The sequence below is a fragment of the Colossoma macropomum genome, unplaced genomic scaffold (assembly GCF_904425465.1).
Source record: "Colossoma macropomum unplaced genomic scaffold, Colossoma_macropomum, whole genome shotgun sequence".
In the NCBI taxonomy this organism is placed as follows: Eukaryota; Metazoa; Chordata; class Actinopteri; order Characiformes; family Serrasalmidae; genus Colossoma; species Colossoma macropomum.
This window is the reverse complement of record NW_023494795.1, coordinates 28,448,258-28,570,153: the sequence shown is the minus strand read 5'-3', so window position 1 is coordinate 28,570,153 and position 121,896 is coordinate 28,448,258. Positions and strand designations below refer to the sequence as shown.

At 38.3% G+C, this 121,896-nt stretch overlaps 4 protein-coding genes across 5 annotated transcripts; 1 reads left to right on the top strand and 3 right to left on the bottom strand.

The window, feature by feature from the left end:
* Positions 1 to 2,056: 2,056 nt before the first annotated feature.
* LOC118815765 (fatty acid-binding protein, brain-like) lies at positions 2,057 to 3,488 on the bottom strand. The gene is made up of 4 exons (XM_036582108.1): positions 3,323 to 3,488; positions 3,023 to 3,192; positions 2,367 to 2,468; positions 2,057 to 2,264 (listed from the first exon to the last, which is right to left on the bottom strand). Exons 1-4 carry the CDS (start codon positions 3,390 to 3,392, stop codon positions 2,202 to 2,204), a joined length of 405 nt encoding a protein of 134 aa, XP_036438001.1. The 5' UTR covers positions 3,393 to 3,488; the 3' UTR covers positions 2,057 to 2,201.
* A 998-nt stretch (positions 3,489 to 4,486) lies between these two features.
* Positions 4,487 to 59,962, bottom strand: pkib (protein kinase (cAMP-dependent, catalytic) inhibitor beta). 2 transcript variants are annotated; one of them, XM_036582107.1, is made up of 4 exons: positions 59,839 to 59,954; positions 28,650 to 28,718; positions 10,287 to 10,458; positions 4,487 to 4,781 (listed from the first exon to the last, which is right to left on the bottom strand). In XM_036582107.1, the coding sequence occupies exons 3-4, from the start codon at positions 10,429 to 10,431 to the stop codon at positions 4,699 to 4,701; spliced, it is 228 nt and encodes a 75-aa protein (XP_036438000.1). In that variant the 5' UTR covers positions 10,432 to 10,458; positions 28,650 to 28,718; positions 59,839 to 59,954; the 3' UTR covers positions 4,487 to 4,698. The 2 variants fall into 2 exon arrangements, with proteins under 2 accessions (XP_036438000.1, XP_036437999.1); XM_036582106.1 differs by lacking the exon at positions 28,650 to 28,718 and having other exon boundaries at positions 59,839 to 59,962.
* A 14,467-nt stretch (positions 59,963 to 74,429) lies between these two features.
* On the top strand, positions 74,430 to 84,902 carry serinc1 (serine incorporator 1). Its single transcript, XM_036582105.1, has 10 exons — positions 74,430 to 74,570; positions 78,169 to 78,330; positions 78,530 to 78,723; positions 79,393 to 79,472; positions 79,629 to 79,766; positions 80,038 to 80,207; positions 80,796 to 80,886; positions 81,116 to 81,257; positions 82,306 to 82,530; positions 83,743 to 84,902. The coding sequence occupies exons 1-10, from the start codon at positions 74,532 to 74,534 to the stop codon at positions 83,879 to 83,881; spliced, it is 1,380 nt and encodes a 459-aa protein (XP_036437998.1). The 5' UTR covers positions 74,430 to 74,531; the 3' UTR covers positions 83,882 to 84,902.
* A 1,544-nt stretch (positions 84,903 to 86,446) lies between these two features.
* hsf2 (heat shock transcription factor 2) lies at positions 86,447 to 101,064 on the bottom strand. Its single transcript, XM_036582103.1, has 12 exons — positions 100,825 to 101,064; positions 98,425 to 98,533; positions 98,188 to 98,315; positions 93,873 to 93,997; positions 93,692 to 93,767; positions 93,158 to 93,219; positions 92,768 to 92,846; positions 91,690 to 91,811; positions 90,282 to 90,539; positions 89,234 to 89,336; positions 88,830 to 88,908; positions 86,447 to 87,190 (listed from the first exon to the last, which is right to left on the bottom strand). The coding sequence occupies exons 1-12, from the start codon at positions 100,915 to 100,917 to the stop codon at positions 86,892 to 86,894; spliced, it is 1,533 nt and encodes a 510-aa protein (XP_036437996.1). The 5' UTR covers positions 100,918 to 101,064; the 3' UTR covers positions 86,447 to 86,891.
* Positions 101,065 to 121,896: the final 20,832 nt, after the last annotated feature.

Genomic DNA, 121,896 nt, shown 5'->3' with positions numbered 1-121,896 from the left:
AGTGAATAGGGCATAGATTTAGACACAGCCCAAAATAGTGCACTATCTAGTGAACATGGCATAGATTCAGACACAGCCCAACATAATGCACCGTATAGTCAAAAGGGCATAGATTCAGATACAGTCCAACACAGTGAACCATATAGCATAGGGCATAGTTTCAGACAAACCCCAAAACACGGCACTATATAATAAATAGGCCTTGGGCTCTGTCTAAAACTCTGCCCTATTCACTATATAGTGTGCTATTTGGGGTGTGTTTGAAGCTGTGCCTTATTTACTACATAGTGCACTTTTTGGGCTGTGAAACTGCCCTATTCACTGTAACTGTAACATTGATCACAGAGTTCATTTTTGTTAAGAAGGTTAATACATCATGAAAGTTATCACTCATATCACTACCGTTAGCTGACTAGCATGTTGCATTCCTCATACACCTGATTGGTTTGTAAGGATTGTATAGTTAAGGTAAGGGGCACATCCCATACCGATTTGTTTTCTTGACATACATTTCCATGATTCCCGTAGGCAGAGTGCCTCATTCTCTCTCACTCCTAAGTGCAGTAGCACTGTTGGGACCTGAGCCCATGATTAGGCACTAAGGTAAGTGTGCTTCTCTGAAAACCAAATTAATTTTTTTTCCTCCACAACATTCCCATAATTCTATATAAAAAAAGATTACATTTTAGACTTTGTTATAGCTAGTCATTTAGTGAATTTGGCCTCATCACTTAATCAAGTGGGGAGGGTACCCCTTATCCTGGGGGGCTGCCATAATCAGAACTCCTTATCAATCACTCATAACACTGGCTTTCCCTGCAGTGTTGTACAATGTAGATGCAGTCTTGGTTTGGACTCCGACACAGGAGCATCATGCAAAGTTTGAACTTTGTGAGACAAACACTTGCTGAAATACAGTTATTTAGCTTGGCCCCCTAGAGACCAACATTCACCAAAAATTGGAGGATATGTTACAGATTTGTGTGTATAAAATCAGACAAAGCACTCGTGCTTTTACCTGTTTGGCTTTGTGTCGGGGGGGTTAGTTGCAGGTGGCGGCGACAGTGATTATAAATGCCAACAGGTTGTTGATTTTTTTGAAGAAGTTTCATAAGAATTTAGCTAAAATTATGTGAATTTCTTTATTAGCTTTTTAACACCACGCAGAGGCTGAATCAAACCAAACTTGGCATACATTTTCAGAGTGTTATTGTGAACACACATTTCAAGTTTGGAGTCAGACAACGTGTGTATGAGTTTTAGTCGGCTGGGTTGGATAAACCTTGCTTTTACTGTTTACTTGGGATGATCGGATACAAATCCTCAGATGAGTTTAAAAAGTGCTGTTTTTAAACAATTAACCCTTGAGGAAATCTTCTGCAGTGTATAATAGAGATTCATGTTCATGACCACAAGTGAAAAGGAGAAAAAGAAATACCTAATTTTAAGGTTGGATACATTTGTAGCAGCCAATTAGCAAAAGTCGGAATGGTTCTTGGGGCTTTGCAAAGAGTTGCACGCCCAAATGCAAAATGCTGCATAGTAGCGTTTCTTTCAGGCTGATCAGGCTCATCTAGAGGGCCTGAGTATTGCAAGGGAATCCTACCAGTTGACCAAGTTTAATGTCTGTACGACTTGTGGTTCAGTCTGACCGGTTCATTTTAGGACAGGATCAGAATAAGAAGAAGAATCCTACCCTAACCATTACAATAGGGTTCCAGCCCCAAGTGCTTGGACCCCTAATAATAATGGGCCTCATTTACCAACTGTTCTTCTTAAAAACAACTTATGCAGTTATCACAGAGATTCTGACATTCCCTAATGTTTTCTTAGTTCTTAGCTAAGAACAGAATCTACACACTCAAGAGCACAAAGGTGTGAACAGTTCTGCGGTTTAAGAACACGTCATGAGTCAAACGTAGAATTTTTCTTAGGACTTTCTGAAGGACACATTTAAGAACAAACTTTGGACGATATTGGTGAATAAAGCGCAATAATACTATAGTTTTAAAGCAGGTGCATCAGTGTCAATTGTATTCCATTTAAAGACACCAGACCTTTTGGTTTATTTTTTACTGAGCTTAAGACAGCTTTGCAAGGATCTATCAGGAAAGAAATAATAAAACATTTGCAGACCAAATTCAGATCATGCGTGATGACAATCAGATGCTTGAGGTGTAAAATCCTGCTCGTTTTAGATTTCAGTCAACCTCGCTGATCTTCTCGTAGGTGCGCACTGCCACAATGTCATCACATCTCATTGTCTGGAAAAACACAATGAAAAGTACATTATTATATGCGTTTCAATACAACCTCTACACTTACAAGTGAGTTCACAAGTCTAAAGTGAGCTAGCTCATTCTCACCGTGATCATCTTGCCATCTTGGATCTCGCGGGTCAGGAAGCCCGTTTTATCATCCCACTTCCGTGTTTGCACTATTTTGCCTCCATCCAGGTGAACAACAGACTAGAAAAAACAGGCTTCCAGTTAATCTTACGGGAGCCATATAGCACTCATTCCCCATTTAACCCGTTAAACACTAGTCTTATTTTTCAGTTATTAACAGTAGAATGAGTGGGAGTGTGTTATCGCAAATAACATCACTGCTGTGATTTGGCACTCCAGATCATCACAACATCTGCGATAACACACACATTGTGATTGTTCTACTTCTTTTATACAACAGTTTTGCAAAAGAATAAACAAAGATAATGGAAAAGTGACTCAACATAGATTCAAACATATCCTTCCACCCAGAAAAGTAGCTCCATCAGTTTCCAAGAGTACCGACTAGTGTTGTTATTTAGCGACCAGCTTTGAGTAGAATGATAAAATATGGTACAAAACAATCTCAGATGTAACCACAGATGTAAAGAACCAGGAATACAGTACTGTGCAAAAGTCTTCAGTAACTACTAGAAATTCAGTGACTACTATGAACATCTAATTAGGATTTGAGTCAACTATTCTGGTATTGACGTCTCTGATAAATGCTATGGAAGTGAATTCTAGGTTCTTACTCTGTATTGTTTGCCGAGGATATTCCCATCAAATTCCTTGCCCAGTACAAATGAGTTTTCAGAGCTGGTGACACTGCTCTTTAGTTTCATCACCAACTTCTCCCCGTCTTGGTAAATGGAGATCACTGGTGTAACTATATTCCCGACTTGTACTTGTTCTTCTCCAAAACCTGTGAAAAAAACAGTAAATGAGTTCATTCTGTAAATTAAATAATAATAACAAAAAGAAAAATACAATAAAAATATGTCTTAACTGAAGAAGAATAAGGATAGCCACTACAGACAAAATAAATATCTTACCGACTGCTCTCATGTATTCTTCAAAGTTTTCACTGCTGACCAGTTTCCAGTTTCCAAAGAACGCCTCCATTTTACAGATATAGTTTTGAGTCTGTTTCTGTCCTGTTTGACACAAAAGTTTTACAGCTGCTCTTTCAGGTGGAGCCCTCCTGTGTAATTTGTGCAGGTGAACCAGATTATTTATACATAAGCTTGTGGGCAGAGACGATATCATAACTGGGTGTCAGGCTATTCTCACAGACCTGACTGGTTGGTAGAAATTGTATGGTTTAGACAAATGGCTATGAAATTGAAATTGATGAATATTTTCATAAAGGGGGCAAGTAGCGCCCTCTGCTGGCTACATGAAGCACCGCAATACCTGATCACTAAGCTTGAAGCATAAAAACAACCATGAAAACTAAGTACAGGATTTATTTTACAGCATCATGGCATTTTGTACATAACTTACAAGGGACAATAAGGTGGATCCAGAGCAAGGTTAACAGAGAAACAACACGATTCCACACAGATTCTTCTTTAAGTGTACAGACCTATGTTAACACAGAGAGTGAAAAAGGAAAATAGATCAAAGTCTAAGCCGACAGCATCGTCCTTGAATTGTTTTCTTTCGCTTTGCTATTGACGTGACTGAGGAAAACCTGAACGCCTTGAATGCAGACAAGTCATAACACTGACTTAACAAACAAAACTGATGTTTACAGTCTCAGCAGTACAACATTAGACACAAGTCAACAGCAGCCGACAATGAAAAGTCAGTAGACATAATGCACTCCATATTTACACACAAAAGCTTCTTCTTCTCACAAATACCTCTCACAAAAATGTTAACAAAGCACATTTTTACAGTAAAAAACCCACAAAGTAGATGCTGTGGTGCTGACCACGAATGACTGACCACAAACCAAAGGTAAAAATTGTACTTACATCACCAAATGGAATGTTTTGACTTGTGCAAAAAATTAGACATTCTTACATCTACATATCAACATTCAGTGACGATTTCTGTAAATAAATCACGAGGTCCCTTTTCAAACTAGGGAAATAATGTCCTATCTGTTTCCACAAGACGTTCAGCCCACTATTAAGCACTGGCTGCTTTTGTCTTTTTGAGACACAGATATAGACCAATGTCACCCAGATAGGAAATCTGAACCATTTGCTGGCCCTTTGAAAGTAAGGGGGGGTTTCAAAGGGGCTCCACTGGGTGATGGGCATCCTCCTCCACTGGCCTGCTTCAAAGTGGCCTTGCATAGCTCAGAGCGTGGCCATAACAGTAGACTGGTCATTAGGATCAGAGAAGAGGTAGACCATGATATTGACACTGGTGTCCTGGCTCCTCTCTCGAGTTCAGTTCAGGGTAGTAACGGGTGAAGTTATGTTCCCTCTGCTTTGTCCTCACCCGGGTCCTTGGTCTGGTCACCTGAGGATGACCCCTCTCCTTCTTGACCACCATCGTCTGTAAAAAGTATAAGCACACAAACAGAAATGACACATCAAAGAAATCATTAAAAGTTTATGGGATTTCTTTATAAAGTCAGAAAGCATGGGCAACTTTTGGTACAACTGGTAAAACAGCATTTAAAGTGGTGATTTAGGCAAAAATCACTTTGTCCAATGGGAATCAGCAAATAGTAAGTCATTGTGAGTGGTGGTGTGGCCAATGGATACTGGAACAGGTCAAAAAAAAAAAAGCTTTGGATTAAAAAAAATATTTGTATCAGAATCGGCCAGAGTGCACACCTCTATCCTGAAGTTTGTTTCTTTAGAGTTGCAGTGGGGTTATAGGGCTAACATGCAGTGGAAGCTCAAAGCCACCTCTTAGTAGTGTTCAAACTGTATATTTAAATCATAATTACACACAACAACACAACAGTTGAACAAGTGATCTCAGACCTGCTTATGTTTTCTGACAATGTAATCAACAAAAATGCTCTAACGCTCTGAATTCAGTTCATGAAGACTTTGCTAATTGGCTAATGAACTGAATCAGGTGTGTTTAATGAGTCAGCGTGCTGAAGTCTGCAGTGTTTTGGCCCGCCAGGACTGGAGCCTGATACATGTGGTACAGACAAAATTCAGGCTTTAAGACGACTGCCACTGCTGTGTTTGCTATGTGACATACTTTTTTCCGTTTTTATAGATAACTGTATCTTATACAATGTCAGACACTACACATGCCCATGTATCTTTAACAACAGGATGTGGTTTGAGACAAATGTGCAGTAATTGTGCAGAATGTGGTTTAAACAAAGCTAGTGCAATAAGCTTTCAGTACTTGTTACAGCAGCTCCACTACAAAACTAAAGAAAACTTTAGACACCAAACATGTCTTGGCCGATCGATTCCGTTTGGTGCAGGGGAATAAATTGTGTAAATTTGATTTTTGTCCTGACCATTGCTTTAAAGAACAAGACAATATTTAACTGTAATAAGCATTCTTTTCTTCTAAAACATTCATAGGAATGTTTGACACAAACCTTTTAATGGCGAGTCTCCACCTGAGGGAAGAGACGTGGACATGAAAGCAAACCCCTGATGCTTTACTTCATATCATACCAGTAGAAATATGCTTTCTCTGATATGCAAAATGGGCTCTAAATACATTACTGTTCGCAGTGCTTCCTGTTTTGTTTTGATAGGAATCTTTTGGGAGGAAAGGGCTGCCAGGACAAATCGCTAATGGAACGCCACTTATGATGATCAAACATCTACCTGCTTTGATGCTCATGGCTGGAGCACTGCTGGCTGCCATATGCTGAACAAAATTCACTCATTATCAGAGTGTCTCCTGTTGTCTGAAATACAGAACCTGAGCGTGCTTCTGCTGGGTGGATGTGGGTATGGAAGAGTGAGTGTAATGGTATAAAAGACAAGCTTTTCAGTTGAAAAGCTCTGTAACAAGGATTCAAAAGAGAGCATCTGGTTGGAGGCTCATTAATGAACTGACCGCATAACAGCGAGAGCCCAAGAGCCTCATCGCATTACATCACATGGGGCCAGATTCAGAAAATGCACTGGCGGATTTCAAGTGATTTTAAGAGCAAATATATTTTCTCATGTCTATTTTATCATTTACATGATACATGGCTCTTACTCCTTTCCTATATTTGAATGTGGCATTAGCTCAGAGAGGTGGGTACAGAAGACTCCTAAAATTAAAAGCATAGAGTAGATATACAAAAGTAGCAGCTCAAAAACTACTTCAGTACTGAGTAGTACTACTGCAGTACTGTTAAAATCTGAAATCTGAAATAATACAACAATACAAAATAGAAAGATAAAATACATCAATGCTGAATCAACAACTTATTATTAAAAATAACCACAGCAAACAATTCTTCCACCAAACAGTAATGCAGTATTAAATTAACGAGTGCAGCCATCTGTGCGCATTTTGTTTTACAGCGGCTTCAAACATCACTCAATCAGATAAAAAAGAGAGATCAAATTTTGATGCTCTGTCAGGATTTAAAGGAGGAACTGATGTCCAACACTCACAACAACCATAGAGGTTTTGTCAAGTGCTGGGATTCCCTATGATACCAGGATGCTTTTTCTTTCATTTTGTTTTGTTTTTCCATGGCTTCTGAGTGTGGATAGTATGATTATTATATAATAATCATTATTACTGTTTGAAAAAGTATATATTAACCACATAATAATGGCTAACTAATTGATTCAAAATAGTTTTTCATTTATTCATATAACGGTGATTAACAAACTATTAGGGGTGTAACGATACACTCTGCTCATGATTCGATTCACAATACTGAGATCACAATTTCATTTTCTTATGATATTTTAAACAAAATTTCGACGACATTCCTTTTTTTATTTCTGAAGTGTAAACAATTGTGAATGCATCAAATCATATTTGTTTTGTTAGCCATTATATAGGCCATGGTTTTCTTGCAATATTTGCAAACTGTTTTGGTTCTGTCAGTTACCCTGTCACCGATTTTGTTTCAAGAAATGGAGAAACCAAAATGTTGCCACACCTCGGATTTAAAACACAATGGAGCATCCTCAATCTCAAATTCACCTTCACCAGTTTCCACTGCAGAATGGAAGAAGCAGCAAAGCTATTAATAAGGCTAAAGACTGTGGCGTATGGGAGCAGGACGCATGATGTGCTGGTGTGGGTAAAACTGCAACTGCAAAACTACAAAAAAGTGCATTAGATGGCAAAATAAACAGAACGCATTTAATATCGTCCATCTATATTATTATACATATAAGTGTTACCAAAGTTCTTGTTACATATGACACAGTGTTAATATGGTCTGCAATTATTTGCAAAACATTTTTCCATGGTTTAAAGGCTGTTGCACTTTCTACTTGTTTTCTTAGAACTCGTGGTCTTTTTGTTTTCTTTGGCATAGCATGTCCATTTTTACTCCCACACAGGTCTTTGCTGAGTGCTGGTATTTGATATGTATTACTTCATCAACATGTTGATTCTTTTGGGCTTTCCTTAGGACACATAAAAATACCACAGCTATAGGCAGAGATTGGTGGCACTACCACAGTGACTAAGTGCCGAAGTGTGGTTACTGCTGAGTTATATGAATCTGGCCTTTATTATTTCATACATGTGCATGCTTTAAGCTTAATGTAAACATACTTCCATCACACTTACCTGTCATCAGCCATTTGTTATACTGCTGCAGACTTTCCTCTCCAACTACCATCAAAACTAGACTGAATGATAGCCACCTCTGGCTGTGCTGTCTGGCAGCCTGAATTACAAACAGCCTCTTGATAACAGTCATGGACAATAGCCAAACCACAAAGAAAACCACTTAAGCATCTGAGCAAAGTGTGTCCGTAATGACAAAGCACCATGTCTCTTCATAGCAAAGTACCTCTCAAAAAAATCTGTCTCCGTCACAGAAGAACAATGCTGCGGACCGCTGGAACAGAAATGTGGAGAGCTTCATGCATATTTATACAACTCAAAGTCAGTGATGGGGGTCAGATTACTTTTATGTGATAACAAGCAACACAACATGCTATTTTGTCAATTCATGTAATTGTCTACTTAGTTACTCTTTCAAATAAACAAGCCTTGATGTGACAAAAAAAGGTTTTGTGAAAATTAAAACATTAGAAGTAAAAGATCCATTCATGTTAGCTAGGCAACAGTTACATAACTGGTATAAAGTTCTGCACAGTAGATAGTTCAGCCAACAGCAAATTGTCAGAGACAGTATCTCTTACAGCATGGAAATATTCACAATTCTTTTAAATTATTTAAATAAGTGAGACAAGTGTCTGTGAACTGCTAAGAAGGTCTAATTTGAAAACACCTCTATAACACAGCCCCATAACACTGAAGCCTGCCAAGCAGGAAAACAATGCTACTTCTCCAGCACTCAAGGCTTTGCTAAGGGGCTTTCTTATCTGGTCACACAAAAGGGTACCTTTTAATCTAACATTCCTCATAACTGATCAAAACTCAAACTTTAACACTATATGAACAAAAAGTATTGGGACACCTACTTGTTACACCTACAGGAGTTTTTATGACACCCCATTCTAAATAGGCCATAGGCATTAATATGGAGTTGGTCCCCTTTGCAGCTATAATGATTCGTTACTCCACAGAATATGTTTCCACTGCTCCAGAGTCCAGGGATGGTGTGCTTTACACCCTAGCAGGACAGAAATTTCACAAACTGACTCGTGGCAGAGGTGGCATTCTACAACAGTGCCATGTTTAAAGTCAGTGAGCTCATCAGTATGACCCATTCTAGAGCCAGTGTTTGTCTATCAAGATTGCAAGGCTATGTGCTTAATTTTATCCACCTGTTAGCAATGGGTCAATCCCCACAGGTCAACCACAGAGCACCTGGGACCACTGATTAAGGACTAGAGAATGACTAGCACAAACTGTGCAATAACAGGTGAGCTATTGTCTCTGACTTTATAACAACAATAACACCTGCTCTGTGTTGGTCCTGTGGGGGTCCTGACTGTTGAAGAACATGGTTAACAACATATAAAAGGCTGATGTCAGAGATGTAACTCTTGTGCAAAGTTTTCCCAACATCTGAGCCTGTGATCATGTGACAGTTGTGTACACAAGCAAAGTCACTTTTAAATGATTAAATGTTTATGCAATCTCTGCTACTTGAAAAATATGTATATTATGTATTTGAGGACATGTTTTCAGTCAGTTGCTTCCTCTTTCAGACTCTGAGCTATTTTGTGGTTTCTGGCAAAATGCACAGCTCTCTAATACAGCCATCCTCCGTCTTCAATAAACCTGTAAAACATGAGTTAATCAATAGCTTAAAGCCAGACCTCAGGGCTCTTTATTATTATAAGTAAGTGCCGTCAAGTTGACTCCTGGCAACCATATGGATAGTGTTTCTCCAGAAAATCCTGTCTTCTCTTCTCTTTGCGTCTTCAGGCTTCTGAATGGCTGGCTTTTACCTTCACCTCTTTTAAACATAATGGTCTTTTCCAAAGAACTGGTTCTTCTCAGAGTATGTCCAAAGTACGATAGTAAGATTTGGTCTAGGATCTATTCTTTTGTTTTCTTTGCCATCCAAGGTCCTCTTAAAAGTCTTTGCCAACACCAAAGTTCAAAGGCATCTATATTTTTCCCTTCTTGCTTGTTTATTGTCCAGCTTTCACATCCATAAAGAACCACAGAGAAAATCACAGCCTGGACAATTCTGACCTTTGTTTGTAGAGACAAATCTTTGCACTTAAAGATCCTTTCAAGCTCCTTCATTCTTGTTGTACTGGATGCCAGTTTGTGTCATATGTCTTGCATGCTGGATCCTTTGTTGTGAATAACTGATCCAAGTAGGAAAAGGCTGTCACACCCTGACGATGGCTTTAATTGACAACTACTTACACTTATAAATGCCTATAAAAGACTTCGACACAGTAAACAATTACAAACATTTTACAAACTGAATAAACTGAAATGAAGCAGAAGGTAGCACACCTCCAACAGAAAGCTCAGCGAGTTTGTTTGGCAGGTCTGCTGCTCCGGGGCCTGCGGTGGATCCTAAGATATCCGGCATGGCGTTCCGCCGGCCAGTCCGACCCGTGGCGGCAAAGTCAGTGACGACAGGCTCCACATCAGTCATCTCTGGACCTTCTCCTCATAGCATCATCTGCAAAATATCAAACGGCTTTTTAGTCATTTTTTTTATTCGTTCATTCAATCAGTTATACATGTAGTCAATTTTGCTTGGAGCTGTGCAGAATATATTTTTTTAACAGACAGTACAACAGAAAGACACCAGGCTTTTTCATTCATAATACAGGTTTGCCAGCATCCTTAGCTCATCTTCATTCTCTTTTTAACTCATTGTCTGAAAGATGTAACTCACTGTCTGAGTTGGGTGCCATGGCAACACTATAAATAGCTTCACGATCTGGGTCTTAGTGTAAATATTTTATGTAAATGACTCAGTCAACCCATACAGATTGCACTGAATATGTAAACACGCATTTGTACAAACCCTACTTAAACAAAGACACAGTATAAATATTCATGAGTTTGAAGCAGAAAGAAAGAGAAGTAGTTTAGTCTTGGACACAAATTAGTCTTGGATGAAACTATAATGTCCATGGTGAATCACCATTAAAAATGCTTCCTCAGTCTAGGCTCAGTAATTTTGGTTTGGGAAATCAACTCAATGTCATCCATGACTTATTCATGTTGTGTTTTTGTTAGAAATTCTGCTTTGAGTAAGGCTAGATCAGACATGTCAAACTGGGGATATTTCGGGCCACAGTGCTGCAGAAGATTAGTGTTTACCCTCTTCTAATGCTCTCAATTCAGTTCATGAAGGCCTTCCAAATCAGCTGATGAGCTGTAGCAGGTGTGTTTAATGACACAGCGTGCTGAAGCCTGCCCTGTTCTGGCCCGCTAGGACTGGCTCCTGAGTTTATAGAGCACTGACATTAATGACATTACATTAACATGCTTACCACATATATTTTAGAAAAACAATCAGCAGTCTAGATTTGGAGCAAGTATGCTCATTGGCTCTCTGACACCAATGAGACTACTGAAATTTAATACTGACACAAAGCGCCTTTCAGTAGGTTTAAGTAATTAATTCAGCACTACATAAGTTTTGAATTTTGATACCTGCGCTTTTGAAACTAATTCTCTTCTCTTGACAGATGTCAACTAGAACAATGGCTAGAACACCAGAACGCATTCTGTCTCTGTGCTGTGATATGGAAAGGTGTTGTCATTTCAAGCTACAGTACTGCGCAGAAGTCAGAGATTACCCTTCACTTATTTAATCTCCAGTCAAAACAGCCCTTAAGTACACATTATTCATTTTTTCAGGAGATATTTCTGAGAAGATTTGATAGAATATAATCCATTTGTATATAAAAGGAGAAAACCACACGGTAAAAACAGGAGTTTCCAAAACTGGAGTTCAAAAAATGACTAAAAGCTACAGAGAAAATGGGACTCCTAACAACCACACAAGAGCTTGTGGGCCACCTAAACAGTACTTAAAGGATGAGTAGCTGTGAAGAAGACCTTACTAAGAAAAGGAAGTAGACAAGGAAAAAAAGGACAATATCTGCAAAACAAAGAAGCTGCTGGTGTTATCAGAAGAGAGTCCAGACATTAACATTACTAGATGTGTTTGGGATTATTTGGATCTTGAGAAGCAGAAAATCCAAACAACCTCTAAGACTGAACTTTGAAGGTGTGAAAAAATATTCAAGATTCCAAAGATTTCTGAAAAACTGAAAGCAAGTCCTGCATGTGCTCATGTGTCAGTTTCTCTCCTGTTTTTTGGCCGTCTCACTCCTTCACAGTGTATCACTCACCGCTATTGAAAGAGAGACAGTTCTTCTATTGTTATGATATCGGATATAGGAAAACCTGTTTAGGTGCTTCATAGAACCATCTACAGCACATTCTCCATCAAAGTGAAGAACACTTTCATGGTGCAAAGAGCCCTTTAGTCATGCAAAGGTTTCTTTGAGTGTTCATGGTTCTATACAGAACCACTTTTTTAGTAAAGAACCCTTGAAGAACTATCTTTAAGTGTCTATGCTTCTTAGTTTTTTTCCTGGTGCTGAAAAAATTAATAACTTGTACTTAGTGACCATTTTGAATGGAAATTAAATAAATAAAGGGGTCTCTAACTTCTGAAAAGTACTGTAAATGTGTATGTACACCGATCAGGCATAACATTATGACTATATATTTTGTCATCCTTATCTTAACATTGCTGTCAAAACCTCGTAACTCTTTTTGAATATGCCTGCTGCCCTTTACGTTATGTGAACATTTTACAAGTGGACCAACAGAAGTCTCATCTCAGTGTCACTGCTGGACTGAGAATAGTCCACCAACCAAAAATATCCAGCCAACAGCGTCCTGTGACCACTGATGAAGGACTAGACCAACACAAACTGTGCAGCAGCAGATGAGCTATCGTCTCTGACTTTACATCTAAAAGGTGGACTGACAAGGTAGGAGTGTGAGTGACAGTGAGTGGACACAGTGTTTAAAAACTCCAGCAGCACTGCTGTGTCTGATCCACTCATACCAGCACAACACACACTAACACACCACCACCACGTCAGTCTTACTGCAGTGCTGAGAATGATCCACCACCCAAATAGCACCTGCTTTGTGAGGGTCCATGGGGGTCCTGACCATTGAAGAACAGGGTAAAAGGCAGAGAAACAGATGGACTACAGTCTGTAATTGTAGAACTACAAAGTGCTCCTATATAGTAAGTGGAGCTGATAAAATGGACAATGAGCGCAGAAACAAGGAGGTGGTCATAATGTTATGCCTGATCGGTGTATATGGCCCACATGACTTGGATACTGTTCTAAATAAATAGTATAAAACGCAAATATTTATCACTGTTGTAACAAAATCATATCTCAAAAACATTAACTTTACAAGAGAAGGACAAAAAGTTGTTGACTGTACTGTATTTAATTTAAGCAATTTTGGACAACTTCTGTTGGTCCACTTGCAAAATGTTCACATAACGTAAAGGGCAGCAGGCATATTCAAAAAGAGTTACAAGGTTTTGACAGCAATGTTAAGATAAGGATGACAAAATATATAGTGACAACTATCTATTTTCAGCATAAATGTGTAATTAGATACTGATATGCAAATCAACTACTTACAGTTCTCACACCATCTCAGCCATCACATTCAAAACTATGAAAAAGACTCATGTAAATAATGGTGCAAGACCCAGATGGATGCAAATTTCAACTTTGCCCTGCAGTAGGCCTGAGAAACAACTTATTTAACCTGATATTACATTCACATAAAAATAGACACAGATTTGGAAGTATTACTTTCTAACATTTTAGGAAACCATACTGTACCAGTCAAAAGTACTCAAGGCTACACTTGCTAGAAACTATTTTTTCCCCATAACTGACAATGTATCACATCAATAGTCTGTGGATAGTACGGAGTATCAAAACAAAAGAAGAGAATCAAAAGAATGGACAACTGTCTCTTGGATTTAACTCTACCTTAGTAACAGCTTCACAGATACAAGGCACTCAGTTAAGAGCAGGAATTCACTTTCTTTTCCAGCTCTGCTTCATGAAATGTTCAGACATGCAGGGCTCTTGGGTCATGCTAATATGACTCTTACACCCAGTTTGCAGAAAAATATCTAGATCTGCAAGCCTGAGGTCTTGAGACTGGACAGGCCAGGTCATTGATATCCTTCTTTGGAGTGAAGAAATGAAGGACTGTCCATCTAGTCATTATCCTGGTGGATGGCAACCCTCTCAAGCATGCTATGACAGCCATGGTTGAGACTGCCATGGACTTGGCCTCAGCAAAGCTCCCCCAGATCATTACATGGTCTTCCATATGCTTCACAGAGGGAACGATACAGTGCCCTCCACAAATATTGGCATCCCTGGTAAACACAAGCAAGATGGCCTATAAAAACATTCTTTATTACTCATAGATCTGATCTTTCATTCAAAATATTAACACAATACTGGTTTGAAGTGCAATGATTGAGAGAAAAAGTCTCATTACGAAATAGTTTTCTCAAATTTGTGCGTGCCACCAATGTTGGTACCCCTTTCTTTGATAGTTTGTGCAGCTTCCCTCTGCAAAGACACCAGCTCTGAGTGTACTTCTGCAATGCTTAATGCGACTACAGAACACATGGCAAAGGATCTAAGACTATCCCTCCATTCAGAACCTCTCCAGATCCTTCAGATTCCGAGGATCACACTGTAGACTCTCCTCTTCAGCTCATCCTACAGGTCTTCTATGGGGTTTAGGCCAGGGGGACTGGGATGACCTTGGCAAAAACTTTAATTCTGTGGCGAATGTACTTTTTTGTCTTGTGATGTACTTTGGATCATTGTACTGCTGGAACATCCAATGACATACCAGTTTAAGCTTCCTGGCAGAGACAGTCAAATTCTGACTTAATATCTGAGTCTGTGATACCATGTATCCGAACAAGTTATCCAGGGCCTTCGGAAGAAAAGAAGCCCCACAACATCACAGATCCACCACCACACTTCACAGAGGGGATGATGTACTTTTCTGCATGACTGTGTTTGTGTCCACACCCAATTCACCTAGTGTTTGTTGCCAAAAAGCTCTATTTTGGTCTCATTTGACCACAGAACACAGTTTCACTGAAAGTTCCAGTAATGTCTAGCAAGCTTGTAGGCGCTTGAGTTTGTTGGTTCTTGACAGCAGAGGCTTTCATCTGGCAATCCTCCCAAACAACTTGTGGTTATGAATGGCGTCTAACTGTAGTTTGGGAGACGTTCAACCCCAAAATCTAACCAATGTCTGCAGTTCCCCAGCTGTGATCCTTAGATTCTTTGACCACTCTAACCATCCTTCTCACAGTGTGTGAGGTCAGTACAGACATACGTTGTCTTCCTGGCAGATGAACATATTCAGTTGCTTCAAATTTCTTAATTGATAGTGGAAAAGGGCATTTTCAACTGTTCAGCTATTTGCTTGTGGCCACTTCCTGATTCGTCCATTCACAAAACATCAATGGAAAAATCCTTCTTTTCTATTTTCTAAGGTTTTTAAGGACACAGACAGTTTGCCAAAATTTCCCCAGTTGATTTCTTATAAGCAAATTAAACATGATGACCTGAAGACGTCTGAGTTCAACACAGTTCCATGTCGAAATCCTACTATAGAAGGTTCTGACTGGTCTCTTGACAACTACCATCATGCAACAGAATCTAAAACTGCTAAATCAGCTAATGTGTTTATAATTTAAACTTATTTTATTTAAACTTATTTTAAACTTATATAGACACCATGCTGCGTATCTTCTCTTGTGATTCTTTGCAATGGGTCTGATCCAGCCATTTATAGTTTCTTTATCATCAGTCTTGTGTGGTTTAGGTTGGGTGACTAGGCCTTAAGCATTCCACTACAGTCTTAAAATAAAGGTTCCTAGGCTTGAAATTATGGTTCTAGGAAAAAAAAAACTTCAACTTACATTATGTGGAGGTTCATTATACTTCTTAGAAGATTCTTCACACTCACACATTTTATTTACACAACTGGTTCTTTAAGGAACTGTCTATTGAAAGGTTTCCAGTTCCACCCACAATCTGCCACGCCTGCTCCAGCTAATTAAGGTCTTCAGAATTCCTTGTTTGGCTGGATCAAATGCAGTTTAGATGCAGGTGGGAACTAAACTCTGCAGTAAAGTAAACAGAATCCCCAAAGAAAAATTTTAACATTATCAACATTAAATCAGAAGACGTATAGATTCAGCTGGATAGTAAATAAATTAAATAAATAAATAAATTCATTCATGAATTAATTAATTAATAATAAACAAATATTTGTGTTGCAGACACTATTACCTCTGGTTCCTATCACCACCACTGTAAAGAAATCAGAGTAAGCTTCAGTAAGTCAGTACGGTTCTCTACAATAAACCATTATATACCAAACCACTGTGAATAACTTTGTTTACAACGATTGAATTATACATATAATTCATATAATGCATATGAAGTGGAATGCCCCTTTAATAGAATACCAAGCACTGTAGTTTATGTACAATATTAATGTAACATAGATTTAGATATTATAAACTATGCATTAAAAGGTTGTTTTAGACACTTTCCCAAGTATTTTGGGAACAACAGGAAGTGATGATAAATAATATACACTGTAATATACACTGTATTTTTCTATTTATAATTATCTTTTGTCACGTTATCTGCCACGAGATTCAAACCACCACTTCTGAAATATGAGAAACCCTGGATATTAATTTTATTACAACTTAATTATTGATGCTGTACAGCTTTCAGAGTCATCTACAGCTCTGTTCATCATTCTGAACATGCTGCCTAAGCTACCTACCTATTATGTGAATTTTATATATTTATCTGTCACCAAATTTGGTTTTACACTGATGGAAACATTGCTTCCAAAGTTTTAAATGGTCGTGTATGACCTAACATTGTATATGTTCGAATACTCTTCACAATCATTGGTTCATTTCTAACCCAGTCGGCTTGAGTACAAAGCTAAAACAGCTCACTAAGTCAATTACATGCAGCTCTGCACTGTGAATCCTGATGTACTGTACTTTCCGTAAATACCTCAGAGAAAAAAAACATAACCCTAAATCCATTCTACATCATTTCTACAGTAATAAAAATCAATGGGATTTTAGTGGACATCTGGGGAAAGCAACAGCAGTAATACAATTTTCTTTTATTCTCTGAAATCAATAGCACTACTGTGGAAATTATGCATCCTCTGCAGTTACATAAATGTCTCATCGATTTACTGTGTTGTCTCTCTACTAGCACTGTTATCATTATTAATGGATCCTCTTCAGACCTGCACTGAATACAGTTCTTAATGATGGCCAGCAGGGGGCATGCTTTACATCACTGCACCCAACCTACAGCATTTACTCTAACAGTGTTTCAAAAAATGGAATGCCTTCCAAAGATAATAATAATAATGAATGAAAATTTAATTACACAGCTGACAATAATACATAATGAAAACTGAAAATTATGATCAATGTGCAAATGTATTAATTGTCAACTGCAGTTTAGGTGTTAACTGGGCCAAAAGTCTGAAAAATAGAAAATAATAATAATAAAAATTAATCAGATAGAATAGTGAATATAACTTTCATTATTTGCTGTCAGTGTTATTTGCTGTCATTGTTACTGCACTGAGGTGAAAAAGATACTAAAGGAATGGTTCAGTGAAAAATCTAATGTACACAAATAATGATGATGATGATATAGTAGTATTAATAGCAGCAGTGCTGTTTTATCAGGGACATTTCAACTCTTAATTCATTAATAGTCACAAGCAAGATTTATCTGCATAAAATAAGCTATTTTTCCATAATTATGGAGGTATAGACTGTTCAGGTCAGGATACAGGAAATCTAGTCTAATCCTGTTTTCCTCATGACCTCTGGCCAGTTGACAACAGTAGTTCTGTTGCGCTAAGATTTATTTCTCAGTTTGTTTTATTACACTTGATCTGATCAGACTGCAGGTGGTGGGGTGGGAGCACAGGCATACTGATTCTGTTTTTGTCACGTGCACGCTGTACAAAACAGACATCTGTATGTCTCAGCCCACAGTCTAGCCATAGAAATTATGCATTTATCACAGTTCTGGAGGTATACTGAATGAAGGTTGTATTAAATTTATGGTATTAAAAGCTTGTGTTAAAAGCTCCCTCAGAGCACAACATTACATTAAATGGTTATGGATATACTGTCTGATGCCTGAGACATTGTTTTACGATTGTTTTGAGATAAAACTTTTTTTTGATCTAAAACTACTTTTTGGGGTACATACAGGGTGTTGTAAGGCAAAATAGTACCCAAAGACAGTACCTATTTTACCATCATTAACACTGACATATAAAAGCTTGTATAAAAGTGTAGGTTCACTGCTGGTTTTGGGTAGTACATAAAATGAGTTATATTTGTGTTGTACACATTGTGACTGCTGGTTCTGGAGTCTAAGTTTCTCTACAATCAACCATTTCACCTCAAATCACTCTGAATGACAATGAAATTTTAAACAATCCATGGAATTCCCCTCACTTAATGTGGAAATCATGCACACATTTGAAACAGCCTTCCATTACATTGCATGAGACATTACAGAGGCACTGGGTCAATCTGCTGCATTAATCTGATTGAGGACTGTCTGGCAATAGAGACACGTAAACATGCCTGTGTTCTCAGAAAGCTGTTGTTTTATCCTGCTACAGTAATCCTCTGACTTTCTCATAATAACACAACACACGCTCCCTCCAGCACTATTAGTTTGTGTGCATTAGTTTCCATGTGAGTGAAAGCCTGCTAACCCATTCAACAGATGGTGCTCCAGCCCCAGCAGGGTTCATTTGAGGAGTGGAGGATAATCACCTGTTGGATGGATCACGATTTAGAATTTAATCAAGGCCCATCATTCAACTAGAGCTATTCTGAGAGGCTGTCCAGAGCTATTTATGGAAGACCTCAACTTAAAACCAAGACCAAGGAATTAATCAGACTTAACTCTTTATTTTTAACATGGCACATTTGAATTTGAAATGACTTATTTATCTCTACCACCATATTCAATGTGCTTCTAACTGGTGATTGAATATGTTTTTATGTCTTGTGTTCTGTTTCTTTTTTTTCATTTATATTATGCCATAATGCAATTATAATAAATCACAGGCAAATTTCCACAAATGGATATAATGAAGTTATCTATCTATCTATCTATCTATCTATCTATATACCTATCCATCCATCCATCCATCCATCCATCCACCCATCTATCTACCTACCTACCTATCTATCTTGATTCTAAAAAAGTTGAGACAGCAGGTAAAATGCAAAATAGAAAGTGGAACATTTTAAATTTCCTTCAATCTACTTTGACCTGTATGTGAATGAAAGCAGTACAAAGACATTACAATGTAATATTTTATCTTATCAATTTCATTGTTTTTTGTAAAAATACACTCTTTCTGAAATTGATGCCTACACCACAAAGGTTTAGAAAATTGTAAAATGTTTTAAAAACATCTTAAACAGGTGATGCACTCATGCTTGGATCTATAAGAAACATCCAGAAAAAGCCTGGTTTGGATGGGTCAAGGCTTACCGTTTTTGCCAAAAAAGCAAAAATTCCAACAGTTTAAAAATAACGTTCCTTAACTACGGTGCAAAATAAAATCAAAAGAATTCAGAGACTCTGGAGAAATCTCTCTGTATTAAGGAAAAGGCCAAACTACACAAATAAATGCCTATGACCTTCCATCACTCAGACAGCACTGCATCAAAAAACAGTATGTTTCTGTGATGGATATTACCACATGGGCTCGGGAACACTTTATAAAAACATGGTCTATGAACACTGTCCATCGCTGCATCTATAAATGCAAGTTAGGACTATACTATGCACAATGAAAGCCAGGTGTCAACAGCTTCTAGAAACGCTGCCGACTTCTCTGGGCTTGAGCTCATCTGCAATAGACTGATGTACAGTTAAAATGTGTATCGTGGTCTGATGAGTCCATCTTTCATATTGTTTACAGAGAGAATGGGTATGTTCTCTAAGAAGAAAATCCAGAAAATCCAGAAGGTCCATCCAGATTGTTGCCAGCATGAAATATAAAAAAACAGGGTGTTATGGTATGGGGGTGTATTAGAATGTAATATTAACCTGCACATCTGTGAAGCACCATTAATGCTGAACACATTTTAGCTCAACATATACGGTCTTTGTCAAGGACGTCCATGCTTATTTCAACATGACAATGCCAAGCCACATTCTGTACACGTTACAACAGCATGGCTGTGTAATCAGAGAGTGCAGGTACTAGACTGACCTGCCTGCAGTCCAGACCTGTCTCCAACTGAAAATGTGTAGCGCATTATTTAGCTCAAAATACAAGAAATACCCTGTATGGTTGCAAAGCTGAAGACTTGCACAACACAAGAATGGCAAAACATTCCACTTTTAAAACTACATCAGCATCTATCCATTTTATTCTCTATGTTTTTCTCTATTTATTAATCTTCTCTTCCTCTCTCTCTCTCTCTATCTATCTCTTTCTTCATGTCTTTTTCAACCCATCCCTTTTTATGTCTATCTATCTGTCTGTCTATTTATCCATCCATCCTTCTCTCAGGCCCTTACAGGGATCAGATCTAAAATCAGTGCATGCTGATTTATAATTACACAACAGAGGCTACTGATGTGTAAGTAACATCTCTGAGCAATACCACTCTGTGATGTTGCTGTGGCACTATCTATAACACTGTGGCCTGAAAGTAAACCTCCTGAACCTAATCGATCCTGACGCACCTCAGCTGCTGCCAGCTGGCTCAGGTCGCCTCTGCTAAAGCACTTTTCTTAAAGGCTCAGTGTGAGTTTCTGAGAAGAGTAAGTGCTTGTGTGTATTTTTTGTGTGTGTGTGTGTGTGTGTGTGATCTGCAGCACACGGCTGGGTGGGCACTCTGAGACAAACACTTTTGGTTGTTACCCAGAACGGCTCTTTAGGCTGCTGTGAGCACACAGCACTCAGACAGAGAAGCTCCTGCAGGCCACAGCCGTGCCCCTCTCCTGCCAGCTTTACCCTCATTCATCACCAGCAGAGACAGTGACCGGTGCCGGCCACAGCAGCCTGAACGCAAACAGTGCTGCACAATAGGGACAAAATACCATATTGTGTTTATATTGCTACATATTGTTATTGTGATATGCCTTGCAATGCCTTGATTGATCCAAACACCCAAGATGTTCTTGGGTGTTTGCAGGCTTTAACGTAACGAGGATCAATCAAACACAATGTAGTAAAACAAGTGAAGGTCAAAACCAGATAGAGGCTAACAATAATCATTAGAGACATCCATTGGAAAGTCAAGAACCCAACAGAGGTCAAAAACCGAGACAAAACAAAAAAATAAGTAGACTACGCCAAAATAGATCATGCATCAGGTGAAGCCGCAGTGTGAATGACTTGTGAAATTTTTCAAATCCTAGCAGTGTCTTACGGTCAGAGGCACGATATATGGGATGCACATATAAGACATATGGCTTGAGAAATCTGACAAAGCTGAAGTTGGTTTCTCATTCAAATTTCCTGTTCCATCTTCAACAGAATACTCAAACAAAAAGGTGGTGAATAATAGCAAACTTCAGCTTTGAAGATGTGAAACAGCATTTAGCACCAAAACAACATTCAATCTACAAAAATCTAAAATAGTTTGGAAAAAATATATACATCGTGATATATACTGAAACGGTTTGAATAATCATGTTTTATACAGGGAGATCAATTTAAAAATCAATTTAAGTGTTCCAAAATCAGCGCAGTTGAATCGCCACCTTCAGATTATGGTGATAGAATGGTTGCTAAAAGTCATTCCTGTAAATGTACAGTACAAGAAGATTACATGACACAAAATCACCCTGTACTCTGAACTGTTTATATGTAAGCAGCTTCAAATGCCTTAAAATCACGTTGCCTATTACTGTGCAGTTAAAGTGACCATGAGTCTGTCGTTTTTGCAGAATGTGTTCTGAAGAGAGAACTCACCATTCTTGTGCTGTTCATGTAGTTCAAGCTAAAGTCTTTTCTTTGCAAGCTCTTTTTGTCGGGCATCTTTGCCCTATTTCCAGATAAACAAAAAGTAGTTGGCCGGATTTAAACCTGCGCAGGGAGACTTCTTCGGATTTCTTGTAGGAATGTGCCCAGGTACTCATAAATCGAACAACCACTTGAGGTGCCAGTATTCGAATGCTGAAATCAGTATTTGGGTAATCAATGTGTTCCATCACAAGACAATATACAGGCTGTTCTGTATTAAGCTGAATATTTGAACAGTCAGAGCCAAGCTGAGTCAAAGTGCCGAATAAAACGGTTGTCAGTGGAGCGGACTATTCAGACAGTTTAAGCAAGCTGTAGTTACTGAACTTTACTTTATAAACCCAAACAAATTTGTACCAATCCTAAACAGCCAGACTCACATCATTTAAAAGGCATCTCACCAACTCATAAGCTAAATTCAGTGTGGGAAGTAGGGCTGTAGTCTAGACCACCTTTGTCAAGTCCAAGACAAGTCCAAATCAAAGTGCGACAGACTCCTCATGAAAGCCAGACCAAAAAACTGAGTCACTATCACCTTCTAGTACAAATTACTGGAAAAATATAAAAGAAGGATGTTCTTACCACAAAACATGACAATGTACAAAAAATTCTAACCATAACACAAGACCTCCTCTTCTACCTACAAACACAAATGTGGTACGGATTGAAAGTTTCTCTGCATTCAATGCCCGCTCTGAATGAATGCAGCCAGTGCCCACTCTCAAATAATCCAGTCAATGCATACTCTCAATTAATCCAACCATTCCTCACTCTGAGTGAATCCAACCAGTGCCCATACTGAATTTTCATAATTAATGCAAGTCCTCATTCTAAATGAATTCAACCAATGCCTGCATAATTAAATATCATGAAAATGTGATTAAAAACAACAGCTTGTCTGTTTTTGTCGTAATGACTTAATTAAGTAAATTAATTTACGTGGCTGTCTTAAGTCATCCTTGTTTGTCAATTTTGGCATCAAAATTATATCAAGATATCTGATTCCTTTCTGAAAGAAATAAAAGTCAAACTAAAGCCTTGAAATGAGCAAAGCGATTAATAATGCCATCCATCTGACATCAACAACTCTTCCTGTCCTTTTATCTGCTTGGATCATCTTGTTTTAGGAAAGTATAGAATACAGAATACAGTACAACAGAGTTTATACAGAAACCTTGTGAAATGGTTCATCTCTGTGTAACATTTTACTGCCAGTTTTAACGCCATCCAAACAGATTTTGGAAACATTTTGCAAACATGCTCAGACTGTAAACCAGCCTTCCTCCCTTCCATCACTAACCAATTATTACATCACTAACCCACTCTGATTAGTGATATTAAACTACAAACACTGTTATCTAGCAAATCTGTGCCTTTGGGTACATTCATCAACAGTTAGTCCATTAAACAGTAGACTAAACATCATGCAAGGCTGCAAATTTCAGTAAAAACACATTTACATGGAACAGACATACTGTATTAATAAACGTTTGATAAGCTTTTTCAATCTGAGAGCTGTAGGTTTTCTGGCTTAACGAACTGGACTGGACATCTCTGAGACTACTGGATGGTAGAGCGAAATGAGGAAGACCGTTTAAACATGCGACGACCAAAAAACAATGAACTTGAAGATAGAGGGCGAGGTTTAAGTTCATTTCTCACCATTGATTATCACTGTATAGTTAAAAGGGATTTAATAATTTTTTCATCATGACACGGTATACATTTCCACCAAATTACAGCACTGAAAAAAAATTCATATTCAAATACTTTATGTTTACAGGTTTGAACATAATCATAACAAACGCCCGTCCCCAGTGATGCTACTCTGCATTTAAGTTTGCTACGCAATGTGTTCTTGTTTTTTTTTCTTTTGTTTCCCACAGCTTGCTCCCGGCTAATGCTGATTTAACATGCTCAATCGCTCGAAAAAGAGCTGATAAGGGGCCACTACAGCTCCCTCAGCTTGCCCATGGCAAGCAAGGACACACACCCACATGAAGCGCAAGCTTACCTAATGCAGTGCAGCATGAGAAACCAGCATCCTAATAAAGTTAATGAACTGTCATATAAACATATACATAAAACCTACCCAGCTAAAGTTACTTTAAAATAATAATACAATTTAAATATAACATTAAAACAACTTGTTGAAATAACTTCTTCAGTAGCAATGACCCAGAGACAGCCATTCACTTATTTGGCATTGTCAATATGCCAAACCTCTGTGCCTTTATTGTTCAAAATATTGATGAGAAGTATTGTTTTTGTGAAAACATATTATTTGGTATTTTGGAAAATCACAGAGCTGAATACACACAATATACAATAGATAAAAGGCCCGTTTTTGTTGCCTTTGAAAAGGAGATGGAACATTATATTGAATACAGCCCTCTTTAAAGCAAAAAGCTATTAAAACTGTTAAAGCATGTATGTTTTTCAAGATGTTGTGTAGTTATGTATATCCCCCTAGCAAACGTATTCATGTATGCATACACAGTTATATGTATATTTTTCTATGCATCTGATGTTGTGTACTATGTTTTGCTTTAATAAAAAAAAAGTCTTCTTGTTTTGGACAAAAGCCAAGTCTTCTTGTTTTGGACAAATGGCAGATGGCAGGCTAAGTTAGGGTGCATTACCGCCACCTACTGAGGGCTAGCTACACTCCTCAGGCATTCACATTTCAACAAAGTTCGTCAGTCAGTCAGTCAGTCAGTCAGTCAATAAGCGGAAATGCCTCTTCTTGGCCAGTCTGGCAAAAAAAGACATGTCTGAACTCTGTTCACCACTAGGAGGTGCTGTAAAACTTACGTTTGGTCTCAGACGGGGCTATAGTCTGTAAAAAAAAAGACAAACACCTTTCACTACAGATGTGGTTAAACGTGACATACGAAAGGGCAAGACCTTTTAACTTTTAGCAGTAGTGCTGATGTGGACGAGAGCGCTGCACCTGAACTGAGCGTGATGGCCAAGACACCACGAAATGCTAGCTGTTCAGTGTACAATACAAAAACAACAGAATCTACTCATTTGTTCTTGAAATGTTACTTCAAACAGAAAAGGCCAGAGGTTACAGTAATGTTAAAGTTCATGTTCTGTTTAATTTCCATAAATACAAAAAGCTAAAGGTTACTGTCGTCTTATTACACTAGCACATACCAGACTGCTTGAAGGACAATAAAATGAACGGTCAGTGAAAATGATTTTTTTTCCCTCAAATAATGCTGTAAAAAACTGAATATCAAATGTGAAAAAAATGCCCATTCCCTATACACTATAGTGTCTTAACACAAAACCAAAAATACCCACAAGTGTTCTATTTTTATTTTTCTACCTGTATAGGTTGACAAAATTTCTTTGTTATTTGATTCAAATAAAAAAGGGTGCTTGATGCATCCCCCAACACTCATTCTGTGGTCCATGTGCACAAAAAGCAGTCACCCTTACTCAGTATTCACAGGCATACACTCATGCGGGCATGCTCAAGCTAAAGCCCTGTTATGATACCAGCAGCAGAGGACTTGTCAAAATCAGCACCGCTGACAAACACCTGCGCTCGTGTCTCGACAGGCATCATTTAACACATTTACCAGCCACAGTGGGACCTGACAGACACATCTGTGCCTGGATACGGCGCTGAAAAAGCTCATTTAGCGTTTTAAGTGGCTGGACTGAGTTGACATTTGATGGAGAGCACTGTTACAACAGGCTAAAAAACATAGAAAAAACATAGTATCCAAACAGTCTGTTTACAAATGTGATTTGATAACAGCCGGCGTTCCTTTAAAAAGTCAAAACAAGCAAGTGAACAAGGTTAATCCAGTGTTAATCCATGCAAAGCCTCAGTAACAAGCATTAAAACAGCTCTCCTACAAAAGTCTCTTCAGCTGCTCCTTAACACGCCACATAAATTTTCCCTAATCGGAGTGAACACCCTGTGTGTGGCATAATGGCAGCTCTTTTACTGAGAAAAGGCTCAGAACATCTTTTCCTCGAGTCAAGCGAGGCAAGAAGATAAAGAACCTTGAGGAAAGGCTGAATGAAAAAGTTAGAGGAGATTAAGCCAAAGATGAAAAAAGCAATCAGGCTGGTGTTTCCTTACCTGAGGAAATCATCATGATAATTACAGCATGATTAAGAACCCTGGAGGAATGAACTTTATCACACTCTAGTTTATTTAGGATTATACTATAAAGCTCATTTCCTATGTAGAGAGCTGTGCAAAAGTTAGAGACCACTCTTCATTAATTTACTTCCCAGTAAATGGCAACTTAGCCATTAAGTACGATTTCAGAATCAGGAAAAAAATCTGAAATAATATATATTTAACAGAAAATTACATAAAAGCCTTGACATACATCACAATTTTCAGTATTAATGCACCACCCTTTACCTTTACTACAGCTTCTATTGTTTTCAGAAGACTTCCCTTCTGTTCTTTAAAGAAATCTGCAGGGATATTTTTTCACATCTCCAAGGTTCAGTCTTAAAAGTTGGTTGAACTTCCAGCTTCTCAGAATCCAAATGATCCCAAACACATTCAGTGATGCTGAAGTCTGGATTTTGGATAGCCAGTCCAGTGATCCGAGAACACCGGCAGCTTCTTTATTTAATAAGTACGATCTTCTCAGCAGTGTGCTTGGGGTCATTATCTTGCTGTAGAAAGAATTCCTTCGCAATCAGACGTTTGCCAGAGGGATGTGAATGATGTATTAACATTTGATTGTGCTCATCAGCATTATTGACAGCTTCGATCAAAGGCCAATCACCAATCACTCCAGATGGTGTTACGCTTCTCTAAACTTGCACTGATCCTCTACTGCACTCTACTGATTCGTGTTTCTTTGCTTTGATGGCAGCAAAGTGACATACTATCTTTTGTTACATCCAAAGATCTCAAATTTAGACACATTTGTAAAGTCTTACTCCACATTTCAGACGTCTAGTTTCAGTGACTGTGAATGTTCTTCTTTGTTGTCTGCTTCCTTTTCATAGTGTGTTTCTTGGCAGCTACACATCCTTTCAGACTCATAGTGCTGAGTTGTCTTCTTACAGTGGAAGGATTGGCAGAAACACCTGTGGAGCTTGATTTTCTCTTCTCTTATAAAGATGAAAGCTTTAAGTACTGTTTATCTGATGGGGACAGTTATGTTGGTCTACAAGGACTTGCCTGGTTCAGTTTTCTCTGTAGATTTTAGTTTTTTTGCATTTATTTTTTTAACTAATTTTCCTTTGCCTTTTTCTTTCCTTATGCAAGTGAGTTATCTTATAATTAATCTCCTCAGAAACATCTCCTGAAAAATAAAAAACTTGTTCCAATTTAACTGTAAAGTAAATAAATGAAGGTGCTATAAATCCACACCTAAGTACCGTTAAAAGAGCTTAAGGCACATTTGTTTTGTAATAATAATAATAGTAATAATAATAATAAGAAGAAGAAGAACTTTATATAGAGAGCACCTTTTGTACAGATAGCAGGCCAAGCTATAAAATTCAATAACAGTTATAAAAAGAAAATAGTTCATATAAAATAAAAATGAATAGTATTAATGAAAATAAAAAGATAATAAAGATACTTGTGATTTCACAAAAACAATGCATGTATATCTATTCACTTTTCAGCCTACAACGGTTTAGTTGTGCCCAATCACACTGACAGTCTTTCAGCCCGGACCGCTTTTTGAATGAAGCACAAACTGGACAGCCAATCAGAACAGTAAAGATCATTTACAGTCTTAAAGGCACAGTAACAAAACCAGCCTGCTTAATTCTAAGGGATAAAAAGAGGTTGAAAAATGGTCGTGTAGAAATCTGCTTTTGGTGCGTAAAAGCACACAAAAGTCATCGGTGGACCTTAAAATACAAGAAAAATGTATGAGTGAGCCCTTTAAGAGTGTGTGCATTGAGCTCCATTGCCAAATATAAATGTGAGTTCTATAGTTTAGAATTAGAAAAAAACAGAAAGAGGCCTTGAACAGTGTCTGCAGATGTATACGATCACATGTTGGAACATCAACAGGCAGACATTCAGTGAGGTACACAGACGCTGCGCCATTAAAAACAAGAAAAAGAACTTTAAATTGGATCCAGTGCAATGATCTCTTTCTTGTCTTTGTTAGGATCCATGCTGCTGAATTTTGCCCAAGAATTACTGTTTTCTTCTTTATGATACCTCATGCAACTTTTTTTATCTTTCTTACTCAACCTTATTTGTCAAATGTATTTGACGTAAATTTGACTTGGTTGATACTTTTACTACTTAAGTTAAACATTTCAAGTAGAATGTTAAGGATGAAACGTTGCATGTTATTATTAATGCTGTTATTACTATCATTCAAATACACAAAAGATCAAAGGATCACAGGAAATCAACTGCTCTTCATGCTGATTTACACATAAGTACTCAGCCTGATGTTGCTAATGAAGTACCACTTCACTCAATGGCTTTACAAGCCGATAAGCAATTCATCATGAATATTTATGCATCATCTTTAAAATTATTCACATTACATCGATTAATGTGGTTTGACTGAGTCCTATTTACATGAAGTAGAAAATAACAATGATAAAAACAACAGAAAAAATCACCAGGTTTCATAATAAATGGAAAATGAGGCCCTCAGGCCTGTTGAGTCCTGTCCCTGAGGGTAGACAGGGAGGGGGCAGAGAACAGTTACTCACTGAATCATCTCTGAGGACCGAGGACAAGAGCCTGATCTAAACAATCCAACAGCCAGCACCAGGCCTTCGCTGCAAGACACAGAAAAAACACCATGTTGCAGTTATATTTCTACATTTTGTGATCATGATCTGCTTTGAGATATATTACAAAGACGTTAGCGAATGCTTGATGTGACATGGGTAAAAAATGCTAATTTGGATTACAATTATTGGCGTTTTTGTTGAATCATGTGGACACCTCGATTTATCCAAACACCCACAGGAGCATATCTGGAGCGTCAGAGATTGGAGAGAATGCTCACAGCACTAAGGGTTAACAATTTCAAAACATAACTGAAAAATCTAGGAAGTCTGCACTTGAAACAGTTTTTAAAAATTTAAAACTATATCGCCAATACGACCCTCACTCTCCTCCAAGGGGCATCCATTTGTCATCTTTCTTGGAAACAAACCATGGAATGTGAAGAGATTGTAATAGTGACTTAATTATAGGAATGACTCAGAATATTTGAATATTCAAATTAGTGGTGAGCAGTATGGCCAAAATTTTATATCATGGTATAATGAAGATTTCTAACGGTTTCGTTTTTATATCACAGTATAGTGTATTTATGCATGTTTCTTTGTTTATTATACCATTTTGGGAGCTTTAGTAAAACATTTTTGTAGACTAACAGGTGGTGTATTACTGTTCCTTCACTTTTAATAATAACCATATTAAACAACTGAAGAAAATCTACAATATTTTATTGGAAAACAGAGTAAAAAAGGTGTGAACAGTATGTTAAGAGTCAACATTGCTTTCTGACCCTAACAAGATTGAGACAAGTGCTTGTAAGCACACAGCAGCTTGTCTGAGCAGGGCTATGTCCGAATTTCTTGAGGCATTTGAGCTTTCATGTGTGAGTGTTGGATGCTGCTGGAATTTGGTAAATATTAAGGTCATTCACGCTATCAGTATTAGCTGAGAAGCTGCATGAAGCAGCTGGTGAACAACCGTACACGGTGTGCCCAGAAAGCTGTTAGTATCCAGGCAAAGCGAAAGGCTAAGGGCTAAAACCTAAGAGACCAGCTTTGCTTTACGCTCTCATTTCCCCCTTTAAGTCATTACATTCTGATTTTACTCCTTCGACAACAAACCACACTAACTTACCTCAGACTGCAACTCATAACACACAAGGTGGGGGAATTAGCATTGTTTGCACTGCATGTATGTTGCATTATCGGCGCTTATTTGTGGCATAGTAATAACAGTAATAATAGTAACAACTAGTGTACTCAAGACCAGAAGAGTACTCAAGACTACTAGAGTTAAGTCCAAATCAAAACAGGGACAGACAGCATGTACTTAGATATATTTATAAAGCCCCTGAAACCCCTTACATGAAAATATTGTAATAATAAGATTCAAATCAATCCTCGAATGATGTTTGAATTTTGGAACCAACAAACATCAATAAACACACAGTGGTTTTCAACCTTTGGGCTGTGGCCCCCAGTGGGCCGTAGTGGTACTACATCAGTTTTTTTTAAACCTAAAAAATTTACAGCAGTATAGACATTTAAACCCTTACAAAGTGCACTCAGCAGGTCAAGACAACAATTTTCCACCTTACCCCGAGGCCGAGACATGACAGAGACCTCTAGTATATAGACTCAAGTACTACAACACTAGTAATGAAAATGCTAATATCTTAAGACGAATTTCAACCGGTAAAGCAGATGAGCAGGTAAACTGCCTACTACTAATTCAATAGCTTGTCTCTAACATTATACTTTTTTAAAAGAATCATGACTTGTCTGAACTCTACACTCCACTCCACCAGAGTGCAGTCTGTGTCTTACATTTTCGTCAGAGTTTTTATGTTGATTCCAAAAAAAAAAAGGTACAGTGCAGTTATATAAAAGCTACAGTTAAGAAGCTCCCCACCATAACATGGCTGGCAGTGGGTCTCTGTTGGTCACAGAGAGTACAAAGCGCAGAATCTTTTTCTCTGAATTTATCTATTCTGTTCAGCTTTTACATTTTTACATTTTTTCATTTTCATTCATTCTCCTGCATTTGCTGTTTTTATTCTCTAAGTTTAAAAAAATAAGAATCATCTGCAGAGCATTATATTCACATTACCTCCAATCTGGTCACTGGTTGTATTATGCAAACATCAAAGAAAGGACATTCTATTATTAATGACCCCTCTGATGTCCTCTATTCTGCCTTAGTTTTTTCCCTTGGGTCACCATTATCGCTGCCCCAGATGTCGGCCTGTCCAACGGAGGGTGACTTTTGTGCCTGAGGCCATCAGGTTGATCGATGACCATTCCTGTTGAGCTGTGTGATCACATTTATTACATTTACCCATTTTTTTATAAAACAAACTTTTACATGAGGAGTTTTTATAAGAGGCAGTTTTTCATATATTTTTTAGCTGTTTGGCCATTTTTGTTTTGTGTACAGCTCAGTGACAAGTTTGAGATTTCGCAGAAGGGCATGCTAGTTGACCACAGATTCAAAAAATGTATCAAACCTTCAAATATAGAGGAGTACACAAGTCTTAGGCAGTAAGTGTGTTTTAGCTATACATTATAATAAATAAATAAATGAATAAATAAATGAATGTAAACATGAAAAATATATAAACAACTTGAGTAAAAACAAATAGCTAGAAAAAAAGAGATTTGGTTGCTGATTACTTTCACTCCAGCCATCACATGGATTTATTCAGTTCCATCAGTAACATCTGATTTCATTTAATAAAAGACTGATTAGATAGGTATTGGAGCTAGTTATTGGATGGTAACTGTAAAAATGGGACTTTCCTGAGAAGAGATTTGGAAATGGTTATGTTAACACACATCAAATCGCAATGGATTGTTTATTTGTTACTCTAATGTTAGTGTTTTTTGAGCAAATGAATATTTACTGATAAATAGCTTTACATATAATTTCTCAGATGGCCTAAAAGTGTACAGAGTGCTGTATGTGTACTGTTACTCCTACATAGCACATAATTAAATATTTAGTGATTTTTTTATAGGACTCCTGCAAAAACAATACTGCAATGGTTAACACTGTGACGCCAATTAACAAAGAACATATTGCTCAGACTCGGCCTTGGCCACTGCTTTCAGCTATAGAGTGACAACCAAGACTTTCTCTCAGGCGCTCTCTCTCTCCCTGTCTCTCTCGCCACCTCATCCTTTTCATTCTCTCTGTCTATATATAGATGACATTTAATATAACCTCACTTTGTTGCACTGGCAGGTTTCTTTCAACACATCCAGCCTGGAAAAAACAGCGATAAGACAAGGTGACCTCATGAGACCTGATTATTGGCCCAGATATATGTTAATAGCAGCTTTTGTAATAGAAACTGCAGTGGTGGACAAACTGGTCCTGTTTGGAGTTTAATAATTCATAAAAAAAAACATGATAATACATAAAAAAGAACTATAAGCAATGAAAATTTAAGGGACATAAGCATTGCTTTTTGTTGTTCTCAGGTAGCAGCTGGAAGGACAATGCCTGTCGAGTAAATTTTAAAGTCAAACAGTCGTTTTAAAGATGAATGATGTCACACTAGGAGTGGATAATGTAACATACAAACAGTGCAAACCACGCTAACGTTATCCTGTTTAGCTAAATGGCTGAATGGATGTTATTGTCTACATTCATCCCAGCAGGTAAAAGTGGCCCAAATCTGATTTTCTCACCAAATCATGACTGCCAATGAACGCCAGTCTGCTCCCGGAGTTTTCAGTTTCATCTTTGCCAGCATCACAGGAGCAATCATGAAGCTTCACTGACTGACAGCTGGGCTCATCACCCAGAATGTGTTCGAGCTCGCCGTAAAAGGGGCTCGTATCCTCGGATTCTTTAAACTTTGCTATAAGACTTTTCTTTGACGCACCAGCCTAGTTCTTCTACAGCCGCATTCGGCCATTTCTTTCGAAGTCTCTTTGAACTTGTCTCTTTGAGGTCTCAACAGCGTGAAATTATGACGAATGTTGAGTTGGAATGATGTAAAAGTCGCATGAATTCCGATCTGCCTGTTCAGACTGAGTCGTATTGCCATATATCAGACACATATCGGATTTAAGTACCACTTGTGAAAGTGTCTCAAATCAGAATTTAAAATGTCAGATTCAGTGTGTTTTTTGCTGTTCACACTGACACACAGATGACACATCTGTGTCACGTTTAAGGAAAAAGATCGAATTTGGGCCACTTTTACCTGCTGTGTAAACAAAGCCTTGGTCACATGTCAAATAAAACAGGCAGCACACCCTCGATCATCTTTTTCTCTGTGGTCTGTTGCATCTGAAGTAGTCCACTTCATTTCGATAGCAGAGGACATATAGAAATGGCCGGCCTTTTGGGGTTAGCCTTAGATTAACATACACCAGACTGATTGCCGTGCTTCCGTTTCCTCTCATACCGCCCAAGGAGCCGTCTGACTCAGTCACCTGCATCAGATGACTCCATGATCTCTGGGCCTTGTGCACGAAAGAAGCCACAGATCAGCTGGTACTGAAGCATCGGTGACCGTACTTTTCTCCAAATTCCACCTTAACTGGTGCATCAGTTACATTCAGGTGCCTGTACTGGTGCCAGAAAAGCTATGCTCACATTACAAGCTTCATTGCTAAATTCAGATTTTTTGCTCAGATCTGATCTTTGACAGTTCACATTCATGTAGGTAAGTGACTCAAACCTGTTATTAATGTGAATGACGTGATCTGTTATTAATGTCCACGACCCTGCATGCGCACATTCTAAAAATGTCACGTGAATGAACCACGTGCATCATGAACAACAGAAACCAACAAAACTAAACAGCTCTTAAAAAATCAGATTTATGCCACTTACACCTGGTAATCTGAATGTCACCAATATTCCTGTTGCTGTATTTAAGGTGGAACAGAAAATCTGAACAAAAAGCTGCCAAGTAAAAACATTTGATGTAAAAAAAATTGATGTAAAACAACATTTGGCCTTATTTTTGCTAAGAAAGCAATACTCATTTAGGTTTATCTATATATTTTTTCAGCTTTGTTTTTGCTATTTTGCACAATTCAAACATTTGTTAGCAATGGTTGTTAAAAATGGCTCTTATTAAAAAGTGAAGGGACATCCCAGAACAATAAGCCACCTGCAAAAATAGATTATTGAAGCATCTAAAATGTATACCATAATATAACGAAACCCTCACAGAGTTTAATTATACTGTATATACATTTTTGGCTATGCCACCCACTACTTTGTCACACCATTTAGCTCAGTGGCCATCCTTCAGTATTGAGCCCTTAAGTGGTTTGTCTTTGTTCATTCAACTGTATATTCAGACTAATGACTTAGTGCTACAGGTATTGTTCATCCAGTATCAACAGAAACAATGTGGGAGCAGATCTACAGCTGCATGGCCTGATATGATAGAAGCTGCCTGGCATGGTGGAGCACTGATTGCACAGAGGTTGCCAGCTTGCATTTCATTTTCCCTCTTTGAGATTTTATCTCAAAGGACAACAAAGTAGAAAAACTGTCAAATTATTTAGGACAAGTACTTGAAAGTGACAGTGCAGCATGTCAAATTACTTTTAAATTGTTCAATTGTTCTTCAGGTTCAGTATAGAAGCCCTATATGTTCGAAACAGAGAGCTGATACAACAAACAGGCATTAAAGGAGTACAAATGACGCACAACACTCCAAAGCCACAGATGCAGCTTTTGATCCTTATTGAGAAAATGGCCATGGCAATACTGATAGAGGGCTGCAATATGCAAATGAAGCCTCTAATCAGTCATTGCGTTTTACTGTGTGCTTTGAGCATCCTGACCACTCATTGCGCCAGATGAGTGTTTCTGTGGATATTTCGATCAGTTAAGGTAACCTCATAAAAGTTATTTTAGTCTAAATAATGCAGCCTTGTCCACATATCACGTTACTGACTTACTGTGTTTTTAATATTCTGCATATAGGTGGACTGAAATTTAAATATGTAGCAATATAATTGCATTGCAATGAACATCAGCTGGTACTGAAGCTGATGGAAGGCTCTAAGTCGGCTTGATAAAGCCCTAGCTATGAAATCCCTGGTAGTTGCTAAGGGCTTGCTAAGCCATTGCTGTGGTATCCCAGGTGGTTGCTAAGGTGTTACAATGTTATCTGAGGTGTTTGCTATGATTTTGCTCGGTCAATGCTATGGAATCCCAGGTGGTTGCTAAGGAGTTGCTAGGCCGTTGTTGTTATCTCCATTGGCTTCTTAGTGTTTCTAGGCAGTTGCTATGGAATCTAAGGTGGTTGCTAAGGAGTTGCTTAGCCTTTTTTGTTATCCTCAGTTGTTTCTAAGGTGTTGCTAGGCAGTTGTTATGGAATCCCACATGGGTGCTAAGGTGTTGCAAGGCCCTTGCTATGGTATCCTAGGTGGTTGAAATGGTTGAAATTAGTGATTAGGCAATTATGTAATAAGTGTAACAGGCAAGATGGAGCTCCATCCAATATATTTGATATGAGCCAGAGTGGAGTTGTGATCCAGAACTAATCATCCAACATCAGCATCTGACCTCACTAATGCTTTAGTGGCTCAATGGAATCAAATCCTCACAGCAACGTTCCAACACAGTGTAAAGCCTTCCCCGAAGAGCAGAGGCTGTTACTGCAGCAAAGTGGGACAAACTCCTTATTAATACCCTTGATTTCAGAATAAATGCCAAATGGGCAGGTGTCTAAAAACTTTCCGACATATAATGTACCATAGTGCAAAATTCATCAGACAGTCTGGCACAATAGGTTACAGAAATTACACAGTGCCCTCACATGGCACTTACTTATGCAGCCGTTCCACCCAGCTTACTCATATTCAGAATACATGACTTACATAATACTGTCAATCAGCACACACTGTTATTTAGAGCCACCTACAACACTACAAAGCGCCACAGAAGAGTAAGAATTATGCAACGATTGACACACAGCAGAGGTTTCCCTTCTTCATGAGTGCATTCATTGTACAGTCAGACCCCCTCTTTTTATACAACCATCAGAGATGCAGTTTAAAAAAGGTAAAGTTCAAAATCTGCGGGTGGAAAGTTCAAGCGATTCTGCACTGCAAATGTCACCCTACCGCTGAGGACCCAGGGCCAAAAGAAGAGCCTTTCAATCACAGGCCCTGGGAGCCTGGGCTATGAAGCACAATAACCTACAGCAGCAGAAAGACCCTGAATGCTTCTATTAAGTGCATCCTGTTGGGGTTTGAAGCTGATTAGAGTTGCTAGGGCTGGGTGGGTAAAATTTCATATTGCAATTACATTGTTTAAAAAGGTCTATATTAGCTTTGACTAAAATGATTTTCTTCTGTTAGATCAAGAGATGCACATTTAACTGACAAATCTAAAACCACAGACAAAAATCAAAAGGATTAGTTTGTCCTCTGCTTCGACATGTTGTGGGGCTGTATCTCCAAAAGCAGCACAGAGTGGGTTATGGACCCACTCAAGCTATCTATTGAAGTCTATTACAGCTCTATTACAGCTCAGTGTATGAAACATTTGTTATGAAAAATTATCAGACATACCCAGACAACATGGAAGGACATATATTTAAACACAACTGTTTTACCTCCAAAATTCAAAATCCAAGTAGAAAGACAGCTGGTTGTAGGGCTGGGCGATAAAACGATAACGAAAGTTCGATAAATGTTCGATATAATACACTATGCTCACACTTCCACGTTTTAGCAAAAGCCCTGGTGGCATTTTCTACTACAAGGAAAGCGACACTACTCTGCTGTTGCCAGGAGAGGGCGCACTTCCGAATTTTTCGACTTGATTAGAGAGGAAGGGGGCCACAAGTAAAAAAAGGGTCGCCAAATATACTTTAGCAACGGCTGAAACGAGGAGTTATACAGTCCCTGTTTGAGTGGAGCGACCGGCGATCTGTTTCTCCTGTGACCGAGCGTGAGTGACGAGGTCAGTGGTGTAACTGTACTGACCTACAGCGAACTCACCTCTTTCCATGCGTCATAACAACTTCAGCGGTGTTAAATCACATCTGCAGCGCCGTGTTACAGCGCCAAACCGTCATATTTTAGTATTAGTGCATTCTCGAGCAACGAAAGTGAAAGAAAGAAGTGGGTTCATGTTCGAAAGTAAACTGAGAAAACTGTGAGGCATTGGAGAGCGGGAGAGCGCCGTCTTTCCAGGCTAGCTGTTTTTTAGCTGCTGGCTAACTTGAAGCAGCGCTCCGGCACAACACAGTGAATTGATGATACGGTAGATCAAACAAGACACAAAACCACCGCTTTCAGTTTAAACATACCTAAAAGGAGGACTTTGTGACTGGTGTGAGAGATTCACACTGCAGATAATGCTTTTACACAGCGAACGTCAGATATACTGCTGTTCACCCCTTAAACTACTGCGATAGCACAGAGAAACCCAGTCGTCGCTGGCTGGTGTCTGAATACTGTGATCTGCTCTGACATGGATGTGGTAGGAGTGACAGCAGTGACCTACCGAACCGAGTCGACGTTGTTGAGAAACTAAAGAGTTTAGCACTGTTGTTGGCCACTTGTTTAGCATTTGTAACGGGGTAGCCGAGCGCCCGTCACCAGACAGCTACAAATAATCTGTGTTTCTTTCTCAAATCATGACTATTACAAAAATTGCAGCTGTGCTTTTCAAGCTGATAAAAACAGCTCAGAAACTTTCTCCCACTCTCCCAAGACAGATTAGTGAAATGTTCCACTGTTTGCCGAGTGTTTGTCATGATCAGACCAGAAGTGATAGTTTAAAACCACAGTTAACCACCCAGGAGCAAAATCAGCCTTCAAACGTGAAAGAAATCATGATTTGACAATTATCGCGATATGTATCGATATCGAACGATATGAGTTTTGTTTATCGTGATAACATTTTTGGCCATATCGCCCAGCTCTAGCTGGTTGTATGTTAATACATAGGGAATTTCTGGCCAATGCTTATAATTTTCAAGTACATGTCTGCCGACACATATATACTTATGATATATACTTATGAAATTATGAAATGAGAATTTGGGACCGCTTCTAACAGATTTAGCATTACAAAGAAATACAATCTGTTTCTGTAGGATTTCAAATGCAGTAAAATGAATAAAATGCAGATATTTTAGCCCAGCATTACAAAGACATTCAGCTTTTCTGGAGTTCGATAAATACATCAGATATCAGTTTGAAATATGAGTCAGAGCTAAACATGTTTTTCAATGTCGAAAGGTTTTTTTAAAAGCAATTATGTGCCAATACTGATATGATTTCGATAATATTGTGCATCCCTATGAACACACTGCCACTGCCAGCAATGGTATGCAGAACGTTCCATCATTTTTGGAAACTATTGCCATCAGCCGCAGCATTGGAATAAATTACTGTGTTTATTTTTTTCGGAAGCACGGACACTGAATGCTCATAGCTTTCCACAAGAAATTGTTCGTGTACAACAAAAAAACCCAAACTTCAACAAAAACACACCATTAGAAAAGGTGTTCTAAGCCTATTACACACTGGCAAGAATGTCAATGTTATTTCAGTAATGCTGTAACCATGGCAACACTTACATGGCTGCACGCTGCTGCCAGTCACATATCGTCACTGATTCCCTCAATTTTTGCCAGTGTATTTTTTTCAACGCCAACATTTACACACAGCATTAGGGTCTGTATGTGGGCCTACACTACAGTTCTTCACCAACACAATAGTTTTAAAGCAGTTACTGAATAAGTTGTGTGAGTTCTTAAATAGTAAATAAATCTCAGTATAAATAACTGAATGAAAAGGCTAAAGTTCAAAGGACTAGAGCACAGGAGGTCTGAAGAACCACTTACGCATGGGTGAAAGCAGGATTTGATTAGCTAACTAGAGCCAGATCAACACTGTTACAAAACAGATAAACCCTAACCACCTTCAACCAGGGGACAAGGAACAAGCCAGGCAATACTTCACTCTAACACTGAACGAGATTAGAATGGGACTCCGTCAGGGCAGAGGCTTCTCATTGTGCTCTGATTCTCAGGAGGCTTACGCTGACATAGATAAGTGGATGAGCTGTGGAAAGTAGGTCTACAGCAGCAGGGCAATGGTGGGCTCCCTCACAGCTCCTGGGATAATGCAGTCCTTAAGACATGCACAGAGCTGTGGGACTGAAACCTGAATGAACTCAGGTTTGCTGATTGTTCTTGAGGTCAAGGCCTCTCATAGCTTGGCTGGAGTGTACACAATAAGCTCAGCTGAAGACTTACATGCTTCTCCTACACATCATTCCCAGAACTGAGAGACAGCTCAGAATGTATGCTATGTGTGGGTTCAGCAGTAGTCTAATTACTCCATTGTATACACACAATGCTTGATTTCTGTTTTCGGCCTGTGGTCTGCAATGTAGCTTCAGTGAAAAGAAAGACATGGCCATGGAGACTCAAAGGAGGTGTTTTGCAAACGATTTTCTGTCACAGCTGTAGCATACAGTCCAGGAATTGTAATTAGGAATAAAGCTGAAAACTGAATAATGTTGGAGTATTTCTTTAGCCAACCAATATACTGATAACATCTAATGTCGGCCAATATTTAAACTTTTTAGGAGATATTAGATATAAGATTTAATCCACTGGCATAAGGAAAGAGAAAGTCAAAGAAAAATAAGTAAAAACAGGAACTAGAGTTCAAAAAGTGACTAAAAGACACAGAGAAACTGGGACTCCTAACAACCATGCAAGACCAGGCAGACCACCAAAACTGTGCCCATCAGATAAACAGCACCTAACCCCTTAAAAAGTCACACTGTGCTCTGATTTTTTGAAGTTTTATTACACACTTCTGTAGCCTAAGAACAATCTAGCCAGTTTGCATCGAAGTCTCTGTAGTTACTAAATAATAAGCCTGGGATTTTAAAGCAAATCAAATCATGTTCACTGTCACATCACATTTACACAGGCGCAAAGGTGAGTGAAAATCTTAGGTGCATAGCCCCCTAGTAGTACTTAAATATACAAAAATATATAAGAAAATAAACAAAAAATACATATGCACACACATTAGACTCATATACTCAATATACACATTAGTATACACCAGTGTTGCACCATTCCGATATAGTTTTTTGTACAGTAATATAAGTTATGAAATAAAAGCTATGATATCTACAGTTGTACACTTTTCCATATGTGCAATATGTGAGTCTAAGGGCAGATAAATGAGATGCAGGGTACACAGGGGATAGGATACTGATATATAGATATTCCAGATTACAAGGTATGGATGGAAGGGATTAAAGATGTCACCTTGCTGAGAGAGAAGGAAGTCAATTAATTCTGATATTAAATTTAGCTGCCAAGGCCTCCATTATATGTGTTATATCTATATGTTTTCTGCTTTTTGTCAAAACGAACAAAAAACAAATAACTTGCACTTGCTGGCTGTTTTGACTAAAAATAAATGAAGTGTGGTCTCTGACTTTTGCACAGAGCTGTAACTTCATGTTTCAGATTTTTCACATATTTTATAATTTCATTTTATATTCCAACAGTTTTCAATACAGTGCACTTTATTGACTGATATGGTTGTTGATTGTCAAAAGTGAACTATAAAATATGATTGTCAGTCGCATGTTATAAACTCAGAACCTCAAAGTCTTAAATAATATGAATACTGAGCATGTTCTTTTGTCTATAATATCTCCATGCAAAAGGTTTTGATACAATGTACATTAACCATGATGGTGTTTTGTGTTTGGGCTGTACTGTTGTGACTGTTGTCAGTGCTGTACTGTACAATACATCAGGCAGGACTAATCTGTTCTTACCTTGTGTACTGCTATGCTATGTTGCCATATAAAACTGTACAGTTGATTGCTCACTGTTTTTGCTTCAGTGAAAAGTGAGAAATGATGTCAGTTAGTAAGGGCCTATCATGTGGCTAAGTCACTGTGGCTAAGAGGTTTTTCTCAGCTCAACAGCTCAACAGGACAGTATTGGCTTGATCTTGCCCATGAGACTGCCTAAAGCAGGGCAGATGCCACAAAGCCAATCCATGAAAACATTCTACTATGACATTTTTACTGTGAGTTGAATTTACTGTTTAGAGTGCACGCACCTCAAAAAAACTGTGATTTATTCACAGTAAATCATGTGGTATAGCTGTTGTAGAGCTGGGCGAGATGGCCAAAAATGTCCTCACGATAAACAAAATTCATATCATTCGATATCGATACATACCCCGATAAGTGTCAAATCATTATTTCTTTCAAGTTTGAAGGCTGATTTTTGCTCCTGGGTGGTTAACTGCTGTTTTAAACTATCCTTTATGGTCGGAACACGACAAACACTCGGCAAACAGTGGAACCTTTCACAGATCTGTCATGGGAGAGTGGGAGAAAGTGTCTGGTGAGCTGTTTTTACCAGCTGGAAAAGCATGGCTATTTTGTAATAGTCATAATTTAAAAAAAAAAAAACATTATTTTAGCTGGTGCTGAGCGCTCGGCTACCCCACTACAAATGACATCACAGTATTCAGACACCAGCTAGCAACGACTGGATATTCAATTGTAGTAGTTTAAGGGGTGAACCGCAAAATATCAACACCAGACAAACAGAGTCCTCTTTTCAGGTATGTTTAAACTGAAAGCGGTGCTTTTGTGTTGTGTTTGATCTACAGTATCATCAATTCTCCGTGTTGTGTGAGTGACAGTGCGCTGCTTCAAGTTAGCCAGCTGCTAAAACAGCTAGCCTGGAAAGCTCTCCCGCTCTCCAACGCCTCACAGCGTCCTCAGTTTACTTTCGTTTAAATCAGGGCTGTAATTTACATGAACCCACTTCTTTCTTTCACTTTCGTTGCTTGGGAATGCACCAATACTAAGATATGACTGTCCAGAGCTGTAACAGCGCTTTAGTTGTGAGGATTGTGATTTAACGCTGCTAAAGCTGGTTAGGTGTTAGGAAAGAGGTGAGTTCACTGTAGGTCAGTACAGTTACACCACTGACCTCGTCACTCACACTCGGTCACAGGAGAACAGATCGCCGGTCGCTCCACTCAAACAGGGAATGTATAACTCCGCGTTTCAGCCGTTGCTAAAGACTCATCTTATTCGTGGCCCCCTCCCTCTCTAATCATGTAGAAAAACTCAGAAGTGCGCCCTCTCCTGGCGACAGTACAGTAGTGTCGCTTTCCTTGCAGTAGAAAACGCCACCAAGGCTTTCCCTGATCGTGGAAGTGTGAGAATGGTGTATTATATCAAACATTTATCTAACATGTCATATCGCTCTATCGAGGAAAAGTTATATCGCAATAATTATCGTTATCGTTTTATCGCCCAGCCCTAAGCTGTTGATTAGTGTGACAAATGCATGTGACAAATTTTGCACTGAAATGATTTACCCCTTTTATTTTGTCAAAGGTAACATAAAATAAAAAGTCATATTTAACTTCCACGTAGAGGATGTGTTACCTTATTTTCACTTAGAAAATCAACAAAAAATCTGAATTTGGCTGGGGTTGTTCAAACTTGTGCATATAATAATTATTGTATAATATTATTGCTGCTGTCGCAAGAAAATCTCGTATCACCATTTTTGCTGTTTTCCAATTTTTTACATAATTTGACAATGATGAATGGAGCAAAAGAAACAGCCCAAAATGACTTGGAAAAAAGTCTGGTTCAATTGACTTACATTAACAGTAAAGCATTATTTTGCTTTTCCTGTAAGGTTACCATTTTGGAGATAGAATGTTTTCTTCCCGACAACAGCTTTATGTATAGAAAAATATTTTAATTAGTCAGAAAAACATGCACTAAATTACATTATTAGAGTACACAATTCAACTTAAGAGTAGATTTAAAGGCAGAAATAGTCACTTTTTTTGCCTGAGAATTAAAAGGTTAATCGTGTTGTTCTGCTCAGCCCAGTCTTTGGTGAAGCCACAGTGTTTGGTCCAAACCTTCCAAAGGCTCCTACTAGTACACTGATCCAAATATACACCACAGAGCTTCCTCAGTGGAAGAATGCTGGTCAGAGGTCAGTCGTGATGTTTTGCTTGCAGCTGGGCCTGTAACCTGAAAAGCTACCACTAGACTTTTTATAAATGCACGGAAAGTAACTGGAACACATGTGGCTAAAGGACACCTCCCGCTGTGTGTGAAATCAAGGCTCCCAGCATTCTCTTCACATCACACACAAACAATTCCCAGCCTCAATCTCAACAAAAAGATCCAGACAGTTTAAAAAGATTTCTAAGATTCAGATTGTCTGGATTTATTGGTCAAATGTTGATTTAATTAATTTAATATTGGTGGTACAATTGAGTCCCAACTGAATATGTTGAGAATTACACTCAGTCCCGTCTTTTTAACACCAGCTGACACATCTGTGTAAAGTGAACAGAAGTAATTAGTTTAGCATTACGTCGCTGCTTTGAGCTGCTTTTATAGTTCACTGCATCACGGCACACGCAGGGCCTAAAAATAACTGGGCACTGGGTACATTCACATCTGATCGGCAACAGCAGCAGAGACACGCCGACATTAAGCGGTGGCAAAATCAAGAAGAACCGAGGGTCGCCAAGAAGAAAAACTGACTTAAATTTATACCCATTTATAGCGGCTGTTGATAGGCAGCTCTGGGGCGAAGCCCACACATGCTGGCCACACAATATACAGATTAGATGTGATTCATTTTCTTGAGTGCTTTGAAAAGCAGGCTTATTTTCCACTTCTATGCAGCACACGTCCACTCTGAATGTCTTTCCCACTGGCACTGACTCTCCACAGCCCACTTCCTCGAGGGCCCCACAAGGCAAAGCACTGTCAATGGCCACTGCTTCTGCATGGAAGTATCAAAAAATAAATAAATAAAATGAAAAAAGACTGTGTGACATCAATAGCATCAATGGCATCGATGGCACCGCACATAATTCAAAGGCCTATTTGGACTGAGAACAAGGCCAGGCTGCTTAGTGCCAAATGGGGTGTCCAATGAATCACACTGGGCTACATAAAATAGTACACTCAGCCTGTTTGCTCAGGGGTCTTAGTATGCCATTGCTATTGCACCAGCTATCACGTTTAAAAAAATCGTATCTTTGATCTGGCAGGCCAAAGTCATGCTGAACGAAGAAGATGGAGCCGTTTGTGACCACTAGGGGTGTTAAGCTCTAAGCACCTTACGATTCGATTTGTTTTCAATTTAGACTGGCAAGATGCGATTATAAAACAAATATCAAATGCATCTTAAGTTTTGATTTGTACAGCATATAGTAGGCCTGTGTATGGTGACGGTTAATCAGGTTACTTCGGTGACAGCCCTTAGTGACAGTAAAAACTCATTTACCACCAGCATAAAAACAAAAAAAAAAAATGTATTTATTGATTTCATACACCCCAGAGCAAGACCACAGTATTCTAACACGTAAACATGACTGGACTTTTACACATTGGATGTGATATCAAGTCGAGTCAAGTCAAGATTTATTATTTTAGCGCCTTTTACCACAGGTGTTTTTGCGAAGCAGCTTTACAGAAAAATCTGTGTCCGAGCCCCCATGAGAAAGCCAATGGCAACAGTGGCAAGAAAAAACTCTCTAAGAGCAGGAGGAAGAAGGGGAGTCTTGCCTCTCAGAATGTGTTCATCCTCCTCTGGTCGACAACAGATAGCAAACAATAACAAAAGAGCAATATGAACAGAGAATAAGGTTTTAACATTAGTATAAAATATTAAAATACAGAAACGGGGAAAAGCAGGTTAAGCAATGGCTATGATTAAATAGTTCGAGTCTGTGCAGCAGCAGCATCATCAGGAGGGCGAGTTCATGCAGGTGAGGTTTGCACAACTCCATGGTGGTCAAACCATATCTTATATTAATACCACATTTATTGTACCTAACATAGATGAGATTGGTCTAGTAATTAGCTACACATTGGCTGTAGAAAGACATCATGCCTGTATAAAAGCCAACTCTATGGTATGGTGTATAGGGCTGTAGTCAAGTCCAAGACCATGACTAGTTGAAAGTCATGACTAACCATAACGGGGTGCCGAGTCTAAGTCAAGACCAATTCTAAGTACAAGTGAGTCCAAGTCAAGCCTGAGTCCAAATGAGAGCTTTGAAAGGCAGGCTTATTTTCCACTTCTGTGCAGCACATGTCCGCTCTGAATGTCTTTCCCACTGGCACTGGCTCTCCGCAGCCCACTTCCTCAAGGGCCATGCACAAAGTGCCATCAGTGGCTTGGAAGTATCAAAGAATAAATAAATAAAATGAAAAAAGACTATATGGCATGAATGGCATCAATGGCATCAACGGCACCACACATAATTCGAAGTCCTATTTGGCCTAATGAGAGCAGGACCAGGTCATAACCAAGAGCCATAAATCGAGTTCTTTTTGAGACCAAGCCTTAATTAGTCTTTATCTCCTTCCCACTAAAAACTGCTAGAAAAATGTGAAGATGAATTCAACCAATGCCCACTCTAAATTAATCCAACCAACGGCATCAAAATGATAAATATCTTCTGATTTTTTTTCTGACAAAGATGAAAGTCAAAGGATGAAAGTCAAAAGTTTGAACTCGCAGACCGAACTTTTAGACACTGCCAGTAGAGACAATAGAGTTTATACAGACAACTTGTTAAACAGTTCTACTCTGTTTACTACTTTACTGTGAAGTTTTCAATGCCATCCAGTCAGATTAAGGAACATTGTTCCAATACTACTGTAAATTCCAGCCTTCTTGTCTAGTGTCACTAAACAATTTAACTCTGATTAGCAAACTACAAACACTGTTAGCTAGCTAGCTACGTGTAAATGTTTTAAAAACAGTCGGGTAGCAAAACAATAGATTAGACATCATTATGCAAGGTTGTCAAATTTGAAAACGGTTTTATGTAGCACCAAAATGGGTTTTTGTATTACTACAAGCTTGACATCATAACAACAGAAGAACCCTTTTTGGTGCTATATAGAACCCTTTTCAAAAAGCTTGTATATACAACAATCTACAGCACACTGCCCATCAATCTCTCAAATCCTTTCATGTTGCAAAAAAACCCCTTTAATCATGCAAAGGTTTCTTTGAGTGTTCATTGAAGAACCATCACTTTTAAGAGTGTACACTATGAGCATTTGTTAAGCCTACATGCCAGTTTCACATATATATATATAACCTTGTATCTCCAAAATGATAGCTTTACAGGAAAAGGAAAAACCTACTTTACTTTTAATGTAAGTCAATGGAACCAGACTTTTTCCAAGCCATTTTGGGTCATTCATCATTACATACAATGTAAAGGGTAACAGGTATTTTCAAACAATGTCAAAAACTGAAAAACGACAAAAATGGAGATACGAGGTTCTTCCGACAACAGCAACACACACACACACACACACACACACACACACACACACACATATACATATATATATAATGTGCATCTAAGAAAGAATTATTTTCCGATCTCTAGGTATATATAGCCTAATATGTGATACACATACAGAGATATTTGACATGTTCTCTAGCAAAAGTCCCAGTGTTCTTCCAATCAAGACTGATTGCACTCAGTGGGTTAATTTGTTTATAATTAGTCAGAACAACAGCATGAAAATGAATTACCTTATTAAAGCACATTATGCAAATTCAATAAAGCAAATTCAAATATCTACTGTGAACAAATTTTGCTTCTCTTTTAATCTCTTAGACTAAACAAAACGAAATTCAGTTCCAGTGCAGAAGCCCATGAATGTATAAATGCGATGAACTCACTCGTCTCTTATCCAAAGCACACTGAGGCATTCCACTGTTTCACTAACACATCTGACATCTTTTTGTCTCCATTTCATGGAGCTGCTTAATCAGTTTTCAAACCCAGCCAGAAACAAATGCCCTGAGGGATTTGCTAAAATCTCTTTGAACCGCACAGTCCATTTGACTCCTTCTACAGCTTTGAAGCGAGAAGAGGTCCTTATCTGCTTTTAAGTGATGTTGTAACACACCACATGACAAGAAGCACACTAATCTGAATAGACAGAAGCCTGCTAATGAACGCAGCACTGGAGAGATAAGACAGTTCTGAGCTCAGCTTTACAACACAGCAACAGTTGGAAAAGCTGTAACCTGAGTGATTGTGTTACATTTTTATCAGAGAAATAAATAAATGGAGGTAAATACGTCTCATAATTTCCTCCAACTCTGCACACTACTGGCAAGATTGCTATTCATCCAGTCCTCCTCATCACCATGATCTGTTATCAGCCTGAGAAACCCAAAGAGCCCTTTCCACATACTTTCTCTGGCACACTTTTTAGGTGGTCTCTTCCACACACACCACCAAAAAATCAGAGAAGATGCACCTGAAAAGATCAAACAGCTGTAAACACTTGCAATCAAAGCATTATCCACAGTGTGGGACCCAATGCTTTACAGGTTAGGCCTGAAAAAATAATACAGTACCTCCAGGTTAAACCCACACTGTGTTTGCAGACTTATCAGTGATCAATATGGATACAAACCTGGCCTTATCTGAACCTATATCAAATACTGACATTTGTCCAGACATGTTTAACAGACCCAACTACACACAACACATATAACCCATAGTGTCCTATTTTACTATTTGTTTCCTATATGCAGATTCTATACTTTCAATCTGTACCATATCTGAGTGTGCACGCAGAAGAGGAGACGTATTAATATTTGAATTTGATGAAAGATTATAGTTGTGTGTACAGTGTTGTACAGTAGGCTTGTGGTGTCCCCTAGTCATTGCTGGTTGACAATACTACTAAGGTGGGGTTTGGGTTCTGAACGGGTACTAGGACATTTTCTGGAAAACTATCACCAGCACTTTTCTGCACCCCCAGCATTTGAATGTGGTTTCCTTGGACACGGAATACATGTAAATATAAACTGCATGCTACTCCCTACTATGAAAGACTGAGGATCTTCTTATGGCACGTTTCTCCGGAAACCAATTTCAGCATGGCAGGTCAAGTGGCGACAACACATTACCTGCCATGCCTACCGGAGAAAAAACATGCTTTCTGGTCAGAAACGAACTTTTCTTTGTTGGTTTTGACTACAGGTTTAATAAATCATATTTCTACAGCCTATAAACTGCTTAAAACCATGGCTGGAAAAAAGATCTAATTTGTGCTGCTACAGAAGCCAGACAACATATCAGGGCTGATTTAGAACATGGACTAATCTTAGAAGTGTTACTTCTTAAAGTTACAGATTTATTGACAAACTAGATAGATGGAAGCTGTCAGATAGTCTTGTCAGTTGGCTCAAGCCTATTGCACAGTGGAGCTGAAAGTAAGATTATCTTTCAGACTTTTGCAATGTTTTCATTTTTTGTTAGCCTGTGGCTAGTGTGTTAGCTTGTGCCTAGAGTGTTGGATCCAGATATTTTAAAGCACAGCTTTTGTTTCAAATATTGTACCTTCATATGGTTAAATGCACTAATAAGCTGAAAATAAAAACATTAATATATTAACATAAGGCATAAATTACAGAAGTACCTGAACATGTGCTTTATCAAAAAATCACTCCAGAGAATGCAATTCCACTGCTCCACATCCCAGTGCAGGAGGGTCTTTATACCCCTCTAGCTGGCCCTTCTGATCAATGCTTTTCTGTGGAGATTATACAAGCTGTATGCGATGAGTGCAGCAAATTCACTAATTAGAAAGAGTGTCTGGACACTTGTATAGAAATTCCTCCTTGACCAGTACTCATCCCTGTTTTACCATTTTCAGTACACCAGCACCGAATACAATCCATATTATCTACATTTTCATTGTCTATAGGATGCATCCAGCCTCTACATTCCATAATGGGCTTAATAAATAATTCATCACTGTGAGCAGAGCGGAGTCCTGGGAGAGATCGATTGTGAGCACTCTGCGAGATTGTGAGTGCTATTTCTGTTTTCTAACGCTCCATCTATCCTGTCACAGGTGATTATCAGCGCAAACAGAGGCTTTACGGGACAAAAAAGTGAGAGCTGTAAAGCGTCAGTACGTGTGACAACCGCCTCTATTTACTCGACATCTGTGCTGCTGAATGCAGACAACAAATGTGTCACGGGCCGGTCCTGGTACAAAATGTCTTGTTGGTCTGCGGCGGGACATTAAGGACGTCTCAAAGCCCAGATTGAGGTTTATTTTTAGCGCAGGTGATGACTCGCTCAGATCCTGTGATTTATGATAGCGCAGCAGGTTCCCTAGCGCTTTATCATCTCCCAGCATCTGACCTTAAACAAGCCCTGATGCTGCAGAGTAGGATTAGGCTTTATCATACGAGAGCTGAGTGGTCTTTAGGGGTGAACGATATGGCTGTTGCGGCTTGACATGTTCACTGTATGATAACCTAGTCAAAAACCTAGTTTCACTGTATCACCGAACTAAGTGACCATTTAAAAATACAACACGAAAAAATGAACATCACCACATGCATTTTACTTAAAGTGCTCCTATTTGACATTTTTCTTGAATTGTATTTTTTCCCTTGAGGTCTGCTCAGTAGTGGACATCAGGCTGTTTTTGTTACTATACCTTTAAGAATGATATACCTAAATAAGCTGAAACACCCCTTAGAACTTCAATGTAAATGGGCGGGGCTAAACTTCTGTAGGACTGAATAGGTGGATACATATAAATCAGTCTTGATATCACAGAAACAATGAATTCGAAATGGAGCGGGGACAGAATGGGAGGTTATGAAACTTAATCAGTATTTGCATATTACTTTAAACAAAAAGTAATATGCAAACACTGGTGGTGATATACCTGTTATAACTCTTCCTGAAGTTTTTGCTTTACCAATGTGCCACAAATAAGGTCACAAATGGTGAGCTGAGAGGGTGGCAGTCGCAGCTCAAACAGGTTGAGAACCATTGGTTTAAGGAACAAATAGAAAAATGAACACATACATCATAATGCATTTTGACTGCTATTTTGAAAAAGTCAGTGTGTGATTGGCAGTTGGTCGATAGTTATCTAACTTAGCCAATTCTGAAAGCTGATTAGTGACGTAAAACATATGAGCCATATTCCGCTTGAGGCGCCGGAATGTAACTGCTGCACCATTCACAGGAAAATTCGAACAGGAAGCTGACAAATAAGCCAACTTCAGCCTAGTCAAGTCTATTTCACTAAAGAAAAACATTTTTCTGTAAGTATATTACATATTTGGCTCCCATTATGCTAAAAAACTCATGGTGTGAAAGTGTAGAGCTGTAATTAACGCAGTTTGTCCTCAAACCTTTTTGTTTCTGTTAGCATGTCAGCATTCGAGTGCTAATCTTAGCTTAGCTTGAAGATAAAACTACACATAACTGAAGATAAAAATAAGCTGCGGAACTACTGAAAGCGATCGCATGTCAGCCCTTTTAGTCTTTACAGTACATTTAAAAACCCATCCAGGAAGCAGGAGGACTGCTCTGTCTTGTTAGCTATAGTATAACCGCAGGCTCTGGTTATTTCAGTGGTTGTGCTAGTGTGAGGTACCAGAATGTAACTGCTGCACCAATTAAGGCGGAACGGGAAAATTCAAACAAGAAGCTGGTGAAAAAAAAGCTGACTTCAACTGTTGCAAGAGTTGGAGGCATGAAAAGGGATTAAAGGGGAACAGTTGCTCTGTTTCTGCTTGACAGGTGGGTAACATTAACTTATTTTGCTGTTTCACAGAATCAACAGGTAGAACGTACAACACTTACGAAGGGTTTTATGGCCAGGAAGTGTTGTTTGCCTTGGCAATGCGCCTCCATGAATCTGGGGGGCAGAGCTTCTGAAGAAGCCCTGAAGGAAAGGGTATATTTGTTTTGCTGTCGAGAATCGACTTGAAATGTGGCATACAGTCCCACCATCGATCAGTATCAGCTAGCGGCCGATTGTGCTGAAAGGACCCAAAACACTCGGACCCAAAACACTGCCTGGTCCACTGGTAACAAGCCCAACAATATGGCACACTTTATTGATTAATGATACCCAGTAAGTTATTTGATTTTTCTGAGGTTGGACAACAAGCTAGAACACACAAAAAACAACCAGCAAACAGTGGCATATTTTAAAAAGGCCATGGAAATCTATGAGTACAGTGTTTGTTAGTAAAAACATAATGATTTAACAAGGAACAAGATTTAAAAAACAACTGGTAAAAGTAATTGAATAAAATAGGATAACGGCATAATGAGTTGACATTCGATCAGCCTGTTGTTACTATGCAGTTAATGAAGTTACTAAAACACTGGTTGTTGTTGTTTACAGACTCTCTATAATTGGTCTAAATCTGTCTTTTTTTAACCCATGATATACTTAGGAAAGCATATTGTGCCATCATTTATAACGTTAATTATAACACATCACATTGCCCACCATGGGGACTATAAAAAGCCCTACACATTTAGCAGCATGCCAGCACAAATGCTGTTAGCCAGAGAACAATCGCCAGCTGGTAGGTCCAGGTGGTGAAACAGTAAAACTGCATAAGATAAGCCATAAGGCTTAGACAGATACAATATAGATTACAGTGGGAACGCACTGTCGTTTCAAAGAGCCAGATCTGTGATCATTTCGCTGAGTGAAGTTCAGCATGCATCATGTGTCTTGCGCTGAAGGACAGTCTGGTAATGAAAGAGCTAATCAGTTACGGGCTGAATTATGGAACGGGTGAGAATCAGCCTTGGGGCTCTGCCAATGAAACACCAGCACAGAAGCTGTCAAAGCTTTCCCTAGCGCCTTCACAACTGAGGGAAGCTCAAACAGACTGAATCTCAGCAGCTGAGAGAGAGACATGAGAACCTCCGAAGATAAATATTCAGCTTATCAAGGTCAGATTTGAACTGTTGCATATTGTCAGCTCACATTCAGATCAAAAGTCTCAAAAAGTCTGTATTTATCTTCAACGTTTAAGTTCTGCTCCCTTATTAGCTTCTGTTTTCGCTCATTACTTTATCTTCATTAAATTTATTTTTAATACATTTTAATTTCATTTTATTTTGATCGTGTTTCTTCCATCCAGATTTACACTCCTTTTTTAAACTATTTATTCTCTTTTATGTTGCTTTTATTTATGTAAAGCACTCTGATTTGCCTTTGTGTATGAAATGTACTACATAAACTAAACTGCCTTGGTTTTTATTCATTCTTGCAGGTAGATTTTCTAAAGGTTTTAGTTTCATTCACTGGGCTGCACAATATGTAAATTAACTAGTACTGCACTTATATTGACATATACTATGACTGCAATACTTCTCTCAATATATAAATACACTGATGCATAAATAATATAGGCCAATGATGAAACTTTAGCTGATGAATGTTTGCCATATAAATAACTGCAATTAACAATTTGCCTTTTTTTGTTCACCGTCTTAACTGCTGTCAGTACAACCCTAAAGTGGCCAAAATTCCTGATTAGCTATTCTAGCTGTCATTACTTGGTAGATCCCAAGTGACAACAGACACAGCTCAAGCTCACTCATAGCCGCCCTCCACAGGTGTTACCAACAAACATCAAATAAACAAACATCACTCACTACCGCCTCTAAAGGTGTTATTAATAAACATCAAATAAACAAACATCACTCACCGTCGCCCTCTACAGGTGTTACTAACAAACATCAAATAAACAAACATTACTCACTGTCGCCCTCTACAGGTGTTATTAATAAACATCAAATAAACAAACATCATTTACCGCCGCCCTCTAAAGGTGTTACTAACAAACATCAAATAAACAAACATTACTCACTGTCGCCCTCTACAGGTGTTATTAATAAACATTAAATAAACAAACATCACTCACTACCGCCTCTAAAGGTGTTATTAATAAACATCAAATAAACAAACATAATTTACCGTCGCCCTCTAAAGGTGTTACTAACAAACATCATATAAACAAACATCACTCACTGCTCAATTTAGTGTTTGGTTCCTGTCACCACCACTGTAAACAATTCTGACTCTGAAACAGATTATTTCCCATCAAACCACTCTGAATGACTTTGTTTACATCTTAACAGTTTAATTATGGAGAAAATGTGAAATTGGGTGGAATAAATAAAAAATAAAATAAAATTAATACAGTAAAATTTATCATTGTAACAATAAAGGTTGCCATCTGTTCCAAATTCTACATGTATCTGCAACAAAATTGGTTTTATATTATTCAAAACAGCAATTCCAAATGTTTTGTATACATGTGTATACATGTCCAAACTCAAAGTGGACATATACTTTATTGACCGTCACTATAAACTAACCACTAAAATGAACTATATTAAAAGAATGTGTAATATAATGATCTCAAGCGCCAAATGTGCCCACAGAAGTGTAGCAGCACCGCAATAATAAGAACACAGTGTGCATGAGGTAATAGGATCAATAAATAGCGCCAAATGCTACTGTCTGTTCCCTTGGGCACAATTAGCGTTGCTAGCAGGCAGAGGCAATTGCAAAGTTTGTGTTATCATCAACCAGGCCAATTACAAGCCGAATCCCACCGGGAGAGCCAGGCAGGAGCATGGCCTCCCCGCTGAGCCTCAGACTGATAGGCTGAGAGGGCAGCTGCTTCATAACTCACCTGATGACACGACACCCACACAGAAAACTCCCCACTGCTGAATTAACACCTACACTCTTCATCTAAAGAGACAGTTCTGTGACAATTTTCCCTTTTACTTCAGATGTAGCCTTTCAGCCAAGACATGTTTGATGTCTGAAGGTGCTTTTTCAATCCTTTGCATTTGTTAAATTAATATATCGAAACTCTTTAACAAGTAATGGAAGCTTATGGCCACCATTTAGCACTGTGCAAACTTCAGACCTAAATCAGCACCCGCTCACCTCACACTATGTCGTAAGATATACACTTAACATACTATAATCTATAAAAAGGGATAAAAGTATTATTACCAAATTCAAGTTTCAGTAATATTCAGGCTACTATTGTTTTTAGCTGTGTAACGTACAGTATTGTGCAAAAGTCCTTGGCAACCAAGATAATTGCGTAAAATCTTGGCAGTAAATGTGTTGCTGCCAATAAAAGCACTTTCTAACATTAGAATAAACACAAACAAACATAACTACAGTAATAGGGATCTTCTAGGGATGCATGATGATATTGATTTCATATCTGCATTAGACAGTCAAATCAATATAGGCAGATATTTGCATAAAAAATCAGTGTTGGATAGATGTTGGGCTACTTCTAGAGCGGAATGATTTGGAGAAAAAATCTCTGACAGACCAATAATGTGACTGTGATTGAAATTACAATTATTTTCTATAAATGAAGCTCCAGGTTTGTTTTTAGGCCATGATCCAGTAACCTGGTTCCCTTAAAATTTTGAGTTTACAGAACTTCTAATAATAAGTTACCAGAACAATATTCTTTGTCTTATGTTCTGTATGTCCATCTTATGTAATGTTACTTTTGTCAATTTTTATAGATGACAAAGGTAAAACTGTGTGATGAAATTGAGAGAAACTTAGCTTTTTACCATTACTTACATTCGTTTCAAAGCAAATTAAAAAAAAAAGATGTGCTGTGTAGTGATCATCTTACTAATGCAGTAAGGCACAATAGCAGGACTGTATCCTGACAATGAAAGTGTAAAGGTCATTTAACAGTGTGACTTTCACACCGTGGGCTACAGAATGGCCATTTTTGTCATTTCAGTCAGAGGGGTCAGAGGGGCTGGACACCTTACCTATATACTGCAATAAAACCATTAAAAGTAAAGTTTTTTTCTTAAATGTGTTCTTGAGAAAGGTCCTAAGAAAAAGTCTGCGTCAGATTCATGACGTGTTCTTAAACTTCAGAACTGTTCACACCTTTGTGCTCTTGAGTGTGTGTAGATTCTGTTCTTACCTAAGAACAAATTCTAAATAAGCAAACATTGGTGAATATCAGAATCTTCATAAAAACTGTGCTAAATGGGTTTTTCTTCTTAAGAACAGTTGGTAAATGATGCCCAATGTTTTTGTTTTTGGTACAACTCATCAAACTTCATCTGACTAAATATTACCGGCTGAATCTCAAAATCTTTTAGGTTATTATGTTCACTGTTACTTCCAGAACTCCCAGAAACCCTTGTCTTAAAGAAGAAAGGGGAAAAAAAATCATAGATTCATCTTTCAGGAAGTCAATAAATAAAAACCTTCGGTGGAACAGGACTTGCTCCTCTATGGTGACTAATCTGTCTGTGCCAGAGGATGATAGAGGGTAATTTCATGTCTCATTTAACCCTTGCCATGAGACATTTATTATTTCGACCAGATTATAGGAAATTTTTTACAATGTCCCCCAGTCGAAATATTAAATGCATTTTTCTCGAATGGTCCTTTTCATGGGAATAAAGCTGCTGATACATCCAGCAGTAGCTTAATAAAGAACAGAATGACAGAATGATGTTATATAACACAAATCAAGACATACTGAAGAAAATGATCTGCTGATAAACACAGCACTGTGAAAGGCCTGGGGAGTTAAATCCAGGAGTTAGGAAAGGGCACTGAGCTTTTGTGAGTCAAAGCTGCCCAGAGGAGACAGACGTACAGGAGGCTGCTATACATCCTCAGCAACTTGTGCTGTCACATTACATTTCCGTTCCCATCATGTGTACTTTTTCCTGGTGTGGAAACACACTGTTTGTGTACACATATCTCTGAGGAGGGTGCCAGTATACTGCTGTTTAAACGCATGTCAGAACACTTACGAGGATGTTTACGAAACATGGTTTGATGGTAGTGACAGCTCTGAATTATATACCTCACAGATTGATTTGGGTCAGAAAAATACAAATTTTCTGCAATTTGTTTGCAACATAGTGCTAACAGTGCAACTGAGCTATAAACAATATAAAATCCCAGCTGCCTCAAATAAAATTTTATATAGCATGTCTCCGTTTACAGGCGTCAAAATTGAAATATCAAGTCAAGTCGAGTGAAATCAAAGTCTATTTATGTAGCGCTTTTTACAACGGGTGTCATCACAAAGCAGCTTTACAGAAAAATTCTGGGTCCAAGCCCCCATGAGTGTCACCGATGGCAACAGTGGCAAGGAAAAACTCCCTAAGAGTAAGAGGAAGAAACCTTGAGAGGAACCAAGACTCAGAAAGGGGAACCCATCCTCTTCTGGTCAACACCAGAAAAGCAATATGAGCAGAGATAACATTCTCAAATCAACATTAAAGGGGAATGTCAGGGATTTTTTTTGTTCCTGCTTAATTACGTGATTAAGATATAAACAAAGTCACTCAGAGTGGTTTGATGTGAAATACTTATTATTGCCTCCAAAAGCTCCCTCACAAGAAGCTTTTGCACAAAACCATTATGAATACTGCCTGATATCTGAGACACTGTCTTATAATAGCTTTGAGATTCATGTGTGATTTTGGATAGTAAATAAAATGGCTGTATTTGCATTGTAGACATCACAGCCCCTGGTTCCTACCCTATCATCACTACTGTAAACATGCAGTAAGCTTCTCTAGAATTAGCCATTTCAAATCAAACCACTCTGAATGACTTTGTTTACATCTCAACCACTGACTTATGCAGCAATTAAAAAATATAGATTGGAATTCCCCTTTAACATTTCACAAAGGCACAATTAAAGTACAACCCCAATTCCAAAAAAGTTGCGATGTCGGGAAAATGTAAATAAATGTAAATAAAAACAGAATGTGATCATTTGCAAATCTCATAGGCCCATATTTTATTCACAATAGAACACAGAACACATATCAGATCAGTTGAAAGTGAGAACTTTTACCATTTCATGAAAAATATTAACTCATTTAGAACTTGATGGCAGCAACGCATCTCAAAAAAGTTGGGACAGGGCCGTGTCTACCATTGTGTAGCATCCCCTCTTCTTTTAACAACAGCCTGTAAACGTCTGGGAAGTGAGGAGACCAGTTGCTGGAGTTTGGGAGAGGAATGTTGTCCCATTCTTGTCTGATGTAGGATTCTAGCTGCTCAACAGTCCTGGGTCTTCTTTGCCAGATTTTTCGTTTCATGATGAGCCAAATGTTTCCTATTCATGAAAGGTCTGGACTACGGGCAGGTCTGTTCAGCACCCGGACTCTTCGTCTACATTTACACAGCAGGTAAAAGTGGCCCAAATATGATTTTCTCACCAAATCCGATTTTTTTGTTTGGCTGTTCACATTATCTTTTAAATGTGATCTGTATGCGACATCAGTCTGAACAGATCAGCTCCTAAACCGACCTGCATGCGCAAAAGAACAGTGCTTCACATGGCGGCTCGTCCAGAGGTAAACAGTCATGACGGCCAGCGAACGCCAGTCGCTCCCGCAGCTTTTAGTTTCGTCTTTGCCAGCATCACATGAGCGAGTATAAAGTTCCAGTGGTTGACAGCTGGACTCATCACCCAGAATGTGTTCGAGTTCACCGTAAAAAGGGCTCGTCGAGTTGTACTGACGTAAACGTTGCATGAATTTTGATGTGGCTGTCCAGACTGAGTCGCATTGCCGCAGATTGGACACGTATCGATTTCAGTACCACATATGAAAGCATCTCTAATCGGAATTGAAAATGTCAGATTCAATGCGTTTTTTGCTGTTCACACAGCCACACAGATGACACATCTGTGTCACATTTGAGGAAAAAGATTGGATTTGGGCCACTTTTACCTGCTGTGTAAACGTAGCCTTCTTCTGCAAAGCCATGATGTTGTGGTGGATGCTAATGTTGTTTAGCATGGTCTTGCTGAAATATGCAAGGCCTTCTTTGAAAAAGACACTGTCTGGATGGCAGCTTATGTTGCCAAAACCTGTATATTTCGTTCAGCATTAATGGTGCCTTCACAGATGCTCCACCATACCATTATGGACGCTGGCTTTTGAACTGTGTGCTAATAACAAGCTGGGAGGTCTTTAGCATGGAGGATGCAGTGTCCATGATTTCCAAAAAGAATTTCAAACTTTGATTCATTGGACCACAGGACACTTTTCCACTTCGCCTCAGTCCATCTTTAATGAGCTTGGGCCCAGAGAAGTGGGCAGCATTTCTGGATACTGTTTATATATGATTTCTTCTTTGCATGATAAAGCTTTAACTTGCGTTTGTGGATTGCATGGTGAACTGTGTTTACAGACAATGATTTCTGGAAGTGTTCCTGAGCCCATGCAGTGATCTCCAGTACAGAATCATGCCTGTTTTGAATGCAGTGCCGCCTGAGGGCCCAAAGATCACGAGCATTCAATATTGACCATCGGCCTTCTCCCTTGTGTACAGGGATTTCTCCAGATTCTCTGAATCTTTTGATGATATTATGTACTGTACATGGTGGGATATCCAAAGTCTTCACAATTTTACACTGAGGAACAATGAAATTGTTTCATAATTTTGGGATGCAGTTTTTCACAGGTTGGTGAACCTCTGCCCATCTTTGCTTCTGAGAGACTCTGCCTTTCTAAAATGCTCTTTTTATATCCAGTCATGTGAGTTAGTGGCAAATTACTCCTTCAGCTGTTTTTTTATTAGTACCACTTACTTTTCCAGCCTTTTGTTGCCCCGCCCCAACTTTTTTGAGATGCGTTGTCGCGATCAAGCTCTAAATGAGTTCATGCTTTTCATGAAATGGTAAAATGTCTCACTTTCAACATCTGATATGTGTTCTATGTTCTATTGTGAATAAAATATGAGATTTGCAAATCATTGCATTCTGTTTGTTTTGTTTTTTTTTGACGTTTATTTACATTTTACACAGCTTCCCAACTTTTTTGGATTTGGGGTTGTATTTGCACAGTATACTCTTAGTCTGACACTAAGCATTAACTATGACCATGCTAATTCATTTTTTTCCAGTTTGGTGGGCTCCACAGGTCGACAAATGGGAGACACTGAGAAGAGGCTGTTTAAAATGTAAAACTGCAGTTTTAAATTTCAATATGCTGTTTTGAATGCTCACTTTTTTAGTTTTCAATACTGTATTGAAATCATTACACCCTTAATTTACAGTGAGTGAAATAGAGAGAGTAAATATACTTGTTGTCTATAATGTAAGTGACTATAGTGAAAAATATGGCTGCTTTTCAACAATACCAAAGCATTTTTTCCACACTGCATGTGATTTATATGCATAAACTATTTTATTTCTAATGGACCACAATTGTGATAAGTGATACAGCACTTATAGCCTAATATGGAGTTTTTTTCCAACTGATGTTGATGTGATGAAGATGAGCCATTTTTGCTATGTTCATGTCACATGTGCTATGCATCATTAAGCCACTGCATACTGGCATGAACTGCATATGGATTGGAACTGCATATGGATTCATTCCTAGACATATTTCCACATTTACACAGAGAGAAACTGCACTGCAAGACACATCCAAGCCGAAACTGGACCACAACCAAGAACAGGGCCGCTTCCAAGGTCAGTGAAACGACCAAGACCAACTGTGTGATTTTCTGCCATTAATAGAAGCCCAGACTGGACATTAAGCACGTTATATCTATTTATAGTGTTGTTAGCCTAAGGCTGGTGCTGCTTTGCTCACACCGTAAAGCTGTACTCATGCTATTATAAGCACAAGGGCATATTTTTGTACCCTCATAGATTATAAAAGATGTACATTGTTTGTCTTCACAAAACCGTTAATAATTTTGGTATTTTTGTGGAAATGCTTTGAAATGCTACTGCTAAGCTGTAGGGGGTCTATTAAGGGCTGTTGCTGCCTGTAGTCCACATCACGTAGCGCTGATACAGAAGTGGACAGGCAGACACTGAACAATGGCTCAGCGTTGGGTGAAACGGCGTCTACAGCACACAAAGTCTGTTAATCCTCAGTGCACACGTGTCTCTCCATTCAGCCCCCGACTGCGCTGTTACTGCGGTTCAGAGGCAGCTGGGCTCAAATGGAAATGTGGACAAAAAAGAACAACAACAGGCAGCAGAAGCAGCTGAATCCAGCGGTGAGGGACCAACTTACATCTCTGACGGAAAGTCAAGGACGAGGCTTCTGAAGTTCGCTCCCTTTTCGCCAGCTTCTTCTTCGAATTCTCCGTTCCACCTTAAATGGTGCAGCAGCTACATTTTGGCGCGCCAGAGTGTAACTGCTGCACCATTTAAGGTGGAACGGAAAAATCCAACAAGATGCTTCACAACTCCGAAAACCGCGCTTGTTCTTGACTCACCGAGTGCACGAGGCGGTGTCCGAGGGTCCCTTGTAGACGAGGCTCCGTGTCAGTCCGCACACTGCCTGTCTATCCGCTGGGAGAAGTCCTCGGCATGCTCACACCAGTCACCCTCCTCCTCCTCCTCCTCCTCCTCGTCGTGATTCTCCCACTAACGGTCCTCCGCCGGTGACGTCACGCGCGCTCCCCCAGCTGGCCGCGAGAGCGCGCACCGTTAACTATAGCTTCTCTTCAGTCGATATAGACGATTTATAATTAAAGCAAGTGGAGGCGCAGGCTGGCCAAGCTGTTTTGGCCTATTGGTAGTAAATTGTTATTATTGTCAATAATCATAATAATAAAATAAATAATAAATATAAAGATCATAATAACAGTAGTTAGTAAGCACAACTTTTACAAATAAACATGTTATAAGCCTGTGTAAACTAGATGTGAACACAATAATAATAATAATAATAATAATTATTATTATTATTATTATTATTATTATATTATTATTATTATTATTATTATTAATATTGTTATTATTATTATTATTACTATTGTTGTTGTTGTATTATTATCATATGATTTTGGACTGCATCATCTTAGCAGGTGATGATGTATAGGTCACATTGTTTCCTTTATTGCTTTATTTATTTATTAAGTCATTAAGAAGCTAAACTGACCAACAGTGACCGAGCCTCTGGTCTCCCTCAACCAGGCCAGCTCATTCGCCACATTTGCCCTGTTTCCAAAAATAAAATGAGGCGTGAGGGCTCCAGGACATGCCTTTAATTATGAAGTGACAGAACATTTCATCTGACAGCGCCAGAGAATGTTCATCTCCTGAGGTGAAATCCTGAGTTTAAAAATGCATGACTGTCCATGAAGGCAGGCGAACGAGCAGCCCTGCAGATAAAGAGACATTACACAGAACAAACAGGTACATGAGCCTTTAGTTAGGAGCATTACAGCTCAGTTAACATGTCTATTCAGGCGGTGACTCCATCTCACGTTTGTGTGTTTGTGTTAGACAGCTTTGTATAATCCTAGATTTGTTTAGATTTCCCTGCCTTGGTCCTGTAGGAGATCCTACATCCTCGATGGCTACATAAAGCCTAATACTCTATTAATAATTTAAATGAAAGATCAGAGCCTCCATATTAACGCCTGTACTGGAAAGCGATGATCCAACATTTGGAGTCTAAGTAACAAACATGTAGGCAGATATTCAACTATAAACAGTTCTTTCTCAATCTGTGAGTTGCAATGAGCTCGTTTAAACAGATAAATACAAATAAACAGATAAACAAATAACCTTTGCATACATTACTGTTCAAAAGTCGTTTTATTTATTTAATTTCTAATCAAGTTAAATGATCATTAAGTACAAGTTATTCATTTTTCATTGTCAGGAAAAAACCAGAAAAAAACATAGCATATGTTTAACAGGGAGTATCACAGAAGTCTCAACAACTAAACTTAATATGAACATTTTCAGTATTTAGTGTGTCCATTTTTCACCTTTACCGCAGCTTTCATTCCTTTCAGGAGACTTGCATTCAGTTTTTCAAAGAAATCTTCAGGGATATTTCTCCACACCTCCAAAGTCCAGTCTTGGAAGTTGGTTGCATTTTCTGCTTCTTATAATCCAAGTAATCCCAAACAGACTCAGTGATGTTGAGGTTCTGGAGATAATTAAACGAAATAATGAAGTCATGGCCATGACTTAGTTAGATGTGGGAATGAGATCATGCCTTATAAAGCTGTGGTCAAGCCTTAATCATCTCATTCCCATGCCTAACTAAGTTGTGGCCACAGGATCTCATCCACATGCCTTACTAAGCTGTGGCCACACATTATTTTTATCTGTATGGGATGTCACCTGCAGGGCTCTGTAGTTTTGACCGGAAATTGAATAAGTGAAAGGTGATCTCTCTGACTGTTGCATAGGACTGTGAATGTAGCCAATATATGTGATTTTAAATGAACGCTTCAGTGTTGTTGTTTTTTTTAGCTTTAGGAATATTTTATTACATTTTCCTGTACCTGCAAAAAACAGAAAAAGCCTTCCTAAGGTTCCTCCTTAGGTTCTACTATAAGCATGTTTCAAAAGGTTTTCTGTTCTTTTCAGAGGAGAGGGCAACTTTGAAACTGTTGATTATGGTAATAGACTTTATGCTACACATATGGCAAATAAAGATAAGGTTGAAAAACACTGGAGCATTCCTGTAAGTCTGATCTTTTCAAATAAATGCAGTAGAATAGCAATACATTGCTCAACAGGCCCAACAGCAATCCATTACTCAACAGGTTTAACGACAGCTAAAAATGAGACGACTTCTTTACTTAATGCTTTGGGGCTTAAAGCTTTTAGAGCACTATTACTGGCAGGGTCCACAGGGCCAGTCCAGGTGCTGCTTTAATGATTACCATTTCTGTTCAGCTATTTGTCTGTCCTCATGTCTTTTTTTTAAATATTATTTTATGCTAAGATATTTCATTACAGTCACTAATGGGCTCTAATGTGATCATTTCTTGGAATGCATCTTCCACCTTAGGATAATTAAGCCACTGTGTTCTTAATCCTCTTTGATCCCCAAAAATACAATGAGTCCACAAAAAGTCCAGGGCTTCAAAGAATAGCCACTCTTAAAGCTGTATTTATAGTGTTGAAAAAGGAGTGTGATTATTCACCCTGATTCACTGTAATAAATAAATTAGGCCTTAAAGGGGAATTCCACAGATTTTTTTTAATCAAAATTTCAAATTAATTCATTGTGATTTAAACAAAGTCATTCAAAGTGATCTGATGTGAAATGATCTGTCAAAGAAAACTTAGCTACTCTGATTTCTTTACAGTGGTGGTGAAAGGAACCAGGGGTCACAATGCCAATAACACCCATATAGCCATTTTATTTACTATCCAAAACCACCAGAAAAGCTATATTTTTATGTTTGTATATGTAAAGTTGATGAAGGTAAAATAACTAATAAATCCATAAAACTAAGTTTTTTTTACGGACTATTTTTCCTCTGGGGACCCTGAACATACCACTCTGCCATATAAAACATATATTTTAGGCCAAACCCTTGCCTCAAAACTATCACAAAACAATATCTCAGATAACAGGCAGCATATTCGTAACTATTTAATGTAACAACTTTCTGTGAGCATTAAACTCTTCAGACGTCTGGTTCCTATCACCACCACTGTGAACAATTCTGAATCTGTAAGTTTCTCTAAAATGCAGCATTTCCCATCAAACCACTCTGAATCATGTGGTTTACATCTTAACCATTCAATTATGCAGACATAAAAAAAACTGTGGAACTCCCCCTTTAAATCCGACCAAATGAATGTTGTTAATAGTCTTCTAATTACTCAACTGAAATGATATACCTAATTTTACATTTAGTGATTAATTTCATTTCTAGTTCTCTGTCTGTCTCGTTGCTTTAATGTTTGAACAGTGTCTAAATTAATGCAATGCACACACACATACACACACATACACACACATATATACACCAATCAGGCATAACATTATGACCACCTCCTTTTTTATGCTCATTGTCCATTTTATCAGCTCCACTTACTATATAGGTGCACTTTGTAGTTCTACAGTTACAGACTGTAGTCCATCTGTTTCTCTCTATACTTTGTTAGCCCCTTTTCACCCTGTTCTTCAGTGGTCAGGACCCTCACTGAGCAGGTAGTATTTGGGTGGTGGATCATTCTCAGCACTGCAGTAACACTGATGTGGTGGTGGTGTATTAGTGTGTGTTGCACTGATCTGAGTGGATCAGACACGGCAGTGCTGCTGGAGTTTGAGAATAGTCCACCAACCAAAAATATCCAGCCAACAGCGTCCTGTGACCACTGATGAAGGACTAGAGGATGACCAACACAAACTGTGCAGCAGCAGATGAGCTATCGTCTCTAACTTTACATCTACAAGGTGGACTGACAAGGTAGGAGTGTCTAATAGAGTGGACAGTGAGTGGACAGTGTTTAAAAGCTCCAGCAGCACTGCTGTGTCTGATCCACTCATACCAGCACAACACACACTAACACACCACCACCACGTCAGTGTTACTGCAGTGCTGAGAATGATCCACCACCCAAATAGTACCTGCTCTGTGAGGGTCCATGGGGGTCCTGACCCCTGAAGAACAGGGTAAAAGGGGGCTAACAAAGTATGCAGAGAAACAGATGGACTACAGTCTGTAATTGTAATTGTAGAACTACAAAGTGCACCTATATAGTAAGTGGAGCTGATAAAATGGACAATGAGTGTAGAAACAAGGAGATGGTTTTATATATATACATATATATATACATATATATATGTGTGTGTGTGTGTGTGTGTGTGTGTGTGTGTGTGCATGTGTAGGACTAACTAACACAACCAATGTCATGTCATTCATTTTCTCTAGTATTTGGAAAGTGTCTTTTCCTTAACGATGCAGTAGCCTGACCTAAAAGGTAAAAATAGACGGTGTTTCATTATCACAGAGACTCTCACCTCTCACTGAGCTCTGACCTCAAGGTTAGCGGATGAATGACTAGAACTGGACTCATAAATAAATGATTCCTACTGATGACCTTCTGGTGAGAGAGAGAGCCTGTGGAGCTGATCCTTTCTCTGCAGGGAGGTGTTCACCTTCCTCTGAGGAACAGTGTGGCTGTGTTATCTGTATTCACCACCACAAAGCCTGTTCTCCTTGGAGTTCTTCAACAGCTGTGTTTCAAGGTTGCTTGTAAAAGGCTGTAAAAGGTTGCACACTTCAAAACCCTATGTTGATATTCAACTCCCTTTTTAGCACCTTTTTAGTCAGGGTAAAAAAATATCTCTAACATAGACTGTGTACTTATAATATAGCTTTCTATTAAAGGAGAATTCTTTGTAATTTGTTCTTTTATAATTCAATCATTGAAATCTAAACTAGTCTTTTGTAGTGTTTTGATGTAAAATGATTCATTGCAGAATTTTTTTCTCTACAGTTTTCTGTACAGTGGTGGTGAAAGGAACCAGGGCTCGCTATGTCAACAACACAAATATAGCTATTTTACATTGTATCTAATATGACCAGTAAACCTATGTAACATCCTGTCTTGCCTCTGTTCCAGCCTTTGTTTTCTTGTTCCATCTTATGTTTTTGTTGCTGTTCTGATCTTTGTTTCCTCCCCAGTCCTGCCTTCTTGTCATCTGTCTCACCTGTCTGTTGTCTGTAGCACCGCCCTCTCCTGAAACCCAGACGTTTCTGGTTTGTTTCATGTGTTTTTATGCCCCTGCTTGTCTGCTTTGTGTTTGCTTGGTGTTTAGTTCTCTCTTTATTTATTTTGTTCAATAGTGTTCTTTGTGTTGTCACCCTTGTGGATACTCGTTTGTCATGGATTTAAACAAAAACCAAGGACTTGCACTTGCATCCTGCATGTGTCTTCTAGATTTTTATATGTAGCGCTGATAATCATAAATTAGTTACATGAATGTATTTAAACATATATATATATATATATATATATGATATATATACATATATATATATAAATTGGTGAAATCCTCCTTTAAAACATTGTTTTTTCAAATTTTTATGTTAGTTATGTTTCTGAGCACACTTTTTGGGTTAACGGCTTTCTAAAAAATCAAACCTGAGGTCCACTTATGACATGTGTGATTTAACGTTCCAGAAAAGGTCATCACTATTTTCTAACCTCTCTTAATGCCTTAGAACCAAACAGGCTGTTTTTGTCACTGTGCCTTTATACGTTACCTTTACTTTAATAGAAAACTGAATTTTCCTCACATTTTTGAAATTAAAGAGTTTCATGTAACATGTAAACAACTATGTAAACATTTCAGAATTCCATTCACTCATACAGTCCATATGTGTCAATGTAGCTGCAAAAACAGGCCATTGTGAAGTCACTGTTTCACAAAAGAAACAAAACATTTGCATCTGCCTATTCAGCCTAAAGCACAAGCAAATTGTTAAAGGATTAGTTTGTAGAAAAGTTACATTTACACATTGTTCCACTTTCCCCAGATGTAGTTTATCAGCTAAGACAGGTTTGGTGTCAAATTTTTTCTTCTTTAGATGAGCACTGGAGCTACAAGGCTAACATTGCTAAAAGTCAAATCGTTTCTGTAAATACATCCCCAAAACTTCTCTCAACCTGCTTAAACCATATCCAGGCGCGGTTTAGGACTCAATATGGCTTAATCTAAAATATAAAAATGAACAAAGCTTCACCGTGTAGCTGAATTTTTCTATCAGACAGTCATACGTATGTTATTCTCTTTAGGAGATCCTAAGCTTCGTAGATATGGCATCATCTGAGATGTAAATGCTAACAGAATTTTGATAGCTTAATGGATTAGGCCTTCCTCAGCAGTGTGGCGTAACCGACTAATGTACTGGTCCTTTCACAAAGATGAATTAGCACAGTTATGGGCAGAGCTCACACTGACATGAATTTGATTTGATGTTTTAATAAAGACAACAACAATCAATAAAGACAACAAAAAAGAAATGTACAGAGTTTTTTTAAATGATTGGCAAGAGAATAAGAAAAAAAAGAAAAATCTCCTGGCCCTTGAGATTTATAACATGCACTCTAAAAGTCTAAGTCTTCCAGTAAATTTGGGGGCTTCCTCACAGGTTTAGATTCTTTGTGCTGAATATTTATGAGAAAAGAACTGCTGCCCTTCCCACATACAGTTGGAGCGCCATCATGGAGTGCCTGTCTTACCATCAGAGGCTGCAGAACCTGCTGCTCCTCTATTAGTGTAATTCTTCTGCTCTTTGTTGGAGAGTTCTCCTTTTTCATAATGCTTCAGCAATGACAGTTAGATGGAAAAAAGAATCCTGAAAAAATAGCATTTTTTTGAGATAGTAACTCAAAATCTGAAGGAAATAAAATATTCGACTGATGATTTAAAGATGTTGTAAAATACAGTATCCATCATTTGGTTTTTAAAGGGAATATAAGAGAAGCTGATTTGATTGGGCTTCACAGCTTATTTGGGGGGGGGATCTAATGTTAAACCCAATGAAAATTTGGGGGGAAAAAGACAATCACTCCATGTCTCCATGTTAGTGCTTTCATTCTGTCAGAAAAATCACAAATTTGCCATCAGTGTGTAATATTTGTGAAGATTGAATATAGTTAATAACATGACAGTAATTGATCTCTGCTACTATACTGGACTTTGTTCATTCACTGTGTAGGACTCTGCTTTAGCGCAATCAGGTCAATATCTTCTTCAGCAAAACATCAATTTAGTGTTTGCGCAACAAATAATTGACTCACATCAGAGAGAAACACTGTCACTGTCTGTTTGTGTGGCTGTGAAAACTTTGCCTTTGGCTTATGATGCAGTTTTTGATTTGGAGCTGATTTGGAATCTGCTCCAGGCTTTCCTGAGGAGATTCCTGTAGTGCAGATAGGTTCATGACAGGCTACATAGCCTGATAAACACCAAATCCTTGCACTGAGAACAGAGCTTGTGTGCTATTCTGTTCATTTAATTGATTTTATTGCAAAATCATTAATTGATTAATTATTCTTAATTTTATATAAATAATAATAATAATAATAATAATAATAAATAAAAGTAATTATTACATTAGAACTATTATTCATATTGTTCACATTATTAATGATTTATTGTTAACATTAATTAAATAATAATATTAACTGAAACATATAGGTACATATAACATACACAAACATATAAACATATAGGTAGAATGAGATTTACAAATGGAATTCTATTTGGGTCCCACAGATTTATTCTATTTTGGCTAAATTATTGTAATATTAAAAAGATTAATGCTATTTGGCTAAATTCTTACAATATTAAACTGATTATTGCTATTTTGGGTAAATGATCATAATACTAAACAGATTAATTTTATTTTTGGTAAATTATACAAAATTAAACAGATCAATGCTATTTTGGGTAAGCTATCACAATATTAAACAGATTAATTCTGTTTTGGATAAATTATTGCAATATAAGACAGACTAAATCTAAATAGGTAATAATACTAAATAGTTTTGCATAAATTCTCAGCAGGGCATTCATATATAATTATTTTCAGATACAATACAAAAGAGTGATCTGCTTTCATTTCACTCCAAATTTTAAATTACTTTGTTTTTCTTCTTCTCCACAAAAAGGTTAAAAACGGTCTATATCTTTTGCCTTTCGCTGTTGATTGTGAATATGGGCAAATAAGGGAGAGCAAATAGTTCTCCTTGATCATCAGCTGAAATAAGATGATTGTAAATAAGTTAAACAGAGCCTGACATCATGAGCAAAATTTAAACCACACACTAGTAATAGCACCACCTGTAATCCGCTTAGACTCTTTTTCTGTCCCTCTGTTGTAACAGCCTCACTGAGTTACCTGAGTTCCTTTGCTATTTCTACAGCCTCTGCCAAATGAAGATGGATATTTTAAATATTTGTTTGGCAGATATGAGTTTTTCTCATTTCATCCTCCCCAATTTCACCAACAAATACAACTTCTCACTGCAGAAATTTGTCCAACTTTTATATTCTTACTATTAGCTGAAACTTAAAACCAAACTGAAATGCTAAAGACACAGGCTCAAGAAACAGTATTCTTTATCCCAAGCCCCGTACTCAAGCAAAAACATTGGGACTTTTATTTTGAAATTCATTCTGTTTTTCTGTATCTGGCTTCATTATAGGGATGCATGACCTGCCTTATCCTGCATCCTCCTGCAGAGCAACCTTTGGTTCTTTGGTAGCTGCTGTGAACTTAATGATAATATAATTTGTAAATGATATACTGTGCACTATATAAGGGCAATAGCCATTATCTAGAGCCCTGGTTCCAAACACTATTTTGCTTGGATTAATTGAATGAAAGTACAACTGTCAAGAGGTTCCTGTAAAGAACTGATGTAGCTAAATGAATTAAATGCCTTCATCTTTTTACTATGTTCTCTTGAAAAGTCCATTCTTATGGTCTAGTTCTTCTACTTTGCAAACAAGCTTTTACATGCTACTGGCTATATTGCTCCCATCATCCAATGACATTACAGCCCATGTGTGAAATACCCCCTGGTATTTGAGAGGCGTTCCATGTTGGCTTGTTACTGTGGTGTCAGCTGGCTGCTATTTCACTCGCCCTTGAGAGCTCACGTCCAACACCCCATGTCTAATTTTTATCCATTAATTGGAGCAGGTGTGTTATATAAGTGCTGGAACTCTGCAGCCTGGTAAATCTTCAGGACCAGGATACACTTGGGTACATTTCAAAGATGAAGACTGTGGAAAGATTCAGGGCATTGAGTTCAACAACTATGGCAATTCAAGTACAAAAACTGAACTGCTTTTCAGGTATTTTGAATTATTTGTTTAAAATAACCTATTGTTTATCATTCCAATGTCAGTGAGTGAGAAGGTGTGGGTGTTTGGACCCCTATGATCGCCACTTGTGATGTAATCGCTTAGCTCTCATAGAGAGTACGGTCCACAGAAATCAACACGTTCTGCATCAATTTCAGACAAAAACAAAGTGATACCTGACTGTCTTTGCTGCAAACAATGCAAAGCCTTTTTATGCCCACCATTCTAAAGCTATCGAAGAAAGATATATATTTGTGAAAATTAAACCATCTGCTCAAAAAACTTCTATTGCTCAGAGGAAGTTTCATTTAGCAATCTAATTAAAGCACTGATTTATTGAACTTTAGCTAAGTTAATATTATCCAGCAGCTCCTGAAACTCTTTCAATCTACACAGTTTGCATGAGTAGCATATTCATCAATTAAATCCAGGAATTTTACTGAATTGCAACGAGTTTGTCAATGATGTGACTGGAGGTGGCGAGTGTCTGGAGAGGGACACTTAAGGGGCCAATCAGATTTCTTCTGGGGCCAGTGCCCCTGTGGCCCCGCCCCTAGATCTGCCCCTCAGATAAATGATGGCACCCCACATCAGAATGTAGCTAACAATTGGTTGGCTTAATGGAAGTTCTGTATACTAATGTAAACCTACCAATGCAGATAAAACCATTTTGTGTAGTGGTAAGCCCTTTAGTCCACTCTAGTAATGACAATAATTAGCGCAATCCTTGGTTAGCTTGTTGGCCTTTAGCTAATTTACAAGTTACAAGTAAACAAGTTGTATAATCATCCCTGGAAACAAAACCTCGTATCTCCAAAACTGTAATTTTACAGGAGAAGACAAGACTAACTTTTAACATATCCAGACTTTATCCAAGTAATTTCGGACCATTTCTTTGGGTTTATTCATCATGAAACTTACATGCAATGTAAAGGGCAACAAGCATATTTAAATTATGTTAAAAAAAAGTTGAAATAACAAAAATGGAGATTCGACAGCGATAATATATGTTATCATATTTATTTTACAAAACACTGTAATGAAGTACTTCAAAAGCTCACAGAAGCATGTCAACATGTAACTTTGGTTTGTAAACAAATATAATAGCTTCATTTGCAGTTAATGGAATTCTAGGGCCGGATTCACAAATACTTTCTTAAGAAAAAACCTGCAAAGGTTCTTGAGACAAACCCTAAGAAGTTCATTATAATGTTCCTAAATGCAATTCTTGAAAAAACATAAGAAGTTCTCCAATATTCTCGTAAGATAATCTTTATTATTACCTTAAGATTTTCTTAAGAATATTGTCATTGTTTTCTTACGTAGGCTGTGTTACATTTTACAGCTTACCATAAGCGACGCAAGTGATGCATTCTGAACTGCTAATAACTGTTATTTCTGTTATTTAGTTTAATCCACTCAGACGACGGCAAAATAGAGAAAAATGTCACACCAAGTGTACAAAAAATTTAGCAAACAAGAACTAGAAGTGAAGGTGAAAGAAATAGCTAACAGGAAAAACATCCTTCTTAAAAAATATAATAATTGTGTAGTGAAATCAAGAGATGAGGATGGCCAGGAGCAGCAGAGACAGTGTCCATATTTGATAAATTTAGATGCTCACCTTGTCAGCTCTTACAGCCTAAGACAAGTGTGAGGCTGTCATAAAGTTAAGAAAACATTTAAGAGCCTAATGTTTTCAAGAATATCACATGTTCTTAGAATTATTATTAAGAGGAAAAATGAAAGAATTCTTAAGAAGTTATTTAAAGAATATTTTTTGTGTTTTTTTTTAAGAATGAAGTTAAGAAAAAAACTTTCTGAAAGTTTGCCCAGGACTGAACTGTCACATCACACACTGAAAGAGTGGATCACACTAGCAATGCCACACTGAGCTTAGCTTCCTAGTTAGTACTCATGCATGTGGATTGGAGCGCACCCAGTCACTCACTTGAAGCAGTGGTGCTGGGAATTGATTCGGTTTCAGAGCATCTGACACTCTTCTCTCTGCTGCCCTCTGCTGACCTGCTAAAATCCTACAATAACACCAACATGTGGGTGTGCCAGATGGGTCATTATCTTCTGGCCTGCAGGAACTGTTTTGGTCAAGCCTGCATTGTGTGCTTTTGTAAATTGTTTAATGATCCACAATGCGTATACTAACTCAAATAAACAGAATAATTTGATTCATATGCCAAATTGTTTGCTGCAAAGCACAAAACACTGAATCTTCCTTGTTAACTATGTCAACAAAGCATCAGTGACATTTAAAGAGTTTGGTTTGATCAGATTTACTCATTTACATCACACAGAAATGGTCCATGTATCATTGTTTCAGTCATTTATTCAATTCATTGGAGAACTTGAAAACTGAATAAACACACGGTTGTTTCCTTTTTCTGCTTTTGAAGGGAAATAAAAGGAAATAAATGAAAAACAGTCCAACTGAATTGAATAAATGAATGAACCAATGATACCCTGACCAGAAATACACCTAAAATATATAACACACATATTAAAAAACATAAAATGGAATATTCCAACACCAACTGTTACTACATTTGCAGCCAATAACTCACAGTTCAACAGATTTTTCTAGTTATGCCCTAGTTATATGTGAGCATGTCATGAGTCTTATTATACTTAACTGTATTAATACTGTGCCTATAAAAGCTACCAAAAGTGTTTCATACTGCTACTATCTGTAATGATATTTATGGACATTAAAACTATAAATACCATAGTATGTACAGTATTTGTATGAATGAGTTTGCAACTATCTCACGGCAGAATAGTGGCTCCTTTGGCTTCGACTGTTGGAGGAGGAGCCTTGGTAGGGAGTTAGGAGTTTGTAAACAGCAGAAACTAGGAAATAAGTAGTATAGAATAGCATGGTTGTCAACCTGTATAGTTTTCATGTATGAAATAAGGTTTTCTTGTGATTTTGGAAGTATACACTCACAGATCAACAGATATCATCTCACATGAGAAATAAGCCAAGACATCATAACATTGCTCACCAGAATGTACAACATCACTTTCAAAAAGTGTAAATGATGTGTAAAAAATGCAATGATGTGCCCTATATTTAATTGAAAATAGTACAAAGACAACATATCAAATGGTAAAACTGAGAAGTGTTATTGTTTTTTTAAAAAGTTGAGACAGGTGCAACAAAAGACTGGAGTGCTAAAAAAAATGCCTGGTGGAACATCTCACAACTATTTAAGTTATTTGGCAGCAGGTTGGTAACATATTAAAAAGATTGATTCTTTCAGAAGTAAAATTGGGAGGGGTTCACCATTCTGTGAAAAACTGTGTGAGCAAATAGTGCAACAATTCAAGAAGAATGTTTCACAACGTAAAATAGCAAAGAACTTGGGGATTTCATCATCTACAGTACATAATAAATAACTATAAGGTTCAGAGGATCTGGAGAAATCTCTGTATGCAAGGCACAATGCCAAAAACCAATATTAGCTGGCTGTGATCTTCAGACACGATTCTGTGGTGGAAATCACTGCATGGGCTCAGAAACGCTTCTGAAAATTGTAAACTGTCTGTGAACACAGTTCATCACTGCATCCACAAATGCAAGTTAAAACTCTACAATGCAAAGAAGAAACCATATATAAACAGGATCCAGAAACACCGCCGCCTTCTCTGGGCCTGAGCTCATTTAAAATGAACTGAGGCGAAGTGGAAAGTATCCTGTGGTCCGAAAAATCAACACTTGAAATTCTTTTTGGAAATCAAGGACGCCACATTCTCTGGGCTAGAGAGGGAACATCTGGCTTGTTATCAGTGCACAGTTCAAAAGCCAGCATCTCTAATAGTATGGGGGTACATTAGTGCACATAGCATGCGTGAGTTACACATCTGTGAAGACACCATTAATGCTGAATGATATATACATGTTTGGAGCAACATATGCTGCCATCCAGATGACATCTTTTTCAGGGAAGACCTTGCTTATTTCAGCAAGACAAGGACAATGACATTCTGCATGTATTACAACAGTAAATTACTCCATAGTAAAAGAGTCTGGGTGCTAAACCTAAATATGACAAAGGAGACCCTGAACTCTTGAGCAGCTGAAATCCTGTATAATTTCACTTTCAAAACTACAGCAAAACTAGCAATTGGTTAAAAGCACAGAGGCGATGCAGCACAGTGGTAAACTTGCTCCTAATTTTTTTTAGATGTGTTGCTGGCATCAAATTCAAAATAGGCATATGTTTTTCAAAAAACAATAACATTTCTCAGTTTCAACATTTGATATAATGTTTTTGTACTATTTTCAATTAAATACAAGTTTTCAATGATTTGCACATCAGAACATTCTGTTTTTATACACATTTTGAGCCTTTAAAATCCAGGCTTATGACATACTAAGTCTTATTATTCAGTAACTACAGGGACTACAGTGCAAACTGCCTGAGCTATTCTTAGGTTATAGAAGTGTGTAATAAAACTGCCTGGCAGTGGACCCTGGCTATTTAAGAGTTTAAACAGCATCCCAACTTTTTTGGAAATGGGGGTTGTAAATAAAAGTCTTCTGCTGTTATAATCAGATCTGATTGATCAGGTTCAGTTCTTATATATAGTTCTATATAGCACCAAAAACCATTCTGCTATTGTTATGGTGTCAAGCTTGTAACAATAGGAGAACACCATTTTGTGCTATATAGAACCATTTCCAAAAAATAACTATATACATACTACAACCATATACAAAGAACTATATACAACCCATTCTCCATCAGTCTGAAGAACCATTTCACCATGCAAAAAACCCTTTAAGCATACAAATGGTTCTCTGAGTGTTCATGGTTCTATATATAGCCATTGTTTTTATTAAAGAAACCCTTGAAGAACCATCTTATTTGAGAGTGTATAACACATAGTTCTAAATAAAACCATTCCCTTTACTGAAGAACCCTTGAAGAACCATCTTTTTGAAAGTGTATGACTCATGGTTCTAACTAGAGTCATTCCCTTTACTGAAGATCCCTTAAAGAACCAGATTTTTTTAAGAGCGTAGGCTAAATTTCTAATATGTGCTGTGAATATAAGGTTTACTGTCTCTAGAGGTCGGGAACGGCGAGTACAGACTGAAGAGTAGGGAACAGTGGAGTAGAGAGAAGAAAAGAAAAAAGTAGGGGGTAAAAGTAGGGAATAGGGTGTAAGACGCAAGCACGATCACTTGGAATGGAGCGTAACCCACATCAGTGCCAGACAGTTCGCCCTGCTTAGTAAACACACTGCGTCCATCTTCAGACATTTCCTCATACAATCCAACCCCGCATTAGTGCGAACATGGGGTCGGTTCTCGGGCTTTGTTCTATGGCCAGTTGGGTAAGTTTTTAATATTTTTTATGGTTTTATTAAGATCCAGGATGAATAAATTAACCGAAACAGCGATGTTAGCCTGACAAAAGAGACAGTCGTCAAATTTTAACAAGTCATGCTAACGTTAACGTTATTTCCACGACTTGTATATAAAATAAAATTAGTAACCTAATACTCGACGTGACAGTTAGCAGTATATGTATAAAAATACAATCGTAATTTGCCCATTATATTGAACAAGGATCCAAATTACCCCCCTGATAGAGGCTTTTGTGGCTAATTCAGCTTGCTGGGGTGTTTCCGCAGGCCTTAGCTAGGTTAGCTAACTAGTAACCCTGAGCTCGGATTAAAATTCTTGAAGGTTTAGCTACAAACACAAACGGTCCACCGATCTTTTCAGAAACTGTGGACTTTGCTCTGAACTTTCTCCGATTCTTTGGTTGATACAGATTCAGGATGCCATGGTTAACCTAGCCAGCCGGGTTTGTTATTGTGAATGCGCCACTCGTAGCTACGAAGCTGACTTTCGCTTCTGGCTCGAATTTTCCGTTCCACCTTAAATGGCGCAGCAGTTTCGCTTCGCACCTACCGGCGCCTCCGTGTAACTGCTACACCATTTAAGGTGGAATGGAAAATTCGAACAAAATGATGGCGAATATGAGGCTAACTTAAGCCTCAGGCTGTTGCGCCATAACGAAAAGCAAAATAAGATCAAGTGTCGAGTGTAAACAGGACAGACAGCAAGGCCTACACGATATGGACAAAAATATCCTTCCGTTTTAATGTTGCGCCGAAGTGCAGTAGGTTAACCTAGCTAACCTATATAGGGTTATTTAGTCCAGGTTTACTTGATATGTTAGCTACAAAACTCAGAAACGAAACCCGTCCTCCTCTGGGCCGCACCAGAAGGTGCAGATATATCGAAGGGCAACTGCGCCAGTCTTACCCAAAATGTACATAATTAAATGGTTGACATGTAAATGAAGTCATTCAGATGTGAAATGCTCTGTTCGGGAGAAATTTGCCGAGTCAGAATTGTTTACAGTGGTGGTGACAGGAACCAGGCGTCCACCTCTAAAAGTGTAGGTTCACTGGTGGTTCCAGATAGTAAATAAAATAACTATAACATTACTTGTGTTGTAGACATCGTGACCCCTGGTTCCTCTCACCACCACTGGATTCTCTACAGTAAACCATTTCACATCAAACCACTCTGGATTACTCTTTTTGCATTTCAAGGAATGAATTATTCGGAAATTTTGAAAAATTGGTGAAATTCCCCTTTAAAGACTGCCCTGCAGTTTTTTCGTTTAGATTAATTTGTACACTCCCAGGCAAATAAGGATTTAAACCCTATAGAAAATATTTGGTCTCACATTAAACACAAACTAGCTTTGCAGTACTTTTCAACTATTTGAAACCATCGATGCTGAGTGGAACAACATTGACTCTGTCTGTAAAAGGCTGTCTGCAAATTTAGCTACAAGACTTCAACATTTAAAGAAATCAAAGGGAAAAGCAGTACCATACTAATTACGTAATTTATTTTATGATTTGTTGATGGTTTTCCATTTTGCCCATTTGACAGTAGAGATGGCACTGACCCTATACCTGGTATCGTTATCGGGTCGATATCAGCATGCAGTGTTGCTAAAACAAACACTGGGCTGAGTAGTGTGACAGTGTGTACCATTATTGTGATGCATTACATCACAGTATGCTTTTCTGAACTTAGAGTGAGTATTTAAAGAGTACTGAATGCATGTAATTAGTACTGTTGTATTGCATTTGGTGCAATACAGTCTGTGAAACATAGAATAAAAGTAATTCTGTTCTTAGTTTCTTAAAAGTATTTTTGTAAAGTGTATTAATGTAAAGTATGAATGAAACTAATGAACACTACATTACACAGCTCTACTATCTCCAATTGTTTTGGTTACAGAAAGATTCTTTAATACAAGATCTGCTTTAATACATCATAATAATGTCAGTGAGATTTTAATTGTAGTTGTGACTTTGTGGTGTTGTGATTTATCACGTAAATAACATACATCCCGAATGTACCCACTGTCACTTATTTCGGCAGGGATTTGAAGTCTAAATTAAACTAAGCGCCCAGCTGAGAGGCAACATGTGTTGGTTATATAAATCCTGGAAGATTTAGGTTATCCTTCAAGACATCCTGTGTTTGTCACTGAGTGTTCCTGTATCTGAGGATGCTTAAAGATACACACTCTAAATCATTTTGGCTGAAGTAAGCAGTCGCAGCAAAAATCTGATACTGTAGTACATACATGAACTACAGTAGTTGTAGTTGGATTCTGTAGTTCATACATGAATCATGATTTGTTTAGTGGTTTGTTCAGGTTTATTTAGAATTTTTTAGTCCATAAAACTAGGGACCATGTGTAGGGTTCAGGCTGCATATTAGCTTTATAGCTTTATGGTTTAGTTAGTATTAGTTTTATAGTAGTTGTGGTATAACAAGCCGTATAATAAAAAGATGAATTATGAGAATAGAGTTTTAAGGTGTTAAATGGTCTGTATTGGCTTATTTAAAGGGCCCAAATCTCACATTTTTCTTATAATGATTGGTCATGTGAAAATGAATTATGCCTTGTACACATTTTCCAGCCTTTCTTTATCCCTTAAACAGGCTGTTTTTGTTATTTACCCTTTAAGACTGATCTCTGTGAATGAGCTTTGTTCTGATTAGCTGCCCTGTAATGTGCCTCATTCAGTGATACAGTGCAGTACAGCCTAAAATAGGGCTGGGCAGTATGACAACGCATATCGTTATTGTGATAAAATGTCACAGTACAGTATGCTTTTTTGAACATATCGTGCATTTCATCAGCACCTGTATTACACCAGCTGCATGTTTTATTGTAAAGAGAGCAAAATTAGTCCCACTTAACTAGATTTAGTGCAACACAATATGCCAAATACTGAACAAAAATCATTGTATTCACAGTTTCTGATAGTATTTTTTTATATTATAGTGCTACTAGTTCTTTTTTCTCACTTGCAACTGGTCAGATGTCAAAAAAAATAAATATTGAGACATACTGTGCATCGTAAAAATTTCTTAAATTATCACAGTATTTTAGCCATATCACCCACCTCTAGCCTGAAACCCTTCTTATAACTTCAGTGTGAATAGACGGATCTAAATTGCTGTAAGATGAATGATGAAAGGCAGATGTACGGAAATGTTCATTTTTGTGACCTCACAAAAAACAGTGAACTTAAAACAGGCTGTATTTGAGGCTTAGTTTCCACACATGGACTGTACAAACTGTGGATTAAGTGTTTATCCTAAAAAAATGTTTACATACTACAGCAAACTCTGAGGAACATTTTTTTATGAAATGGGTCCTTTAACTGTTGTGTGGAGCCTGACACACTACTGAATAATAAACTTAAGATAAATAACGGAATAAAAAAGTGTTTTAGGGGCTACATTATCTGTATTGGTCAGATTAAGTTCTGTGGCGAGAGAGGCAGCTGGGTAGGCAGAGGTATTTGTTTACTGTTCAACTGTACAGTCGGTTCATTAACCCACTGGCTCTAAAATAAAAACTTGAACTTTCCCCCTCTATAGATTCCCTGCCTTTGTGGCAGTGCTCCCTGCCTGCTGTGCAGATGTTGCCCCAGTGGAAACAACTCTACCGTCACCCGGCTGATTTATGCCTTCTTCATGCTTCTGGGAGTTGGCATTGCCTGCATTATGCTCATGCCTGGCATGGAAGGCCAGCTGAAGAAGGTATGCAGCTGTGTTTTTATATTTTATCCTCATGTTATGAATCATTGGCATTGCATACGTGCTTGTTGTTCTTTGAAACAGCTTAAATCCTTTATCATCTGCTTTAATCAAGCCATGTTTGAGATGTTCTGTGCATCATCATTGTTGAGGACATGAACCAGAACTTTCCAGCCATCGTTGTTGTTTTGTTTTGCTGCAGATTCCAGGCTTTTGCGAAGGAGGAATGGGTTCCTCTATCCCAGGTGTGGAGGGTCACGTGAACTGTGATGTGCTGGTAGGCTACAAGGCTGTGTACCGCGTCTGCTTTGGCATGGCCATGTTCTTCCTCCTTTTCTCTCTCCTCATGATCAAGGTCAAGAGCAGCCAGGATCCACGAGCTACTGTGCATAACGGGTAAATTAGCACTTGAGCTAGGTTTGAAATTACTGGTTATAGAGTGAAAAGAAATTGTAAATATTATGTAATAAATGTGTTATTTAAAATAATTGGTAATACAAAGTTTTAAAAATTTTGATTACACAGCGTCACATGTAATTATTGTGTATAATAATGCAGTGTAATTAATTAAAGTTTAAGTCAAAAAGAGATGTTCGTTAATATATATTGTTATGTAGCTTGAAAATATATTATGTTGTAAAATATGGATCACTATTTTTTCTAGTAAATATTGCAAATATATGCAGCTGTGTGCAAAAGTTTGGCTGTCCCCGGTCAAACGACGTCATGTTGATTGTCTAAGTAAAAAATAACACATCCTCTGCAGAGAACACACTTCTGCATGTTTTGATACACAATTACTGTTTATTAGCTGAATTCAACATATTGGAAAAAATAAAACATGGCATGTACAAAGGTTATGTAATTTTTTTTTTTGTCTAATACATTAAACAAATAGAAACTGTGGACTGAAATCTTCAGAAAAATGTCATATTTATTTTTTTTCCCCTATTGAGGATGTGTTAACTTTTTTCCACTTAGACCAGGGGTATATAAACTTTTGCATATGACTGAAATATTTGTAGAGATGTTCTATATGGTGTTAATATTTTCCTTTCCCTGCAGGTTTTGGTTCTTCAAGTTTGCTGCTGCCACTGCAATTACAGTCGGAGCATTCTTCATTCCTGAAGGCCCTTTCACAACTGGTAACAATTGTTGGTCATGAACCATGTTCATAGATATGTTTAATGTAATGTCTGTATTAAGAGGCTAACACCAGTATTGTTTTGTACATAAGCTTATCTTTCAGTTCCAGATGTATCAGGAAAGTAACCTTGTCTTCTCTTGTGCTTATCCTCTAGTGTGGTTCTACATTGGGATGGCTGGCGCTTTCTGTTTCATTCTGATTCAGCTGGTGCTTCTGATTGACTTTGCTCACTCCTGGAATGAGTCATGGGTGGAAAAGATGGAGGAGGGGAATTCTCGCTGCTGGTATGCAGGTGGGCACAAGGAAGAATTGACTGTGAGCACTCAATAGGGGGCTGTTTCCAAATGTACTTCTGGAGTTCTGAGAAGCAATGGAAAATTCTGTTTCTGCTTGTTGTTATGCAGAAGTTAAACTGTAAGAATATAAGAGATGTAACAAGTCGTGAATAATTTTGAAGGTGTCACGCAGAGTTGACGTGAGCTTTAACAGCGAAAGTAAACTCGGTCTAGTGGTTAACAGCGCCAGTTAAAAGGCCTCTTTGTTCTACTTCCTGTGCTCCACAGCGCTTCTCTCTGCCACGACTGTGAACTACACCCTGTCTTTGGTCTCCCTGGTTATGTTCTATGTCTACTATACCCACCCCGATGGCTGCACAGAGAACAAAGCCTTCATCAGTGTCAACATGCTGCTGTGTGTGGGCGCCTCCATTATGTCCATCTTGCCCAAAATTCAGGTAATAACCTCTGATGAAAAACGTCATGGAGTCTGTTTGTGTTCAGCAGATTTTGTATTTAGTTATCCAGTTGTTTGCTTTGTGCAGTAATGTTAAAAAATACACACAAGAAAGGTGTAGTATTATTGCTGCTGTTTAGCCATGGAGGACATGTCTTTACTGCAACTGCTTATATACAACATGTATATAGTCATAAGCAGAAGTTTGAACACCTCCAGTCAAATGACATGTTTTGTTGATTTGTAACAGGTCCTGTACAGAGAACAAACTTAAATATGGTGATTTTCTGCAAATGTTACTGCACAATTCCTATTTATTGGTTAACATATTGAAAAAATATAAAATGTGTCCTAACTTTTGCACTGGCCAAATTTCTGTTTTAGCTTTTGTTCCAAAATGTTTAATTCAGCAAATAAACATTAATTGTACATGAAATTATGCAGAGTTTTGTCCTCTGTAGAGGATGTGTTAACTTATTTCCACTTAGGAAATCAATGAAATGTCTTATTTGACCAGGGGCTCCCAACCGTTTGCAGACAACTGTATTTATCACATTTTCAAATCTTTTTTTTTCCTCCCTTAATTCAGGAGTCTCAGCCCAGGTCTGGTCTCCTGCAGTCCTCTATTGTTACCCTCTACACCATGTATCTGACCTGGTCTGCCATGACCAATGAGCCTGGTAAGAACCCTGAGATATTTCCCAGTGTAACATTTGACAGTACTAGCTGCCTTTTACTTTGCATGAAAAATTTAATGACATACATTTTAAGAAAAACATTGAATTGTTAAGTTCAATTTACAGACATTAAGATCTTTTTATTTCTCTTCTATAAAGTAATCATTTTGCAGATAAAACACTTTCTTACCACCTCAATATGCACACTGAATAAATGACTGGCTTTTTTCAGACCGTAAATGCAACCCAAGTCTGCTGGGCATTATTGGCCTGAACAGCACCGCCCCAGCTAGCAAGGACCATGTGGTCCAGTGGTGGGATGCCCAGGGCATTGTGGGACTGATCCTGTTCCTGTTGTGTGTTTTGTACTCTAGGTAAGACTCTGTTTTTCTGTGTCTGTCTTGTCATGACTAACAAGGATATAAATCTCTGACCTCACAACAAATCAACACCAACAACATGAAGTACAATGCATCGTAAAATCTTGCATTTCTCAATTTTGAGTATTTTGGTACAATTAAAAATTATTTTAAAGGGCTCGTATCCTTCATTTTTCTTGTATTTTATTTTTGTCCCTGCAGTCCACATGTAATGTTTGTGTGGTTTTATGTACCAAAATCAGTCATAATTCATTTTTTCATGTTTTTCCAATTTTTCCCTTAAAATTAAACAGGTGACTGATCGATCTCAATGAGCTCTGCTTTAATTGCCCGTATTGGTCAAATGAACTAAAGATGGTGATTCTAATAGTATATTTTGCACTGACTTCTAATATTTTTATATTTTTCTTATCACAGAGGAATTTTCCTATCAGCCAGTGACAAATGATATAATGTTTTTAATAAACATACATGTAAGTTAAAATACAGGACGTAATTGCATTACTTAAAAGCTGCATTTCCCTGCTCTGTTTTTGTTCTGAAATGTCTCGTTTGATGATCCAACAGCAGTTAGTACACATAATAGAGCTCTCTGCTCTGTACTGCATTTCCATGTTGAAAATATCTTTGTGAAACCACTTGTTGTCACTAACAGCAGAGATTCTCAGTAAAGAAATCCAGATGAGACTGTAGAAGAAAATGCATTTTTATACCTCATAGCTCTGTATGATGTCCATATGTCACTTAATATTTCACAGCAGTTTTCTGCTTTGTAGTTTCTCAAAATTCCCCCAAACATCAGCATATTTAAATTCAGCATGCCAGAGTATGTAAAACATAAATTATAAAAGTATATAAAGCATAAATGAGTTTTCTTAAAACAAAAAGTGTGCTTACCAGTGTTACAACATTTCACTTCTAACATTTCATGATCAATACAGTTGAATGGTCAGCTTCAGATCACTGTGTCATAATGCATCAATACATATTTACTCTCCTATTTGTAAGGCCGTTTTGTTTATCAGTTTTCATGCTCTTTCAGCATCCGCAACTCCAACAACACCCAAGTGAACAAGCTCACCCTGACCAGTGATGAGTCTGCTCTGATCGAGGACGGTCCTGCTCCAGAGAATTTTGATGAGGGAGACGGTGCAAACCGTGCCGTTGACAATGAGAAGGATGGTGTCACATACAGCTACTCTTTCTTCCACTTCATGCTGTTCCTGGCCTCTCTTTACATCATGATGACTTTGACCAACTGGTACAGGTATGTGTGGTGACAATTCAGTTACATTGTCAGTATAATTACTTCCCTGTTTTTGTTGTTGCAATTTGAAGTAAATAGAAGTAAGTAGAGCTAAGGAAACAGAGTTTTGTTAATCGCTATTTCTCATTTTCATTACCATTGAAGTTATTTGTAAAGTAGATTTGTTGTAGGCCTACTTAATTTTTTCTTTTTGCTCAAAAAAAGAAGTGCCTTTTTTGACCATTTTAGGCCAAACAATTTCAGTGGCCAAAATTTCAGTGCATGTCTAATTTCTATAATTGATTAATCTATCGACCGTTTTTGATTAATCAACTTATCAAATAAGTCATCATACAATTTTTACATCCGTGCAGCAAAAAAAATCTATTATGGAGCAACGAAACATCTAGTGCGTTTTTATGCACTTAATAATCCAATAACCGCAGAAAATCAGATTTTGTCAGTAATCCGATCAACATATTTACATGCACCTGAGTAATCAGATAATGGGGAAACTCTAGGTCTAAATGAGTCAGGCAGTAATCAGATTTCGGCTTTGCAGATAGCCTATAAACTCACAGAAGACACGGGATGTAAACCTAATGTAAAAACTCAAACTTCATGCTGCAGCTTAAACATTGCGCCACTTTACCTCAAAATATGAACACACATCATCTTGATGAATAATATTTAAATCCTTCATTTCGTCAAGCACGTTTCCTGCCGTCTCGCGGCAATGGTGCTCGCTTATTTTCGGTACCGCGGCCTGTTTTCGCACATGTGCAGACTGAGAAATCTGAAAGAAATCTGAGTAAGAGTATTTATGCGTTGAGAAATCTGATTACTGAGCTGAAATCCAGCTCTCTTCATCAGATTTCTAGACCTTACTCCGATCTAAGAAATCAGAGTATGCTGTTTACATGAGCATTTGAACTGCAGAAATCCGATTATGATCGTCTTATTGAGTGCATGTAAACGCACTCAATAGGAGCCTCCTGCACTACTTGTAGTGTATTGCAGTCTGTCAAAATGACAGTTGGTATCATATGAACATTATACAGCATTACAGAGTGTTTTTGTTTTTAAACAAACCACCTCACATCACTGATAACTAACCAACTTTGGTCAATTGTTGCAGCTTTACTAGCAATATACATTTGCAATATACACTGAGATCTACTGAGTTTACTGTGGGCTTATGTTTAAATTCAGTTTGTGCTTTGATATTTTCAGCCCTGACTCCAACTACGAGGTGATGACTAGCAAGTGGCCATCTGTGTGGGTGAAGATTTCATCCAGCTGGATCTGTATCTCTCTCTACGTGTGGACCCTGGTGGCTCCATTGGTCCTCACCAACCGTGACTTCGACTGACGAGCCGTCTAGAGGAAAGCTCTGCGTGAACCTTGCCCATCGTTATTGTGAATATCCACCTGTATAGGGTGGGCAAGTGATGTCATTGTAAATACCTGAAGTCAGTGCATTCCTTCTGTGGTTAGCCCTCCCATTTGTTTTAACTACTGCATGTTATGTAGTGATATTTATTTGTGGTGTATGTTATAAAAGAAGGTCAGAACAATTAGCTCAATTTGGTGGGATTATTATGTACGTGAACATCCCAAAGAAAGATCAGGAGGGAGGCAACAAATGTATTCTTGGAAAAAAAAGTGTGAAGTTACTATGAGTGAGTAAGCTTGTCCATATTGTCAATGGTCGCCATAGGTTTTGTTGCGAAGACAGAAACAATGCACATGATTTTAGTTCGTAAATCTTGAGTAATTTCCTGTAGAATGGGCATAAAAAATTCAGTATTGCTGCTTTAGCATGAACATCATTGAAGTAGAGGTTTAGATTTTTTCTGTGCTTTTTCCTGCCTAATGATCTCCATCATAACATGACATTTAGGATATGATTTATGTGACCATAGAGCTCATGTTAATGGTGAACCCATGCTGTTTCAGTAACATGATCAGTGGATGGATATTAACAGACTACTTTCCCCATCAGTGTTGCTGCTTGTGTTGCTGGTTTTGTGCATGCTAACGGATCTACTCAGTTAGGACTGTAAAATGCCACAGTGCTAACCCTTTTGCAACTTGCACAGGTTAGTTGAGTTTTTGACTTTTTAATTCTTGTGTTAAAATGTTTTGCACTGATTCTTTTCTTATCTGATAACTCATGTTAAGATGTTTGATGTATTCTGTTTTCAGACCTGTAGTTTTTTTCATACTCCTATGCCATTTAGACATGTTACCAGCCTGCAGACGTTATTAGTCTAGTAGTTGCTGTTAAGTAATGTAATAAGCATTGATGCTGCTGTGTTTTTTTTTTTTGGTCATTTTGACAGGTGCATTGTAAACTATCTTGTCTTAATCATTAAAGGTTTAAAACCCCATCACTGGCCCTTGTTTACTATGTTAACAGCTTTGATTGGTGGCAGCTGTAAATAACCACAGACCAATAAATTGTACAATATGAATGTTTTCCATGCTCCTTATAAGACAGCTTGGCTAAATGTGACTGTGTCATGCAAGCAGTGTAGCAGTGTCTGAGGACTACAGAGCATGGATAAAATATATTACAATTATAATGTGACATAGTACTTTATCCTTTGCAATATATTAAGAACGTTATCAAACTAGAAGGGGGAAGTAGGTTGGCTTGACAAAGCAGTTGTTAAGTTATCCCAGGTGGTTGCTAATATGTTTGTGTACATGTGGGCTAGTGTGTATTTGAGTCTGTAAGTAGTGTCTTTAAAGGGCAGTATAAGAAGGGTCATTTGTGACTCTTATGATTTGTATTGTCTACACTGTCAGAGAAAAGGTCAACAACAGTTATAAGGTCCGTTTATGTACCTTTAGTAAGTTTTTCCTCCCAAGGTAAAGTACATATTTGTACCTTTTAATAGCCTAATGTTAAAAAAAAACATTAAAACAGCTGGAGATGGAACTGGGTGTGCAGAGTGAATACAACTTAGAAAATGTATTTGCAATGAATTATGGCACTGAAGATGTACCCTTGAGGGTACCACCCGAGTACTGTTTTCTTTTGTGAGTGATTGTGGGGGAGGGGGGGGAAGTTTGGACAAGTCTACACGGTACAAGCATACAGTCCCAAAAGCACAAGAGCCTCATTCCCATATAGGCCCCATGATCCTGCAGTGTCATGGCTCTGGCTCAAAAACTTGCAACCCGTAAATAAAGTACCAAAAATTAAAAAGCTTACAGTAATAAAACTTTGTCAAGCCAACTTAACTATTAGACAGGCCTATATTATTTTAAAATGATCTACATAAATGGCTTGAGTCACAGCACAATTTGCTGTAATGACTGACTGGACACAACTCTAGAATATTGGGGTCAGTGTGATTTTTTAAAGCCTTCATGTTACAAACCTCTGAAAAAGCAGTCAGGGCTTGGTGAATATTTTTAAAAATTCATTGATGGGTACAGTCATATGCAAAGGTTTGGGAACCGTTGGTCAAATCAAAAGTTTTGTTGAAAAATAGTACACATCCTCTATAGAGAAAACACCTCTGCACATTCTAATGCACAACTACTGTTTGCTGAATTGAACATACCAAGGAAAAAACATAAAATGTAGCCGGTGCAAAAGCTGACATTTTATATTTTATTTTTTGTACAATATATTAAAATTAAGTACTTATAAATTATGGACTAAACTGGCAAAAATTGCCAAATTTAAGTTCAAATTTAGATCAACAAAACATTGTCATTTGACCAGATCAGCTTTTGCATAGCACTCTATTAGTTTTCCATTCTCGATCAAGACTGTTGACACTGTGAGAATAACTTTGTATTCTGTGAAAATGCCCGAGCCAAATAGTACGAACTTTGGTCGACATTACAGAAATAAACAAAGGTCACATTGTGCAGCCCTAGTGTGGCTCTGTGAAGTAGGAAGATTAACGGGTCCAAATTCTTGCAACTTCTTTAATGGGATTACCAAGCTTGGGATACTGACAAAGCTTACAAGAAAGGCAAAACCACTCTACTTCCAGAATATTATGGAACTAATGAGAGTACTGTATGTACAGAGATCTGAACGCAGGCACTTACAGGACTATTACCCACAAATCTCATTGGTCACAGAATTAATTGATATAAAAAAGAAGGGAAAAAAAAATAAATCACATAACAAACTTGCTGCAATGTAAACCAGCAACATAATTGCAGCCACATCCTCTTGTGGACATTTAACAGTGTAACACTAACAGGAAGCATACATGAAATGATGGAATGTCATACTTGAATGCGGCCAGCAACGTACCAGAACAATTCCATCAAATAAATAGATCATCATTTTGATGAATATGTACAAAAAAAGGTCTAGTCATTTTTATCTCCTGCCTGGCGATCTCCCATCAGACTTCCAGTGGAGACTGATCAGCAGAAGGCAGGTGTGAGTCCAGTTCGCACAGGTAGAAGAGAGTTTCTTCGCTAGCCTCAGCCTCCGTGAGGGGCTCTAGGCGGATCATTGTGCTGCGGGGGATCTTTTCTTTCTCCAGGCTGGTGTCCAGCAGGTCCATGGTCTCCTCACAGTTGTGCTTCAGCAGAGACTGGCTCAGGTCTTCAGGCTGGGACTCAGGGCCTGAGGGCAGAGGGCTGCAGCCATCCAGGAAGGCCAGCAGGGGGCAGCTGGTGTACTGAATCAGCTGTTTGTCTGAGGGGAAGATCAAATGTGAAGTTGTGAAACTCTTGGAAAGTCTTGGTGGGTTACAACACTGCTGAGTTCATTTCCGTTTTCATTGCAACTATCGATGAGCTTGTTTCAAAGTGCTGCAGGTCTCTCCATGAATGGACCATTTATGTTACCTATACCAATCACAGACAATGACTATGCACATCCTGATCTGATCAGTGTTGGTGCTGAACAAGGTACGTTTTAATAGATTCATATTGGTTGTTAAGCCTAATCCAATTCCAAACTGTGGTTCAAGGACTGGTTTGTCAAAAAATCAAATCTACACAATTTTTCACTCACCCCTAATGCAGTTGATAAGCCAAGACAGACACTAATGTTTTGTGTCCATAACACAAAACTGGAGCTACGAGGCTAATGCTGCTGACAAACACTGCAAGTCGATAGCAAACGTTTCCTGTAAATTCGTCCCCCAAACTTCTCTCACTCTGATCAAACCACCTAAGGTGTTCTTTAAGGTTGTACAGACTTGTTGATGTGGGTCACGACAAACTATTACTTACTGTGAACTAAAAAAAAATGCTAAAACTTCAACATGTAATATTTTTTACCATATTTTTACCACGTAAAAAAAAATTTAGACAACAGTTGCTCCAATTTCTGACTACCCCAAACAATTCGAACTACGTTCATATTTACACATCTGAGTCATATTTATGGACTATAGATTACGATTTTATTTCTCTGATGTTTCTAATTATAAAGATATATCAGTTAAAAAAAATTGAAATGAACAGTTATTTATCAAAAAGAATTGCAAAAATATAATCTTAGCAACCGTACATCAGCTCCACTTACTATATAAGTTCACTTTGTAGTTCTACAATTACAGACTGTAGTCCATCTGTTTCTCTCTATACTTTGTTACCCACCCTTTCACCCTGTTCTTCAGTGGTCAGGACTCCTTTAAGACCACCACAGAGCAGGTATTATCTGGGTGGTGGATGATTTTCAGCACTGCAGTAACACTGATGTGGTGGTGGCATGTTAGTGTGTGTTGTGCTGGTACAAGTGGATCAGGCACAGCAGTGCTGCTGGAGTTTTTAAACACTGTGTCACTGCTGGACTGAGAACAGTCCACCAATCAAAAATATCCAGTCAACAGCGTCCTGTAACCACTAACAAAGGACTAGAGGATGACCAACACAAACTGTGCAGCAGCAGATGAGCTACTGTCTGCCACTTTACATCTACATGGTGGACCAATAAAGCAGGAGCGTAATAGAGTGGACAGTGAGTGGACACAGTGTTTAAAAACTCTAGCAGCACTGCTGTGTCTGATCCCCTTGTACCAGAACAACACACACTAACACACCACCACCTCATCAGTGTTACTGCAGTGCTGAGCATGATCCACCACCCAAATAATACCTGCTCTGTGGTCGTCCTGACAACTGCTCAACTGGGTGAAGGTAGGATAACAAATTATGCAAAGAAACAGATGAACTACAGTCTGTAATTGTAAAACTACAAAGTGCTTCTATATGGAGGCAACCAAAAAAAGCAATAAATGTAGATACAAGTTATGTGTTCCTAAAAAGTGCTCATTGAGTGTATAATGTGTGATACACACACAATACACAAACACACACAAAATTACCTGCATTCTGAATTTCGGTCTTGTTTCCAGTGGGAAGGTTGCTGTCTTTTCCATTTGAACTGGTTCCCTGTGGTAAAGACTGCAGGCAAAAAACAAAACAGAACATGGATGTCATGTGAAGTTCTTCAGAGTGGGAGGATGTAGTGGCACATCCTTCTAAATAAACTGCTTTCTAAGCCGAACAATTAAGCCTGATCCAAATACAGCAGACTTCGTTAAAACGTGCCTGTCGGACAGGACTCACTTCAGTGCAGGTGTTGAAAGATAAGATCTGTATACAATATGAAACTGTAAATCTAAGAAAAATTAACAGATTCTTTTAAAAAGAACTAGAACACAAAAGATAGTTCATTAGCCTGATATGAACTCATCCAGTCCACTACAATGACCGATTTGACACATACCTCCAGAATATTGGGGTCAATGCTGAACTGCTTTCCATACAGCAAGGCTTGGAAGTCTTCCAAAGTGCAGTCAATACTGTCCAAATAGTCCATCAGCTCTCCCCTGTTTGAGAGATCATCTTTTCTTAGAGGCACTGTAAATAATGCTAGTTTGAATGATCACAATACCTAGAGCATATTAAGGGAAGGCTTGTTTGTGGAAAATCGGACTTTTGAATAGATGGTATTGATAATAATTGCTAACGTGGAGAGAGACAACAGTGTGTAGCCGCTTCAACCACAGTAACAAACGGGACTCACTAATGCAGCTTTTGAAGATATACATGATACAACCAAAGTTTGTAGACAGCTGCTCATTCAACATTTCTTCTAAAATCAAGGGTATTAATAGGGAGTTTGTGCCCCCTTTGAGCCAGTAACAGACTTTTTTTCTTCTTGGAAGGCTTTACACCAGATTAAAGGGTGCGGCAGTTACATTCTGGCGCCTCAGGCTCTATTTAAGGTGGAACAGGTAACAAATAACAAGCTGACTTTGGTCTAATAAAAAGTCGAATGTTAAGAGACATTTTACAAAAAACTGTTCTAGCTACTCCAGCTTCCTGCCGGAGATGTGACAAAAGTGGCTATAGCTGAGCTAAAGCTTAGAGCAGAGCAAAGTAAGTCTGCGTTTTCCTTTATATTTTTTTAGCCTATGCTAGTAGCACATACTGAGACACATTTACAGCCAAGATGGTAAAACAGACATAAAATATTGTGGTTCCCAAGGTGGTCTGATTTTTGTTGAAAGGACAAAATGGGTCTTCTTAATATTTGGGTTGCCAACCATTGAACTAGATGCTGCTGTGAGGATTTCATTGCATTCACAAGAACATTAGTGAGGTCAGATACTGACGTTGCATGATTAGTTCTGGAATGTAAATGTTAAAACGTTATTACGTTGATCATTACTATCCTTTATGTATTTGTAGTACAATAAAACAATCCTGAAAGTCAAATGTGGTGCAGTACACTCCACATCTCCACTTGGATGAAGCAAACTCTTACTTACTTTCCCAAAAGGCTGATGTTCTGTGAAATGGTCCCACTTTCATTGAGGATAGAGTCCATCATCTTCACAGGATCTTCCTGACTCAGGACTGACAAATTATTTAACCGCAGGGCGCTGCTGGTTGGTTGGGTGTTGATGATGCTTTTTGGCATTTCTGCTTCCTCTTGAATCGTAGAGTCTGTTGGTGTATTTTCCTTTGTGCTCGTCTTTTCTGTCTGTGAACTGCTGTCATAGTTTAGCTCAACAATTTCAATGTCCCTACAGAAAGATATGTTGACAAAACACAAGTGAGTTTCAGGGCTGGAGCTGTGTCCTTGACTGACTAGAGCTCACACTGCTGTGTTACAACTGCAGTCTGTCTGTAAATAATTTGACAATGACGTTTGCTGTTTTGTTGTTTTATCTCTGTACTCCACATTAGGTACAGAATGAAAGAATGGTTATGAGGTTCCGAAATCAAGCAACAGATGTGGTTCAATGGTATTTGAATCTATTTTTGGTGAACCACATAGGAATGTACAGTTCTCCCATTTAAATGGATGCAGCTTCTCCAAGTAATTACATTCAAACATCTCACTACAGTACACACACACACACACACACACACATATATACATACATACATACATACATATATACATATATATATGTGTGTGTGTGTGTGTGTGTGTGTGTGTGTGTAAAGATTCCAATGACTTTTACCTACTATAAAACTAAGCATAGAAATAATCCCAAGTTATATTTTTTGTGAGTTTTCTTAAGTATGGAGGCACTCTTCCTCGACATTCAATGCCTAAAATATTTGGGCCACTGCAAGTCTTAAGTTTAATGTAAAAATTTATAGTGAAAAATAAATAGTCTAAAGAAAGTTTTTAAAGGTTAAATGTTTTAGCTAAAATCCTCTTCAGCACGTACTATTAATGTGGTATCAGGTGTTTATCTGGTTAATCTTTTCTACATTTGTACACAAACACAAGTGGATGTAGAAGAGCTGCCCCTGAAGGAGTAAAGCCCATCAATTTTCATCCAAGTCCATCTTCAGCAACTGTAGAGATGCATGCACCATGGATTCAGAAAGAAATCTGATTACTTTCTGACTCACAATCTAGAGTATTTCCATTATTAGATAACTTAAGTGCATGTAAAAGTGCTGGAGGAATTACTACAAAAATCTGATCTGATTTTTGCAGTTATCAGATTATTCTGAACATGTAAACATGCTCAATGGGTCACAGTGAGGTAAAACATTTTCACATGGGTTTGTGAGCTAACGCTGCTCTGTTTTACTTACACTTCTTATTTACTGTCCATCAAAAAGCTCAAACAGGATAGTTTTTGCTCTCACTTGCACTGAACTTCACCTTGATGTGGTGATTTGCAGGAAAAGATTTCCAACACAATGACTTACCCTTCATCAGCCGGTCTCGATGCGTCCACTATGACTTCTGCATCATCAGTAATGTCACAGATGATGACATCATCAGAAATGTCCGAGTTGGTCTTCACTCCGTTGATCCCATTGACTGCAGACTAACAGAAAGAGCTGGGAGTGACTCAACAGCCTGTGTTTTAGTTAGTTAGCTATCATCAATACAAAAATAAATCAGTCCTCCACCAACGTGAACATAACAGATAATGACTCTCACAACTTAAGCCATATCCAGGAACAAGCCTGAAATCTATTACAGAGACAGAAAAAGGCAGGATCAAGGGAGTCACCAAACTGTGCTCGATACCGACCTCCAGGACCAGAATTGATGTCTCCTGGCTAAAAGCCACAATCAGGTATTTTTAAACTTTTGCTTCTAATCTAATTACTAATTCATCCAGCATTCTGAAGTCGTGCTAGTCCTCAAGACACAGCACTCAACACAGATTAACTAATTGTTGTATCTTGGAATCAGGCAGGGAAACCCTAACACTAGGGGTGGGCAATATGACAATACTTACCATTATGAATTATGTGACAATGTGCTTTTCTGGGTATACTGCATGTTTCATCCAAAGATAGTATAAGCAGTCCTGTTTATTTGCAATTTTGTCCAGTGCAGTGTGAGAAATGCTACATAAAAATAAATGTATTCAGTTTTTGATAGTCCAGTGTTTTTTCTGTTCCAACCTATCAGACCTTGGCCTCAAGTATTATGATGTCACACTTCTGTCATATCGCCGACCTTTACCTGGCACTGTGATAGATAACAGCCCTTTTTTCAAACTATTCTCTATCTGTTCCAACCGCATCATACTGTTGATTACCACAAACAATCATTTCAACATGATTCCCTGTACGAATGAACATACGATCCAGATGACTCAAAACACACTAACAACAGAAGCCAATGGGCAGTTGCTTCAGCACGTTGCTAAGTACATCAATCACTGTGGTAATCCAGTGCACGACCCAGATGCAGCAGACAGCGTACAGCTTGAAAAAGATTGTAAAAATGACAAGGCTCATTATCAAGGACCACTCCCTTCACACATACCTTGCCATGGTCCACATGCTCCTCATAGATCTGGGAGATGTATTTTGACTTCTTTCCATTGCTGGTCAATAACAGTGGCCTTGTTTAAAAAGAAAGGGAAAGCAGATCAATCATCTTCAAACATATTGATGCGGTCACTGTAACTTCACAATTTTTGGTTATTTATTTCTTTTTTACGCCTTTAAATTATGTGAACATTTAATGATGAACTAGACCAAATTTACTTGGAATAAAATCTTTTTACATTAACATTAATTAAAACTAAGAATGCTTTTTTTCTTCTCCTGTAAAGTTACCATTTTAGAGATACAAGTTTGTATTCCAAAGCAATACAGTAATACATGTGTGACCCCCAACCTACCCTTCGAAACCTGACACATTAAATCTTACCTTTTGCGTTTCAAGTTAAGCATGCGATTGTTCTGGACCAATGTGATGATGAACTGTACAAGCTAACATGGAAAAAAGACACACTAATGTTAAAACTGAATTCATACATAGGGGTAGGCAATATGACAATATTTCATTGTTATCATGATAAACTATGTTACAACACACTTTTCTGGGCATACTGTGGATATCCTCAGTACTTAAAGAACGCTGACCAACTACATGTTCATTACAAAGTGACCATAAAAGGCCTGTTTGACTGAAATTAGTGCACCAAATAGCACTACAGGTTCTATTCTGTCTGTTTTAACTGAATTTACAAATTTTCTCAAAAAACTAAATATTGTGAAGCATATTGTGTATCGTGAAAATGTGCTGAAGCATCATGATATTATATTTTTGTTATATTGCCCACCCTTAATCATATAAATCATGTTTTAAAAATTAAGTATTATGTAGCACTCAATTACTTGTTTTCTATCTGTCAACACTACACAACAATGGCAAAAGTACAATCTGGAATTTTTAATGTACCTCTTTTATGGCTTGCTGTTGTTGGGCATGTTTCTGCCGTAGGTCTGACATCTCCCTCCACAGGGCCTCATTCTCACTAAATAAAATGCACAGAATCGAAAGTTGCAGAGTAAGAGAACAGTGTGTGAACAAAATATCAGACAAAAATTGATTCAATTTTATGAAAGGAGTCTACACATACCGTTTTAAAGTGGCAAGCCTGACATCCATGCTTTCCTGCTTGTCATGTACAATCTGAACACTGGATAAGATTTTGGACAGATCCTCTTGTCTCAGCTTGTTGTCCTCTGGTCTGGCATTGGACACCTAAAACATGGATGGAATATTGAAGCATTTAACAATTTTGGATGTAAAATTTTCAATGTAAAGTCTCTCCGAAGACCCATACAGTTTTAAAAGCTACATAACCTGCTTTAATTCCTGCCTCATTCTGAGTAGCAGGGCACTGACTTCAATACTACACTCAAAGGTCTGTACCGGTGATTTCTGTTTATTAATTAATTCTTAATTTCCATGTGAAACACTTGGCTCAAGGGTAATACACTTAGCTGCCATTTTAAAATATCATTAATAGTTTAGACAGATTATTGTACTGGGTGGTAAGTACTAGTTTGAACTCCTGATTCCAGAATTATCTGACCAATGTGTGCAAACTAAGGACAAATCAATATGAAACTTGTGGCCAAAACAGATTTTATGGGGCTAAAACTTCAGATAACCAATAATATCAAACTATGTAATTTAATATTAATGTCCTAGATTTAAATTTTATACCCCAAGAGTTTTCATTAAATAGTGCTTTATATTGTTCATTCTGAATTGTCTCATTCCTTAAACTCAAATACACAGAAAAAAGTCACATGATAATTTGAAATAAACACTGCAGCACTGGGGGTGGAGCTACCCAAAACTATCTGCGGTTTTGGTTTCCTGGCATGCCAAAACAAGTTGCTAATTTGGTATTGTGCACAAGTACTCTCAAGGTGCCAGTATTCAAATACTGACATCGCTGTTCGTTACATTTCTTCATGAGAAAACAGAGAAAAACTATACAGAACAAAAACTCAGTGAAACACTACTTTTATGTTTTAATAGGTAACTATAAAATCTTAGTGTTTTGCTCATATCTAAGTATGCATATTACACTGTGCTGTGCTGAAACACAAGCACCTAAACATGAACACGGACGCGACTGAGAAGACAGATGTAGCACAGTTTTATTGCTAACTAGGCAAACTACTATAGCTGATGTTAGGTCCAGAAACAGCAGAAATATATTTAATATTAAATTATATTAAACTATCATGCTGGCACATCATCCACTGAGAAGAAATAACCTCATATAAGATGACAAATCCTCGTCAGCATCCCATATTGTACCAGTTACTCATTAACTCACCTGAAGATCAGATGAGGCAGCCTCTGTTACTCTCTCTGTTACTGTCATAAAAAGATTTTCCTCAGGTTTTTATTTTTTTTTTATAATAAACTACACTTGCTACTGATTTTTTAGCCTCTTGAAACCAGAGCTGTCCCCCAAAATAGAAAGTCTCTAGCCGTACATTAATTTCAGCCTTGGTACTTTTTTGTCCTTTTTTCCTTATCAACAGTGAACTGGATAACCGTTCATTAACTCCTTCAGATACTCGAATATCATAATGAGCTGGAATGCACATCCCTACTTATGATCAGTGAGTGATCTGGGATACTGGTTATTCATCAATACCAGTAAGACTGCAAGCTGTCAATATTAGCCAACCTGTATATATATGGAATGGGCCCAAGTGGACAGAATGCTTTTTAAAAAGGGGCTGTTTGTTTACACTCACATTTACTACAAGAAATTAATTTTTTAAAAGTCCCATATTCATGAACAGCTGTTATACAGGGATGCATCAACACTCACCACATTTATCAAGTGTTTCAGAGTAAGAATACTTATCTAAGATCAGGTATTATCTGTTCATTTAATTATATTCAATGCTCTGTAAAAGACAAACTAAGCCTAGATCAACATTCTTATTCTGTGAAGATAAATATGGCCTGTTGTTGGCAGATGATGATAAATGATATTTCCATCTCTACATCTGTTTATAAAAATGCCAATATTGATATTTTGGACTCACTGCACTTTAGGCTGTGTTCAGACTTGGCAGCTTTGGTGTGATTGAAACGAATCCTGGTGTGATTACTCTGTTAGTGCATTTCCTTAGAGTAAGTGAGAACACTGCTATCCGAATTCTGGTGCGCCCTAAATAAGCGGACTAAGACCTCCTGAGCTGGTCGGTCTCAGTTTGCTTCAGAACGAACTCTGGTGAGGTTTGTTTTTAAGTATGAACGCAAAACGGACCAAAGACGTCTAAACAGACCAAAGACACAATGAACCATCACCTCTTCTCTGTAGAACGTCTTGGTACATAGAAAAGACAAGTTTTTGGTGCTGTTTTGACGTTTTATCATCTTTTCATTAGCTCTGAATTGGTAAATGCAGAATGGATAGTTTTGGTTTTAAAACAAGGCTGAGGGACATTTGAAGTCAGTATAATATGCTCGATATACACATATTACTGCACACATGCATGATATTATGTATTCAGGTGCCAATGTTTCTCTGCTTTGTAAAAACAGTAAGCAATTCAAGGCTGTGCTAAAGGGATTTTACCCTGCTTTGCACCAAGCAAACCCACAGTAATGTAGGGAGTACTGTGCCTTATTGCACAAATATAATAAGGCAGATAAAACAGAACAGACAACAGTATGATTGAGAAAGTGCAGTGGACATGATCACAGTTATAGTACATCATAAAAACTGGCCATAAAATTAGCTGTGACCTTTTACTCGTATGACTTTTGTTTACATCCTTTGTTTAGATGTTAAGTATGTTAGCGTGAACGCTAAACAAACCAGAACGATGCAACAATGTATAATTGTATTTTGGTCCGGTACCAAAAGAACCAAACTACAAGTGTAAACACACCCTTAGTGTAAATACAGATATTAAACGATCAACTTCTACGACAGATTCTGTATATCTGATATGTAGGGCTGGGCGATAAAACGATAACGATAATTATCGCGATATAACTTTTCCTCGATAGAGCAATACGACATGTTCGATAAATGTTTGATATAATACACCATTCTCACACTTCCACGTTCAGAGAAAGCCTTGGTGGCGTTTTCTACTGCAAGGAAAGCGACACTACTGTGCTGTTGCCAGTAGAGGGCGCACTTCTGAGTTTTTCTACATGATTAGAGAGGGAGGGGGCCAGGAGTAAGATGAGTCTTTAGCAACGGCTGAAACGCGGAGTTATACCTTCCCTGTTTGAGCGGAGCGACAGGCGATCTGTTCTCCTGTGACCGAGTGTGAGAGACGAGATCAGTGGTGTAACTGTACTGTCCTACAGTGAACTCACCTCTTTCCTAACACCTAACCAGCTTTAGCAGCGTTAAATCACAATCCTCACAACTACAGCGCTGTTACAGCTCTGGACAGTCATATCTTAGTATTGGTGCATTCCCAAGCAACGAAAGTGAAAGAAAGAAGTGGGTTCATGCAGTTACGGCCCTGATGTAAACAAAAGTAAACTGAGGAAGCTGTGAGGCATTGGAAAGCGGGAGAGCGCTAGCTTTCCAGGCTAGCTGTTTTTAGCAGCTGGCTAACTTAAAGCAGTAGTTCGTCACTGCACGACACGGCGAATTAATGATACTGTAGATCAAACACGACCCAAAAGCACCGCTTTCAGTTTAAACGTACCTAAAAGGAGGACTCTGTTTGTCTGGTGTTGATATTTTGCGGTTCACCCACTTAAACTACTACAATTGAATATCCAGTCGTCGCTGGCTGGTGTCTGAATACTGTGATGTCATTTGTAGTGGGGTAGCCGAGCGCTCGACACCAGCTAAAAATAATGTTTTTTTTTTTTAATTATGACTATTACGAAATAGCCATGCTTTTCCAGCTGGTAAAAACAGCTCACCAGACACTTTCTCCCACTCTCCCGTGACAGATTTTTTGAAATGTTCCACTGTTTGAGTGTTTGTCGTGTTCCGACCATAAAGGATAGTTAGATTTGACATTTATCGTGATATGTATCGATATCGAACAATATAAATTTTGCTTATCGTGATAACATTTTTGGCCATATCGCCCATCTCTACTGATATGAATATTTTATTTTTACTGCCATTCACCTTACTTTGAATTAATACTAAAAATACGTCTTGTGCAGAGCCACAAATATAACTGCCAACTCAGAATGGAGTAAATTAACGCATTACTATGCTAGAAGCAAATATCAGCCTAGCCCAAAAATCAAATCCACACTGACTTTGTAATTCGGGTAGATAAAGAAGGCTGAAAGTGAATCTGTCATAACCTACAACACCATCGCTGAGCCTCACAGTGAATCAAGCGGCTTTACACTGTGTCCACCGTGTTTCACTGAAACCAAGGAATATGTATGAATCCCACCTCAACTCCAACACCACTGACCTTTCTCTTTATGTGCTCCAGTAAATCATCTTGGCCATGCTTGAAGTAGGGATGCTGAAATTCAACTGGTCCATCTCGCTCTTGCTTCACTATGCCGGTGTCAATGTGCATCACCTTGCGAAAACCATCTGAGAAGAAAAACAACAGCAACAACAACAAAAAAATTACTTTCCAATGAATTGCAGACAAACATTTACAATAAATGGACTGCCACGCAGGCCAATGAAAATCACTTACACATGTTCAGCTGCCGGACAAAACTGGCCATGTTGTTGTGCTTAAAGAATTTTGGAAGGATCTCTTTCGCAAAGCGTTGCTCATCCAGCACAAGGAAACTGTTGCCCTCCTGGAAGAAAAAATGGTCACGTCGCACTGAGATAGCACAGACACCATACAACTTTGCTTACACAGACAAAAGAATATAATTAAGAAAAAAAATGTTTCTTTTTACCTAAGCATACTACAAACATTATGTACCCTCAGGAAAAAAGGCTGCTGGTTTTGCCTATTAGAGCTATCGTTCTTTAACACAATATTTGGGCCAAGCTAAACAGACAGCCTGCAAAAGAGCTGGGCAAAAAGCACAATGGACAATAACAAACACGTGTACAATGCCAAAACAGCAACAGAAACCTCTGACCGGTTTAAAGTGCTGACTGTACAGGTTACCCTTACAAAAAAGAACTTTAGTAAGTCACGTCTTAACTAGCAACCACTAACTAATGCGTATGTCACTTTAACACAACGATGACGTGTTCAGAACCAATCAGTAAACCTGCTGCCACGGAAATCCAGTTGGCTCTGACTCCATGGAAAAATATCCAGCATAGAAGACAACAATGTGTGCAGATTAAACTGAATAAAACACATTATCTACAGCCACTGTCTGTTTATTCTTTAATATTTCCTTTAATCAAAAAAGTCATGTTTTTGGTCTTTTTTGTGCATTCTGTGTGTTTTCTGATGGTATCCCCAAAACACACACCTGCTGAGAGGGAGGTGGAAACATTAACTATTAAGCTCAACATTAAAACTAATTTGTGTGGTGCAACTTGTTTGGATTTAGTAATGTATAAACCTGAACTTTGTAAACACTTATGTTACAAATAGCCTACGTTTGAACTTTCGTACAGCTGGTGCAACCAGCCACTGGACTATAACTGGAGTTGAGACAGCTGTGTGCTTGAATACATGAAACAAGTTCATGAAACATGTTCACTACAAGATTTGGGCAGTTCAGGAAAGAACAGGCAGCACTCAGACTACCAGCAGATCCATTCTCTGAAGATACCAAAACTGCACATGGTGAATTACAGATTCAAATGATTGAGCTCCAGTGCTCTGCAGCAATGAGAAGTAAGCAAGGGAGATGACACTGCTAGAGCTTTATCAAGCCCTGGACAGGCCTGATAAAAGACCCAATCCACTGCAAATGCACAAAAGTGGATCTCACTGTTTGGGCGCACTTACATAGGTGAATAAATGTTTTCCTTAACAAAGCTGAATGAATCTCTCCTGCGAACAAGATTATCTGATGTGAACCTGCAGGCGGTGCTGAGACTTGCAACCACCTCACTGGAACCTGATATAAATCAGTTAGTGTCAGAGAAGCGCTGCAATATCTCCCACTGACCAAGACACTTCTTGTAATTACCTGATGTTATGTAATAACAGTATAGTAGCGTACTATACTACAAACTGATGTTGCCAAGTCCATAAAAATGTAATGTAAAATTTTGTGGCCCTCTGGTGTCTATGTGAAATCAGCCCTTGGTAAAAAGAAGCTGCGCCCCCTGCTGTAGACTGACCCAGTAGTAAACTACACTTAAAAAAATATGGTTCTTTGAGGGTTCTTTAGTAAAGACAATGGTTCTATATAGAGCCAGGAACACTCAGAAGAACGATCTGCATGCTTAAATGGTTCTCTGCATTGTGAGATGGTTATTCAGACTGATGCCGAATGTGTTGTATATGGTTCTATAGAACCTTTCTCAAAAGGGTTTTATATAGCCATAAAAGGGTTCTGCTATTGTTCTGATGTCAAGCTTTTAACAACAGAAGAACCCTTTTGGTGCTACATGGAACCATTTTCAAAAAGGGCTTATACAGAACCATATATGACACGTTCTCCATCAGTCTGAAGAACCCTTTCACCATGCTAAGAACCATCTAAGCATGCAGACGGTCCTTCGGGTGTTCATGGTTCTATATAGAACCACTGTCTTTATTAAAGAACCCTTGAAGAACAATCTTTTTAAAGAATATTTTGCCCTAATTTGCTTTGGGATTTTTATAAGAATCCTTTTTTAACCCCTGTAATGTTACTGCAGACCGTGCTTCATACGGGTACAATATAAGCGAAATAACAAAACGTATTCATTTCAGACTCGAAGCTAAGCTCGCTGGCAGAAACAGAAGTGCTCTAAGCTAAGAAACGTGTTAACGACACACCGACCCAGAACACTTCAGGCTAGTAAAGCTAATGTTAGATAAATTCTCCAACTACCAACACTAACTACAGTTCTTTGTTAGTTAGCTAAACAGGCTAACGGGCTAATGTCTGGGTAGCAGACTGGCTAACTTCAATGGGCTTTCGTAGCCACGGAGCTGCTAACGCTGGCTAACGGCTGAATGTACCTGACTCCAGCAGATGAACTCGTTGGTATCAGAGTCTTCTACCAACGTCCACAGCTTAGTGAGGAACGCGGGGACGTTTGAGTTGTGTTTCATGGTTAAATGTCCGAGCGAAGTTTGTTTTGGTAAGCTAGCTAGCTGGTTTTTTTGTTGCTTTTTCCTCTCTCTCTCTTCTCTCAGGACAAAACAGCAGCAGCAGTGAAAATAACGACGCAAAGTCACGGCTTCCTGCTCCCAGTCTGCGCTCCTGATTGGTCCAATACGGATTTACGTAAGACATGTGTGTTTTTACACGTGTTCTCCCCATGCAAGGGGGAGTGAGTGTGCTTACGTCTCTCTCTCTCTCTCTCAGCCTGCGTGCTTTTTCTGTTTGCTTTGTTGGGGTGGGGGGTGGGGGGTGGGGTGGTGAATCCGTCGTTGGCTAGTTGGTCAAACTTACACCAAATATATTCCATCGGTCAAGACATAGTTGGAGTCCAAATTTCGCTTCTTTCGTTCTGAACAGGAGCTACCAGCCTGATGTTGCTAACAAACACTCGAGGTCAGTAGTCTCCCTAACCATGTCCACAAATACATGCCCAGAACGTCTCTCAACCCACACAGACTGCATTCAGGTCTTAATTTGGGTTGTGCAGACAAGTCCATGTGGTTTAAAACACAGACTGCCTCCCTATGAACTATAAAAAAAGGAAAAAAAAAGAAGAGGCAGCCATTTAAGAGAACCACAATTACTTCTTTACTGAGCACAATTTAGCATCAGTCCTTCACAAGACAACCAAAGACAGGGCTGAGGGAATTCACAACAGATATTACTGAGCGTGTGTGCTTAAAACATCAATACAACTGCAAATTAGGGACCACATTTTCTGCACAAATGAGTCTCAACTATACACTCACTGCACTTGTGCAAGTTGATCAGACACAGCAGTGCTACTGTATCCACTCACTGTCCACTCTATTAGACACTCCTACCTTGTTGGTCCACCTTTTAGATGTAAAGTCAGAGACAATAGATGATCTGTTGCTGCACAGACCAGCAGTGACACTGAGGTGTTCAAAAACTCCAGCAGCACAACACACACTAACATGCCACCACCATGTCAGTGTCACTGCAGTGCTGAGAATGATCCACCACCCAAATAATACCTGTTCTGTGGCGGTCCTGTTGGGGTCCTGGCCATTGAAGACCAGGGTGAACAGGGTGCAAGCAAAGTATGTAGAGAAACAGATGGACTACAGCCTGTAATTGTAGAACTACAAAGTGCATCAGTACGGTAGGTGGAACTAAAAAAAATGGACAATAAATGTTGGGCCCACCACGGCTCCCCGGACCCACCTCTTAGCATGAAGCTGAAGTTAGTTTCTTAATTTTCATAATGTTCTGAATTTTCCATTCCACCTTAAATGGTGCAGCAGCATAACCATCTGGGTGATTTTTTTAAGTTTTACATGAATTTCAGAATTTCCTAGTATTTGGTACAGTCCCTCTTTGTCCCTCTTTTGCTTTAACGACTCCACAAGGTTGTGCAAAAGCCTCTGAAGAGTAGATCAAATTGACCTGGAAGTCATCAGAACATAAGCCTTAATGAAAGGAATAAGACACCCAAGAAAAGACTAACCTTTTCGTATAGAAGCCTTAAAGTCAATGTCACAAATTTGCTTAAATTTGAATAGTGAACTAGAAATAGTCAAGATTCAAGTCAAACTGGATTTATATAGAGCTTTTTACAACAGGCATTGTCAAAAAGCAATGTAATGTACAAATGTAATGTAAAAATTTGTGGCCCTCTGGTGTAGGTGTCTATGTGAAATTGGCCCTTGGTGAAGAGAAGTTGCGCCCCCTGCTGTACCCAGTAGTAAACTACTTGCACCATTTGCATACTTAAAAGGTTCTTTGCATGGTAAAATGGTTTATCAGATTGATGAAGAACGTGTTGTATATGGTTCTATAGAATCTTTTTGAAATGGGTTCTATTTAGCACCAAAAGGGGTTCTGCTCTTGTCACAATGTCAAGATTTTTACAATAGAAGTACCCTTTTTGGTGCTATACAGAACTTTTTTGAAAATAGAACTATATACAACACCTCTTCCATGATGAAAACCGTTTCACCGTGCAATGAACCATTTAAGCATGAAGACGGTTCTTTGAGTGTTTATGATTCTATATAGAATCACAGTCTTTACTAAAGAATCATCTTTTTAAGAGTATTTTGCTCAACTTTAGGATTTTTATAAAAATCTTTGAAAATCCTGTATTATTACTATAGACCTCATTTATTAAGGGTAGAATTTAGGAGAAAGGACAAAAAGTATACCCACCTCTTAACATAAAGCTAAAGTTCTTCTTAATCGAATTTCCATTCCACCTTAAATGGTGCAGCAGCGTAACAATCTGAGTGAAAGTAAAATCTTTACACGAACTTCAGAATTTTAAATCAAAGTTTATTTATATAGCACTTTTTACAACAGGTTGTCACAAAGCAGCTTTACAGAAAAAATAGATCCAAGCTCCAGTGAGAAAGCTAAGGGCAATGGTGGCAAGGACAAAATCCCTAAGAGTTAAAGGAAGAAACCTTGAGAGGAACCATGAATCAAAAGAGGGACCCGTCCTCCTCTGGTCAGCACCGGATAGCAAACAATAACACAACAAGAGCAACAAGAATAGAGGATAGGATTTAAGAATTCATATACAATATTTAACATAGAAAAAAGGGAAAAATGCAGAATCTTTAATATTTCATCTTTGTTGTACTTGTTGCGCCTTTTCTTAGCATTATTTTTTTTTCTAAAACTTTATATTGTTTATCCATTATAATAAAATGGACTGTTTTGTCAATGACTAATATACAGAAGGCTGACAAATTAAAGGACAAACCTGAATGAACATGTGGAGAAACGGAAGTGCTTCAAGTTATTTGGAGTGCATGTAACTAGCAACCTCTCCTGATCACCTGAACACTTGTCCTTAGTGAAGAAGGCACAATGGCACCTCTACTTTCTAAGGAGACTGAAAGAGTGGAGAAGCATGCGCCTATCCTTAACTGCTTCTATAGGAGCACAATAGAGAGCATCCTGACCTGCAGCATCACTTTCTGGTACAGAAACTGCTCAGACAGGAAAGCACTGCAGTGGGTCCTGAAGAATGCCCAGCCCATCACTGGGTCAAGCTTCCCTGCCATTAAGGACCTTTACACTGAACACTGTTTATGGAAGGCTTGCAGCATCAGGAAGGATCTCTCAGACTCCTCACACAGACTGTTTACACCCCTCCTGTCTGGAAGAAAGCTACAGAGCATCCGGGCCAAGTCCTCCAGACTGATGACCGGTTTCTTCATGCAGGCAGAAAGAATGAACAGATCTGCCTGATGGACTTTTAAACATTAAGACTGAGCTGCTACCCCAGCCCTACTCTTCATTCTCACCTGTTGCATACCTATGCATACTGCTTAGTCACGTTACCTGCACAGACACTTTAGTCTGCACACACTGTCCGCAGTTCTTGAAAAAAGTCTGTGGTTATGCTGCTAAGGACTATTTTTAGTTATCAGTGTGCACTGATAATAACACATGGACAGTAGTAACTGCTGATGTAGACCGACAGCTGATCTTTTCTTTCTCTCCATTGTCTCCATTGTCTGCTGTCTAGTCCAGAAGTAATCACATCCAAGCCTGAATAAAGCTTCTAGTCCTGGGTTTTTCAGTCACTGATTTAGAATAAGAGTCACTTTATTTTGTCAAGTATGTTACACATACAATGAATTTGTCTTAGTGAGTGCATGCATGTACACTATATGGACAAAAGTATTGTGATACACCTCTTAATCATTGAATTCAGGTGTTTTCATTCTGTCTCATTGCCACAGTTATATATAATTAAGCACCTAGCCATGTAGTCTGCCTTTATAAACACTTGTGAAAGAATGGGTTGTTCTAAAGAGCTCACTGAATTTAAGGGTTGCTGTAATAGGGCGCCACTGTTGCAACAAGTCAGTTTGCGAAATTTTTTCCTTACTAAATATTCCACGATCAACTGTGAAAAGTGGAAGTGTTTAGGAACCACAGCAAATCAGCCATGAAGTGTCAGACCACGTAAAGTTACAGAGCAGGTCGCTGAGTGCTGAGGAGCATAGTGCATAAAATTCACCAACGCTCTGCTGACTCAATAACTGCTCTGGAGATTTTGGCCTGACTTGTTAGACAGCGCTGTCCACCACCATCATCAAAACACCAACTGAGGGAACATCTTTTGGAAGTTCCATGTCTCCAGTTTAGCTCCAGAGACTAGAATCTATGCCAAGGTACACTGAAGCTGTATGCTTATGGAGGCCCGAGAGAGAAAAATTCAGTTTTCCATGATATAGCCCCTTTACGTTATCTGGCAAACAATGCAGTCCTGACCTCTCTTGTCCTGCTCTACACTCTCCTTACTTTCTTTGTGCTTTGTAGTCTTTGCAGTGTTTACTTCATTGCCAATAACTAAACTGTATTTCAGATATCCAGATGACCAAAGACTAAATTAAGGCTTATCCAATAGAAGAAGAGAATAGCGACATTTCTGTGAGACAACCCATGCTTTGGGTTTACGTCTTTGGTGAACCAGTCACAGATTAAAGAATAGGCTCAGTGAAAAAATAAATTTACACAATTTTCCACTTACCTCAGATATATGCCAAGACATGTATTCTGTATAAATTTTGCTTCTTTACTTTGGAGCTACAAGGCTAAGGTAGCTAACAAACCCTAGAAGTCAATAGTCACCCAAATCTTTTCTGTAAAAACATCCTTAAAACTTCGCTCAACCTGCTTAAACCACATCCAGCTCTACATTTTGGTGACATACAGTGAGCTTTAAGATAATATATGATCAAAACTCACTTCACTGCATAGCTAAACACTGCAGGCAGCCATTTTAGGCATCAAGCTTTGGGCTGAATTCTGACTTACCTTCATGCACATGCGCATCACACAGACGTATGAACACTAGATTATATTTGCAATTTTTTTTTCTATTTATTAACATATTTTGAATGAGCAAATTCAAGACTAATAGTTATCTATAAATAGAAACAACAGAAATCATGTGTGACATATATACACATAAATTAGAGACAGATTTCAGGACAACACTCATTTCTATAGTTCAAAATAAGACACACTGTGTCCTAAACCACACCAACAAGCCTACGCAACATTAATGAAGACCTGACTGCGGCCTGAGCAGGCTGAGAGAAGTTTGGGGGATGTATTTATGGAAAGGATTTGGGTGACTATTGACTTCTGGTCTTTGTTAGCAATATCAGCCTCATAGTGCTAAACTAAAGAAGCAAACTTTAGACAAACATGTCTTGGCTGATTAACTGCATCTGGGGTAAGTGGAAATTTGGGTAAATAAGTTGTTTTTTGGCCCAATCATTCTTTTAATAGCAACAGAATGGGGTAAATGTGGCCAAAACATGTGAATACCAAACTGAAAAGTCTCTTGCTCTGATCTCAAGATGGGTAAAAATAGTGAACTTCTCACATCGTGGGCCTTAACAGCAGGCAGCTGTGCCTTGTACTGAACACTAGAGGCCAGCAGTGGATCATGTTACTCTATGAGCAGCATGACTCTCTTAAAAAACATTCACTAATGAGTTTAGATTGAAATGCTTTGAGAAAGTCTTTACAGTAAGACTTTCACCACTGTTTCACACACTGAAATGTATGACTTGTGCACTTTGAACTTTTAGGCCACCTATTTCTATTTCTATGTCTCCAAACAATCAAGCCAAAGTGCTTCACATTGTCAGGAGTTTAGGTTAGCCTACAAAGAGGCGATGGTTATCAGTGTGGAAAAGTCATAAAGGCAGGTTCAGAGGTTAAACACGGTGGTTTTTCCTATTGAATAGTATACCTTGAGTCTTTCAGACAAGAGGAACAGGATGTGGGCAAGACATCCAGCAATTCTCTTCCAACAGCCTTCTCTTAAAAAGCTATTTTGTCCTTATCGCCCTCCCAGAAACAGGCTTTCATGTACGCACAGAAAAAGTAAGGGACTATTATACTAATTTACTTCACACTAGTCATGTAATTTTGCACTCAGAAATGTGCAGTACTGTGCAAAAGTCAGAGACCACCCCTCGTTTATTTTGTTTCGAATCAAAACAGCCATTACATACAGGTTCTTCATTTTCAGGAGATATTTCTGAGGAGATTAGATACAAGATAATCCACCTGCATAAGGAAGGAGAAAGTCAAGTGAAAATAACAGGAATTTCCAGAACTGGAGTTCAAAAAGTGATTAAAAGCTACAGAGAAAATGGACCACCTGGAAGACCTGGTAGACACCAAAACTGTCCACATCAGATAAACAGCACTTAAAGCTTTCATCTTTGAGAGAGAGGAGAAGATCAAGCATTGTCGCTAGCTGTAAAGAGGCCCTCACTGAGAACAGGAAACAGACAAACAAGAAGAAAAATTGCAAATGAAAGAAGCTGCTGGTGTTCTCAGAACAATGGACTGACCACCCCAAAGTCCAGACCTCATTATCACTGAATGTGTTTGAGATTACTTGGATCATGAGAAGCAGAAATTACAACCAACTTCTAAGACTGAACTTGGGAGTTGTGAAAAATATCCCTGCAGATTTCTTTGAAAAAAGTGAAAGCTAGTCTCCTGAAAAGAATGGAAGCTGTAATAAAAGTAAAGAGTGGAGGCATTAAATACTGAAAAATATTATATGTATTTGTTGAGGCTTCCTGCGATCGACTGGCGACCTCTCCAGGGTGTTTCCTGCCTTCTGCCCAATGACTGCTGGTATAGGCTCCAGCTCCCCCCACGACCAAGAAGGATAAGCGGTTTAGGAAATGTGTGTGTGTGTGTGTGTGTGTGTGTGTGTGTGTGTGTGTGTGTGTTGAGGCTTCTGTGTAGTTTTCCATTAAATATGTTTTCTTCCTGATGCACTTATTTTGTGATGCTGAAAAAGGAATAACTTGTCCTTAAGTGCTGTTTTAACTGGAAATTAAATAAATGAAGGGCAGTCACTGACTTTTGCACAGTAGTATATCTACTTAGAATGTAATCATGTGCATTTAGTGCTTCCGTCAGTGTTGAGCAGTTTCCAAAATGTCCAAACAAATTCCTGTACCTGAGGCAACTACTGACTCTGAACTCAAGAAAAGAGAGTTGCGAAAACTCCTATAAGCCACTGTGCCTGCCCGTAACATTTAAATGAGCATAAAAGAAAAATGAGGCCGACAAGTGCACGGCTAATCGGGACAGACGGTAATATCACATCAAAAGATGTCATGGAGTCCTTTTAAATGGCTGTAATTAGGACATTCTTTGATTCTCAGACAGAGAGATTATGGATATGGCAAGGATTGAAGTGAATTAGAGCAGGACAGAGGATATTCCAGTAAGGATTGTGCTTCAGATGGAAGATGCTATTGTTTCACTCAATGTTTTTTAAGTTATCCTCTAAGACAAGTATCAAGTGGTTATATTAGAGAATAATCTGCTGAATTTTAATAGCAGATTTGTGTTCTGGATGTCTGAAGGGCCTGCTTTCGCTAGAGTGCTCTGTTTCTGTTCTTGCCTGGGACAGGATGTCTGTATGTCTTCATAGGGCCTATAACACCCATATGAAAGGCTTTTAAAGGGCCTATGTCATAGAAAAGTAAGATTCCAATGTAGTGCATGAAATATTGTTAGTTTCAAACTTATTATTTACTTTCTAGTCAATACAGTCCATATACAGAAACTAGGCTGCAAAAACAGCCTGTTTCAAAGTCTTTTGTGATGTCATAAAAACCAACACATTTACATGTATCCACCTATTCAGCCTAGAGTAGTTTAGCCCCGCCCATTCACACTTATGTTATGATGAGTGTTTTAGCCTGGACTGCTTTTTGAATGAGGCTCAGCCAATGAGAACAGAGGTCATTTACATATATCAGTCTTAAAGGCACAGTAACAAAAACACCTTGAGTTTTAGTGAGAGATTAAAAAGTTTTGAAAATGGTCATGTAAAAATGAAACATAAATTATGGAGAGGTAAAGGGGTAGCAATCCAGCACAGTCTGCTCTAGCACACCAACTAATCTTGAGTTGAATAAGGTGAGCTTGAGCAGGAAAATCACCAAATTGTGCAGGACTCCAGCCTTGCAGGATTGGAATGCCCCCCACCTGGTCTAGACAAAAGTGCTTAGATGTAAAAGGCATGGGAAAAATGAAGTGTCTTTAGTCTGTGGTGTATCTGAGATCTTCTAGAAGCTGGTTTCTGCTTTGCGCAGCGTAAAAGCTAAATGCTGCCTCACCATTTTTGGTATTAATTCTAAGCACTGCTAGCTGACTAATCTTGAGTGATCTGAGAGGCCTGTTAGATTTGCGTTGTTCAAGTACAATCAGGAATGTGTTTTGTTGTGAGTCACTGGATGATATATAGACAAGAAGCAATGCTTTTAAAGCCAATTCTGTAACTAACTGGCAGCCAGTGTAGAGATCTTAATATCACTGATATCTGAGCTGAGGCATCACTGGGATTCAAACTCATGACCTTTTGGCCTCTGATGATAATACAGGGACCCTCCAGGACCCTCTAATTAACTCTTAGACCCCCTAAAGGTCTCAACAGCAAAATTCTGGGGGTCTCTGAAAATAAATTTATTATGAAGTTATGCTGTTCATTAGGGAAACATATGTGTTCAAATACAAATTCAGGTAAAGGTAGTTGTTTGGCTGCTTCACCCACAGTCAGCGAGTTTCTGCCTTTGATATTCTTACCTAACTAGAGCTGCAGCACTGGTCTGCCTCAGGGTGGCACTGTAGCAAATCAGTTCGCTCTGTAGGGCCTTCATAGCCAAGCAACTGCAACTATGCCTGCAATAAACTTTATAATATGCCATATCATGTATGTTAACCTGAAAACTTGCCCAAATTCACAAGAGACTGGTGGCAAAAGCGAATTGTTACTTCTCCATTGTCATTTTTCAACTGAAGACAAAAGAAGTGATGTGTAAGATCTCAGGTAATGCTTGGGGGACCACTTTACCAAACTAGAACAGAGCATTTCCAGAAAAAGAACTAAACATTTTGTTGGCATTGTATCTAGCATCAGTGTCGCTATGCTGGGTGATTTAGCAGCCAGCCAACACTGGTTGTGCCAGTCTGAAGCTGTAAAACTGCAGAAAGAAGCAATGTAAAGATATCAAAATGTTTAATAACACTAAAATATAGCACTGGTAGCTGTTTTTATGAGTATGAGGAAGCACAGCTCTCTCTACAATGCATAATTCCCCTTTTCACTCTTTCATGCAGACACAGAAATTTCAGTAACTCTGTGACTCCTGAGTGGCGCAGCTGTCTGACTGTGTAATCATCAAGAGATCATGAGCTCCAATCCAGGTGACGCCTCAGCTTTCTGCAGTCCCTCCTCCTCCCCACCTCCACTGGTGCCACTATGAGATGGAGGGGGGGTCATAGTCTGTGGAGGGGGGTGGGCAGTCTTAGCAATGACTAAATTGGGGGAGGAGCTGAGTAAAATTCCACTAACAAACTTAGCCATAAGGAAGCAGCCACATGTACTGCTTTTCTTTTAACTGTTTTGTTGACCAGCATACAGCAAAAATTTGCGCACCCCTGATCAAATGATATGTTTTGTTGATTGTTTAAGTGAAAATAAGTGAACACATCCTTTGCAGGGAATACACTTCTACACATACCTGACTTTTAGTTTTTTTTTAAGTGAGGACTGTGAGAGGTCATCTGTCAGCATACAGAAAGCAAGCTGGCAGAAAAATGATGGACTCCATGTGGAGAAGTGAGCTGGACTAATTTATGACTAGTAGCGCACTGGAAACTTAGTATAGTATAGTTATTAGCGCAATGTGTCTGTGCAAGGGCAATGTACAGTCATCGATGCAAAAGTCAAACCTGTACAATACAATAAGATACATAGGGTAATGTCCACTGTAGTCTGATCTTTGTAGCACTGAAGCCTGCACTAAAACATTCCTTAATCATGCCCATTCCTTGGACAGGCCTCAATGCATTCAGGTAGTGGTTTGCGAAGCTGCATGCTCACTTTCTGTTTTGCTGCAAAGTTGGACCGAAAAAGGCTGGAATGAATTGATATTTTCCATTGGATGTAGAACTTGGACACTCGTTTTATTGTTGTTGTTCTCTCTCATTATTTGATTAATCTTGAAGTCTAAGAGCACAAAACTGAAAAAGAGAAAAATATGTTAGTGCTGATCTCACCAGATTTATTTTTTACCTAATGATTAGATACATTTTGGATTATGCCATGCAGGTGTAGACTGCATGTGGGCTGCCAAGGAGACTGCTTTTACTGCTGCTTAAAACATCTCTGATTAAGAGAAACTGAATGGGCCTGCCTCTGTATATTAATTGGAGTAGCATTTCCATATTCCCTCACACAAATTGAAATCAAATGACCTCACCAAAGAGGCAGTTAGATTTAAGAGCCAATGTATTAAATTGCAACAATAAAACACACCTTCCCAGTTGGATGTAAAAGACAAATGTTCAAACTTTTTTTCCCTTTATTTTGAGGAAGTTCTTTTTTAAGAGAACATTAAAACCACTTCTTCTCCTTCAGCTCGCTGAGAGTTGGAAACGGCGGGAGACGACATGCTTGCCAGAATCCATAAAAGATGTGTTTGCACATTTAGCACTAATGTTAAAGACCCCTGGGCCTGTGAGAAGGACTCGCCACATGTGAATTAGCACACAAGGTCATACTCTGAGGATGTTTGGGCTAAAAGGGGCTGTTCTCTCTGCAATCAAACATGTAAGCTTGAAAGATATCTTGTTAGGATGTGACATGTAGAGTAATGTCCATATTCCCATACAAAAAAATAACATATTACTATTTATTGATCCTCTATATGTGCTTTCCCAGTGCATATTTCCAATGTCTTAACATATGCATATATGTATTTAACACTTTTTAGTAGTGTTACATGCACATATGCATACATACACAGTGTATATATATATATATATATATATATATATATATATATATATGTTTGTGTGTGTGTGTGTGTGTGTACACATACATAGTCTTTTTATGGTCACTTAGCAATTAAGTCATGGTCATGTAGTAATTAATGAAATGTATACAGTACTGTGCAAAAAGTCAGAGACCACAATTTCTGTCAAAACAGCCATTAAGTACAAGTTAATCATTCAGTTCACCTCCAAAGTTCAGTGTTGGTTGGTTACAGTTTCTACTTCTCTGATTCAAATAATTCCAAACATATTCAGTGATGTTGAGGTCTGGACTTTCAGGTGGACAGTCCATTGTTCTAACAACACCAGCAGCTTCATTGTTTCTTCTTTCTTTTTCATATCTATTTCCTTGTCTCAGTAAGGGCTTCTTGGCTTTCTTCCATATGCAAGTAGATTATCTTATGTCTAATCTTGTCAGAAATATGTTCTGAAAAGTAAGTAAAAATAAGTCAACACATGCTCTACAGGGAACACACTTCTGCACATTTTAAAGCAAAGTTACTGTTTATTTGCTGTTTAACGTATTGAAAAGATTATAAAATGTGGCCTGTGCAAACATTAATGCACATTCTTTATTTCATTTCTTATTTTTTTTTTGCTATGTTACAATCAGCAATGTGCCAATCACCCGTCCCCCGGGCCCCAGTGACAGCTCCGAGAGTCGGCGGGAAGGCAGGGCCCGAACACTGATGAGGAACGTGAGTGATGGCAGGAGGCGGGACATGAGATTCGGGCCTGCCTTTTGACCGGATCTCACAGCTCTCATCCTGGCCCATCGTGCAAAAAATGTCATATTTAAGTTTAACCTCTGCAGAGGATGTTAATTTCACATTATCTTCAATTAGAAAATCAACAAAACATGTCAGTTTACCAGGAGTGTATACATTTCTGCACACACCTGTATCAAATTATAGTCATCTTTTAATAAACATACAAAGAATAAATGTTATAGTACAAAAAGTAGAGTCAGAGATTGTCCTCAAATTGCTTTCTTGCACATGTTTTGGCTCGCTAGTTTCAGCCTTGGAGATTATTACAGTGCGGTAATGGGTGAGTCTTTATCCCATTACCAGCCTTCATCTTCTGTCATAACGCATTTGTTAGCAAAACTGATATTAATACATGTGAAACATCTGTTTTTTATTCAGGTTTTAGCAAGTCAGTTCGTAGTCTCACCGACCATCTGGAGTACATGACTTGGTTAAGTTCTGGATGACACCATGCTCAGAGCACTGACGTCATAGTAAAGATACTCAATCAGAACCCATTCACAGCACCTGCACTGTCTGTCTGACACCTCATTAAGGTCTGACCTAGGTTCAAAGTGTGCTATGCACATAAGAGCTTTCGCTCTGGAACCACTGTGGATCATTACGTAACTCACAACCTCGGATTAAACCCCTCCTCTCCCGAGCTTTTATGATCTATACGTCTAAAAATTCTGTCCCGCAGCTCGTATTTGTGTTTTCTCACAAACCTCCTTTTTTCCCTGACTGACCTTCATGATAACTAAGCAATGAAGCATTTTAGCCTGCCTTCAGCTTGTTTCAGTCCACAGTGAGGCTTGCGTCCTGGCACGCCAAGTATAATAAAAGTAAATAAATAAATAAAGCAGCCAAGCTTTCTGCACCACCTGGCATGTACATTTATGTGTTCTGGAATTAACATTTTCTTGCGCTTTATAGCTTAAAAAACTCACGTATCACGGTGTCACTAGGCCATGGGGAAATGTTGCTCGGCCAAGTTACATGGCCCAAGTGTAATGCAAAAAAAAACTACAAAGAATAAGCAGAGGAAGCTGAGGTAAAAATGAGAGGTGTATCGCCACATGCCTTTCTCTCAATCAAAATTCCATGAAAGAGCATGTTGCAGAAAAAAAAACAACAAAAAAAACAGAGAATTTGTTGGAAGGATGAAGAGCAGGCCACAGTGGAGAGCAAAAGTTACAAGACTTTTACCTTGCCAGGTGGTTTTCATTGTGGTTATGGGGAAGTAATATGCATCTCCTCTCCTTTCAAAGGTGTAGTACAAAGAGTGGATTCAGAAACGAGCATTTGATGAAGCCAGGTTTAAGACTCCTGTTGGGTCTCCATGCAAATTCAGCACTTCACCACAAACACAAGAGGTTGTAAATACAAAGGAACAGCCGACGAGTACATGCTGTAACTGCTGAAGTATCTCTGACAGACCGCAAACCAGGAGCTGTGTGTGCTGAGTGTTGCTTTAATTCTGAAGAGTTTGCGCAGATATTTGTGATTATGGGTTCAGAATGTTCTGTGTTAACCAGAGAAATTTCCCCAGTATAACCTGAGAAGGGTCATCAGCGTAGGGGGGAGTGGGGCAAACCTAACACATTTTGTTTTCTTTTAAATAACTTTAAAAATGTTTAATAATCATATTGATTATGAATATGGAATAATCATATTTTTTATACAAAGCAACATATACATCTCTGCTAAACACCAACACTTGAACTTTGTTTTCTAGCACCAACCATTCATGTAGAATTACATTGAAAATGACTGGTAGTGCAATGTTACAGTTACCCCATGGGTCGGTTAACTGTTACAGACTGAGGGTCAGTTTAACACCCACTAGAAAAGTCTGATGAATTAGTGCAAACAAAGTTAATTCAGTATAATTCTTTTGTTCTCTGTTGTAGGAAACGAATATATTTTCCAACCAAACTGCATTATATATTATCTATCTATAAGACAGACAGACAGATCAACTAATAGATACACACACATTAAATTATATATGAAAACTGACATGAGTCATTACACAGTCAGACAATGACAAATGTACTTTTTGTCCAGTGAAGGACAGCAAATAAAAAACATCACACATCAGTAAAATATGGCATGTTGTTTTTGATTAACTACAGCTTTACCAGCTGTTAATGTCAATTTCATTAGTATAGTTATTTAAAACCAAAATACTAACATCTGTAAGATACTAATAAAGTAGAAGAAAATCGCTGTATTCAGATATTTCTCTTTTTCATTTTAAAATCAGTGTGAACAAAATTTACTTTATTTGTCTTTGTTTACTAAAGATGGCTTAGTTGTAACACCATGTAAGTACAGTAGTACAGAGGCTGTACTTAAGCCTAGCTAGCACTTGCTGTGTGCTTGTCACATGCTTCAAAACGGTGCTATGTTGTCGACAACAAGATGGTGATTAAAGTAATAAAATGTCGGATTTTGTGATTTACACAAACAGCTCAGCAACCGAAAAAAAAATTACTTACATGCCCTGAAAACACTCTTTGGCACAGATTTCTTTTAAATGCTGATGAATTGCTCTGAATTTTTACAGAAGACCATGGCTAGGAAATGTGGTAATGTGGCCAGAAGCACACGCTGCTTGACCTTCTTTAACAACATAAAAAGTCCATGTTAATTTGGGCCCCACATTAGGTTGTTCCCCGGGCTTCCCCTATAATATATGCATTATGCATAGGTTTTGAATGTTTTTTCTAGCTCTTCAACATTTAACAGTGCTTATAATTATTCCATTAAGCCAGTATAAAGTGGTTCATCAAAAAATGAAGTGTACACATTTTTTCCCTTTATCCCAAATATTACTTTAGCCCTTGTGTGGTGTTCAGGTCCATGGGATCCATTTTCAGTGTTTACCAGAAAATGATGTATATTTGATGTGTAATGATGCATAATGATGTATATTCTTTCTGACAGTGTATGTATGCATCAGCTCTGACATTTGTGAAAAACACAAGTACTTTTAAATGTCTGAATAGATTTGACAGCAAGCAGTAATTTTAATAAATATTTTTATACATTTATATATTTACATTTATAATTGACTTCTTGACATGTCAATCACAGTACTTTTGTTTATAGCAGCGGCTCACCAGACATGGCAATTTTGCTTGTTTGTCTGTATTCTCAGAGCAGTGTGACTCTGTAAACTAAATAGACATCCAAAACTTTATCATCTGTTGTGTTAGTGAGATTCGAATGCCACATTATAAAGTGCTTGGACCCCGTAATTGCTACTTTCAGCCGTCACCATCTTTAAACTACAAGCTGCCCATGACATCCCCTGAATTCTGCCTTAAAGATTTCAACAGAAGAGAAAAAGATCATGTCCATTGTAAGGTAGAAGGAAAAAATGTGTTTACACAGCCTCCATCACACCTGAACTCAAACAAAACTGAATCCAGTTGAACTGACCTGTATAGCAAAGTATTAGTAATATGTCTACAGTCTGTTCACCAGGGGCGTAAGAAGTTGAAATTACTTCAAACTGTGCCTGCACACTATTCATTTTGTATACCAAGCTGGTTTTGAAATGTTTGTTTTTTGATATCCAGCTCTGAGGCCTTAGTGCACACTGCTTTTCCAGTAAAATCCATGTTAGGTGCTCACATCCACTTGGGTGTCCACAGGCTGTAGAGGAGGAAACTCAGCCACCGTTGATCATTAGGATATAAAACCGGATATAAAACTGTCCAGACAGTTTTACCACCAGACTCCATACATCTGGGAGGAGAGCTGTTGTAAAGGCTGTAAAGCAGCCTCAAAAGAAGACTTTTTCATTAAAAAAAATACAAATAAATAAAGACTACTACAAATGTTCCTTCAACATCACAAGTGTGAATGAAACTGTAACATTTTGTTGTGTTAATTTAACCTTGACCTAAAGCTTAAATATGTAACCCTCGGTAGTTAATACACATTATGTGAAGGTCAATGGAAAACAATTGGAGAAAATAGTGATTTACAAAGTGTCATGGCAACAAACGTTAAGATTGTTTGATGCCACTAATAAGGACATTTGTCGTTCAGTTGAAATAATTGCATCATCCTGCAGATAACCTGGTCATTTAGTATTTATCTATACATTTACTGATATTATAACTAAGTGTTTAGTGGACTGGGAATATTTTTCAGGAACATTAGTATCATAAAGTATCATAGTTAACCCAGTCAGGGCCACAATTCTGTAACTACTGTTGTTGTACACAGATTCAAAGTGGAATTCCACTCATTGTTTAAAATGTCTGCACATTTAATGATGATGATTTGATCAGTCAGAGTGGGATGTAAAACATAATGCTGATAATGGTTACATGTTGGCAAATCTGAAAAATATTTTGAAATATACGTTTTTGGCCAAAACTATCATATACCAAGCTTCTGAAACTTGGCACAAGCTTCAGGCAACATATTTGCAACCATTAATAACTTTCTGTGAGGGACCTTTAAATGGCATTAAATGGTCTAGATGTCTGGTTCCTATCACCACCACTGTGAACATTTCTGACTTGGTAAGTCTCTCTAGAACAGAGCATTTTAACATCAAACCACTCTGAAAGACTTTATTTACATCTTAATCATTTAATTCTGAAGAATCACTGGAATTCCCCTTTAAATCTGGACTATACAACACTTAGATAATCAACTTTTTTGTCTACATGTCCTTTTTGGAATTGTTTTCTACAGGCACTTAAATAGAAGGTGTGCAACAAGTAGTCTAATACTTACTCAGCTTTCCTTTCAGTGTGTGATTCTTAAGGTTTTAATCTCTAGCTGAAAGTTTTTAGTTATATTTAGTATAATTACAACACAAGTCAGCGTCGCTCTTCGTAACTCATTGAACTCTAGGCAATTTATTCAAACCTATTATTCAGTAACTGCTACAACTTATGTGGTGACTACTATGAAATTAATAGTTATGATAATGAAGAATTCAAGTGTGAACCAACAAACGGATCTTTAAAATTGAACCCTTTTAATGTCCAGGTTAATTACATTCTATGGGTTATTATTCACTAACTACATGGAAAACAACACAAAGAGTCTGTGTTTCTCTTACATTATAGAAGTGAAGAGTAGAAGCCTGGACATTTGAGGGCATTTCAGTGATTAAGAAAAAAGGTGTTAAAAATAATTCTTTGGAGAGACACTACAGAATAACCAAATTTTGTTTCCTGAGGAACCTTTCAATGGCTGACTTCTGTAACCTAAGAAGGTTTTCCTAAAACTGTTTTCTAGAACAGCAGTAATAGCAGTAATAACTGTAACAACTGTAACTGGAATAGTATTAGCTGTGTCAAGGCTCTCTGTTCATTTGGTATCAAAGTGCAGCTGCTGCCACTATCATAGAAGCTGAGTGGGAGATACTGAGCAAACACTCAGCAAACAGTCTCAGTTGCCTCTTTGTTTCAGGACCGAGAGCTTGTCATAATTTGGCCTCCAATTTATCCATTTTGCCTATTTTTTAGCGCTGTTAAACCTTGGACACAGTTATACAACTGGGCCTAAAAGTGCATTATTGTTCATTTCAGGAAGAATTGCAGCTGCTGTTATGATAGCACAGTAGTGTCTTTGCATACAGGAGGCAGTTAACCTTCTAGGCCAGGGGTTGGCAACCCAAATGTTAAGAAGAGCCATTTTGTCCTTTCAACAAAAATCGAACCACTTTGGGAGCCACAACATTTTATGTCCATTTTACCATCTATATCATCATTTACCAGCTGTGAAAATGTCTCAGTATGTGCTAATGTGCTAGTATAGGCTAAAAAATATAAACGAAAATGCACTTTCTTTGCTCTGCTTTAAGCTTTAGCTCAGCTATAGCTGCTTTTCTCGCATCTCTGGCAGGAAAGTTTTTCGCAAAAGTAGAACAGTCTCTCAACATTTGACTTTTTATGAAGCTGAAGTCACTTCTCATTCGCCAGCTTCTTGTTTGACCGTTCCCCCTTAAATGGTGCCTGAGGTGCTAGATTGTAAATGCTGCACCATTTAAGGTGGAACCGGACATGAGAAACTGACTTCAGCTAAGCAACTTTAAAGTGTTTGACAGTTTCTCGTTGCAGATTAAACATATCAGGAAACCCACTGGAGAGCTTATGAACACCTGTCTCCAAATGATCAATTTTACATTCTTACATTATCCTCTTTGACTTTTTGTTAGCTACTAGGGTGAGATTGTTGTCTGTGTTGCTAAGGTGACCAGCAGTCTGTGCACCAAACTTCAGGGTTAAAGCTTGGTAAAATAAGCAGACATAGGCTACATTAACTCCAGTGTTAAAGACTGTTTATTGTTAAAACTGCGCTAAAATGATAGTCAGAGCTTTATTTTACTGCAAAGTAGGATTATTTTATTTTTATCTAACAATCTATTTCTGCTGTGGAACTGCAACAGGGCAGTAAAAGAGCCGCATGTGGGTCTGGAGCCGTGTGTTGCCAACCCCTGTTCTAGGTGCTCACATGTAGTCTTAAAGGAATGATTCAGCAAAAACTCTACCTTAGATGTAGTCAAGCAGCCAATATATGTTTGGTGTCCGAATTTTGCTTCTTTAGTTTAGCTCTGCAGCTACAAGGCTAATGTTGCTAACAAACACTAGAAGCCAACAGTCACCCAAATCGTTTCTGTAGATACATCCCCAGAACTTTCCTCAAACCGCTCAAACCAGCTCTTCATTAAGGTCCAGACTTGATGTGGTCGACCTGATTTATGACACAGCATGACTTAAACCTGTTGTCTAAAATGGCTGCCTGCAGTGTTCATCTGCATGGTAGAGTTTTGTTCATTTTTTAAGTTCACAAGAAGTCATACTCTGTCCAAAACCACATCTGCCAAGTCTGTGTGACCTTGATAAAGAGGTGGATGCAGTTTGAGAGGGTTGAGAGACGTTTTACAGATGTAATTACAGAAAACATTTGTGTGACTACTGACTTCTGGTGTTTGTTAGCAATGTTAGCCTCATAGCTCCATTTCTAATGTATAAAAGCAAACTTTGGACACTGATTATTACACTTAATTAAACTAAACAATAATTGTAATTACATTTTAATAGTATAAATAGAGTTAAATATTCAATGAAATATCACAGGACACTAATATGTTCCAGCTTTTTCCACAGTAAATGAGAAAAAGCCACCCGAATAAGTCATAAAGTGAATGAATAACATCTAATTGGCCAGAGCTTTTTAGAAAACCATGGAGCAAAGGCTTAATGAATGTTCCTTGTAGAAAAAAGAGGAGATAAACACTTTCTGTCTGCCCCATGCTGGGTGAAAGCCTCCTTTCTGAGTCCCATACGGCTCTTTCATCTGCCACAAGTGAGAAATGAAATGCTTCATGTTGATCTCGCTGTGATCAATGGGGCTCTTCAGTGCCGCTGCATTCTTGCTTTGTTGGTGATTTCGAGCACAGTATGTTTTCCAGATGACAAGCACAAACCATATCCGATAGTAGATAAACTCCACTGAGTCAGAGCAGTCTCATTTAAGTGACACTGAATCTGCTGTCATTTCTTGTCACTGCATCGTTCCTGCATTTTGTTCCATGAACGGCCCTAAAAGTGGTTCTAGTTAATAAATTTTTGGTCTTATCAGGCCTCAGTGTGACCTAATCCACTCTGGAGATGCTATTCTTCATATAAATGAGAAAAATGTGGAACATCTTTTGTACCTCAACTTATAAAATGGATAGTTCTTGTCTTAAAGTTTGATTGGCATGTACACATCTGTGACCACCTCTCAAGTCTGCATTAATGCGCCAAATCACTAAAAACTATCTGAAGTCGTGTCATCATTCTGTATGAACTCTAGGTCTAAGCTGGTTTCTATAAGGGGAAATTAATGAGTTATTCATTTTCTTAACAGGCTCAGTCTTAAATAACTTTATACTTGAATTGTAGTTATTTTGTATTTTTCAGTCATCCACACGTCTACAGCAAGTAAAGCTAATTCAAATAGGCTAATCATTTTAAGTAGTTTCAACTAGGCCAGCAGTACTCTAGTCTTTCACATTCTGCCTACTCTTGATTTAGTTGGTGAATCCATCTAGTCAGGCTAAGCTATCATTTAATTACCCCGAGTAGCACTGCTTTACTCAAAATACCTGTGCAAACTCATTGCCTGAATTTTATTACTCCATAATTTTAAGCCTAACCACAAAAATCATCTGAGTATTCTTTATTTTGCTGAGTCACATTTACCTGAATGGATTGAGTTCTCTTAACTAGAACTCCCCTGCACTAGCTTAGCTTTTGTGAGAACGCTTGAAAAAAGGGTGTTTCTGGTTCAAACATGATTCATGCCTACTCTGTTCTGATGCTACAATATAATTATGTACACAATAAAAGTAATACACACAAATGTCATATAATGATTACTCTGAATGAATAAACTACATTATATCCTGTGCTTTGCTGCAAATAGTCCCCCCTGTGCGATTAGAAACCAACAGAACCAACAGAAACAGCTCCATTATTTTAAAAGGGTTGTTTCATACAGTAATGAGCAAAAAGCTCAAGTAAGACATGAGTCTGAAGACTTCATGACTTCATGCATCTTTGCCATTCTGTTCAGAAACTGTCTGGGGGCTGTTATTCACCAAGTCAAACAGAACTGGTAAACCTGAACATAAAACACCATCATGCTGAGAACAGCAAAGGACATGTTAAATGCATTCAAAACATTTAGCATGAGAACATGCTTTGACACACAAAAACACACACACACACACTAACACAAAAACATAATGTGAGGAGAACTAATAAAAGTATTTTAAAAATAAGGGTTAACTGACATAAACCAACAAAAACGCTAAGAATGCTAGGAAGCTTTTTGGGCAAAAAAACTCTGTGGTATGATATAAATTTATTGATCTTAACCAGATTTACCTATTTAACTTAGGGATTATACAAGAAATAGTACAATTCAGTCAAAAGAGCATTTCAGAGGTCAGGCACTGATGTTGGACATAAAGGCCTGGCTCACAGTCAGTGTTATAATTCATCTCAAAGGTGTTCAGTGGGGTTGAGGTTGAGGTGCAAGCCACTGGAGTTCCTCCACACCAAACTCATCAAATCATGTTATTATGGAGCTCACTTTGTGTACAAGGACACAGCCATGCTGGAGCCACAAAGTTGGAAGCATATAACTGTCTAAAATACCTTTAAATGCTGTAGCATTAACATCACCCCTTCACTGGAACTAAGGGACCCAAACCCTGAAAAACAGTCCCAGACCATTATCCCTTCACCAAACTCTACTCTTGGCACCATGTATTCCAGA

Coding starts and splice junctions, on each gene's coding strand:
- LOC118815765 (XM_036582108.1), bottom strand. CDS start 3,392: ATGGAGGCGTTCTTTGGAAACTGGAAACTGGTCAGCAGTGAAAACTTT. Junction 3,193..3,322: donor AGAATACATGAGAGCAGTCG/GTAAGATATTTA, acceptor TTTTTTTCACAG/GTTTTGGAGAAGAACAAGTA. Junction 2,469..3,022: donor TCCTCGGCAAACAATACAGA/GTAAGAACCTAG, acceptor TGTTTTTTCTAG/TCTGTTGTTCACCTGGATGG.
- pkib (XM_036582106.1), bottom strand. CDS start 10,431: ATGACTGATGTGGAGCCTGTCGTCACTGACTTTGCCGCCACGGGTCGG. Junction 4,782..10,286: donor CGCTGAGCTTTCTGTTGGAG/GTGTGCTACCTT, acceptor TACTTTTTACAG/ACGATGGTGGTCAAGAAGGA.
- serinc1 (XM_036582105.1), top strand. CDS start 74,532: ATGGGGTCGGTTCTCGGGCTTTGTTCTATGGCCAGTTGG. Junction 79,473..79,628: donor TGAAGGCCCTTTCACAACTG/GTAACAATTGTT, acceptor CTTATCCTCTAG/TGTGGTTCTACATTGGGATG. Junction 80,887..81,115: donor TGCCATGACCAATGAGCCTG/GTAAGAACCCTG, acceptor GGCTTTTTTCAG/ACCGTAAATGCAACCCAAGT.
- hsf2 (XM_036582103.1), bottom strand. CDS start 100,917: ATGAAACACAACTCAAACGTCCCCGCGTTCCTCACTAAGCTGTGGACG. Junction 90,540..91,689: donor TCGAGACCGGCTGATGAAGG/GTAAGTCATTGT, acceptor ATCTTTCTGTAG/GGACATTGAAATTGTTGAGC. Junction 89,337..90,281: donor AACATCAGCCTTTTGGGAAA/GTAAGTAAGAGT, acceptor TCTCTCAAACAG/GGGAGAGCTGATGGACTATT.